Raw genomic sequence first — 138,495 nt, 5'->3', positions numbered from 1 at the left:
GGATGTTTCAGTCATCTTCAGTTTACCCTGGAATCCCAAAGGAGTAGGTTCAAGATAAAGGACTGCCTCAGTAGAGGGTAGATGACCTTGCCAGCAAGAAGGAGGGCAAGCAGGCAAAATGTTTCCTTCTTCCAAGTCCTTTTACGTAGGCTGCCATCAGAAGGCGTGGCCCAGATTTGGGGTGGGTCTCCCCACCACCAACGATCCAATCAAGAAGAATTAATTCCTCACAGGTGTGCCCAGTTGCTTGCCTTGTAGTTATTTCCAGATGTAGTCGAGTTGGTCACCGAGATGAGCCATCGCAGGGAGCAACAGCAGCAGACACTATGATGTTGGTCTCCAGTTTCCACATAAGCAAGCACCTGGACATGCACAAATGTATGCACACATACACACAACCCCTACATACAAATCATCTAATAAATATTATCTGGAGTTATAGGCAGAAGTTTCTGTCATGCCACTCTCGAGTAACCACACAAAGGCTTAGTATTAATTATAAAGGCTCGACCAATAGCTCAGGCTTATTACTAGCTAACTCTTACATTTAATATAATCCGTATTTCTTATCTATGCTTTGCCATGTAGCTCATGGCTTGTTACTCATTTTGTACACATCTTGCTTTCTCTATGTCTGACCTGAGACTCCCTTCTCTGTCCTTCTTCCTCCTAGGATTCTCAGTTTGGCTCTCCTGCCTAACCTTATCCTGTTCCGCTACTGGCCAGGCAGCTTCTTAATTAAAACAATTACAGCAACATATGTTCACATAGCGTAAAGGAATATTCCATACGGAGAGCATCTTTTTCTCATACAAAATTTGGAAACCTCTCTGCCAGATCAAAATCAAGTCCCTATCCCCTGACCTGGGCATAAATTGCTCTTTGGCAATTCCTCTGCAACCAACAGACATGGTTTATAGTTTTGTCTGGAGAACGTTGCTGTCTTAGACAATCACATCTGCAACAGGGCATTTAAGAATTGAATCCAGCACTGAGAAATGAGCATTGCCCTTGGTGAAGGTGGATGCTAGTTCATAAACTTTTTGGTTTGGTGAAAACCCAGTCAGGTGTTGAATGTGTAGTGGATTAATATTGAGGAGGAAGGACTGTCTTCTCTGAGATGAGTAGGGAGGAAGTGCCTCATCCTCACACAGCCTGGATTCCTGAACCCGGACTAGAGACAATGTGGGAGTGAAAAGAGGGCGTACAGAGAGGCGGGTGGGGGTGGGGTAAGGTGTACTGAGCTCTTGAATGGAGAAACCACAGACCACTCTGCTCCTCCGGTTCCATGTGTTTATTATATGCAGCTCAACAGGGAAGGGGAGCTATCACATATAGATAAATAAGGAGGCAGGCTTGGTATATAAAACTGACCCGGGAAACAGGCTTAGTTAATCTCGGTAGGAGCAGACTCTGCAGGGACGCAGGATCTTCAGGATGTAAACATGGTGGAGGGGGAAAGCTGTCGTGGGCGTTTTCTGCATACGCTGTCAACATTCCCACCTGGACCCAAAGAAGGCTTTGCCGTTCCGAGGGGGCTGAAGCACTGGGGTCCCTAACGTGGACGCCTCTGCACATCTTCAGGAATCCTTGCTGACTTCAGGGTCACACTAACAGGAGCACAGAACCACAGACTGAGAAGGTCCCAGAACAAGTGACAAAGGAAGGAAAGAAGCCCGAAAGAAGCCGTCTCCTAGCAACCTGACGGTACTCAGCCAATCAGCTGCTTCCTCCCAGCACTGCTTGCCCGTTGTTAGTCATCTCAGTATCTCAGTGTCTGTGGTCTCATCTGCAATGCTGACTGCTCAAACGGAAGCGCTTTGTTCACTAATAAGCACAATTAGCACGCAGGAACAACAGAGCAATGCTGTTTTGTCTATCCTGTTTCCCACATCACAGCCACCAATTTATCCCTCTTACCATGCAATCCTACCTAGGTACGGAGTCACTAAGTGACTGAGACCACCCAGGTACCACCCAGGAGCAGACCATCCAAAGGAAGTTCCTAATGCTTCAATTATTGTAGATAGGATCATCTGTTGTCCCTTAGCCCAGCACACACCCATCCCCTTTTCAGCAGAGGACCCCTAGACAAATGTCAGCCAATTGGGGTCTTGAACCTTACAAATCTCTCTGCCTTTATAAAAAAAAATACCACCCCAACTTTGCTCAGGGCTCCCTGATCACGCCAATATGTTGGACACATGGAGAGTCCAAGTTCAGACTTGAGTAAGAATAAAGGTGCTTTGCTTTTACATACCATACTTGGTTTTGGGGGGACTCCACGGATCGGGGTGTAACAGAGCACTGGAAGGCGGTTTGCGCTTCTTGCTTCAGTCAGCAGTCATAAAGGGATGGACTGAACTTTATTTTGGTGGCTGTGGTCCAGCGACGCCGCCAAAGGGGATACGCAATTTCTAGTTCCGTAAGTTGATGAGAGATCAATATACACGTTTTGTTTGTTTCTTTGTTTTTGGAGACAGGCTTTCTCTGGGTGACAGCTCTGACTGTCCTGGAACTTGCTTTGTAGTTCAGGCTGGCCTCGAATTCAGAGAGATTCACCTGCCTCTGCCTCATGGGACTAAAGTGCTGGGATTAAAGGCGTGCGGCCCCACCACCTGCCAATATTCACTTTTTAATATACCTTCCACCCAGACATTTCTCTTGTCCTTCTCTTTCCCAGCCATCAGCTTCCCCTTATCACACCTTTATCTCTCGGTCTAGCTGCCAATGGTTCCACGTCCATCAGTAGGAGCCTGGCGGTCCTTAGCATTCAAGGTGCCGTGTGTGTGTGTGTGTGTGTGTGTGTGTGTGTGTGCGCGCGCGCGCGCACATGTGTGGGTGGTGCATGCTTGTGCATACTGACATCATCATTGGACTTATTTCCCAATCACTTCTCTAGTTTTGCAAACACAGTTTCTCACTGAAACTAGAGTTCGCTCACTCAGATAGACTGACTGGCCGACAAGCCTCCAAGCTCTCTTTCTGTGTGCCAGTCTGTGACTCCGGCATTGGGGTCACAGACGCAGACAACCATGCCAGCCTTCTTACGTGGGCTATGGGAATCTGAACACACATACTTGTTCTTTTTTTTTTTTTTTTTTTTTTTTTTTTTTTTTTTGATTTTTGAGACAGGGTTTCTCTGTAGCTTTTTGGTTCCTGCCCTGGAACTAGTTCTTGTAGACCAGGCTGGCCTCGAACTCACAGAGATCCGCCTGCCTCTGCCTCCCAAGTGCTGGGATTAAAGGCGCCCGGCCACATACTTTTTCTTGTACAAGAACGTTACCACCAGGCTGGAGAGATGGCTCAGCGGTTAAGAGCATTGCCTGCTCTTCCAAAGGTCCTGAGTTCAATGCCCAGCAACCACATGGTGGCTCACAACCATCTATAATGAGGTCTGGTGCCCTCTTCTGGCCTGCAGGCATACACGCAGAAAGAATATTGTACAAATAATAAATAAATAAATCTTTTTAAAAAAAAAGAACGTTACCACCTTCGTCCCCTTGTCCGGATTTTTCATACACTTGCATATTGTCTTCCGCATGGACTTCAGACTCCATTGTTACTGCTTGTGCTTGCGCCCTGAGAGACCTGTAGGTGCCAATGGAAAGGACTTCCGAAAGGTACCTTCAGCGTTTGTCATGGCTTATACAGTCTCTGAAGTGCCATAAAGACGGAAGTATAAACAGCGCTGCACCTAAGACTGTGTGTGCAGTGGGCCTCCTGTCCAGAGGACGCCCAAGCTGAAGTCTAAGTCACGTTGGCGATCAGTAAGCATTAGCATTCACTGCAGGTGGCGGAAATGCCCAGACAGCTGTACAAAGTACAAAGACTGAAGCAGTTTCTTGCAGAAGTGGAGCGGTGTGGTCCAGAGAGGAAGAGGTGGCCCTGCCCCAATGTCTTCAGGGATTCACACTTCTTTCATCCCCCACCCCCACACTAATGCCCCTTTCTCAGACAGTGTCACTGGGTCCGCATTTTCCACAAGCGGATGAAAGGAAAGATAACGCAGGGTGATTTGTCATTGGCTATAACCAAGTCACCTGACCACAGTCAACTACAAAGATAGTTTCGTTTCTGGGCAACCAAAACCCAAGAATCTTGCCATACAGAAGACTGGAAACAGGTATAGGAGGGTGGCCACTACTCTATCTCTCGGGAACTTGAGATGCCCAGCTTTGGCCTCAGCCTGATACCCCATCACACATCCGTGTTACCGTGGAGATATCTTGATCCTCACAGTCAGAAGCCAATCCTCAGCCACACCCAGTCACTAATTTACAGGACATGTGTCCACTTTGTCCTCCAAAGAATTAAAAGTGCTACAAACGCAGCCATCCATCAAGACAGTAAGTAGACAGACAGACTTCCTCCAGCAAGAACAAAAGGAGACAGACAAATGCAAGCTCAGACACGCCTCTCCTATGATGCCAAGAAATCTCAGAGATTCTCAGCCCTGGCTATTCTCTTGGAGGCCTCTGGTCTCCTTGTGTCAAGCTATACTTCCGAGGTGTACATCCCCTGCTCAGAAGGCAGACAAATTGCCATCAGTCTCTGACTAAGAGAGTTGCTGAGTCATCCCATTTAAGACGTCTGGTTGCTTGACTCCACTCACTGCAGCTGATTTGCATCTGCATCCTGTACTCACAGGCCAGAGCAAGCTACCCTAAGCATCCTTAAATAGGGCACCTCCCACCCCACCACTTCTCCCAAGGCACTGCATGGAAGGAAGGGATAAACTCCAGACATGCGCATCTGCCCCCAACAAACATTTCCAACATGTGTTTCTTGTTCCCAGTTTTGTCTACATATGTGTTCTATGACTTCTAAATATAAGAAAGAAAGAGGGGGGAGGGAGGGAGGGAGAGGAAGAAGAAGAAGAAGAAGAAGAAGAAGAAGAAGAGGAGGAGGAGGAGGAGGAGGAGGAGGAGGAGGAGGAGGAGGAGGAGGAGGAGGAAAGGAGAGAGGGAGAGGGAGAGGGGGAGAGAGAGGGGAGAGAGAGAGAGAGAGAGAGAGAGAGAGAGAGAGAGAGAGAGAGAGAGAGGAGTGTAACCTTTCCTATTCGTTGTTAATAGTGCCACTGGAGTCTGGCTTGACAGGGTGAGAAACATGCCCATAAAGGAAACCTAGGCTACAGTAGGTATTTCTCTAGGTGGACTCAAAGCCTGGCATTAAGCAAACAGCTTTGAAGACAGTCTCATGAAATACCTTGCTCTCTCTCTCTCTTCCCCTCTCCTCTTTCTTTTCTTCTGTGTGTCCTCTCCTTCTTTCTTTTTTTCTTAAGGCATCATCGCTTTTGTTAGTAAAGTGTGGTACTGCCCCAGCTTTGCATAGTTAAGATAGAGTCAAATAACAATGACTATAGGCTTTTGTGCACCATCCAGGGTTCAGCCCCAGCCCCAGAGCTGGGTGTGGCGGCTGGCTCTTCTGTCTGGGTTTGACCAAGGCAGGTACACCCGGTAGATGACGATAAGATGGTGGCGGTGTGGTCCCTTCCCACAGAAAGCCTAGGTAAACAGTCCTTCAGAGCCTTTGGCTCCGGCATCCTAGATCTTATTGCTCCGTTGGGTTAGTTACTAAAGGCAACAAATTAAAAATCAACATCAAGTGATAGCTTGGTCCTAAGATGGCTGAAACAAGATGTTCATCGTTTTCACACACACACACACACACACACACACACACACACACCACACACACACACACACACGCACGCATGCTCATTGGGATCTTTTGATCTTTTTGTCTTTTTCTTTGGAGCACAGGATTTGCTAGCCTACTTTCAAATTTAGTTGGTTTACTTATTTATTTTGTTTGTTTGAGATAGGGTTTCTCTGTGTAACAGCCCTGATTGTCCTGGAACTAGTTCTGTAGACCAGGTTGGCCTCGAACTCAAAGATCCACTTGCCTCTGCTTCCCAAGTGCTGGGATTAAAGACGTGCACCACCACCACCCGGCTTTCAAATTTAGTTTTAAAATATTCCCTGTGAGATAGCATCCTGGTGGCCTGCCTCTGCGCCACCAGCACTCTAAAGATTTTGTTGGTTTGCTCCTTCTGCTAGAATTCTGATTCTACTAAAAGCCCCGTGATGCTAAATGACTTCTTTCTTTCTCTATACTGTGTTTGCAATGCCCATCCTAAATGCACTATGCGTTAGATGAGTTTTCATCACTAAGATGATGCAACCATGAGTTTACATCATTCCTTTTTAGTGTTTTGATTTTTACAGAGAAGTCAGCGCTCTGGCCTGTCTCAGACCCGTGCAGGCTTCACGAGTTTCCTCACTCAGTTCTCAAAGCTCTGTGGCTGCCATGCTGAATTTCTCAGAAAATTTGCCTTCACTTACCTTACGTTAGGCTGACAAGGCCATATTCACGATGGAGGGTTATGTACTTTTGAGATGATTTCAAACACCTTTCTTGATCCCTTCTGCTATGATGAAAAGCCGAGGCATAGCGCCCCCGCTGGTGAGAGTGTGAAATTGCACCGCATCAGACCCCAGAAGTGAATTAATGGCCTCGACCACTGGGCTCTGAAACACATTCAACCCCAAACACATCCAAATCCACTGACCGAGAGTTGTGTAAGGATGCCCTGAGGCGTGCCAGCCATTCTCTGAAGGAGCCAGCCTGATACCTCACCGTTTTGCTGCCCTATAACCAGAGATTGCCTGTGTTGTAACAGAACAAGCAGGCTTTGGTCACTGGGTGCTCAACAGAATCAGAAGTCCCCGTGCGGTCCATGTACCTCTCCTCTCAAGGAGGATTTTTTATTCAGTGTGTTCCTGCCCTTTGAACGCGGAACTAGAGCATTCTCTTGGATTTAATTTAGGAAATTATACTTGGATTATCTCTTTTCTGTACCCGTACAAGATAGGAGAGCTGTTGGGTATCTCGGTGTGTGCCATCTTTAGCTGTCAGCTGACAGTGTCACAGCGTCCCTGATTCCAGCATTCCAGGAGATGCAAAGCAAGCGCTTGACACAGGCATATTTAGGACTAAGTATTACCGCCAGCCCTCAGGAACCAGAGCTTGCTTGGGGTGCATGAAGAAGGCAATGGCGTTCCAGGAAAGACAGAGAAGGAGGTTACCCTACTACAGCTGGTATGATTTGTTTTATTTCCCTGTATCAGCGAATCACTTATAATTTTTTTTGCCAGGTGGTATGGAAAGAGAGGGCGAGAGAGGGTCACCCAGGTCCTTTTCTTATCAGTGATTGCTCACTGGTAAGCCCCGATGCACAGGAAAGTGGCAGAATGAGCAGATATTAAGAAGTGAAATCAAAACCATTGGGTTAGTATCCTGCACCGTTTACGGTGTTCTAGCAACCATGAGGTGCATAGCATGAGCCATGAAAAATGAATTAAGGCAAGCTGGCCACAGTGGTGCATACTATCTTTAATCCCAGCACTTGGGAGGCAAAAGTAGGCGGATCTCTGGTTTACATGGAAAGACCCTGTCTCAAAAGAAAAAAAAATTGAGGGATTTTGATGGTTTCACATATGAGTTAAACACTCACACCTGCACTGAAAACTGATGTTAACCCAATATAAAGATGAGTGGTTAATAATTGCTTATTCTTTCCCCAGAATGAGGTTAAATAGCAGCAGCAGCAGCAGCAACAAACCTTAATTAACAACAAACACGCTGTGGAAGAAAAGGAAACAGTTTTACATTTGTACTTCAATGACATCTGTCCCTGCTTTTGAAGCTACCCCACCCCCGGTTCACCTTGTGCTGCCCCCACGGAAGCATTAATTTAGCTCTGAGAGTCATTTTCCCCTTCTGAGCTTACTGGATGTTGTCATTACGTTATACGTGCTAGTCTGGCCTGAACCCAATCAGGGGAGCTTAGGTTTATTTCTACTGAAAGCTCTTCTCCGTTATTTGAAAGCAGAGACGATAATGGTTTCATCATTTGCTGTAAACCTCACACTTCCCACCAGGGGGCACCAGCCTCTTTGTAGGAGCAGATGCAGCTTCCAGACAAATTATGGCAACGTCCTTGTCTCTGCTAACCAGTTCCAGCTGGATACTTTGCAATCACTTCCCGGTGTTTTAAAGAAACACCTTTCTTAACCAACTCACACCTTTCAAGGTTTTAAACCATTCAGTAGATGCTCCTTTAAGAACCGGACGCTAAGGGAAGAGAAAATGGAAACCCCAACGTAGAGATTTGACTACTGCTTCACACTGAAGTTCATTGGTAAAGTTTTTTTCTTCCCTACATAAGGGAATACAAATTTAAGTCACAGAGGGGACATTTGCAGGATATATCTGACTAAGGACGGACGGGTATGTACAGGTAACAAAGACCTTCCACAATAAAATCGCTTGACCAAATAGAAGGCCGAGTGAAAAGGGCCTCAAGGTCCTCGTAAAAGAGAATATTTAAATGACCAAAAAGTACGTGAAAGGGCAAAGTCCACCAACCGCACAACGACATCTTTCACCAGAGGGGCTGAAATTCAGTAACAGTGAGTACCAGGAGAACTCAGAAAAGCTAAAATCCCCCTACAAGTTGGGCATGGTAACCTGCACCTCTATCCACAGCATAGAAGACGCAGAGGCAGAGGCATTGCTGTGAGTTCCAGGAGAACCTGGGCTATAAAGTGAGTGCTGAGCCAGCCTGGCCACATAGCGAGAGCTTGTCTTACAGAACAATACATAAATCAGATTAAATCTATTTATCCTGATGGTGGGAGTCTAGGTTTGTGCAACTGGGAGTTGGTAGTTAATAAAGCTGAGTTTATGAATATTCTATGATCCTCTTAATATATAGCAAAAAATATACACCAAAAGATGTGTGTGCCAGAATACCCACTGTGTCAATCTTCCTGTCCATAATGCGGGTATTTTTTAATTGTTAGATTAAACTGCACAGTAATCTTAGTGCCGTTAAGAGCCTAGATTGCAAAGCCAGAGCAGTGTTTGCAGTTCCTCCTTCCAGCTCGACGGCAAGGGTAAACCATTCCTTTTATTTTATTGTGGATTTTATTGTGGAAGATCTTTGTTACCTGTACATACCCGTCCGTCCTTAGTCAGATATATCCTGCAAATGTCCCCTCTGTGACTTAAATTTGTATTCCCTTATGTAGGGAAGAAAAAAACTTTACCAATGAACTTCAGTGTGAAGCAGTAGTCAAATCTCTACGTTGGGGTTTCCATTTTCTCTTCCCTTAGCGTCCGGTTCTTAAAGGAGCATCTACTGAATGGTTTAAAACCGTGAAAGGTGTGAGTTGGTTAATTGAAATGTCATAATAAAGCCAGGCCGGGTGGCCTAGACCTGTCATCGCGGCTTCCTGGGAGGCAGGGTGCAGGAGAATTGCAAGTTTAAAGCTAGCCTGGGCAAGTTAATGACACACTGTTTTAAAATAACATGCAAGAGGGGTGGAAGGAACTGAGGCTGTAACTCAGGGGCGTGGTGCTTACTGGTGTAGAATCTACCCTCAGCCCTGCAAATTAAAAAAAAAAGATATATGGTAACGGGTATGCCTGAGGAGTATGCATGACTATCTGAAGCCTTCTCTGTAACTTCGGGTGTTTAGAAGTGGAAGTCTGGGGCATTTATTGACAGCAGCAGAAAAGGAAGATGACGTCACTAAGAGAAGATGGGAACTGAGAGCCTCTTTCCCCACCTCTTTATGAATCATCACACATTTAAGTCCATGACAAAGAAAGGCCAGCTTGGTGTCCCATTCGATTGCTCTTCAGACTGAGTTGCATGCTTCTGGGATTCCTTGGTATTGGTAAGTAGGGAGACCCACGTGTTCCTTGGATCGCACTATCTTATTGGCTAGCATAGATAAAAGTTTACATGTTTTTACGGTAGACTCAATTGCACAAAGTGATTGAGAAGTAAGTTTGAAGTCCATTCCAAAAGCTGTCAAAGGATTTGAGCTGTTGGGTTATGGGAAGAATTGCACCTTCTAACCACATCAGTCCTGCAGCCATAGAGAAGGGGAGAGCCAGACGGCCCTTCCTGGGCTCTGGCCACCACCCTTAATGTTGTGGTGAATCAGATTTTCTCTGCTGAGTTTCCTTCTTCAGCTGGCAAAGTCTCAGTTGCCTGCAGGCCATTTCTACTTGGATGCCTAAACAGGCCCTAAAGGAAACATCTTCCTTCTCCTGTCCCTGCTCCACACCACCCCAATTATCCTCCTCTCCTGTCCCTGCCTGCCCCCAGAGCCTCCTCTCCTGTCCCTGCCCCCCATTACCCTCCTCTCCTGTCCCTGTCTCCCCCCATTAGCCTCCTCTCCTGTCCCTGCCCCCCATTACTCTCCTCTCCTGTCTCTGTCCCCCCCATTACCCTCCTCTCCTGTCCCTGCCCCCCATTACCCTCCTCTCCTGTCCCTGTCTCCCCCCATTAGCCTCCTCTCCTGTCCCTGTCTCCCCCCATTACCCTCCTCTCCTGTCCCTGTCCCCCCCATTACCCTCCTCTCCTGTCCCTGTCCCCCCCCATTACCCTCCTCTCCTGTCCCTGTCTCCCCCCATTACCCTCCTCTCCTGTCCCTGTCCCCCCCATTACCCTCCTCTCCTGTCCCTGTCCCTCCCATTACCCTCCTCTCCTGTCCCTGTCCTTCCCATTACCCTCCTCTCCTGTCACTGCTCCACACCATCCCCATTACCCTCCTCTCCTGTCCCTGCTCCACACCATCTCCATTACCCTCCTCTCCTGTCCCTGCCCCCACCCCCCATTACCCTTCTCTGGTACTTATAGTTTTCTGGTTGGAGGTTTTCTTTCCTAGGAGGGAAGGGCACTCTGGAGCTTGATCCTCATTCTTGAGTTCTCTCCACTTCCGGTCTTCCACTAGACTCATCCTTCTAACACCCCAGGGGCCAGTTCTGACCACTCACAAGCATCCAGGCCTCCAGGATCCTCCCATAGTGGCTCAGGGAAATTTAAGTTTTGGGGTCAGGCTCCGGTTCTGTGGCTGCGGAGATGTGACTGCTGGTGGGCATGGCCCAGAGCCTCTGGCTGACACAGCAGCCTCGGGAGCTGCTAATCATTGCCTTACCCATTTTGGCTGCTGGATTCGGTTCTAGGTCCCTGTGTACACAGAGAACTGAAGATCACTACTCTCTCTGTGAGTTTACCCCCTGATAAATGAACCTTTTGTTATACTCCATTCTGGGCTAGTGTGGAACTCCTTTGTATGGCAACAGACCATCACAAGAATAAGTAAATTGTAATCCACATATAATGGCATATTCTATAACCAGTACAAGGGAAGAATTGGATCTAAATGCATTGGCAGAAAAAGGTTCTCATGGTACACAGTATTGCTAAGTGAAAAAAGCAAGCAACAATCCAATTTAAATTATTTTAAAAGTAAATATCTTTTAAAGTATAATTATGTCTACCATGGTAAATATACCAACAGTTAAGATTACAAAGGTATCTTCATTGTTGTATCATTTTTGTTATCAATAATCTAAGTTGAAGAGATTACTGGCAGTTAAAGATGTAGGTATACTGCCCTTGTAATGGACCTGTGTTTGGTTCCTAGAATCTACATTGGGTGACCTTCTTCATGACTACCTGTAACTCCATCTTCAGGGGATCTGATACCCTCATCTTGCCTCCACAGACAACTGTGCAAACATCCGTGTGTGTGTGTGTGTGTGTGTGTGTACATACATAATCAAAAGTATTAAACATTTAAAAAAGGAATTACTTTTATGGCTAGGGAATATAGTAACATGAGAGTTGATAAACATTTCATTAAATGTAATAATATTTGGACTACAAGTTATACACATCCTCTGGACATAATTAGATGAGACTAGAGACTTTGCCATTTGATACACAGCTGTGTTTCCCGCACCTAGACCAGTGTAGTGGTTTGAATGTGACGCGTCCCCAACAGGTGCAGGCCTTTGAACACTTGATCTCCAGCTGGTGGTACTGCTTGAGGAGGTTAAGGGAGTGTAGCTTTGCTGGAGGAAGTACATCACTGGGGAGCAGGTTTTAGAGGAAGTGCATCACTGGGGGGCAGACTTTGGAGGAAGTACATCACTGGGGGGCAGACTTTGGAGGAAGTGCATCACTGGGGGGCAGGTTTTGGAGGAAATACATCACTGGGGAGCAGGTTTTAGAGGAAGTGCATCACTGGGGGGGCAGGTTTTGGAGGAAATACATTACTGGGGAGCAGGTTTTAGAGGAAGTGCATCACTGGGGGGCAGGTTTTGGAGGAAGTGCATCACTGGGGGGCAGGTTTTGGAGGAAGTACATGGGGAGCAGGCAAGGGATCAAAGTTTCACGGCCATTTTCAGTTCTCTCTTTCCTTTGTGTTTGCAGGTTAACATGTGAGTTCTCAGCTTCTTGTTCTACTACCATCTCTGCTGCTTGCTGCCACACTTCCAAGCCACCATGGACTCTTCTTCCCCAGGAACCATAAGCCACGATAAATGCTTTCTTGCCTTGGTCACAGCGTTCCATCATAGCAGCAGAGACGTGACTGATACATACTATGTGAGTTATAAAAGCAGGTGCTTGATAAATTCTGTATTGGTTGAATGAGTGAGTGACTGAATGAGTAAATCAATCAGTGACCGAATGACTCCTATCCCAAAGTATTTGATAGAAACATTAAGACCTAAATCTTGTTTCCATATCTAATTATCTCCAAAGACTTATTACATGTGAAATTATGGCAGAATATTTTAAAGAGGACTGTTTGAATGTGGCCAAGTACTTCTCTTCAAGTAGGTTCCTGAACTGCTCCTGAAAGAGTTGGGAGTATAAGTTCCTAACTACCACAGCCAGTCCATCATGGCTGGTATTACCATGCATGAGAATGGACCACAAGTTATACAACGAAGCCCTTTTTAAGGGTGGGGAAGGAAAAGGAGGGGGTGCACAGACCTGTCTGGAAGAAATGTGTCTGGAGAGAGGGATTGGGGCGGGTGTGTCCGCTTTTAAAAGTACATTCATATAGGGGTTTACACAGCCGCGCCACGCATGTGTATAGATTACATGCACACTGTGAGTGCACATAGTTTGCATAGGGCGTAAGGCACTAGGGTGACTAGGCATTTTGCCCGAATGCTGGTGGTGCATGCGTGGTTGTGGGACCCTGGAAACGCTAACACCTGGGATGACTAAGCATTCTGCCTGAATGCTGGTGGCGCATGCGTGGCTGTGGGACCCTGGAAATGCTAACACCTGGGATGACTAAGCATTCTGCCTGAATGCGGATGGCCAGGAGATCCCGGATGTGACACAGACGATAACAGCGGCCCGTTTCTTCAGTGTCTCGTGACACCACTCTTTCAAAAAGGGATGTACCAGAACTCTCAGCACCAACAAATATTACCTAAATAATTACTCAGTTATTGATATTTCATCATTTATTCATCATCAATAATGAAAAGATAGCTTGGTATTTAAGGGTGAAAACTTTGTTTCTGTTTTATTTATTTTCCTCTAAAGCCCGGCCTCCTAGTGATCCTAAAGTCAGTAGAGAGCTGTTTTTCAATCCTGCTGACTGAAGACAGAATAAAGATTTTTTTTTCATATTTTCTATGTGCTACTCCATAGAAAAATATTAGCATCCCAGGCAGGTTTCAACAATGCTAACACAATAATCTATATTTGCTGTTGAATTATAAATGCTCTTATCATATTTTAGGTACAAGTCATATGCTGGAACTGTGTTGAAAATCCTTTCTCCAATCTTGCCTCTTCATTTTTATAATATTTTGTTTTGAAAAGCAAAACTTTTTGCTTTTTTTAATGGCCTGGTTTATTATTTTCTTCTATGTTCGATATTTTTACAATCTATTTAAAAAATTTTACCACACTGGGCATGGTGGTCCATGTCTTTGATCCCAGCATGTGGAAGGCAGGAGGCAAGTAGATCTCTGTTGTAATATGAGCGGCGGGAATCACTCCCACATCAGATCTCCTTGAATGGTAGGCTAGCCTGGTCTATATAGTGAGTTCTCAGACAGCCAGAGCTATGGAGAGGGACCATCTCAACAAACAAACAAACAGAAAGAAAATGCATCAGATTAAAATGTTTTTCTACAAGTGGTTATATTGGGACTAACTTTGAGTGAAATGTAGATGATACAGGGTGGGATCAAATTTCACCTTTAAACGCGGCTGTCCAGTAGGTCAGCACCTATCTTGAGAAGTTTCTCCTTTCTCTTCAGAACAGATCTGTGGATTACACAATTGGTCCCTAGTGTGAAATGTGGGGGGTAGTGTGACTTTTAAGAGATGGGACCTAATACGAGGTAATAGTCACTGAGGGTGTTGCCTTCTGCAGGATGAACGCCACTCTTAGGGAACCCTAGTTAGCCCGCATGACTGCCGATTGCAATAGAAGACCAAGATCAGTCCCTACCCTGTTTTACTCCCTGTCTTCCCAGGTAATCTCTCCACACCCACTCTGTCATTGTGAGGTTTTTATCAGCACCACGCTGTTTATACTCCTAACCCTACAATGGTGAGTTCAATGGCCTTCTTTTACATAAAGAACCCAGCTTCAAGCATTTCATTTTAGCAACAGAAATTGGATGAAGCAATAAGCTTCATTTAGTGAATTATGTTGACTTTCTCTGTCTTTTTCTTTCTTCTCTTGCCATGTATCTTTGTCTGGCCTGGAATTCACTGTATTGTTTAGGTTGTTCTCAAGCTCTCAGAGACCCATCTGCCTCTGTCTCCTTACTGCTGGGATTAAAGGCATGGGTGCCATACCCTGTTCAGACCAAGCTCTTACATTTCTCTTGTTTTTGCACCCTGACTGCTCAGATTACACACACACACACACACACACACACACACACACACACACACATATATATATCTCCATACCCAACTGATTGTTCATGATAAACCAAACTTGCATTTGCGGCACAAACACAGTAGGTCATCGAGTGTTGTGCTTTTAAATGCATTGGCAAAGTATATTTTCTTTAAAAATGGTTTATAATTTATATCTATGCTGTGGATATTTGCTTAAGATTTTCTTTCCTTAGGATAGCTTCACTGGGGTTGGGAGTTGGGATCACGATGCTGGAAGCAAGATCTAAATTTGGAAGTGCCCCTCCTTCTCAAGTGTCAGGAAGTGGCATTATTTCATAGTTGAGTAGGGTAGAACTTGGCAGGGAGAGCGTGTGGGCTCAGTGTCCTGGGGAGCAAAGGTTTATGTGAACACAACCTCATTAAGAAACACACCTGCCTTTGTGATGTTCCATGTTGTTACAGTGGCTTCCCCTTATGGTATACATCTCTGAGAAAAATGTGCTCATTACACCTAGTTTGATAAAGTTAGTTCCGCCAAATTATCCATGTACTTCTTAATGTTCTTCCAGAGGATCTGCAGAGATATTCTCCTTTATTTCCATTGACAGTTTCTCTGTTTTCTGTCTAATCTAAGTAGAAGCTTGCCAGGTTTATTAATCTTTTCAAAATACAGCCTGTAAGTGGATGTTTCTGTCTGTCTGGTCCTGCAGCTGTTCAGTCCCAAAGAAACACACAGAGGCTTATATTAAGTATAAACTGTTTGGCCTATTAGCTCAGGCTTATTATTAACTAGCTTTTACAACTTAAATCAACCCATAATTCTTATCTATGTTTAGCCACATGGCTTGGTACATTTTCTCGGTGCAGCATTTTCATCTTGCTTCCCTGTATCTGGGTGGCGACTGCAGACTGAGCCTTTTCTCTTCCCAGAATTCTCCTAGACTGATTGCCCCACCTATACTTCTTGCCTGACTACTGGTCAATCAGTGTTTTATTAAACCAATATGAGTGACAAATCTTCACAGGGCACAAGAGCATTCTTCCACAGCAACAGCCTCTAACTTGATTGACTTGGCAAAGATTATGTGATATCAAAAGCATAATCCATGTATTTTTAAAGTTCGGATGAATTTTATATAAATTAAATAACTTGGACTGAAGAGATGGTTCCATAGTTAAGAGCACTGGTTGCTCTGCCAGAGGACCCACATCTCATTCTGAACCCCCTCATGGCAGCTTACAACTGTCTGTGACTCCAGTCCCAGAGAACCTGGCTCCCTCTTCCAGTCTCTGCAGGCACCAGACCTGCATGTGGTGCCTGTAGGCAAATACATAAACTAAAAACTTTAAAACTGAAACAACTTTTCTCTGCCAAAGGGCCTCTTTTAAGAGGATGAAAATGTGGGGTGCAACGTGGGAACAGTACTCCCAGACACCTCAATAACTGAGGCAGGAGAATTGTGACTCTAAGGCCAACCTGAACAGGCAACATGGAAGCAAGGAGGAAAGCCATGAACTTCACAGGACAGCTGCAAACCACAAGACTAGAAGATGAATCACATCCAGAATGTCCAAACACCTCTCGGCAACAATAAAAACACAAACAACCAAGCTTGGCGGTGGTGGTGCACGCCTTTAATCCCAGCACTCCGGAGGCAGAGGCAGGCGGATCTCTGGAAGTCCAAGGCCAGCCTGGTCTACAAGAGCTAGTTCCGGGACAGGCTCCAAAGCTACAGAGAAACCCAGCCTTGAAAAACCAGGATAGACAAACAAACAACCATGTAAGATGAATAGATATCTTAACAGACACATTACTAAAGAAATTTGTGTCAGATAACGTGTATGACAGATGCTCAGTGGTTTTAGTCCTTAGGGAAAAGTAATTAAAGCCCCAAGGACAAGCCATGCTGTCCATTCAAAGTGCCAAAGTTAGAGCACAGTGTGTCATAAGCGCTGCCAAAGGTGGGAACTGGAACTGCCAAAGGTGGGAACTGGAACTGCCGAAGGTGGGAACTGGAACTGCCAAAGGTGGGAACTGGAACTGCCAAAGGTTCCTGGAAGGATAAAAATACTACGGTCATTTTGCCAGGTGGTGGTGGTGCACCCCTTTAAAGCTAGCATTCAGGAGGTAGAGGCAGGTGGATCTCTGTGAGTTAAAGGCCAGTGGTCTACAAAGTGAGTTCCAGGACTGTTTAGAGAAAACCCATCTGAAAAAAAAAAAAACAAAACCAACACCAAAACCAAACCAAAGCAAAACAAAATCAACCAAGCAACCAAACAACAACAATAACAAAAATCATACAGCCATTTGAAAGCATTTCAGTGTTTCCCAGACGTTAAACATAGATCACTACCTGTCCTCTTCATCAGTGCTGTCATTAGGCATCTACCCATGTGAATGGAAAACTTGTTTTTCCCAATTGCAAATGTTTCCAGAAGTTTAAGCAATGGTGAAACACAGATGCCCTTTGCCAAATGAAGGCACGGAGAAATGGACTCTATTTACACCAAAGAAGATTATTGACCAATAAAGAGGAATGAGGCCTGAGTCCTACAATATTATGGCATGTAATATATATAGCCGTGCCCATAAATCATAAACAGGTAATGCTAAGTGAAGACAGTCACACCCGTTTTGCTTGAGTCCATTTATGTGTCTTTCTGGAAAAGGCGACCTACTGAAACCAAATGCCAACAGTTGATTGCCGGGGTGGGGGTTGGCAAGGGATGCCTCCCTCGGAGACAGTAGTTTGACTGCCCCTGTGAAGGGCAGCCTTTGCACAGCAGAGAACAGGAGGGGTGGGAGGAGCCCTCTTGTAAGATATAATCACGCGCAGGAGGGTGGAGCTCCAGTTTGCTTAGTCACCGACTAGAACGCCTTCTCTTAATGCTGTTGTGTTGAGGATTGTTTCAACATGACATTGGGGAAGAGACACAAGCATTCAAAACGTGGTTGTGACTACAGTGGACACACTTGGGTCACAGAAGCTTAACCTGGAGATCGAGATTAAGACTGAAAACAGTAGGGTACTCGAAGTGCCTATCCCTGATAATAACACATCCAATTTGTGACATGGCCTCCACTTACCAGTGAGAAGTAGCGTTGAACTTGAATTAAGGGTCACGCTACAAGCTGCCTGTCCAGGGTGTTTTATGAATACTAAGGCTACAAAAGTCGGGGACGACTGGAGCGCTGCTGCAGGTTGCTGACTAAGAACGCTGCAGTGCCATGTGGAAGCATGCTGGAGGACAGTCCTGTGTATCCAAACGGGTTCTGTCTGGGGGTTGCATTCATTCTCCAAGACACTTGGAGAGTGCTTGGTACTTACTCATAATGCTGTAAACATGCATGTCTGATAATTCAGTAAACTTGCTAAATATACTGATATAGTATATTTATAGTATATACTGTATATATAGTATATTTATATATAGTATATTTATAGTATATATACTGCTAATTTTGTAAATATACTATATATACTGACATAGTATATTTATAGTATATACTATATAGTATATTTATATATAGTATATTTATAGTATATGTATATAGTCTATAAATAAAGTAAATATACTGCTAATTTAGTAAATATACTTGCAGGTATATGTGATACAAATTTATATACAGGTACAAAAGATACAGACAAGGATTCACAGCAATATTATTTGTGATTGCCAAAAAATGAAAATAATCTAAGCGTTCATCAGCAGAAATTGATGGTGTGCAATTGTGTGTATTGGGAACTAAAAGAAAACGAGAGAGAGAGAGAGAGAGAGAGAGAGAGAGAGAGAGAGAGAGAGAGAGAGAGAGAGAGAACGTTGTATTTTTGAATCAAACACCTCAAGGACTCAAAAGTGTCCATATTTTGGTTCCGTTTATACAGTGCTCCTACACCAGCAGGACAGATCCATGAGGTTAGAAATCAGGATGATTATTGTCTTGGAACAGCCCCAAAGGGATGGTTTTGGATGCTGATAATGTCAGCTATTTTGCTATTGTGGCATGCACGTGATTTTATTATAGCTCCCTGAATTGTACCTTTTTTGTTTTGTTTTTTGAGACAGGGTTTTCCTGCATAACAGTCCTAGCTGTCCTGGATCTAGCTCTGTAGACCAGGCTGGCCTCGAACTCACAGGGATTCACCTGCCTCTGCCTTCAGAGTGCTGGGATTAAAGGCGTGCGCCACCACCGCCTGGCTGAATTGTACTCTTATCTGTGCTTTTTTGAAAGTTTTCTAGAATCTAATAAAATTTTAAAGAAATCAATATAAACTACATATTAAATGACATGAATATATAACAATATATTCATATATAATAGAGATATTAAATGTAAATAAATTAAAAAATGTAGCAGAAATATTTCCTGGTTGTTTTTAGTTTTGTTTTGTGTGTATACCTGTGAATATACATTAGAGCATACCTGTGTATGAGAGTACATATGTGTGCATACATGAGAGCATATCTTTCCACATACATGAGAGTACACATGTACATACAATACACATGTGAGTACACACGTGAACATGCACAAGAGCACACATGTGCATATATGAGAGTACACATATATACACTACACATGTGAACACACATGTGAACACACATGAGAGCACACATGCGTATAAATATGAGAGTACACATGTACATAAATACACATGTGAGCGCACATGTGAACATGCATGAGAGCACACGTGTGTATATATGAGAGTACACATGTACATACAATACACATGTGAGTGCACATGTGAACATGCATGAGAGCACACGTGTATATATATGAGAGTACACATGTACATACAATACACATGGGAGTACACACATGAACATACACGAGAGCACACATGTGTATATATGAGAGTACACATGTACATACAATACACATGTGGATACGCACATGAACATACATGAGAGCATACGTGTGTATATATATGAGAGTACACATGTACATACAATACACATGGGAGTACACATGCACTTAGAAGTCCAAGATCGCCTTCAAGCACCTTTAATCCATTATTGTACCCCAGTTTTTTGAGTGTTTCCCACTGAACCTGAAGCTCATTGATTTAGCTAGTCTGGCTCGCCACTATGCTTCGGGGTCCTTCTGTCTCCCTCAGTACTGGGTTACTGTTGTGTGACATCATGCCCAGCATTTAGCATTGGTTCTGGAGATTTGAATTCAGGCCCTCATTCTTGTGGCTATCAACCTACTGGGTGAATCATCTCTTCAGCCCCTCTTCTTTTCCCTTTCTCTTTCTGTCTTTTTTTTTTTTAAATCTACTTTTCTTGTCTTGGTCTGCATTGGATAAATGTAAGACTGGGAATAAGGTAGCCATCACGAAGAGGGTTGCATTGGGCCCGGAGCCAGATGGATGCATATTTGTGTATGTATGGATGAGCAAGAGCAAGCCCTGAACATGGTTAATGATTTTATACATCATATTTTAGCCGCAAGGGTCTAATAGCTTTTCTTAGGAAGGAGAAGAAAATGTTGGAAGTGTTGTTTTAAGACGTGGATGTGTGTAGTGTATGTTGAGATATGTACACACATATTAGTTAGAATTGACTTAGTGATAGTCATGTTCCTAGTTGTAAATGACAAACCTGTTTACAGAAGTAACATTATTTTATATTTCCTTCTGTCTTCATGGTTAACCCTCTACCCCATTACAGTAGATCAATTATTACTTATAAAGACCATGGAGAGGAGACAATAAGTGCCATGTGATATGGAAACAGATTAGAAGTAAATGAGAAAAAATGTTCTAGAAAATATATAAAGAGAATAATACCATCAACCTGCTATTCATTTTAAAATCTCTTATTAAACCCACACACAAGGTATTTTATTAGCCCAATGAAAACTCTCTATGTCAAAGCAATCGCCAGTCTTATAGTCAGTGGTAAAGGACACACCAGCAATGACAAGGTACAAGGAATAGTGCTGACTGTCATGAAAGTTTCCAATGGATTTTAATTTAATAAGACTTCCTAAAACAGATACAAGTATTGAGAAGCACCAAGTTATTTTCTGTTCCGTGATACAACCGTCTTTCTAGAGACTCAATACAACGAAGCGAAAATAAATCGAAATAAAAGACCGAGACAAATTAGCCTTTCCCCTTCTGTTCACACCTAACATTGTCTTTAGAATCCATCAAAGTCCCTGAAGCCAGTGGTGAGGGAGATGCAGCACACAGTCTGGAGTCACAGGGAACAGCCTCAAATTGCCAGTAACTGAATTTATGAATTTATTTACCCATCACTCGGCAGATGCTGGTATATCTGCCACCATGCTCCCCAGCCCCTCCCTCCAAAAGTAACCAATGTCCTGAGTTTGCTGTTTGTCTGTCCATACCCTTCTATGCAGCTATAGAAGCACATCCCAATACTCGGACTCTGAAGTCAAACACTGTGAAGCCAGAAAGCCCCAGCCACACTTGCTAACCAGTGCACATGGGGGTGCTCACCACACCTAGTGCCCGTTCCCCTCTCCTTCCATGGTACAGGAGTCTTGGCCCTGTTCACGGCTACTCACTTACTAAAAGCTTTATTTTGCTATCTTCCTTGCAGATAGATGTGTAACATGAGGTCCTGCTTGTTGGGGGTTTCTGCCCTGCCCAGTTCCCACAGCTGGTAAATCCCAAAGAAAATCACACAAACGCCTACATAAGTTATAAACTGATTGGCCCATTAGCTCAGGCTTTGTATTAATCCATTATTCTTATCTATGTTAGCCACATGGCTCAGTACCTTTTCCGGCGGGGCAGGTCACATCCTGCTTCTTCCGTGTCTGGACAGGACTGCCGAAAGAGCTTCCTTCTTCCCAGAATACTCCTGTTCTCATAGCCCCACCTCTACTTCCTGTCTGGTTGTTCCGCCTATACGTTCTGCCTGGCTACTGGCCAACCAGCGTTTATTTAAAACAAAATTGACAGAATACAGATTTGTCCCACACCGTAGATGTGACCATACAACAAAGCCTTGGAATTTAAACCAGCAATACACAACGTTTGCTCATGTTCTCCCCACACTCCCTGAATATGTCAGGAACAGGTAAACAGCGGTATCAGTTGGCTCCTGAGTTTCAGGGATATCACGGTGATTTTGAGATGGAAACTTTACACTAAAGATTCACCAAAGCAGCATAAATCCCTTGGTTCCCAACCCCACTGTACCATCCACTTACCTCTAATTTCACGTGAAGGAGAAGTATTCTTTTATCCCAGTTAAAGCACTGAATGCAAGCTTTACTGGGCTAACTGAAATGCTCACGGTTCAGCACGGAAGTGAAGTAATTACAACATGACATTTGACATGAAACTGAGAACACAAAGCAGATGATGTCACCGAGGGACAACATGGGAATGAGTGTCATACTTCATCTGGGCTCTGAAGCAGGCACGGACTGAGAAGCACCAGTTCTCAAAGTACCTCTTCTCCGGGCTTCCACGGCAACATCCCCCCAAGTGTCCTCCTGCTTCCTGACTGATTAGTTTTGGTTTCTTCTTCTGTGTCAACTGACAAATGCTGACCTTCCTCAAGCTCTCTTAGTGCAGGCTCTCTAAATGCTTCTCTTCACCATTGTGAAGGGCACCTCAGCACCAATGACAGCCAAGTCTAGCCCTCTCTTCTGAGCTCTGGACTCATGGTTCATTTCCTACTTCCCTGCTCCACCTGCATTTCAAACTGCTTATGTCAATTGTGAGTTCTCTCACAGTAAAGGTTATCATCATCTATGCAGTTGTTCCAGCCAGAAACTTGAGTCATACCTAACACCTCCCACACCCGGTTTGTCACCAAGCCTGTTCATGGACTCCCGAGACACTAGGTCTCAGATCCAACGTCTTCTCTCCATCCCTGTGCTGGCTCTGTAGAACCTCTCTCAAACCATCCACTGGCTCGGTAGACCACAAGAACCCCTCTCTATTCCTCCACTACACTGTAGACCATGAGTCTATGAACCTCTCTCAAACCCTCCACTTGCTCTGTAGACCATGAGTCTATGAACCCTCTCCATCCTTCCACTCACTCTGTAGACCACAAGTCTATGAACCCTTTCCATCCTTCCACTCACTCTGCAGACCACGAGTCTATGAACCCTCTCCATCCTTCCACTAGCTCTGTAGACCACGAGTCTATGAACCCTCTCCATCCTTCCACTCGCTCTGCAGACCATGCCTCTGTGAACCTCTCTCCTTATCACTGGATACTTTCTAACTGTATCGCAGTCAGCGAGCTCCTCAGAAACACACCCCGCCTCCTAAGCATCTTTTTACCAGATTGCTTTGAATTAAAAACTTTCCAATGTTTAGTGGGAGGCACTGATATCATCTGCCCATCTCACCCTCTGCCTTACCCCCCCCCCAACTCATCTCCGCAGTCTATTTGTCATGTGACCCTGGCTCTTTTCACTTCCAGTCTGTTCTTCCTAAGAAGAAAGGTCTTTGCAGAACTCTCCCTGATCACCTCTGGCTTTGCTTCAGATCTCAGCCTAATGTCACTTGTTCATGACGGCTTTCTTTTTTCACAAATCCAGATTACATCCCTCCGTTTTCTCCTGGGTAGCTCCAGCTTGTTTGTTTTTCCAACTGTTGGTGACTTCTGGTTGATTCTCAAGATTCATTTTTCCCCTCTTGGGTCTCAGTAGCTTTCTCTTAGGCACCCAGTCACTCCGATAAAGCTCGTTTGTCTTTAGCTCCAAGATGTAGCCATGTGTGTGAATCCCAGCCAATGGGAAATGAATGAGCACAATGGAACTCATCGGGAGTTTCCCATTAAGGGATGGGAATTACAGTCTTCATACCCCAAGGGTTGGAAATGTGATCCTAAAGGCCAGAGATGGAAATTTATGGGGATTGGAGGATGGGATTGGGAGCAGCTCCTCTGTAGGAGAAAACTATTCAAACCCATTTAACTAATAGATTTTATAGCTATTTGTTACAGTAGAGAAGGTCGCTGATGGGTTTTAAGAGGACCAGAGTCTCATAGTAGCATAGCCAATGTCAAAGGTGCCCTGTTGGTGGTATGCAACCTCTAGGGGCGACAGCCCTGAAGGACAAAGGTTTTTTAACTACTTTTTTTGCTTGCAAAATAGAATGGTCACTACCAAGAGAACACAACCAGCCTACAAAGTCCGAGGAAATAAAACACATGAGGTACGCAAAGGGGCGTGACCAGAGAGGAAGAGGAAAACCCAAGGCTTGTTAGTCCCCAGCCTTGGAGGAGGAGAGAGATGAAAGCGTGGGTGGGGGAGGAGCATCCACTGTTGCCAAGGTAGGGAAAGGGACACTGCTTTTGCAAGAATAAAATCCTCATCCTGTATGTATGATCATGCATGTTTATAAGTATTTAAATAAGCAAGACAGAATGAGGGATAAAGAGCCAAGGCTGTAAGCCAGTCTATGTAGGTTCTATGCAGATTCTGTCATTTACCAGTGTGTGACCTTGGTCAAGTTTCTTTGGTTTTGTATGCACAGATCTCATTTGTAAAGTGGACTAATCCTCATGCTGACTGAAGATGATTGCTACAGCAATTATATGAATAAATCAAATTGAAAGCACACTGAGCACGGCACATGTTAAGTCCTGAGTGTGAGGGTTTTTTTTTTTTTTTTTAATTATTGCGACTCGTTACAGTGTATTTAAGGAAAAAGCTTGAAGAACCAAGTGGGCACAAAATATTTTGGGTGACTAAATATTCAGAAGGCAGCAATAGTCAGGAAGTCTTGAAATGATCACCCACTGGTGACACGCACGAAAGCCACACTCTTGTGTCTGAGAAACGTAGACAAAAATCCACAGCCCCTTGGGCACCATCTTGGGAGCTACAATGTAGCCAGGGACTGGCTGCCCCTTCAGCCAGTAGACCAAGCAGTGCGGTATCTAGTTCCCATCTACTATCTACCATTCTTCCTGGTGCAGCTCACCTCTGGTAAGCAGTACTATGTCTGCCTAGCTGGGAAGAATGGCACAGCCGAGTAGGGGAGACTATGTGTGAACCCCTCCACCTGTTGTACTAGCGTGTTAGCCTCGTCCCTTGCTTTGGCTTTTTGCCAGGCGATTTAAACATCTTGTTTTCCCGAGTCTTTCTGGGGAATGGTCTCTGGGTCAGCCTAACTGCCTATGTGTTTGGAGGCTAATTTCTCACACCCCACAGACTGGTTACCCTACAGGAGGTAAGAAAGTCTGCGTGACAGGGTTTGCAGTGGCGGATCACTTTTGCTTCACGCATTTTGTGGTTTTTAATTGATTTTTATATTATTAAATTATTAAGAATATTATTATGCTTATATAAATATGTATTTATATATTAATATATATTATCTAAAAATTAAGAAATTTAAATATGACCCAGGAGACACCGTAAAAACTGGTAAAAACATTGTGGCTGCCAGGAAAAACAAAAACCAAACCTCTGCTCTTACAAGGCTGATTCAACAGTACTTTCTCCGGTGGAGGCCCTCAAGACTCATCCTGGTGAAACAGAAATGGCAGCTTTCATTTCAGGATGGCTTGGTTTCACTCTTCAGTCTGGAGCTGCTTTTGTGGATCGGGCACTTGCCCCTTCTTCTCCTTTCTACTGCCTGCTTCTCTGCTCACACAGCAGAGGACGGGCTGCAGTCAGATCTGTGGCCAGGTTGCTTGCCTGTTTACCCGCTTGCTTTCTCTCTCCTCCTCCCTCCCTACCCCCTTCCCTTCTTGTCTTCCTAGTTGCTTCTTTAATGGCTGAACAGATCAGGAGACTGATAAGTCTCACGTGACAGTCCACCTTGATCCTTCATGGTATCCACTTCCATATAGTGCCGAGGGGCCCCAGGTGTCTCCAGACCACATCAGAGCAGATCTGCCGTACCGAGTCCCGTAAACACGTTATTATCATCTTATAATTTCCTTCTGAAACCCTAGCAGGCGCCATCTTTGTTAAGCTTCCGTGTCTCAACATTTCAAGTGGATTTACCATGAGGCTGGTGCGCTGACCATGGGAGCTGTCCCTGGACAATGGGGTCGGAGCGGGCATCCAGCAACCATGTATTTATAGTTTTTTCTAAAGAGGACTCCACATTTGAAGCTCCAGGGCCTATGAAAATCTCTTCAGTCACATCTCAGGACTACAGAGCCTGGATTTTCTTCCTCTTGTTAGTAATTTTGAATCCAGTTATGTTAACTTTTTAGCCTTAGTTTGTTGTTTAACATCAGATTAACATCGCTTACATCTATAGGATTAGATTACCATATACATATACATTGCTTCACATATAAGAAATCAACGTTCCTAAATGTGAGCTGCCATCAGTACTGGCTTTGTGTGAACAGGCTCTGGAATGTTCTAAACCCCATCTCAGGCAGGCATATACACCCACCAAATGAAACCTGTATACAACCCGTTCTACTAGCTTCCCATGTTTAACCAATGATACAACTTAATTCTGAGCGTGACACCTGCGGCTAGGTCACCTCTTCAGCAAGGTGCCACGTGTTCAGCTGCTGGCAAAGGGTGCCTTAGCTGTGCCCGGGGTTCCAGGAGCTCTTGGAGCCTCGCCTGCCTTCCTTCCCAACCCTTCTCTGCACGGTCATCAGAGGACAGTCCACCTAGGCTGTGCCTAGACCCAGAGATCATGCATCTCATCGGTGGCGATAGTTTTGAGTGGGGCACCTATTAAATGCTTGCGAACTGCCAGGTGGTCATGTACTTTGGGCCTCAAGTCCCCTCCAACACCCCGCGCCCAGCCAATGACTAGGGAGCAGAATGCTGCTCAGCAGGAGCTGTTGGGTGTGGTGGGATGGGGATGGAGAGGCATGGGACATCGCCCACTTTCCTCTTTCCCCCTTCGGGGACATGCCACCTTAGCGGAGCTGGATCCTGGGTCCCTGGGGCGGCCCCAGAGGGCTGGAGGCCGGGGAGGAGGCGCCCGACGCATCCGCCGCCGCCGCCGCAGGAGGCGGAGCGCTGCACCTGGCGCCCGGTCCTCCAGCTCAGCCCTGAAACGGGTCCAGCCGGTCGCGAGCGAAGGCAGCGGCGGCGGCGAGGCCGGGCCCAGGACTCGAGCGGGAGGAGGAGCGGACAGAAGGTCGCGCGGCGGCTGCGCCAGGCCACCACTGCCGTCGCTCGCCCCACCCGGCTCGCATCCAGCCGCCGCGCCCGCCCGCCCGCCGCTGCAGCCCCGGGACAGGAGCGAGCTGCCCGACCGACATGCTGCGCTCTGGCCCGCCCGCCGCCGCCCCGGCGCCCCGAGCCGCCGCCCCGCACCCCGGGGACAGAGCTCCCCGCGCCCCGCGCAGCTGAGCGCCGCCAGGTGAGTGGGCCGGCGCCACCCGGGCTCCCGAGCCTCCGCCGTGCACCTGCTGCGGGGTGGGCGCCGCCCGGCTCCCGAGCCTCCGCCAGCTGCCCGGGCGCCGCCTGTCATCCTCGGGGTGCAGGGCAGCGGCGCGGCGTCCCCCGCGCTGGCAGCACTTCCGCAAACGTAATTGGAGTCGGGAAAACAAAGGCGCTGTCCGGGAGCCCTTGCCCGCCGCCCCAGCTGCAGCAGAAGGTGGGGGCACGGGTGGGCCTCTAGGTCCCCAGGCTCGTCTCAGCCCGGCCCCACTGTCGCCCTGGAGGTAAACATCCCCGGGAGAGGGGGGAGACCACAATGTCCCTACGGCCGGTGACAGGGACTGACATTGTCTGCCTCCCACGGAAACAAACACGGGGGGCTCACACCTCTTCCCCGGGCTGCTACTTTCCTAGGAGAAATGCCCGCGTCGTACGTGCTGACTAGCTTCAGCTCGGGCATAAGTCCCTTCCTAAACGGAGGTTACCAGGTACATTTCCATCTTAGGAGGGTGAAGAATTCAGATGTGGCCCCCTCCCCCTCTCTATACCCCATCTACGTGGTCTTGCCCGTGGGTTATTACCCTTGTTGCCTTTTGCTTTTCCCACATGCCTGCGAAACCAGAAACATTTCTTTTCATTCTAAAACATTAATATGTACTTCTACATCCACTGGAACATACCTGCCGATCTGTCGTAGAAATAACCTTGCCTGGAGTTGAAGTTCAACTCCCAACTGGTGTCTACATAGTTTTGTGTTCTTGGGTTGTTACATCATTCCGGGCCGCAGGTTTCTCCCATGTAGAAAGAAGACGGATGGATAGTATAGCAGCCACATTTCCTTTTACTTTCCTGAAAGTTCACGATTTTATAGCGTGATATTAGATGTAGTTGAAAGCAGGTAGCCTCCAGTTTAATGTGTGAAAGGAGGCGAACGTTTGGCAGGTCCGTGTACTGCGCAGAACATTGTTTCCCTCAGAGCCGGCGCTAGCCAGCTAAAGGTGTATGCATTATTGATGGTCTTGTGAAGAAAGTGGGGAAGATAGAGTCCTCTGCATTGGGAGGCTTGGCTCTGACACTCAAAACTGCTTGTCATTAGTATCTGTGGAAGATTTCTCAGTTAGTGATGAGGAAGGGCGAATGGCCCTTTTCACAGGTTCCTTGGGAAAAAGTTGAAACATTTGTTAATGAGCTCAGTGCAAGACACACTTGACGAGTAAAGAGAGTCTTATTTCTATAATGAATTAAAACTATTAATTTACAGTTTATAAATTTATAGTATTTTACAGTTACTTATTTCCCAGGCCATCTCTCTATAAAGGTAAATATAAAACAAGAAGGCTGCTTAAAACAGAGACTACACAGGACCAAATAGCACATGTTTGGTGGTGTGGATATTGGATCACCAATTCTGTCCACCGTACACACACACACACACACGTGCACGCGCACACATTATATATATAAATCTTCTGCAGTATCAATAGTTATTCTTTAAAAAGCTACCACCCTGAAGAGTTAATTTCCAAATCTCTGTACTGGTGTCTGATCCCTAATTTTTATGCACCATGAAAGGGAAGCTCAGAGAAGTTATGCAACTTAGACCAACCACATACTCAATAAGAGGTGGAGTTAGATTTGGCCCGTGCTTCTGGCCCCAAAGCATAGGAAATTTCCACATGGTGTCCCTCCCTGCTCAGGATCTATTAAGTGTCACCATCTACCTAGATGCTTTCCTTTGCTTCTTGCCTTTAAAAGTAAATTTTCTTTCAACACACGTGTATTAAACCTGGTACCATTTACCCATCCAGAACAATCTATGTCTTGATAATGCATATAAATTTGTGAATCTGTAGCGTTTCCCCCATGTATTCTTACCGCTTTTGAATTTACAGGGAGTGGTAAACCTTATTGCCAAAGATGAATTGAGTGTTAGATCAATAGGTTCTTAAAGTTTAGTTTTGATCTTCAGTAAATCTTTAGAGTTCGTCCAGCAGGGAAATCGGGAAATGTGAAGCCTGCGTCTGCTAGCTGCACTGGTGTGTTGGCATAAGAAAACCTGAAGCATATCAAGTGAAAAGGCAGATTGCAGACCAGATTTATATTCATTTACTGAAACATCAGTATTGGCACATATGGGATTCCTTGTCCTCAAACTGTTGAGTGTAGCTACCTTACAGCGGCGGGGGGAAGAGATAAAGTGGTACTTTTTCTTTTGACCTTAGAAAGTGAAATATGGGTTAACAATTGGAAAAAGCACACGTTCTTTTGTTATATGAACAAAAAGGGGGAGAGAAGAAGGGAAATCATTCACTTAAGAGAAGACTGGATGCATCTAACCACAGACTGGATGCATCTAACCGTCGCATACAGTGGTTTTAGGAAAGAAAGGTGACGTCAGGAGTAGAGATGTTCTGAGGGTGGCCAACTGCCCCTGCCCAACATTGGCTGTGGCATAGTCTACAACCTGCTGGCTTTCATGTAAGGAGAATGCTTTGGTGTATCACACTGGCATGTCAGAAATCCTTTCTGCCAGGTCTTGCTTGTGACTACAGAGAGACAATTTTGTTTTCTCTCTTGGTGGAGTGAATAGTTGATGGGAAGAGTCAGCTTGCCTGTTGTGTCACCTCAGGAAAATATGGCATCAGAGAGGCCTTCAGGTCCCCATAGTGCCATTTCAGGAATAGCAAGTCATCACCCAGTTTAGCCTGACGCACACTGTGTATTTGGTAACACTAATGCAGCCCCACAACTCTCCCTACTCTTGTATTAATTAATGTGTAGAATTCTTAAAAGCCGAAGCATTTTCCTGCTCAGAATTAGAAATCCAAAGCAAGACACATTCACTCTTCAGATACAAGAAGACATACCCACCCTCTCGCATTTTCTGTGTGAAGAAGACCTCAATGATCTTGGTTCATTAGGATGCAATGTTACTATAATGCCGCCTGGCAGAGGAGTTCCTTGTAAAGTTGCTTTGTACAGGAGCTGTTCTGGCTGTTATAGGCATCGTGTAGCATTTCATTTAAGGTTTTCATTGTGTTTCAGGCAGAAAGAAGTCTGTCTGATGTCGGGGTGACCAAGCGCAAAGGACCACCCTGGTTAAGGCCAGTTGGGTAAAACTTTCGTCCTTAGGTGGACCGTTCATGGCATTTCCTCAGGCACAGTACTTTTAGGTTGTGATGTGACTTTGGGGCAGTAAACACGCCCCAGAGGCTCCACCTGGGACATTCCCTTTGGGTTTGTAACTCCTCGTTTCATTATCCAGAGCTGGCTGTCTGGATATTCAGTGTTCTGGCCTTTAGTGTATGAACACAGCTTTTGTGCGTCTTGCCTGTTTCCTTGACTCCTGATTAGCAGGTTATCCGATATTTAGACTCATTGATACACTGCCCTTTCTTTGGGGCTGATTGGGCCTCTGTATCTGAAAGATGTGCATTATTTTGGAAAACGGCATAGTCTCAATTCATTCGACTTTTGGGCACTAGCAGAGTCCTTTGCTGTGGCAAATGATGTTTGATTTGTTGGTGCAAAGGCCAAAAACAGAAAACAAAAATAAATATTTAAAATGTAGAACCCAAGCCTTGAGTTTGTGTCTGCTATAGATATTACACTCGTAATTACTACTTTGTATCTCTAAAGTCTCTCTCTCTCTCTCTTTCTCTCTCTCTTCTAGTTACTACTTTGTATCTCTAAAGTGTCTCTCTCTCTCTTCTAGTTACTACTTTGTATCTCTAAAGTCTCTCTCTCTCTTCTAGTTACGACTTTGTATTTCTAAACTCTCTCTATCTCTTCTAGTTACTACTTTGTATCTCTAAAGTCTGTGTGTGTTTGTGTGCATGCACACACACACACATCCCTGTCTTCGCCCAGTAAGAGCTAAACCTGCATAGCCTGCTGTGTGTCCTCCACATAGCCTTCTGCTTTGGTTCAGTAAAATGTAGGCGTGGCTGAGCTGGTGCTGTAGGTGGTGCTGATGGAGCTAAGAGCATGTCCAGCTTTGGCAGTAAGAAAAAGCGCACACTGTTGCTTACAGCTGGTGGCTCTGCCGCATTTTAGGATGGGGTGGGGTAGGATGAAATAATGGAGCAAAGATGGACGATGCAATCTACCTGAAGAGCCATGTTCAGGAGATGTGAAAGGGAGTGAATTAGGAGGCAGGGATTTTTTTTTTTTTGCCATTTCCTCTGAGTGTGTTCCAGAAGGGAGCATAATTCAGGGAATATCTGTAATTAGAAAACAGGGGAATCCAACTCTGAATGGTGGAAGAAATGCATAAAAGTATTTTGAGCTGTCTGAGCTGCAGGAGAATGGGAGGGAAGCTGGGAACCCCATGAGTCAGCTGTGGCCAGAGGGAGGCTGCTGTGGCTTTGATGGGGAGACAAATGAGAACTAGAAAGAGGAACTGTTGCTGCCTGGACTAGCCTGATTTGTGGGTGAGCCATGCCAAGGGAAAGTGACTGACGAGTCTGGACTGGTTCCCTCCTGTGTGGGAAGCCTCCACTCTTCGGTTGGGTCCCTTTAGCTCTCCATGTGTTCAACTCAGCACCCGAGGTTGGGCCCAGGACAGAGCTTGCCCACACACAGCAAAACACAAATTCCCTACACGAAACACAGAAATCCGGAGCGAATAACGTGGCAACCCTACTGTCTATGCTGCTAAAGAGTTCCCTGCTCTTGGCAAACATGGTTTGATCCCGAGGCTCAAGTTCCTAGGGCTGTTGGACAGTGAGTGACTCTTTAGCTTTTCCACGATGACGTCTGCACTGTGTTAGTGGACAGATGTGCCTGAAAGTCGCCTTTGTTATGGGAGTTTAATGACTAGACTTCATTTTCATACTTGAAAAAAGAATATATATATATTACTATTTTTCAAGTTATGATGCTTCATATTAATGGTGTTAGATCTTCTCCAAGTGCAAAGCCCTTGGGATGGGCCCTTTGAATGTTTTGTTTTGTTTTTTTTTTCAGGTGGCATAAGGCATCTCTAAGCAATAAACATCAGTTTGGCAAGTCCCTATGATTGTCCATCTCTAGGATCAGGGGTACCCCGGGTGTCACTTAGATGCCTTGTGTTTAAAGCAAAGCAAATGTATTTGAAAAGTGGTAAATGTTCATTAAAGAATAATCTAGCCATTCTAAGGGGAAGCAGCCCTTGGAGGCCTGATTTCATCACTCACTGATAACCTTTATAACAGTTCCATGTTTCTTCTTCAAGTCTCATCCTAAAATACATCTTATGTGAACATCACAGATTTATAGATAAAAACTGACATGGTACATAGGGCTTTGTTCTGGTTTTTGTTTGGTTGTTTGTATATGTTATGCTTTATGTTATGTTTTCCCATGATATGGGTATATGATTCTAATTTTCCCTTATACCCTAATTTATTCCTGCTTTCCATTGTTTACTGTGCAAACCATTGCATTATCTACACTGAAACTGTTGCTTTCCAGAAAAAATCTACACTTCTGTTTATGGTGAATGAGCATGCTTGCCAATTCTCATCTTCACCAGCATTTCACAAGGTACTTCTAGGATTATATATTCAAACTCTTCTCTTTAGCACGCTAAGTAATAAACTCTTGCTGAAGGTTATTTATTAGATCATTAGAATTGATAGCATGTGATCCTTCTCAGTGATCGGAACTTGAACTGCACAAGAAGCGGCTAGACAATTTTAAATGACATGTGGAATGTGCTCAGGGCAGACACACTTCTTTTTTTAAAACATTTTTTATTGTTTATTTACTTTATTTTATGTGCACTGGTGTGAAGGTGTCAGATCCCCTGGAACTGGATCTTCAGACAGTTGTGAGCTGCCATGTGGGTGCTGGGAACTGAATCCGGGTCCTCTGGAAGAGCAGTCAGTGCTCTTAACCACTGAGCCATCTCTCTAGCTTCCCCCACACTTCTTTTAGACTATATAAATATACTATACTTATATAGTATAATTATACTTAATATATAAATAAATTAACTATACTAATAATGTATTTAGTAGACTCAGCTAAAAAGGATTGGTAATAAGTTCATGGGCATAGAAAAATTTAAATCTTAATACCTATAATCTGGTTATTATAATTTCCCCAAAGGTATATCCAAAACAAGTGCTTCAGGTATCACGTCTCTTCCTGTGGAGAGACATGCTTTCTTTAACCCTTCACATTCTGATACCAGTAGCCACATGATGACATCAGCCTTTTAATGAATAATCACTTATTAAGAATCCAGTGTAAATATACTATTGTCTATGCCTAGCATAGTTCTCTGAGTGGTTATGCGACTGTACCTGAACTTGTTTTTACTTTCCAGTGTTGAGAGGTTTTATTTTTTTTTGTGCTCTTGGATCCATATTTCTACCATGTTTATATTGACTTTTTCCTTTTCTGAGAATATTGGAACTCCTTGTGCAACTCTGGCTGAAAGAATTCATTTAGCTAGCTTTCCAAAGCAACCTGTCAGTCACTCAAACTGGACAGTACTTTGTCTTTTTCAAAACCTATTTTCACTTTATGTAAACTATCTCAGTGCTATAATCAGCGATTATTTATTAAAAGGAAATCTTCTATAAAACATTAAACAAATAATTGCCTCAGTTCCAACTCCTAAAAATTCTTTGCTATATCCATGAGAGATTTTTAAAGTCATTTTTATTTCCGGTTTACTGACAACCAAACTTATAGTCAGTCACTGGGACTGTAGTGTGAGTGAAGACAACAGCCAAATGAGCAGCTAGCCCTTGACTGGGGTGGGGGTCAAGCTCAGCCTCCCTGTCCTCCCCTCCCCGCCTACCAGTTCTGTTGCTATGAGGAAATGGGAGGGGGGACTGAAGCCACCAAATTCCCAGAACTCCCCTCCACCCCACCCCCCACCATCACCACCACTGTGTGACACATTTGTTTAAGGCTTTCAGAGACCTCTGATCATAACAGTGGTACTTGGAGGAGGCGATCGGTGGAGTTCCCTGGGGCCGTGCTGAGGGGCTAAGTAGAATACCGAGTCTGGGAGCTTGCCTTGGTGAGATGCATTGTTGGCACCTTGGCATATAAAGGGGAAAGGATTTCCCTTTAAACACTGCCTGCTCGATCATCCTGGTCCTTTGCACTGTGAGCTGAGTAACCTGGGCACTCCTATTTGTAATGTTATTTCCTTGAGGAAGTGGTTTCTAAGCGTCAGCACAGTGGCTATTGCCACCCCTGCCTATTCACTTGGGTGGTGCAACACACACAATGCCATTGCCACCTGGCTGGTGATTGTGGTTGAGAAAGAGATCAATACAATTTGCTTCCCCTTTATGAAAGCCCCGGAATTCCTCTAAGTCGCTACATTGTATATCTTCTTAACAAATAAACACACAGGCCCAGCAACCCGTGATTTCTCTGGAGCCCCTATTGCATTTTTCCATCGGAGAAACGGGAAAAATAGAAATAAGTTTCCTTTGAAAGGTTCTATATCTCTCTTGTGATCGTCTCTTGTCCTTACTGCCAGGCTTGTTTTACAAGGGGACAGTTATTTGAAAGAAGGTGATGAGATTCCAGCTTCAAATTTATATTCCAAGATAGTCTAAGATACCTACATGTAGACTCAGCCAGATGCCTAAAATGCATAGTCGGGGATCCGTTTGACAATCTGAAGGATCTGAACTGTAATTTCTTTTTAATTGATATTTGTTTCTCCCCATAAAACAAAAATTACGCGGCTGTTTGTCTGGTTCCTGTGTCCTCTTAGCAGACCAGAGAGACCTGTTAAAGATTTCGAGCCCTTGCTTTCAGATTTGTGATGTCACAGATATGCCAAATGCTTCTTTTTAAATGAGCAGCTATTTTGGGGCCTGAAGACGTGTCTTCTTCCAGTCTGTAATTCAAGGGTGTTCTCTGAGAGCCAGAACCCCATTGCCGCCTTCTAGGCCTTGGATGAGGAAGCTGACAGAGCAGTCTGTGAGCATCATGGGTAAAATACCAGCCTACTTCATGGGAGATGCCAGGTAGATCTAGAATGTCCACTTGAGAAGACTATGTTTAGAATAACTGGGAAGTAGATAGATTATCATGGGCTACAACTGCAGCGGCCACTTCACTACTGAATGAAAAAAATTGCTGTTTTTACGCGTAGTTTCAGTTAAGTCCTAAAACCTTCTGGTTGGCTTGGGTTGGTGTTTTCATCCTCATCTTATCAAGAGGCAAAGGAGGGTTAAAGAGACATCATCTTATCAAAGCCAGAATAGCTGGGATTGTCCTGCTCTGTTTTCTAAACTTAATCTCCAATCACAAACCTTAAGGAACACGAAGAGCCTATATCGCCTCTGGGAATAGCCAAGTGACAGACATAAAGGACAGTATGTGACGTGGGAGGTCCCTTTCTACTGGGTCTGTAGTTTTGTGGGTAGGGAGAAGAGCCGTGGAAAGACAGCAAGTGGGACTGCCGGTAAATCACGTACTAGCTCAGGCGTGAGAACTGCGTGTGTGGAAATTAAACGGAGGAAGGTGAGGAACGACGTCCCAGAATGAATCCGTTTCCTGGCGCTAACAACGGCTGCATCGGACACAGTTTACAAGCTACCCTTGGTCCTAAAACATCCTAGCACATCCTTTAGATCCTACTCAGTCATAAGACCCTGCTGAAATAAAAGTTCAGGCGGTAGAATGTTTACAAAGTCCTAGTGTGGCCTTTTTACTCCCTGCCTCATTCCAGCAGAGGTTCGCCCTTGCTCTGCATAGGGAAGCCCCGCATGTTCCTGCCTATCCCCAGCTAAGGTCTAGTGCGCACCATCTCACTCCCACGGGGAAACCCCTTGTTCCCTTGTAGCGGGAGAGAATGAAACTTTGGAAAGTTAAAACTTTCCTGGGGCTTTGACGGCTGTGATTTTAGTCCCAGCCCGGCTCAGGCCCCCCGGGGTCAGAATCCCTGCCCTTCTCCTGAATGACTTTCACCTGTTTCAGCTTCATGGAGAAGCTCCTTCACGGTGCTTCACTCCGGGCCGGCACCTGCCTTCGCATTTGAAGCAGTGTGTTGGGACAGGGAGTGCCCCGTGTCTCTCTCTACTGGACTGGAAAGCAGGGACTATACGGTTTCCACTGTGTAAACCGTGGGCCCCAAAGTGCCTCTCCACTTGTCCATCTCTTGGTTGGTGCTCAGTGTATACCTGTTAGATTGAGAGAAAAGAAACAATGACTATGTTTTCAGTCTTTAGTACTGTGCTTTGTGCTGTGCTGACCTTCAGACTGGTATTCAAGCGTCCTGTAATCTGTCCTGGTTGGCAACCACACCATACTCCGTAGCCCTGCTGTAAATTCTATAAGGAACCTGGGTTTCCTTTCATTTCCTATCTGGGAACTTTTCTCTCTCACCTTTGCCTGAGATAAGCCTTAACTATCTATCTATCGTTCAAGGTTCAATTTTAGTCTCACCTCTGCCTGAGATAATCCCTGTCTTTCAAGGTTCCATTTAAGTCTCTTGTTTTCTTTCTTTTTCTCCGTCTGATATGCTCCTTTGTTGTGTGTGTGTGTGTGCATGTGTGTATATGCACATGTATGTATGTGTATGACGGTGTATGTATATTTTTGTGTGTGCATGTGTATGCACATGTGTGTTGTATGTGCATATGTGTGTGCATGTGGATGTATGTGTGGATGTGCATGTGTTTATGTGTGTGTGTCATTGAGCATGGTCCTGTATCACATGGGATATTTTATGTAAATATTATACACAATGTATTTTGACCATGCCCCCTCCTAATCCCCTGTGCCTTCCCTTCTTGCTTCTTTCCCCTCCCACATGCTACTCTCTTCCCCCTGACACTTCATATGTACGCATACAATTTTACGTATCTATATAAAATGTAGGAGCCCCAAAGAGAAGACATGGTAGTTGTCTCTCAGAGACAGACTTAATACATAATATGATTATCTCTGCAGAGCCCATTTTTCTGCAAATGATGTAACTCCGTCCTCCTTTATGACTGAATACCTTTTCCTTGGGTATTTATCCCTTACATTTTCCATCCTTTCCTCTGTGATGGACATCTCAGTTGGTTCCACTGCTTAGCTATTGCAAACGATGCTGCAATGCACATTGCTGTGCGGGTGTCTCTGTGTCGGCTGACTGGGAGTCCTTTGGGAGTGGTATATATCCTTAGGGCATGAGGTAGACCTAGCTGCAGTTTTATGGCGAACCTCCATACTGATTTCCGCTGTAGCTGACTGGTTTATATCCCACCAACAGGACGTATGGCTTCCCTTTGGCCCATAGCCTTCCTAGCATTTGCTGTTTGGTTTTGGAGGCAGGCTGTCCTGAAACTTTCTGTGCAGAGCAGACTGGCCTCGAACTCACAGAAGTCCGCCTGCATCACCTTCTGTGTGCTGGGGTTAAAGGTGTGTGCCACCACTCCTCACCTCTCTTATTTTGTTTTCTTAATGACTGCCATGCTGAATAGAGTAAAATGGACTCATAACTGGTTTTAATTTACTTATTATCTGATCATTAAATATTTTCGTTATTTATTGGTCATACTATTCACTTTTTTCATTTGCCCGTTTATTGATTGAATTGCTGGAGTTCTTGTTGAGCTGTTGCTAGATCCAGGTTTTGGTGTCAGATCTATAATAGGGAAGACCGTCCCACGGGCTGCCTTTTACACCTCCTGCTTGTTCTGTGGTGCAGAAGCTTTGCAGTTCCACAGACTCCATTCGTTAATCAGTGGTAGTAACTACGATCCTATCTAGAAGGCCCTCTTTGGCACCTCTATCTTGTGCTGTTTTCCCTCTAGCAGTTAAGTTTCAGGTCCTTTGCTCCTCCTGTAGCTGATTTTCGTTCACAGTGAGGGAAGGATCCAGTTCGATTCTTCTGGGTGTAGGTATTCCGTGTCCTCAGCACTATACTGTGTCTTTATCAATACTCAGGTGACTAGTTGTGTGGATGCCCCTGAGTCCTGCATTCCACTCCATTCTATTGCTCTGTGTGTCTGGTTGTGTGTGTGTGTGTGCCCACGGGTGCCAGTACCATGCTGTTTTATACTATAGTTCTGCAGTATAATATAATTAGGTAAGTTGATGACTCCAGGATGGTTCTTTTAGTCCAGGGTTGCTTTGGTTTCTGGGCGTTTGTGCTTCCATCTTAGTTTTAAAAAAAATCTTCCTATTCCTGTGAAGAATGGCCTTGGGGATTTTGTAGAGATTGCATTGATTGTTTACACTGCCTTACATAGCCTTAGAGCCTTGACAATGTTAATTCATCCAGTCTGTAATCATGAGAGGTCCTTATAGTATCTTTAGTTTCTTTCTCCAGGGTCTCAAAGTTGACATTATTTAATGTTTCCTGAGTTTAAGGCTTATCTTACCTACTCCAAAACATGAGTTTGAGGCAAGAACATGCCTTTGGCACCTTATTGAATAGCCACACAGTGCATCTAGAAGTAGCGCCTGGTAAGAGCACAGACAATCTGAAATTAGATCCATCTCTTCAGTTGGTTCTGGGTATGTGTGAGCTGGGGCGGGCTGGCTGCTGTGCCTCTGTTTCCTTATCCACAGTAGGAAAGTGGTCACGTGTACTCTGGGAAAATGTGGTGGAGATTGAGTTAAACCTCATGAAGCCGTGACCGGCGTTGTGCTGTGGTTAGCGATAGTGATGGGGACCAGGATTTCTACTGCAAATTAATGGGTGAATACATCACTCTGGAGGAACAACCCCACGTTATGGATCTGTTTGTCTTCTCACAGACAGATTTTTGGTCAGAGGTCTGGGAAGGACTTTCCAGGAATGCTGGGGTGGGAGGTTCTGGGAGGAGACTTGATCCCTGTGCAGTGCTGTGCTTGCAGCTATGGGAGCTGGAGCATAGATGCTGAGAGCCTGGAGGGCCCAGCTGGAAACGTGAGGATGGGCATTGTCCCTTAGCTTGGCTCAGCCCTCAATGTCACAATGCCTCGGGAAGAAGAGGAAGATTCCCAAACAGTCGTTCTCTGTGCTGTGCTTCAGTGCTTTGGTACTGTGAGCTCCTTTTCTTTTGTATTGGTTTTTCATGACATTGGCTGATTGGGCAGTGGCTACTAAAGCAGTCCAGATCCCCAAAGATCTGTGGGATAGATATTGTGTGTGTGCTTCTGAACACAGTTCTTCTGGAAAAGGCAAGGGTTGAAGTGACTGACCTGGAGCATAACCTCATGTGTATAAACATCAGGACTCTGAGGCTGGTTTGCTGTGCGCTCCCCTAGCCTTCTCTGGTAGCAAGAAATTGAAGCAGCCAGTGGCCGAGTTCTGCTTTCCGACTGAGGTTGCTCGAGGACACCTTGAACGGTCAGTGACAGTTTACTAGGTGGGGCTGACTCTCGGGGTTCAGGGCATAGGTGTTTCACAGCTTCTTCTCGGTTTCTGGGTGATACTGAGTCATGGTGGCAATGGCAGAAGAAACAGTTCTCTCCTGTGTTAACCAGGGGTATTTACTCTCCTCCTTGACAGCCATGCCACCACTACCCCAAATACACTCTGCCATCGTGTTCATGAGCCTGACCTTGTGAAAGTCATGCCAAATCATGCCTCAGTTATAAAGCTGATTCGACCCCCTCCCAGAGGCTTCATGCTTATAGCGTATGTTCATGAACAATATAGACTTGAGCCACTCTAATGTAAATAACAAATGAAGGAAGCTATCTATTTTATCAAGAATGATTTCACTGCCTCGCATCAATAATTCAGAAATCCCTGCTGTAGGAATGACGCGGTGTAGGAACTGGTAGGAGGCCTCTGAGGGCTGTGTTAGATTTTCACAGTGTGGTGCTGATGACTGGCGTTGGAGTCTCCTGGGTGAGAAAACGTTCAGCCTTTTAAGAAATAAACAAAAGCCAACCTTGCACAGATTGCCCTCCTGTCCTCGGGAAGGTCTGTGTGTGCTTTCCGTGTATAATGTCCATGGAAGCAGTAATGGCAAGAGCTGTCTGTCTCAGAGAGGAGTTGGATGGATCTGTGTTGGCTGACCCAGAATTCACAAGATCTGACACAAAGCTCCATACACGGACTGGCAGCAAGGTTCCAGAGGCCGGGGACTCGCAGGTCAAAGTTCCCAGTGAAGACCGCTTACTGACTTCAGTCAGCCATGTTCTTACTGTGTTCTTACCTACCCTTTGCTCAGCAGGGGCCTTTGGGAAAGAGAAGCCTATTCTGCTGTTGGATAGAGCTATGATCTCTCAGGAGGACCCCTGTGCTGAGGCATCGCAGTGGTGGCTAGGGCTTCAGCCTGGGAACTTGGTAGGGAGGTGCCAAGAGCTGCTATCTTGGGCTCCGAAGAGCGCAGTGGCCCCTCATTGTGAACACACTAAACCTCAGGCGCTGCTAACAATCTGCACAGCTATCTTGTCTGTACCGCAACAGTCAGATGTAATCCAATTCAACGTCCATTGCCTCGAGCAAATCTTTATTTTACTAAAAACGCGGACATTGTTCCTGGCTTGGTTCTTTGCCCTTGGTCCCGAGGTCGTCACAGGTTTATCCATGATTGCGTTCTGTTTCCTCAAAACCCAAGAAGGACATGAAAATATTGTTTGAAAACAAATATCCTGGGCTGGGCCTGGCGCTGCATGGCCTCAACCCCAGCATTTCGAGGGCAGAGTCACGCGGATCCCTGTGAGTTTGAGGCTAGTCTGCTCTGCATAGTGAGTTCTAGGACTCCCACAACTACACTATAAGCCCTGTCTCAATAAAATAAAATAAAATAAAAAATAAGAACTAATGTCCTGAATTTAAACTAAAATAGTTTATTTATATTTATTTATATTTTAGATCAAAATTCATGTAAATATTTCTGGGTGTGCTTTTCATGTAGAAAAGAGTGAAGGTCTCTAACGGGACATTTCCTTAGTTTTTTGTTTTGTTTGTTGATTCCTTCTTTATTTTTTAATGCTGGGGAACTAATTAACCATGGGCTTTTCTAGTGGGAGAAGCCTTACAGAACTTATAATAAAAACCACTAGAATCAAGGGGAAAGAGAGACTGGGAAGTGGGTCACCAGGGCTGAAGTCTGCATCCTGCCATAGGAATTGTGTCTGAGCATTGCCCCTAGTGACCTCTCTCCAGAGGACCGGGTGCCCTCCTCTGACCTACTCGCCGAGGTCATAGCAGTCTTTGTTGGGGGAAAGGCCGCTCGTTCGTTCCCAGCTGCCCAGACCACGAAATAATTACTCATAAATGATATTATTTGCAATACTGTTTGGCCAATAGCTTAAGCGTATTTCTAGCTAGCTCTTATATCCTAAACTAACCCATCTCCATTAATCTGTGAATCACCACAAGGTCGTGGCCTACTGGCAAAGTTTTGGTGGGCTCCAGTGGAGACATCTGTCCCCAGCGATGGCTACATGACTTCTCTCTGACTCTGCCTACTCTCTCTCTTTTCCATCCTGGCTATATTCTGTTAAGCCTTTGGCTGAAAGCAGCTTCTTTATTCATTAACCAATAAAAGCAACACATATACAGAAGGACTTCCCACACTAAGTCTTTGTGGAGGGCAATTAACTAAAGACCACTGAAATCTGATTAGAAGCCGAGCAATTTTATATTTTATTCAAGTTTGAAGAAATATATTTGGTCGGTGACAGAGGCAGTTTACTTAACATCTCTTGAAAGCCTGCAATCGCATGATCCTGCATTTTTTTCTTTTTAAAATCAATGTTACTTCTAATTTATCCATGATAGTATAAACACTGTACCCATGGATGGGGTTATCTATTTTGACACGTGCATATATTTTTAAATTTTTTGATCAAAGAAAGCATTTAACTGGGTTTATGGCTCCAGAGGGTCAGAGTCCATGAGAGTGGAACGAAGGCATGGATGCAGGTGTGAACAGCTGAGAGCACGCATCTCCAGCCACAAGCAGGAGGCAGAGAACCCAATGAGAGGGACACGAAAGCCTCAAGCCCAGTGACACACCTCCTCCAGCAAAGCAATTCCTACCTCTTGACGTTTCTTAGACAGTTCCAACTCGGGACCAAGTATTCAAATCGATGAGCCTGTGGGACCATTTTCTTTCAGCCCCCACATTCATTCTGTAGGTGACAGAGTAAAGAGAGGCCACTTGCTCTGCCAGGCAGGACCTCTGATGTAATTCCAGGCGTCACTTCTTGTTCTCTCCACTTCTAAAGTTGTAACTCGTCAGTCTATCTGAGTGGATACTCTAAGCGGTGTCCTATGTTTTAGATGTTTTGTAACGATTTTTATCTTTTCAAATAGTTACCATTTCTTTACGGGGAAAACGTATTTTTTTTTATCCTTTAAAAGATTTTTATCCTCTAAAAGAAAGCTGAATTTCCTTTTAAAGTTTTAGAAGTGAACATATACAAGATTGCTTGTCTTGTGTTTTTAAAGTAGATAGCCATAAAACCCCCCAAAAATTGCTTGGACTTTTGTTTCCTTTCTGGTTTCTCCTCTGAGACACAACATTTTATTTTTTCCTGTGTTTTAGGTGATGTTTTGGGTGCTCTGACTTCTGGGCCTTTGACTATAGGTGAGTCTCCCACCGAGGAAGGTGTGGAGCCTTGCTGTCTGTGACTTCCCGCTCTCCCACGGATCTATGTTAGTGTGACTGGTCACCCGAGACATGTAGCGAACTGTGGTTATTCCCCAGTGCCGTGCAGCCTTTGTTTGTTTGTTTATTTGTTTTCTGTACTTCTTACCAGTTTATCCATAGACTCTCCCCTACATATCTCTTAGGATCTGCTGAGTTGTATTGGCATCCTTTCGACGAGCAGATTTGCCCACATAACCTCCCACCTATCTTTTTTTTTGTTTTGTTTTGTTTTTGTTTTTTTCGAGACAGGGTCTCTCTGTAGCTTTTGGTTCCTGTCCCGGAACCAGCTCTTGTAGACCAAGCTGGCCTCAAACTCCCAGAGATCCGCCTGCCTCTGCCTCCCTAGTGCTGGGATTAAAGGCGTGCGCCACCACCGCCCGGCCCTCCCACCTATCTTGATTGATTATTGGTCCTAGGGCATCTTGTCACCTTCATCCCTGTGTTCTGTTGCCTGCCTCTCATACGAGATCAATTATTTCCTGTATCCCATGCCCTTCTCTCTCCTGATTACTCTCCTTGGAATGGCAGATCACAGCCCAAGAAGGGGATGATACGAGATAAATTTTGGGGGGATATTACATATGTCAGTTTGCTTTATTTCCTCACCATCGTGTGCCCCTTAACTCTCCAGAGCTTAGGTTGTGACTGTTGAGTGTACCTGTGCACATTTCTGTGCAAGTGTTTGTTTACTGTCAGTTGAAGGGGAGTTAGGGAAGGGAACGAATTACCTCGCCTGTTCAACCACCCGTGTGACATAACGCTCCATTTTAGGGACAGCAAACATGTCTTTCCAATTTGAGCTGAGACAACAAAACAGTTCAGGAAGGGGGGAGTTAGTCACTTTTCAAGTATGACTGAAGCTGCTGAGCTGAAGAGGAGAATATTTTAAGAGCCAAAGAAAAATAACACTGCCTTGAAGACAGTCTGTCATAGCTAGGCAGTAAGAGGTCTTTATCTGAGAAAAAAGCAAAACTTTTTCTTTTGCTACTAAGATGAATAAGGTCAGGACTGGGAATGTAGCCCAGTGAAAGAGTCCTTGCCAAACATGTCCAAGGCCCCAGATTCTGTCCCCCAGTACCACAGAAAGGTGTGGAGGGCAGGCAAGACCCAGAAATTAGCTCTTAAGATCAGGCATATAAAGCCCGCAGGATTGGCAAGTGTATGGTTCTTCATGCTGCCAGGAAGAGCCATAGTCACTGATGGGACAAGGCGTGTCTTGATCAACAATACCAGAAAGCCCATTTGGGTACAGCCCCGAAGGCCAACGGTTTTGGAGGTGTTTCTCCTGCAAAGGGATCTGTGATGGGAAAAGCAGGGTTTGGGGTTAAACTCTGCTGTCAGGGAGTCACGGCACTGTTTGCGATGTTCCAGCCCGGTCTACAGAGCAAGTTCTACCTCGCGAGATGCTGTCTTAAAAAAAAAAAGTTTCTGTTGTTTATCTAGGAGCTTTGTAGAGATCTAAAGCTGTTTACATGCACCCAATTCTGGAATTTTTTTTTTATGAATGTCAATTCATATTGGGAAAAAAGGTAGGAGCATCGCTTGGGGCGGCGAGTGGAGGTGATGTTTTCTCACTGCTGGAGAAAGTTAAGGGACGTGAAATGAATGCAGTGAGCACCCCTTTTCGCAGCAGACCGTGCAACTAGAGGGCGCCAAGTTTGGTGTAAAACCAATCTTTTGACTTCTTAATCATTTCTATAATAAAAGCAAGAGAAAACTATGGAATGCGGCATGGTTCTTATAAACTTCTACCATTGACGTATTGCTAATCTTTCATATAAAAAAGCACCCTTCTCTTTTGATTTATTATGTAACATGTGGTATTTGACATTCTGGTGGTGGAAGTGTCCAAGCTTTGGACACCGTAGCATGACCTTGTTATTAACACATGTGTTGGGCTACATTCGTAGCTATCCAGGAACACATGTAGCCCATAGGCTGCAGGTTGTATACTCCCAGGATTGTATGAGATTCTGTGTACTGACTCTATAAGGTAGGGTTCAAATCCAGGCTCTGCTACTTATTAGTTAACCTTTCAGGCCTCATTTTTCTCATGTGTAAAGTGAACAAAGCAGTTAGCATGTTGTAATGAGTGTGAATTAACACACATAAAAGTCTTTAACTGTTACCTGGTGTAGTAAGAGCTCAATAATTTCTTTTTCTTTTGCAAATTACTAAAAGGTTGAAACCACATCTATTCCTATATGTATGTCTTGCAGGGGACCAAACCCAAGGTCTCACATACAGTAGTCAAATGCTCTACCATGGAGCTATATGGAAGCCCTCAATGCCTGTTTTTGGGTTCTAATCTCTCTCTCTCTCTCTCTCTCTCTCTTTCTCTCTTTTTGATTTTTCGAGACAGGGTTTCTCTGTAGCTTTTTGGTTCCTGTCCTGGAACTAGCTCTTGTAGACCAGGCTGGCCTCGAACTCACAGAGATCCACCTGCCTCTGCCTCCCGAGTGCTGAAAGGCGTGTGCCACCACCGCCCGGCTGGTTCTAATCTCTTAAACTCACTCCCGACATGATGCTCGAGAGCATTGTGTATGATGTAGGTGACGACAAGGCTGCTTCCATACTGGATGCCTTGCTGGCAACTAGCTCCAAACAGTCCCCACAAGAGTACTTCATTTTCAAAAGAGACTTATTTTTATTTATGTGTATGTATGTGTCTCTCCAGCGTGCGCACATCTGGTTATATATGTAGATGTATGTATGTGCTTGTGTGTGTGGAGGCCAGTAGAGGGCGTCAGAGTCCCAGAGCTGGAGTTAAAGATAGTTGGAAGGGTTGTGAGTCACATGATCCGGGTGCTGAAAACTGAACCTGGGTCCTCTCTAAGAACAGAAAATGCGGTTAACTACTGAGCCATTTCTCGGTTCTCATATTTAATATTTTAAAGCGGTTTTCTTGGCCAGCATGGTAGGTGATAAGAACTTTCTCCACAGTTGTGATTTCCTCATTTCTAGGCAAGGGGATGCTCTAATGATTTCCGCACACTAAACGTCTTACATTTCTATTTATAGGTCACCGTGGGTCAGGATTCCGAAGGTCTCAGACCCTGATGGGAGTGGTAAGCCATGGCTGCGGATGATAAAGTTGCTATCCTAACTGATGACGAAGAGGAACAGAAGAGGAAGTATGTCCTTGCTGATCCCTTCAATGGCATCTGTAGGGAAACGGAGCCACCTTCCAACGAGACACCCTCCTCCACAGAGACTTCTGCCATTCCGGAGGAGGAAATAGACTGGATCGAGAAACACTGTGTGAAGATAAACAATGACCTTCTCATTTCCAAGGTGTTCTATTTTTTCTTTTACTCCGCCTATGGCTCTCTGTACCCACTCCTGCCCGTGTATTATAAACAGCTGGGAATGTCGCCCAGCCAGAGCGGACTCTTGGTGGGTATTCGATACTTCATTGAATTCTGCAGCGCCCCCTTTTGGGGCGTAGTTGCGGATCGTTTCCGAAAGGGCAAGATTGTCCTCCTCTTCTCGCTTTTGTGTTGGGTTTTATTCAACCTGGGCATTGGATTTGTCAAACCTGCTACCTTGAGATGTATACCAAAGATTCCCCCCACAGCTCATCCCACCAACGGAAGTCACCTCGTAACCATCCTGCCAATGAATTCCTCCACTGCTGCTTTCTTTACGACAGCACCAAAATCGCGCGAGAAAAGGGACCTGCTATTGGCGTCTGAAAAAGAGCCCAATGTCTCAGACACAGCTCTCTTCTCAACGGCTTTGACCTTGACCAGCGAACCCACGCTGCAGCCCCGGACAGAGGAAGCTACCCACCATGTTATGGACTTGATTTTGAATGCAAGCACAGTGACTCCTACCCCGACGGGAAACACCACGGAGACAACCACTGCTGTTGTCTTTACCACCACCAAATCTTTACCATTGGACCAAGTCACCCTCGTTTATGACCAGCAAGAAGTTGAGGCGATATTCTTGGTTATCTTGGTGGTTGTCATAATCGGAGAATTTTTTAGTGCCTCTTCGGTCACGATTGTAGACACGGTAACCCTCCAGTACCTGGGGAAACACCGAGATCGCTATGGGCTGCAGCGCATGTGGGGTTCCCTGGGCTGGGGCCTTGCCATGCTGTCTGTGGGCATCGGCATTGACTACACCCACATAGATGTGTTCATTGACGGGAAGGGGTGCAAGCCCCCCGAGTACCGGAACTACCAGATCGTCTTCATCGTCTTTGGAGTCCTCATGACCATGGCCCTGATCGTGGCCACGCAGTTCCGGTTCCGCTACAACCACTTCAAAAACGGCGACAGTAAGGGGAAAGAGGTGGAGATCCCACAGGTAGAGAGGGACAACTCCACAGAGTCCTCAGAGGAGACCCCGACTGCGGCGTCCCACTCACAGGCCTTCAACTTCTGGGACTTGATCAAGCTGTTGTGCAGTGTGCAGTACGGCTCAGTGCTGTTTGTCGCCTGGTTCATGGGTTTTGGATACGGCTTTGTGTTCACCTTTCTCTACTGGCATCTGGAAGATCTGAATGGAACCACAACCCTCTTTGGGGTCTGTTCGGTTCTGAGTCACGTGTCCGAGTTGACGGCTTACTTCTTCAGTCACAAGCTCATTGAGCTGATTGGCCATATCAGGTAAGAGAATGCTTCCTATTGGCTGCTCCTCAGAGACTGGCTTTCCCATTGTTTTTCTCCTTAATACTTCCAGGGTTTATGCTCTGACTGGGTCTAGGTGAGGGGTGGAGCTTGCCGCTGCTCCTCTTCTTTCAAATAAGAATAAAGGAAGTGAGACATAGATTTAGCTGGATTATCCAAGAAACAAAAAGGAGACCTCAACCACCAAAAGGCATAAAGGCTATACAGCTCCATACTAAGGGGCTCCGTGGGAGCCTCAACTTGGTGAACCCTAATCTGTGGACCTTGAGTGCCTGCTTTCTGTGCTACTTCCAAAGGATGACTTTAGTGGGCAAAGTGATTGATTTCCTCCAGCCTTTTTATATTCTCAAATATTTACTTGTTTCTGGGTTCTGATGGCTCCCTTGGAGTAGGAGATGAGAAGGTGTGGTATCAATGACATAGACAATAGGAGTCAGAAAAAAAGGCAAGCAGAAATTTTGTTTATTCAGCAATGGGAAGAGCTTTATATACCCTCTTCCCAGCACCCAGGCTGCATTCCGATCCATTGACATTGTGTGGTTGCAATAGCTAGACATTAATCAGGACTTCTGGCGGTGCCTGTTGCTAGACCCTCAGGCAGACTCTAGGTTGGTTTATCTCTTGGTCATGTAGGTATTATCCACCCATTTTTATTTATTACATGGGTGCTTAGTGGGAGCCAGGGTTCTTTGCTCAGACCCCGCCTTAGTAGGGCTCAGCAACTGAACTGTGCCTGTCTTAGGTTGACCTGCTGAACAAGTTCTTATCCATCTTGACTACCATCCTCAAAGAGCATTCATTCCTGGAGAGTTGCCAGGGTAGGGGGATTATGCAGTAGCCTTTTGAATTTCAGACAACCAGACACGCATAACCTCCTGCAGAGGACTGTGAGAGGGATATCTGAGAGTCCTTAACACCTGAAGAGTTGCCTCAATTGCTGCTACTGTTGAATATGCTGCAGAAAACTTGTAAAGATACTAAAGATTAACAATACCACCCTGCCAATTACGGCATATGTGAGCATCCAGGAGGGATCAAGTAATCTTCTTATAGTCTACCAAACTTTTCAGTAAAATGTTCCCCTGGCTGTTGAAGAAGATTGCAGAAGTAAGATGAAGGGTCCCACAGGGTACATGCCTCAGGAGCCTTGAAGGCCAGGCCAGGGACCTGTTGGTAGTAGACTTGATGGCCAGTCTGTGCCTGTTGGACGGGATGGACAAAATCATCCAGTGCGCATGTTAGGGGTCACTGGAACATCAATTAGAGGTTTGTGCGAGTCTGATCTTCTGCTTGATCATCACTGGGCCTGGGGAGGGCTGCAGTGGCTGGGGGTCATACTGCGGCATGAAGGAATTACTGCCTTTAGAGACAGGTGAATCTTGAGGCACTTCACTCCATGGGTACCGCGGCAGAGGTACAGCCTCCCATAACAGGAGTGGAGCTGACTGGGACTTGGTACGTGCAGTCTTAACTGTGGCTGCACTCTCCTCAGCAGGTTTCAAGGGGCCTCAACTATCTTCCTCCTCCCCATTGGATGCTGTAGAGAGAGATCAGACATGGAAGGAGAAGTTACCCATTTTGTAGAGGGAGATAGCAAGTGAGCAACAGACAGAGAGAAGATGGCAGTCAACAGGGGTGGAAAATTGTGTTGGACCTTCAGATTTTATGCTTAGTGGGTGGACTTCTGTGGTTTCTTAGGCCATGGCTGTGTGCCCACACTGTGTCTCTGGACAAGGACAGGGTTTGGGAGTCGAGCCTTAGTTCCACCTCCTGGGGCAGCGCGGGTCAGCCCTTATGTGGCAACGCTAGACAAACCACAACAGAAAAAAAAATGTGCCTTCCTAACTGGACAGGCAGACAAACATAAACACGACAGACAACACAAAAGAAGGAAAGAAAGGGGGTCCCACCATGTTTCTGCTGAAGGGATGGAAAGTACACAGCCTTGAGTGGCCTTCTCCCAGAAATACAGTCTTGGGGCGCTGTCCAGCACTGTGCATGCTCAGGCTCCAGATGTTGCCTGGACCTAATGGCTCCCTCTGGAGAGGGGCCGAGAAGGCACAGCATCGATGGCACAGACATCAGGAGTGAGATGGAAGGCAAACACAGACTTGTTTATTCAGCAGTGGGGGGAGCCTTACATTCCCTCCTCCCAGCACCCAGCTGTGTTCCAACCTGTTGACATCATGTGGTTCCCCTTATTGGCGGCACACAATCAGGACTTCTGACAGCACCTGTTTCTAGGCCCCCAGGCAGACTCTAGGTTGGCTCTTCTCTCAGCCTTGTAGGCCTTGTCTTCCTACACTTACTGATATAGAGCAAGGGAATATGGCATATAAAGAAGACAGGGGCTAGATAGATAGATAACTCAGTGATAGAGCCCTCTTGATCCTTAGAACTGCCAGGAAAATAAACAAAAAAGAAAGAAAAGGAGAAAAAAAAACAACTGTTATACCACAGTCTTCTCATCTCTGATATGACATGGGAGAGATTTTTATATAATATTTTCCCCAATTACCTTAAATTTTGAAGTTCTGTGTGCCTCAATGACATGGATTATTTAAACATCTTCCTTTTGCCCCAAATTTCTTACTTTATCCTTTTAATTAAGATAAAATAAACCGCCTACTTTCCCTGTAGTGTAATGTTTGCTACCATTAACATTTCTGTAAAGGCAGATTGAATAACACCTCATATCATAGTCTTCCCTGCTTGAAAATAATGGTGCGGGCGATAGTAACACTCAGCCTGTAGAGAAGCGTGACTGATCTTGTCCATAAACTACTAAGCTGACCTCACTAACAACACCTGTGTGTTGCGTATCTGTGATAACCTTCAGATCTGCCGTTGTGATACGAAATTACAAAACCCGACAATATTGCAAAATGCAATATCAAATATGCTGTTCAAATATGAAATCACGAAGGAGTAGACCATGGGAAAGCTTGGATAACAATGGCATTTGTTCTTTTCAAACTGGAGAAAGTGTTTTCTAGTTTAATGTTTCAGTGAGAATCACGCTTCCCCCTCCCTTGTGAATATTTTTCCCTGTTGGATTTTCTTCGGGAGGTTGTGTCCCTGCGCGTTTCCTTTCTCACGTCTTTGACCTCCCCTTGTCACTGAAAGCCAGGCATTGCGTTGATGGCTTCCAGACCTAGTGTTCCTGTGGCTGAAGTACCACAAGCATTCTGAAAGTCACTTAAATAGTGGGGATGAGGCCACCTCTGTACCTTGTGCAAGCCATGCCTAGCACATTGCCCTTGACGAATCTGGTCTCTGAAGCCTTCTTGTGGGAGTGAGCCCCGCTGCCAAAGCATCTCTTGAATCAGCATTTTATTCCGAAGGCATGTCTAGTTAGGTGTCAACAATGAGTGGAATTCCCAGACAGAATAATTTAATCAGCCAATGACATAGTTGAAAACAGTATAAAGTATACACACATTTAAAAATAGCTATATGAGGCCCTTCTTACATCTAGAAAAAGATGTCTGTCTATATGAAATATTTATTTTCTTTTTAGATTTTTCGTTTGCTTATTTTCTAGTACTGGGGATTGAGCCCAGTCTCCGATGCATGCTGGGTAAGTCCTCTACCACTGAGCGATACTCTCAGGCCTTAGATATATACCTTCTGTAACAAAATTCTGCTCAGTTCACTATGACTTTTGGTAATTAAATGAACTTACACTTATATTATTCCATTCTTAGTAGAATTAGTAGCTACTTAGAAATCCACAGTTCATATAATGTTAATTTTATGGTTTTAATTACTAAGAACATCTTCCTTTTCTTGCTGAACAATGTAGCAAAGGAGGTGGCTCCTGTGGTCTCATAGTTGCTCTCCAGAGCTTTGAGGAGGATTCCATCAATATCAGGTCATTACCCCCATTTTGCTTTTAAATTCTGCCCATTAAAATATTAAAGAAACTTGAGGATAGCTCAGTGGGCAAATGATGCATTTATTTAATTATGATTTAACAATAAAAGCTCAGGACTCAGATATTGGGGTAATAACCTGAATGATTAGAGAAGCAGCGGAGAAGCAACCAGTGACCTCCGATCTCTACTGTTCCTCCATCCAAAAGGCTGGGACCCTCTGTAAGCCCCGCTCTACTACTTTCTGTCTCTCTGTCTGCCCTCAGTCCTCCAAAACCTCTATGGTTAATTTTTGTCAGCTAGCAGCTAGCTCCGCTCTCTGATTCAAAGAAAACTTTATCATCAGAATGCCATCAAAATACCACACGACAGGTAAGAGTTGCTTTCCATGTGAGCACCAGGACCTGAGTTTGAATTCCTAGAATCCAGATGTCATCAGGATGTTGTTGTGTGTGTGTCTGTAATCCTAGCACTCTTACAAGGAGATGGGAGGAGGGGCTGAGAGATGAATTCTTGGGGGCTCCCAGGCCAGCTAGCCAGAGTGCAGAGCATGGAAAAGACAGAGATGCTGTCCCAAATAAGGTGGATGGTGACGATGGGCACCTAAGGATGTCCTCGGACCTTTCCACACATACATAGCATGTGTATATCTGCATCTGCACGTGTGAGCGTTCACCCGCTCACACACATCAAACCCAGATACACAGAGCACATTACTGATGAAAACGTTCACACCTGGTCCTGAGAGACAGGGCTGGTTCTGTTGGTGACAATGTGGAGTGATGATGGTCGAGATGCGGGAGTTGAAATGCTTGAGGATGATGACTTCAACTTCTCATTGAGAGGGTCAGACATGAAAAAGCCTAGGAAATGACCTTTCAAGGAATTCTAGGTTTTATATAGAATCATAAATCTATGTTCCTGGTATGTTTCTGGGCATTTTGATCTTGTATGTGTGGCCTATATATAAGTGTGTTTGCTTAGATGTGGAGACTATGTTAGCTGCCATCCACATTGGTTTTCTTCTCTCTCTCTCTCTCTTTCTCTCTCTCTCTCTCTCTCTCTCTTTCTCTCTCTCCCTCTCTCTCTCTTTTGGGTAGGGAGCAAGATCTTACTATGTAGCTCTGACTATGGACATAAATGCATCTGCCTCTCCCTCCTGAGTGCTAAGATGAGAGGTGTATGCCACCATGCCAGCTCACCCTGTTTTGTTTTTCTTTCTTTATTATTATTATTATTATTAAAAATTTCCACCTCCTCCCCTCCTCCCATTTCCCTACCCCATCCCCCCACTTCCCCTCCCTCACCCTGTTTTTTAAACAGGGTCTGTGTCTGACCTGGAATTCACCAGGAATTGGGATGGCAGGCCAGAGAGGTCCTGGGATTTACCTGCGTCTGTCTCCCCGTTGCTGGAATTGCAAGCAGGCGGTGCCATGCCTGGTTTTTTCCGTGGGTTCTGGAGACGGGATATACTTGCAGTATTGCACCGATGACCCAGCTGTCTCTCCAGTCCTCTGTTGTCATAAATTATTTATAGAGATTCATAATGAAGGGGAATTCACACAAAAACATTTTTTTAAAAAGAAACTATCTATTTTTGAACTACTTAGTAATTAAAAAAGTTCCACAGCTGTGCACAGTGTTTCAAAGGAAAACTCAAGTTTAACACAGACATAGAGGCCCAGATTATGACCTTGGGTTCCCCCCTCAACAGTCTAACACACACAGTGAGGCCCAGACTGTGATCTTGGGTTCCGTCCTCCTTCAGAAGGTAGCTTTGTTGGGCAAAGAAGATGATTCTTAATATCTGCACTAAAAAGTTATTTCCTCTTTTATTTGAAATTGGAAGACTTTGGAATTTGCTGTGAATATGTTTCTAATCCCACGTATGTAAGGATGGCTTACTGGAGTTGAAGCTATAAATACATCTTAAGAGAATGTTCACCTTGATGAATATTTAAACACTGATGATCAAAGAAATCACAGTAAAATCATTGCAAATTTATAAGCCATTGTTACCCAATGTTTGGCCATCGCTTATATTAGTCTATTTAAATTTATTTATTTAAGGAATATATGAAAATCTACTCAATCATATTGTCCCAAAATTCTCATATTTAAGGTCAGTTCTGCTAAGCAATATTATCTAGAGGGAAGAAAATATTACCTATCGTTTTCAATGTACTACTACTACCTAATACTAGGTACATATCCCACAGACTAGCCAGTCAGTTTGAGAGAGATGACATAGATAGAAAGAGAAGCTCCAAGCTCCTGCACAAAGAGCCAGGACAGGTAAGAAGGTGCGAGCCTGGGAAGGACACACAGTGCACTGTGCTCACTGTAGGAACAGTCTAGAAGAGGCGTCATGACGTCTCCATGAGCAGGTCTAGGTTTGGCTGTTTGCTTCCCATCCTTTTCCTTGTTTCTACCCATCTCTGTGTTCTCCTTGACCTGATGCCTCTGAAGAGCACGGGTTCCCTAGGCAACGCTTCCTGTGATGTGGGGCTTCTGTGGAGGTCAGCGAATGTGTTGGTTCTCCACCAGCAGACTCACCAAGAGGGCATTTATAGCCCCCCATCCCCACCCCCAGGCTGCACCCAGGTTAGTGACGTCAGACTCCAGTGTGTGTGCGTGCGCATTCTCCAAAGTCCCGAGAGGATTTCCCTGTGTAACCAAGGTTAAGAAATGCTGGGCGCGTGGGACACGTGGGTGACAGGGAGAGAGGAAAAGATCCAGGACATTTTCCTGCCTTCCCAGATGTGTAGCATGGTGATACGACCTTTGGAGACTGCTTCTTAATCCTCCTCTCCTAGCCTGCAGTATCTTCCACACATGCTGTGCTAATTGGTAGTCAGAGAAATTGCCTCTCTATTGAGTTATTCCTCTGAACCCTAGGGGCCTTTACAACTCCAGAGAGTTCTGCCCTCCTGTGTTCGATCTGGTCATCTACTGTATGGGCCATTTCTCCCCTTCCTTCCACCTGGTCACGTAGGGCTGCTCACAGCAACCACGTCTTTGGGCTTCTCCATTTTCTTCCTCTACCTCTCTACCTAAACACTCGGATTCAGGCAGATTAGTGCCTGTTTCTGGGATTAGACACTGGCACGTCCAGCAGCTTCACAGCCCGGGGAGAATGAAAGTCCAATTTCCTTCTTTTTTTCCCACCCAGAAAAGGCCTCACTGTGTGGCTCTGGCTGGCCTAGAACCCTGTCTGTACACTAGGCTGTCCTCAGACTCACAGAGGCCTGCTGCCTCTGCCTCCCGAATGCTGGGATTCAAGACGTGTGCACCCAAGCTTAACTAACTCACTCCTTACTCAAAAAACAAGACAACGGTGGACCTTAAAGAACTTCTACTTCCCTTCTAAGTTAAAGAAGAAGTTCTTTAAAACAAAAACAAACAAACAAAGAAACCACTTGTGGGCTCGCATGATGGCTCAGCGGGTAAGTGTCCGCCACCAAACCTGACAACTGAGGTCAAGCACCAGAATTTACATTTAGGGAGAGAACCGGTTCTTGTAAATTGGCCTTCACCCTTAAATACACAGTTAGTGCATGTGTGTGCCAACCCCCTAAATTAAGAAATATGATACATTTATTAAAATGTCTGGTCACAGCAAAATATTTGAAAAGACCTAAGTGTGTTTGAAATTATGTCGTTTTACGCTAGAGAATCCAGTGAAATTGTACAATTTAGCTGAATAATTACCGGGGCCTTGAGAGTCACAGGTCAATTGGATGCAGATGAATTTGGTGCTTAATGGGCCGGGGAGGCTATTGAAGGTCAAACGGATGCTGGTACGAGCAATGGGAATCCTAGCGAGGTTCGAGGCAAGCAAGGTCTCCGCTTTCACGTGGGATGGCTACTGACTCGTGGGGCCTGAAGCAAACTCTGAAGCTGGGAGCCTGCTGGGAAGTTTCTGGAAGAATCCCTGTGAGAGGCAGTAACTGTTTGGACTACAGAAGCAGCCAACACAGAAATCGAGAGGCTCGCTTTGTGAAGGTGACTTTGATGGGTTGGGTCAGTAGGTAGGAGGTTACAGACCCGGCGTGTGCAGGTGGGCTGTGGTGCTCTGTAAAGGGAACTCCAGAAAGGGGTAGAGCTGAGGAAAAGGTGACACCTCATGATATGACTTTAGCGTTGGCTTTAATTTGAAGTTGGAATATTCTCCAGGGCGATGTCTAGCACAGAGTTGACTGCTGTAATCTTGAGCTTGCAGATCTGGAACAGTTTAAACCAGAAGCAGAGATAAGATCACTAAGGAAGTCTTCTGGGCTCACAGAAGCGGTGGGCTGTGGAAAACCAATGACCGTTCTTTCCAAGACAGCATTGCAAACTTGTGACGGCACTGAAGAGTTGGTCTGTAGCTTCTGGTGTCAGTATGTAGTGTTTGGGGACTGCGCTGTGGACTTTAGGTAGCTTGCTTTCACATCTGGCTTCAGAAGGAGTTGCCCTTCAACCACCCTCCAATACCACGCTGAGTGCCAGTGGCCTGGTTTATGAAACATTGTTTCGTAGCAGATGCTAACACCGGCTGAGTCAGGCGGCCCAGCTCATCCCGGAGCTGCCACGTGACCTTGACAGTATTTGGCAAGTTAGGAAAATTTTCTGCCTGCTGTGTCCCTGCTGATGGGCATGGAGCTCGTGCCCGACTATTAAGATGGTTTCTCACGGCAGTGACTGGTATAGTCAAGGGGTTCAGCTAACTTTTAATAATTTGTTTGCCCCTCTTCTGTTAACTTTCTCATTACTGCATGGCCCGTTGGCGCTAATCAAAATGCAGATACTACTATAAGATCAGCAGTGTGGAGTTGAAGGAATTGGCAAAGTCAAGGTGGATGGGGCTTCCCGAGCAGCTTACATCCTCCTCAAACATCTTGGTCAAATCAAAATTCTCTTTTCCTACCGATGTATGGTGGCTGTAGATTGTCAGACGGAGTGCAATTATATTGAACTGGCAGAGAGAGCAGTGACTGGCATAGCCTTGTGTGTGTGTCTTTGTATGTGTGATGTGTGTATGTCTGTGTGTTTGCATGTGTGGTGTGTGTGTATGTGTGTGTTTGTGTGCGTGTGTGTGCGTGTGAGTGTGCACGTGTGCGTGTGTGTTTGCCTATGTTTGTGTTTGCAGGTGTGTACACACGGGCATGTAGAAGACAGCTTCAGATTTCCTTCTTCAGATGCCTTCACCTTGTGGGGAAGACAGGGTCTCTCAGTGACCTAGACCTAGGCTAGACTAGCTGGCCATGGGTCCCAGAGAGCCGCCATCTCTCCCTTGCCAGCACTGGGGTACCAAGTATGTGCCATCACACCTTACGGGATTTGGGGGACCAAACTCAGCAAGCACATTACCAACTGAACCATCTTCCCAGCCCAGAATTTGTGATTTTTACACGTCAGAGAAGGCCTTAGAGATGGGTCTAGTCTAGATAAAGTTAATTACTCTCAAATGATAAAGTGCTTTTGCCTTTGGCGATTGGATGTGTTCTAGTTAGTGAAGGTATACTGCCTTAGCGAAGGTAGAGCAATTCCCTGCTTCCTCTGCCAGGGTTTTCTGTGTCGCTGACGGGTGTCACACAGAAGGCAAGGATATAATTCAGCCGGAGCCCCAGTCTCTCTGGGCTGTCGGTACCAGTGCCAAGGCTGTGACGTGCGAGAGTGCTCTGTTGCAGGGGGTGAGAGCTTTACTCCCAAGATCTCAGGAAGGTGGATTGTAGGCAAAATGGCTGTACCCTTTGCCCTCTGTGTAAAGGAGACTACGGCCCTAGAAGCCTCCGTTTCCCACAATCCGCTTCCACAGTTTCCGGTTCCACCGTGGAAAAAGCGTGGTGACGTTTCAGAGGAATAAAGTGTGAAGTCATAATCTAAGTCTTCAAACTGGCTCCTCAGTCAAAGTTTCTGTTAAATGTTCGCGTTGGTGTGCATTTTTAGTGGTTTCAGCTTTGGAGTATTTGGGTGTGACAAGCAGCCAGAAGCAGCAGTTTCTTAAGGACCATGGTAGTGTGCTATTTTAAATTCTTTTTCCAATGATTAAAATCTAAGCTTTTCTTGTAAAATCACACAGTGGGTTAAAACGACATTATTGTTTCCCCATTTTACACTGGATTTAGATAAAGTAACTCACATGCTATAGATGAAATAGATTTAGAAATCAAATCGTTCAGCCTCCTCGTTTAAAGACTTCTGCCTTGGAGCCTGCCTTGGTTTCTGTCCTTACCTAACTGTGTATCAGACTTCTTCTTTTGGGGCCACCAAACAGCTCACAAATCAAGACACAAAGACTTATTATCAGCTCTGAATGCTTGGCTGGCTTAGGCTTGTTTCTGACTAGCTCTTTAAACTTAACCTGTTTCTCTTTATCCACCCTTTGCCTTGGGCCTTTTGCTTTTCTTCCCTTCTGTGTATCTTACTTTCACCACTTCTCATGTCTGTCTGTCTGTCTGTCTGTCTGGCAGCTGCCTGACTTCTTGCCCCAGGTGTACCCCCCTTTTTTCTTCTCATTCTCTTCTTTCTCCTTCTCCTAGATGTCTCCTAGATGTCTCTCTGCCCTCCAGCCCCGCCTCTCCTTTCTCCTGCCGAGCTATTGGCTGTGCAGCTCTTTAGTAGGCCAATCAAGTGCCTTAGGCAGGCAGGTGAAACGCAGGGTCTTACGTCCATAAATAAATGCACACAAACAAATGTAACCCACCTTTGCATGGTTAAAGCGATGCTCCGCAACATAGCTGGGCAGCGCTGGGTGTGCTGAGCTGGAGTTTTATAAGGCCGAGTGGTAGTCATCACAGAGGAAGCAGAGGGAGTCTCAGGAGCATTTAGTGTGGAGTCAGGTGGAGAGCAGAGATGGGGAGGCAGAAGGGGCGGCTGTGTGCGTATTCACGGGATGCTTGTGTATGGATTGCATCTACTTACTACTGCAGGCGTGTGTGGAGCAGAGAAGAGTTTTCGGAGTCGGTTGTCTCTTTCCCCATTTTCTGGGGTCCCAGGAATTGAGCTCAGGTCCCTTAGCTTGTACAGCAAGTGTCCGCTGGCCCGTCTGCTACCCCTAGTCAGTTATCTGCAATTCATCACAGTACTAATGAAAATACTTGAGTTGCACAGTTTGCATACTGAAGAACAGTAGACTCAAATGCTGTTAGTCCTAGGCTCCCTAGGGGTTGTGCACGGCTACCAGGGCATGTGTGTAGCCGGTGGGGCCTAACTGCTTAAGGGAGTCAGTTCTTTTCTTCTATCATGTGAACTTTGAGAATCAAGCTAGGGAATGAATGGTGGTGGCGCACGCCTTTAATCCCAGCACTCAAGAGGGAGAGACAGGCGGATCTCTGTGAGTTCGAGGCCAGCCTGGTTTATAGAGCTAGTTCCAGGACAGGCTTTGAAGCTACAGAGAAACCCAGTCTTGAAAAAACACAACAACAACAACAACAACAACAACAAAAGCTTCAAACTCAGGTCCCTCAGTCTCAGTGGCATGAGCCCTTGCCCGCAGAGCCATCTGGTTGACCCAAGCACCTTTTCTAAGACATTTGTTTTTCGGAAACAGTAATACATTGTGCTGAACTTGAAGGGAACCAGAGTAGGAGGCTCTGCTGGCCTTTGTTAGCTAGTGCACCTCAGAACTGTGGGGACAGAACTTAGAGAGGGGTTCAAGGGCTTGCTGGGCAAGTATGAGGACTTGAATTCAGACCCCCAGAACCCGTACCAAGCTAGAGACGACAGCACACATCTGTAATCTTCTACCGATGAGAGGCAGAGAAAGAGCCCCTGGAAACCACCCAGCCTGGTGTAAGGATTGGGGGGTACCCAGCCTGGTGTATGCAGTGCGGGGGAGGTGCCCGGGAACCCAGCCTGGTGTAAGGATTGGGGGTGCCCAGCCTGGTGTAGGGACTGGGGGGTGCCCAGCATGGAGTATGCATCGGGGTTGGGGGCACCCAACCTGGCATATGCATACACCCCAATATTTATTCATACAAAAATGCATGTACAATTACACACAAGCACAAACACACACACACACACGATCCACTATCACCATGGAGCACAAGAGTGAGTCATGGTTCTTTAGTTCTCCCACGATTGGTACCATGACTAGCATGATCCTTGTTGCGTAACAGAGAAAGCAGCTCATCTCATTCCCTGTGGTGACTTATTTATGATCATACTCCTATCCCAGGGTCTCCACTTTAAAAAAAATCCATTTTCAGAGTGAGTCGGGGGAAAATGCTGTTTTCACTAGAATAATTTTTTTAGAGCCCCACGTAGAGAAGGAGTTTATGACTTTTGCCATTGACTCACCGGGTGGGGCACAGGGAGGTGGTTTTACGAGTTTTCCTTTAAGCTCCAGATTACAGAACTGCTATTTGAAAGTAGTCTTCTCCTTTAGAAGGGAGGTGATTGTTCATGGAGCTAGAGAGCTTGTATTGAACACAATATTGTCAGGGAAAATGCTACGCTGGTCCCCACGTGCTCAAAGGACAGACACGTGAGTATCTTTCAAAATGTCTTTGTAAATTCAGCTAACCCCCAACACACAAGAACACTCTCCAGAAGAGATACCATCCCCACACGGTCTTCAGAATTCTCCCAGCCTGTGATAAGGTTGGCTTCCCTGAGACCACGCTAAGATTTAGCCTTGTCTGACTTTCTCTGAGTTGTGATCACAGAAATGTGTGTGATCTGATCAGAGGGCCAGACTGAGGCAGAGCCCTGCTCCCTGCAGCTGAGGACCCTGTACATCTCTGGCCTCTCTGGCAGAGCATTCCGTCCAACAGAAGACAGGCCAGAAGCACCTTCCTGTTCTGAATCCTGCCGCTCCACTGGTGACTGTTCCCTCTAGTTCCGGAAACACTAGTCCATTGAAAGGTAGCTCTAATGGACAGAAACTATATCACTTACAAAATCTACCTAGGCAGCTCAGCAGGATCTGACTGTGAAAGAAGACTTGGTAATGACGATGCTGTTTCTAAAATCGAGACGGGGACGGGGATGCATTCCACTTGTAAAGAAGCCAGTGAGCCACAGAGCAGGAATTCCACAGTGACTAAAGATGGAAATTCTGCAGCAGCAGGGGCACTAACAGTGCTGGGGCTGCGTGGCCTGGACTAGGGATTGGAGGAGCGCAGGGCCCTTGATTCCTGAGGCGAGTGTGTTCCTGGCTCCTCAGCATCCATGGCTTGTCCCTAAGGTGGAGCATCAGTGGTAAACAATAGAGCATCACGGAAGACCGTGCTGATTCTAGTCTTAAAGGAACCAGGACTTAGAAGGTCAAGGGTATAGGAAGCCAGGAATTTGGGGGGATGGAGATATGGTGACTCCCAGGACCTTGCTGGCTTATGGGGGCCACTAAGGAAGATCATGGATACAGCTTTACTCCATTGGCAAGAGACCCTGTTTCTGAAGAAACCAAACAGAATCCCCCCCCACCCCAACTCTCTGTCTGTGTGTGTGTGTGTGAGAGAGAAAGAGAGAGAGAGAGAGAGAGAGAGAGAGAGAGAGAGAGAGAGAGAGACTTACAGGCACACAAAATTAACAGGATATTTTTACTTATAAAGTTTCAAAATATCAGTGCAAATGGGTAGGTCTGAGATGGAATTATTAGTAGGTTAGTAAAAGGAGATTAGAATGGAGCGAATCAGAGCTTTTCTAATTAGAACCCACGAAGTTAGTGACTTCGGAGCTTTAGTTTTGTTTTTACCCGAGTAGTTGGGTGAGGCTGGCTCAGAACAAGGCCGTCCCCAGCGGACCTTCTTTGTTAGTTGTGCAAACCGGAGAGCCTTGAACTGAAAGTGAGAACAGCTCCTGACTGTTCTGTGTCTCGCCAAGCTCAGCGCAAAGAAAGACACAAGAGCCGCATTCTGTAAGACTGTCTGCATCATAGGCCTCAAAAAGGAAAGGAAAGAAAAGACCAAGCAAATTGTTTACATTCTCTTTAGTGCTGTCTGTCTGTCTCTGTCTCTCTCTCTGTGTGTGTGTGTGTGTGTGCGTGCGCGCGCGCGCGCGCCCATGCGTGTAGAGGTCAGAGGACACCCTCTGCTGCTGGTCCCTGGTTGCTGTCCAGTTTTCTTGAGACACACTCCCCAAGTTGGCTAGGCTTACTGACACACAGACTCTGCCTGCCTCTGCCTCCTTGGCACTGGGATTACACGTGGGAAGGTGTGCTACCGCTCCTGGTGTTTTGTTTTGGACTCAGGAACTGGACTCGGGCCGTGCTTCCGAGGCGCGCATTTAACCAATCGAGCTATCGACCCAACTCCCTGCGTGTCATTTCCCAAGGCCTTGTGAATATCAGCGTTCCTTTCTGCAGTGACTTTCGCCCAGCACAGCTGTACCTATAGCTGTTATTATTTCTGTGGGGGTTGATTTCTATTTCTCAATTCCTATCCAGTTCTGCTTTCAAACAAATCAATACGCACACACATAGGAAAGGCTTCTTAAGAGTTCTTTGGAGTTGAGAATGCTATTGGCAAGCTGTAAGGAGTCTCAAAAGTGGAAGAATTTGTGCTTGGGAACTGAGAGGGAATAATCAGGTTCTGCGTCTTTTGAAAGAGCATCTTTGCAAAGAAATATATCTGTGTATCCATCCCAGCCAACGGGCTAACTTATTAGCAAGAGGGCACTCAGAACCGAGCTGTTCGTAGCTCAGAACAAAAGGCCTCTGTTTTGGGAATGAAAATGAGCCCCGGGGAGTTTCGGTTAGCTCCGCTTTCTCTTCCACCTTGGGCAGCTGGGTTGACTGAGGCACTGGGAGGAACCGACCTGTCTCGCTTCCGTGGTGCTGGGGCTGGAGCTTCACACCCTGTGCGCTGCACACCTTGTATGCTGCACAGCAGGGCGGCAGCAGGGTGTGCACTGACAAGAGGGAAGACTGTCCTCCCATGCTTGCTGTGTAGATGATCGTGGTGGAGACACATCTAGCGGTCTGTGGGAAGACTGTCCCCCATGCTTGCTGTCTAGACAGTCATGGCGGAGACCCATCCAGCAGTCTGTGGTAATCTTAAGTGACATTCCCAGTGACCGAAAAATTGCATTTTAAGGTAAAGGAACAATTACACATATGCAGAAGAAATGTGTGGTCATGCATATAGGTTTACTATCCTTGTCTTCCAGTGAAAACAGCGGCGACATTCGGCGCAGGATAGCCAGAAGGAATTGCGTGCTAGAGTTAAGTAGACTAAATATGTCAGCATAGAAGGCTCTCAAGACACAAAATTGCGTAAATGTCTGAATGATATATGCTTTAATACATTTATGAAGGTTTTAACATAAATATTAAAAGTGAAACATCTTCGTGGGTATACCAATATAGTTAGAAAAATAATGAGTTAAGAGAGACAGAATGCCTTCTAAATTCTTAGGAGATTTGGATTTGTTTTGACAAGACAAAGAAAAAGGAGCAGAGAAAACCCATGCTGCATGACAGTGTCCTCTTGAAGGAAAGAGGGAAACAGGTCCTAGGTTTCCATTTCTTGGTGCTCAGTGGTCTCTGTATCTTCTTTTTTGTTTGTATTTCCTATTTATTTTGAATTGCTTGTCTCCTCATAGTGGATTGATATAACCATCCAACTACTGAAGACCCAAATACATGTATGTGTCTAAGTCATTACAGCTGTGTTTTAACGAGACAAAGTCATTCATATGACATTCATATCAGGTAACCACTAAGAAGTTTTTATGTTTACTATGCTCATTGCTGTGTGTTTCCCCGAGATCGCATAAGCATACAGGATTAAAAATGTGCTTTATAGGATTATCAAAGCCCCTGGCTCTATTTTCTTTTTTATTTAACGACGAGATCTAGTCATTTGTTATATCTAATAATTTATTTATTTATTTTTGTTTTTTCTTTTTTGGGTTTTTTTTGGATTTTTCGAGACAGGGTTTCTCCGTAGCTTTTTGGTTCCTGTCCTGGAACTAGCTCTTGTAGACCAGGCTGGCCTCGAACTCACAGCGATCTGCCTGCCTCTGCCTCCCGAGTGCTGGGATTAAAGGCGTGCGCCACCACCGCCCGGCTATATCTAATAATTTATGTTCTACTGTGTCCCACAACTCTGATTTGAGCAGTCATTATAGGAGTTATTTATAAAAGGGGGCTGGGCCCGTAGTGCGGCTGTTTAGAATGTGTGAGGACCTGGATCGGTCGGTCTCTAGCCCAGGGGCAAGATAGAGGACGTGGGGTTAGTTTCATCATGAGGATATAAAAAATCCGAGTGACGTCCGTGTGCCATATATTATGGCTTCGCTGATCACTGGACAGTGTCCGAACAGCTGCTGGATTATCTTCATTGACTCGGTGTCGATCTGCTGCCTTCTTAGTAGACAAACTAAACACCTACGCCATTTAGCTAATGAAATTCCCATCTGTCTATGAAAATATTTAGTGGGTTGCAATTATTTAATTTAGAAGAGAAGAAATTTCCTAGAAGCTTATTTTTCAATATCTCTCTCCAAAGCCTTCCCAACTTAAAGAGGGGGAAAAAATCCACTTTTATTTCTGGGATCTTAAGAGCTATGCTTTGGTTTTGTTCTGCTGAAAGCATGCTCAGAAGCATCTACAGAATGTAACAGTGAGTAGATCTTTTCTTTCCTCTGGCGTTCTCAGTGGAAGGTGAGCATTTGATTAGACTCCCCTGGGTTTCATGGCTATGGACCGTGCTATCGTGTGTGTGTGTGTGTGTGTGTGTGTGTGTGTGTGTGGTTGCGTGTGGAGGTTGGGATGCTCCGTGAAAGCGTGTTGGTTCACAGCCCTGGGTTGCCACCATGACCAGGCATTCCCTTTCCTTTAGGAGACTGGAAAAGAGTAAAATAGATCAGCTTCAGCTTGGCTCCAGCTGGTCCTAGATGGTCGGGGAGTATGGCAGCCCTCCCGTTTGCTTTTCCTTTCCTTGGTTTTGTGAAGTTTCCAGTTTGCTGTGGGTGGAACAGGGGCAACAGCTGCCCCTAACTTTGTCGCATTTCTCAGAGCCGGTGAGATAACGCATAACATTTGCTAAGGCTCAGCTGGGAACACGAAATGGTATCATGACTGTTCTAAGTTCACCTCTTGAGCAAATATTGTTAATCAATACCCAGTCCCGGCAGGCACTTTCTTAGGTGTGGGTATATGAATGCTGTAATAAGACAGACAGACAGGCTTCGCGGGACTAATGTTCTGTTGCAGTGGGCCATAAAGAGCAAACATATTATTTTAATCTGTTGATGTGTGATATAAAGCAAAATAAACCAGGGTGAAGTGAAGGCAGGCGGGTGGTTTTAGTGTGGGTAGACGGTGCCGGGGGGGGGGGGGGGAGGCTTTCTCTGAAGAAAGGACAGTGGAACTTGGTTTTGCATGTGAAGATTTGGGGGCCAGAAGGAAATCCAGAAGTGTGGGTGGCTTGAGAGTGGTGAGGAACAGGAAGCCAGCAAAGTGGGCGGGAGGCCAGTAAGGTTTGAGTATCTTGGAGGGGAGCTGAGTTCGAGCAGGGAATGACATAAGCTGACTTTTCTTCCTTTTAAAAACTGTTTAGGCAGGGAAGTGTTTATGTGCACCTGTTGGTACCTATGTGCTTGGGCATGTACGTGTGTGTGCATTGGGAGGCCAGGGGTTGACGTTTGCTGTCAGCCCTGTGTGCTAGGGTGACAGATGCACAAGACCACCCTTGGCTTTTACAGGGGTGCTGGGGATTCAAACTCATGCTTATGCGGCGGGTACTTCACTTACCGAGCTATCTCTTTCCAGCCCCTTTTCTTGACTTTTAGAGAACAGTTGCTTGGTTGATAGTTTTAAGTATTTACATTGCCATAGTTCTAAGAAGGCCAATTTTACTACATTCTTTGGATTTCAGAGAAATTATGAATTGCCAGGTTTTTTTTGTTTGTTTGTTTGTTTTTTTTAGTGAACTACAAGTTGATACTTCGTGTGCTCTTAATTCAGTTGAAAGTTTTTGTTTTGCTTGCAGCAGCAGCAAGATTTCTGAATCATCCTATAATCCAGAGCATACGAGAAATATAAAAATATAGTGATGATCTCTCATTTTTTTGTTGTTGTTGTTTTGTTTTGTTTTTCGAGACAGGGTTTCTCTGTAGCTTTGGAGCCTGTCCTGGAACTAGCTCTGTAGACCAGGCTGGTCTCGAACTCACAGAGATCCGCCTGCCTCTGCCTCCCGAGTGCTGGGATTAAAGGCGTGCGCCACCACCGCCCGGCTTGATGATCTCTCATTGTGACAAAGTGTAACTATAGGGTAAGGCTATGAGACTAGGGGTGCCTACACCACGATCTGTGTGCTTTTTACATACAAAGTGCTTTGCGGAAACGTGCTAAGTGCTTAACCAGCCTGCTCTTACGTAATCCCAATAATCTCTTCAGTTGGGTGTTGCTGTGTCTATTATAAGATGAGAATTGTAATGGTTAATGCCCATGGTGACATAGCCCGTAACCAACAGATATACAATATGTGTGTGTCCAGCCTTTGATATTGTGATCTCACCTTCTCATCTATGACGAGGAGCTTCACATTAAAATAATAATAAAAAAAAAACTTGGGAAGAAACCCCTTAACCCTCTCAGTTAGCCTATGGTTTTATCACTTTGTGTTGGGGCATCCTAGGGACCCCGGGTGTGTGTGGCTGTTGGTTGTACGTGCCTGAAAACCTTCAGACTTCAAAGCCCCATTCTCAGCGCTCAGTTTCAAGTTCCTCTATGGAATCCATTCTTACCGCTGTTTTCTTTTCTTCTTGGACTGAGCGATGTCTGGAACAGCTTCAGGTCTCAGGCACCTTCCTGATGGAGAGTTGTGCTGCCCTGGGCTAGAATTGTGTCCTCTCCTGAACTTACCTTTTGACACCTGAGCTGCCAATGGGGATGAAGCCGCTGCCAGGTTCCTAGGTTTAGATGAAATCACGAGAACATAGGATTAGGGCTTATCAGATGCAGTTGTGAGGGAGCGTGTGCTCATTTTCACACTTGTCAGTGCTCCCCTCCCTCCTCCCTCCCTCCTCTCTCCCTCCCTCTCTCCCTCTCCACCTTCCTCCCCTTTCATCATCTTACATTCTGCCCACCCCCCCCTTCCCTTCCACTCCCTGACTCTTCCTCCTGGTCCCTTCTTTCTCTGTAATGGAAGGAGACTCTAAAGAAGTGGGCAGCCACTTGCCAGCTAGTAAGAATTGTCACCAGACACAGCCATGGGTCCCCAGGCCCGAGAAATAAATGTCATCTCTCTAAACCACCCAGCTACCTTCTTTTGGCAGCCTGAGAAACTTATCTAGGCCCCTAAATAGAGTCAGGAAGGAAAGCCTGGCCTGGGTGGGGCAAGCTGGGTTTTCAAACACACTCCCAGCTAGGGGACACAGTAAAGGAACTCATGGCTCAGTGTAGTGAGGTAGCCATGGCAAACTTTTATTCTTATGCCTGTAACATGCACATGGGTTCGACACACCTTCTGTGCAAGTCAAAAAATAAATCAAGCCAGATTTGTCCCAAATCTCCCTTTTTGGGGGGGGGGTGAGACCTCAGACTGGATCATCTGGTCATTTATCCATGTCAGCCATTATTATCAGTGTAATCATAATAGATGGAATTATTATTTCATCGTGATTACTGAAATTGTTGATAACTACTGTGATTATCTTCTAAGTTATTGCTATTGATTGTATTATTTTTGAGTTGTGTGAGATTTTGTTAGAAATCCATTCCAAATGTAGGTAGAAGGTTATAACATATTATCAAGATGAGATTTTTAAGGTGGAGGTGTGTGCACGCACGTGTGTGAGTGTGGCGTATGTGTGTCTGCTTGTGTGTGAGAGAGAGAGAAGAAGAAGAGAGAGGGGCTTCCCTTAGGTAATGTGAGAGTTACAAATTGTCTTTATTATGGGGATTCAAAAGGAAGTGGAGGTTCAAAGGGAAAACACAAACCCACAGAGCACAAGGTGGAAGCTGCCATGTGTGAACAATCAACAAGCTCGCTTTTGCTCTGACCTCCCAAGACAGCGAGAGAGACCGACCGCTCCTCTCTCTTACAAGAGATCAAGTCACAGCAGACAGAAGTCACGCCCCAAGGCAGGTACCCCCCAAACTACTGGCGGAATGGATTCCCACAACCTTCCCTAAAGGGCTGATGAGGTGGGGATTAGACCTAGGAGCAGGCTGAGTACTCTGCCTGGCTCTCTGTGACCTGTCCCTACCTCCCGTCTTCTCCCACCATGTTAGCTGCGGTGCACGGAGCCGCTCCCTGTTTTCTGTTCCTAACAACAGCTGCACAGTGAACTTTTGAGCATTGTCTCTCAAAGCCAGCTATCTGGAGGCAGCCTTCACTTGGCCCTGAGGTAGCAGAGAACCCTCCCTCACCTACCACACCCATTTTGACTCAGTTGGGTGCCTGTGGTGGTCTCTGCATCTTCCTCAATGGAGATGGCCTCTGGACGCGATTCCTCACGTAGCACCATTTGCTGTGGTGTAAGCTTGCATTTGTGATCCAGAATCTTGGACCACTGCCGGGTGGCATTTGCTTTTCTGCTTTCCTCCTACCTGGTCTTCTCAATGATCTGTGAAAGTTGAAAATGTCAACGGTTCTCCAAAGCCAACACAAACATCCACCCGGCTTCCTTAAGCTAAATACACAGCTGTGTCCTGTGCAAACACATTAACATGCCAGTCTAAGGTCCAGGGACCCACTTTGCAGTACAGAAATAGCACCTGGCTGTTAAATCCAGTTGTGACTTTGTGGCAGGACCCCTCTCAACCCTCTCTTGGCTCATCTGTCAAATGGGCTGCTGGAGTAAAGACTGATCTTCTCTTAGTTCACACTGGGTCTAACTTTACGCTTTGGTTTGGGGAGATCACAACAGACCTCCCCTCCATGGCTGCCTTTGTCTTTTATTTTCCACGGTGCTCAGATGTAAGCTTTCGCTGGTAAATGAGAGCCATGGTCAGTCTAGCCAACGATGGGGCTGTGGGTGTGTGGCTTAGGGTAGCCGGAACCTATTGAGTTTCTCCAGAGCTAGCTAACTTCAGTGGAACTTGGTACCCAAAGTCATATGCATGTCTCCATGTACGGGCTCAGGCTGAATGGTCAATGGATGTTCTTGCTGAAGGTTTGGCAGTTGACTTCTGCTGGCTTACATTCTTTCTTTTCTCCGTTCCACATGTATGTGTGGTGAGGGGAACACATGTGAAGCACACATATGGAGGTCAGGGGACAGTTTAATAGTCTCAGTTCTCTTCCCTCCACCATGAAGGTTCTGGGATCTAGCATCACTAGTCGGGCTTGGTGGCAGGCACCTGTACCAACTGGCTCATCCCTCAGGCCCTACACTTGCTCTTTTTTTTTTTTAATTAAAAATTTCCACCACCCCCCATTTCCCTCTCCCTCCCCCCACTCCTTTCCCCCTCCCTCTCCAGTCCAAAGAACAGTCAGGGTTCCCTGCCCTGTGGGAAGTCCAAGGTCCTCCCCACTCCATCCAGGTCTAGTAAGGTGAGCATCCAAACAGGCTAGGCTCCCACAAAGCCAGTTCATGCAGTAGGATCAAAACCCAGTGCCATTGTCCTTGGTTTCTCAGTCAGCCCTCACTGTCAGCCACTTTCAGAGAGTCTGGTTTGATCACATGCTCCATCAGTCCCAGTCCAGCTGGCCTTGGTAAGCTCCCATTAGATCAGCCCCACCCTCTCAGTGGGTGGGCGCACCCCTCGTGGTCCCGACTTCCTTGCTCATGTTCTCCCTCCTTCTGCTCCTCATTTGGACCTTGGGACCTCAGTCCAGTGCTCCAATGTGGGTCTCTGTCTCTATCTCCATCCATCGCCAGATGAAGATTCTATGGTGATATGCAAGATATTCATCAGTGTGGCTATAGGATAGGGCCAGTTCAGGTTCCCTATCCTCTGCTGCTCAAGGAACTAGCTGGGGACATCTCCTGGGACACCTGGGAACCCCTCTAGAGCCAAGTCTCTTGCCAACCCTAAAATGGCTCCCTTAATTAAGATATATACTTCCCTGCTCCCATATCCACCCTTCCTCCATCCCAACCGTCCCATTCCCCCAAGCTCTCCCCATCCTCCCCCGCTCACTTCTCTCTCCCCAACTCCTACATGCTCTTTACAGGCCTGTATGACCCATTGAAGGGCCTCTTCAGGTATGCCCGCGCCATGAATGCATCCACATGCCCGGCCATACCCCACACTAGCCAAGAGCGTTAATTAGAACTACTGATAGAAGCCTTTCATTTCGTATCAATTGGTGGAAAAATAAACACCAGTCCCCCAGATAAAGTAAATGAGCAAACACATCTGGATTGAGCCATACAAAGTGCTAACAGTCCTCCTCACAGACCCGGCCTCCGCCTCCCTGCAGAGTCCGGGACACCAGCACTGGGCCATTGTCTGCATTTAGTCTGCAGTGATGGACTCTTGAGTAAGTCAGGCATCCCCCCCCCCCCATGGAATTTTCCTGCATGGTCTGAGAGGAAATGTATATCCTCAGGACCCTCAAGGCCGGCTTCTCATCACAAAGGATATTTATTGGCTCCAGAGGGACAGAGGCAGGGAATAAGAGACAAAGACAGGATAGAGGGCAAGAGAGACAGAGAGAAAGGAATGAGAAAGGGGGGACAGAGGTATTTGTCCTGGAGGGACGAAAGGCTGCCTCTGGATAGAGAGGGGACAGATGTGGCACATAGGAAAACGGCAGTTTATAAAGTTTCAAACAGAAATCCTGTGTCAGGATGAGCTGTTTAATTTTAATTGAGCAGGTCAATTAGGGCGGCCTTTGACTACTGAATTCCCTTACTTTGATAGCTGGCCCTTGGTAGTCAGCCTCAGGAGAAGGAAGTGGATGAAAGAGGATTGAACCTCGGTGGCTAGCTTTCGGAATGTAAGCTAATGGTTTTTAGCAAGGCAGAGGGAACGGGGGAAGAGCAAGGCCTGCCAAAGCCATGTTGGCCACACTCAAGCTGGCCAGAGGCCCTTGATGTTTCAGTTGCCAATGTCCGGCATAGGAGGAGGCATTTCTTTTCTAGGCTATGAAAATTCCTACACGGAGGCGCTAACCTGTGGGACCTCAGGAACTGTATATGGAGTGAGCGATTTTATAGAGGGGGGGTGAGCTACCATGAGGCCATTCCAGTGGGCTCTAATCCATCGTGACTGATGTCCTTACAAGACGTGATCAGGGCACAGACAAGCACAGACAGAAGACATGCTTCACAGTGACACAGGACAAGACAGCCACCAACAAGTCAAGGTGGAAGGTGTTTGAAGAAACCAACACTACTGACCCTCTCTTCTTAAACGCCAAGCCCTAAGAATTCTAAGATAATAACTGTCTATTGCGTAATCTATTCAAGTGCTCTGAGATGTGAGCCGGGATTAGTCCTGGGGCAGACCCGCAGGTCTGGCTCCGTTTCACCAGGGTTGCCAGTCACTAATAGATCACTACCTCGTCTCGGCTTGGCTGTCTGTCGTGAGGGAGAGCTTGCTGGCTCACCAGGCAGCTAAGACTTTGTGTCACATGGCACTCTCAGGTGGAGGGGCAGAAAGCCTTACTCAGAGAGACTTACATGAGGTGGGGGAGGTATCGTATAACTGAAAAGCCCAGCCAGGGGCCTCAGGTGTGGCTTTAAGCAGCTCTCAAATGATGGTATCAGAACCCATCTTCCCGTTCTTTGGGCATGGGCTGACCTAAACAGACGCTGGAGGTCCCAGGCAGCTCCAGGGTGAGGACCAGCTGGAAACCAAGGAAGACCTCTTGACAATACTATACTGATTGCACGCTCATCTGCCTTACACCTCTCTTCCAAAGAAGGAGATCCACCTGCCTGAGTGTCCTCTTTGCTCTGCTTCTCCAACTTGCTCAGATAATTCTTCCAGGCCATTTTTTCTGGGGCTCTCCTTCCCCTTCATTTTCTGGCTCTTTTTTTTTTTTTTTCTGTTGTTGACTGTTCGTTTTGCAAGTGGTCTCTTCAAATGTGCCTTTAATAGCTCCCATTATGGTCGCGTCTGGCCAAAGCCCTCAAGCAGGAGGAGCGGCATTGAGATCACTTTGAATTTGTTCACGATTGTCCTTCAGCTTGAATTATAAGGAACTTGTTTTAATTTCTTTAAATGTCACCTGGCGTCAACTAAACATTTGGTGCCTTTTCCAAATTAAGCAATTGATGACACGCCATGTGTCATCTGTGGCCGCTACCACACCACCGCAATGAAGATGAATGGCAGTGGACCGTGGCTCAGACAGCTCAGAAAGCCTAAACTACCTACTTCATGGTCCCTAACGCTGCTCCTTCACTTAGATCAAGTGGAGGCCATGCTTGGAGCCGCTTTCAAACTTCCACATGAAATCAAAAGGCCTTGTGTAATGTGTTTTGTGCTTCTGCAGTGCGGTTTGCAGCTAATTTTTTGTAACAGAGAGAAGCTGGTAGATTGGTAGTAAGTTCAGTAAAAATAATTTTTTAGCAAGCACGTTTGAAATATATGCTTTTATTCACCAAGTCCCATAAGTATGAAGACCATACTGTCCATAGAACTCGATGACTCAAGCCTCTATATCAAGAGACCTTCCTTCCTTGAGAACCCTCTAAGTTCCTCCCGGTAGTGTGTCCCTTCCCCTCCTATCTTTTTACCTTTGCACTTTTTCTTTGTCTTTTCTCCATCCTTTTGGTTCAGATTTAGGATCACTTCCAGCCAGGGACTCAAGAGCAAAGTTAAAGAGAACCGTGTTTAGAAAGACATAAACACACAGCTGAGCAGGAGGAGAGCAGGAGGAGGGCAGCCGTTCCGGTTGTCGCATGGGCTTTCTTTCGCCTTTTGGCGTTCATCCACTTTGATCGAGAAAACGTGAAAAGTGGGGCTGGAGAGATGCTCAGGGGTTAAGATCACTTCCTCCGCTTCTAGGGGACTCGAGTTTGGTTCTGGCAATGATATTGGACAGCTTACAGCAGCCTGTAGCTCCAGGTCCAGGACCATCTTCTGGCTTCTGAGGGTCCTTGGATACGCCCCCTCACTCCTTACCTCTTCCCTCTCTCCACCCCCCACACAAAAATAAACAAAGGAAAGAAATTAAAAGCCTTGACATTAGGGAAATGATCGGAAATGAGAGGAGGAAGGAGAGGAAGTGCTCCTGGCCACCTGCATGTGCTGAGAAGCAGCCACCCTCAGGACCCAAGCTTGTCTCACCGCTCTGGTCTATGTTCATTTTGGTTTATACTTACATCTTTGGTGGCAGTGATATTAAGGTTGCTGTATACTTCTCTGTTTTGTGAGAGTATGACATCACATGTAGTCTCTAACATGATGAGCCCGAATCAGTTGAACTACTGGGAAGACATCGGATTTGTTGTTCATCATTCGCAGCTAGCCCCCGGTGATGTGAATCTCATGAACCTCTCCGGGGACCTGCGTCTGTAACCGAGGCTGAGGTCCCCATTCTTACACTTCCTCAACCTCCCCCACCCAACATTGTGAAGCGGCTGCGGTGCCAGGCTTATTTATGCGACAGTCACCCGGAGAGAAGCCAGCATTGCAACCGGCTGTGTGCCAGACTCTGAAACAGCATCCGTGCTCCCACCAATGAAGCGTCAGGAAGGCCAGCGCTGGCTTTTCCCTTAAGCATATGGGGACGGCAGCGGGCAGATGTGGTCGGGGTAGTCTCCTTCCTACACTGGTGGTTAAGTTTGCCCACGAGCCTTCCCGTGCCTAAGTTTGGACCATGCCCGTTTAATCATGAATGGATTGGGGAGTGGAAACATAAGTAATATTCAGGATCATGTTTCCCACCGGGGCCTCAACTTACGTTCCCACGTGTCGTGTTTTCTTCTCTTCCAGGGTTTTGTACATTGGCCTGGCCTGCAACACAGCCCGTTATATTTACATTTCCTACCTGGAAAACGCCTGGACCGTTCTCCCTATGGAAGTTCTGCAAGGTGAGCTGATGGCTGACATGAGAACTATCTTTGCGGCTCCAGCGGCACCGCCCCATCCTGACCTTCAGGCTCTATCCCGGAAGGGAGGCGCCACAGCTCCTGGGGCTGGTGCGGGTTCTTCAGCTGCTCTGGCTGCCCTCTTGTGTTGAGCCAAACAAAGCTGAGTTTTTTTTTTCCACACCCATGTGTTTAAACAAAGAAAAAGGAACTCTGGAATAAACTGTTTGCTGTGCTGTTAGGCAGAGTCCTCCAGAGGTGGTTTTAAAATAGAAAAGGATGTATCTTTCAAAGGCTAAGGTTCTTCTGAGTTCTTTTCTTTTTAGATTAACTATACATATGAGACAATATGACTCTAGTATTTTATCCCTTTATTATTATTATTATTAGTTATTTTTATTGCATCTGGTGACTTGTAGCAGAAGCTGGAGAGCCACATTGCTGTTTTCCATGAACCCTCTGAATCTTTACCCAGACACACCAGCCTGAGTTCTCCCTGTGGCCCCAAGACGCTGTTTCCTGCCGAGGCTTAAATCTGAAAGATTTCCGGGGAGGGTCTCAGCATGTGGACTAAGAATACTTAAAGATGGACCTGCGTTCAAAGCTCCTTGCTGTGTTAGTGTACACGATCCCTTTTAGATTCTAAAACCTCAGCGAGCTTATTTAGTGATTGGCCTCGTGAGTACGGTTGTCGGGACAAGGTTACTGGAGTAGAGTGGCTGGTGACGGCCTCCGCCCCTAAGCGCTGGACACAACGCTGTACCATCAGCTTGGTTAGATGGTACCGGTTCCTCACCCAGAGGATGTGAGTGCACTTAAGCCAGGATAATGTCCCATCCTGATTCGGAGTCATAGTTACTCATCTAAGTAGACTATATAAAACCCATGCCCATTTGCCATAGCCCCTCATCACAATGAAAAAGTACATCCTCAACCAAAGGGCACGTATCATTTATCGTCGCGTAATTACAGAATTCAAAAGTAGACACACTTTGAAGGTGCTTTTCTCAGATCTGATATGATGTGTGACTAATAGGAGAAAATGTGTTTTCAAATGTATATATACAAAATTGGGTGTGTAATAACAAGTTTTTGTTTGTCACCAAGTAAGCTATTGTCTGTAGTAGTTAGAACCCTGGAAGGGTTTGGCAGTGAAGGGTGTGTCTCAGCATGCGTCCCCTGAGAACCAGAAAGCACTAAACATGAGTAGCCGGGGAGTCTCAGTGACAAGGATATCCCACTCCGAGGGCCAGTTCACTCCTTGTCTTGTTTAATAATAGCATCATTGTCTGTTGCTATATAAGGGGATGAAGACTCCATAACAAGATCAGTGTTCCTACTAAACATATATGTTGCTATAAAAATATAAAGGGATGTATATCGCATATACACAAATGTACTATTTTTCTCTTTAATTGGAGATAGAAAAGGACAGTTTGCGTAAGAAACTCAAGAAAAAAAAGAGCATTGGTTTGTTCTGGCTCATACCTGTAATCCTAATACTTGAGAGGTTAAAGCAAGAGAATTGCTGTGAATTCGAAGCCAGCTCAGAATACAGTATGAGATCCTGTCTCTAAAAACCAAAACAGACAAACAACAAAGACATTGGTTCATGAGGTGGTTGAAGGGACAGCAGAAGAGTCCCATGGGGAGGAAAAAAACGTTCTTTGCTGCGCATTTAGAAATCCTTCTATTGTTCTAAATTCTAAATGATTTTCAGAGATGCAGGAGGTGAACTGAGAGCCGGAGACAGAGATTAAAAGTGAGGTCAGGTGTACGGTCTCACCGCAGTTCTGAAAGCCAGATGTGTGAGATGGACGGAGAAGTGTGCACTCAGCAGGGAGAAGCTCAATGGAAGGAGCAATTGGTTGCAGAAGCAGGGGATAGAGGCCTGAACATTTTCTTGAAAGCTTCTTTAAGCTCCGGTCTGAGCTGGAGTCTGAAGGGCCACCATGTAGCCCTATAGAAAGCAGCCACCTGCTACAGAGCAGCACTGTGAACCAGAGAGTAGATGACAAAAGCCACACAGCACCTTCAGGATCACAAACGCCGTGCTGTGCCCAGGGCTGGATGGAGTCGCCATCATAAACTGCCTGCATCTGGTATTCACTGCCAGGTGTGCCATATGGGAGCTAGGCATGCTCTGAATCCAACGGGAATTCTTCCTGGGGCCAGCTAGGGCTTACATTTCCGTGATTCACTTTCATGTCCTCGGTGCCCATGGAAGCTCAGCACGGATTGAACTGCCTCCTGGCCCAGCAGGGGATTCTGCAGCTTAGCTGCCCCACACCCTCTCTTTATAGGCTGGAGGGCATGGCTCCAGTCCAGGCAGAGTGAGTCCCGGCTGCACAGCATTTTTGCCTTTGAGATGTGCTGTCCCCAGAAGGCAGTGGCTTATCCCTATGAAATAATCCACATAATATCACTGAATGGGTTTGTTTGGGCATCTTTGATTCTGCTGCCTGTACTGGCTTATCCAAGTGATTTATAATCTCTGACCTTAAAGGAGACTGTGCTTAGGATGTAGTCAAGACAGGAAATAATTGTAAGGAAATACTGATTACAGGACAAAGCCCCAGGTTTGAGTCCCAGCACTGCAGGGAGAAGAAAGATACCCTTTACTGGGGCTGTGACTTGATAGGTATCAAAGTCTCAGGGAGTGGGGAGGCTGAGGCTGGGTGATAATTCTCATCACTGGCTATCTGGACATTTAACTGTCATCATTTGCTTTTTTCTTCTTAACCAGGGTCACATGAGAGCCGGGAGTGTCTTCTTTAAAAAAAAAATCATTTGTGTATGTATGTGAGTGTGTGAGAGAGTGTGTGTGTATGAGAGAGATGGAGTGTGTGTGTGTGTGTGTGAGAGAGAGAGAGAGAGAGAGAGAGAGAGAGAGAGGAGAGAGAGAGAGAGAGAGAATGAGATACACCCACACGGGGGGGGGGGGGTGAACTTATCTGGGTACTCTAGCAGCGCGTGTTGAGAAATTAGAGTATAACTCCCAGGAGTTGACTTTTCTCCTTTTGCTGTGGGCTGCAGGACTCAAACCCTGGTCCCCAGGCTTTTGTGGCAAGCACTTTTACCTACTGAGCCGAGAGCAGCTTCTTAAAAAAATATAAGTGAAGTCTGTCTCTTCAGTCCTTTGCCAGCTCTCCTCATCTCCTAAATACCATGAACTCTAGTGCAGCAGAAAGAGGGGGCAAAGGCGCTGTGCTGAGTCCCGTATTCCAGCTCTCCCCTGCTTCCCCTTATGGTCGTGGATAATGACCATGGACATCTATCTCCATTTCCCCTTATCAGAGCTGCCGATCACCCTCTCTGCTTCCTTCCCAGGCTAGTATGCTAACAGCCCTTGCTAGCACCGAGCAAGGGCTATTCAGGCTTCTCTTGGGGGTTAAGATATGGCCAGTGGAGCTGGCCAGAACTGTAAGAACTCGGTTCTGTCCCCATGTGGTAGTCGGTGTTCTCTTGCAGCCCATCCTTCTGGAAGGTCGGTTACCGTTTTCAGTAGGCAACTTGCAACACCATCTAAAGATTCTCCACTCATGGCGAGTCTGCAGTTCGTCTTAAAGGGTGGGTCTGAGTGTCAGCAGCTGTGAGGGATGGTAGGCAGGCTGCTGAGGTTTCATCTTTATCTGTCCCCTTTGCTCCTACACGAGAAGCATTTAGACACTCGGGGTTGTGATCCCGAACATCTGACAAACATCAAGATCACCTTTGTGAAGTTCCGCTCCTGTGTGGGCGTCAGTTATAGTGAATCACAGGAAAACTCAGCCGTGAATGTGGTCAACGTTATTCTTGGTATTCCATCCCAGGACCCACAGGGGTGGAGACAACTAACCCTTGCCGCTGCCCACTGACCGCCACGCTGTCACGAGCATGCGCCCTGTCCTCCACATAAAGTAAACAAATAACTGTATCTGTCTGTCTGTCTGTTTTCGTGGAAGCTCAGCAGTTAGGAGCACTGCTCTTCCACAGCATCCAGGTTTAATTTCCATAACCCAGGAGGGCACCCAGTCATCTGTAACCCCAATCCTAGGGGACGCAATTGCCTTCGTCTGGCTTCCGCAGGCAGCAGGCATGTACATGGTGCCCGATACACATCTAGGAAAAACACCCACACGCATGAACAAAGAAACATGTATTTAAGGAGGGTGAACCAGACAGGCTGCTATGTCTGAAGAGCTTCCTTCGAAGATTTATTTTTATTTATGTATGTGTCTACATGAGTCTGTGTGCACCGTGTGTATGTGGGTACCCACAAAGGCTAGCAGAGGGCACCCCCTGGAACAGGATTGACAGGTGGTTGTCAGCCACCCAAGGGGTGTTGGGAGCCAATCACAGGTCCTGTGGAAGATCAGCCAAAGTCCTTCACTGCTGAACCACCTCCCCAGCCCCGAGGATGGCCTTTTGACTGAGTTTCTGGTTCCGGTACAGAGAACCAGATTTGGCCAGCCATGCAGTAGAGCAGAGAGGAGGCGGGTGAGAAGTGGCTGTCTGTCACCAGTCACGGGGCTCGGGCTGACCTTTATGGCCTCGCTCTGTCTCATGCAGTGTGGCAGCCAAGTTGAGTCAGAGCTCTGTCTCCTCTCATTATGTTCCGGAAGAACACAGAGGAGCCCTGTAAAATGATTAACATCCAGGCCTTATCTAGACGTGGCTTCATCTGTTATCTATATTGGGAAATTTCTGCCTGGCTCAATCTCCGAAGCACACGTAGTTAAAGGCCTGCATGTAAAAATGCGTGGATAAAGGGGTTCACTGCGTGACTCGCTGCGTCGCGGTGCAGCTTCCATGACGAGACCTCCCCCCCTCTTCCTTTTTTCCTCTTAAGTTTTATTTTGTTTTATTGGAGGGCGGGGATGGGTGGAATCGGGAGACATGGTGTGAAAGACATGAAGAATAAATACAAAGAAGACAAGCAAAGCACAATCTTGGTAGACAAACCGAGTCGGTGCACTGGCATGTGAGGGTCAAGGCCACATTTCACAGTTCCTACAAGTTCTTTTAAGACGTCTCCCTCAACGCAGGAGCTGTCTTGTCCGTCTGTCTTCACCCGAGATGCTTCTGGTCTGAGGCCTCTCCTCCGGCAGTTGCACCCCACGTGTCCCTCTTTCTAAAATATTTCCAATATTTGCAACCACGTGGACTGTGACATACTTTAGGACTCAATTGCTTTCTCACTAGTTTCCAAATACTAGTTTTGCTTCCTTCGTGCAACCTCTTGAATAAAAAAAAAAAAAAAAAAAATCCATGCCTCTACCAAATTCTCTAGACGTGTATACCTAGAAAGATACCGATTTTACTGCCCTCTGTATCCTGTACTGGGGTTGGTATTTTCTAAATACCTGGATACATAGCTAACATAGTTCTCTCTTAAAAATGTGTAAGTGACAGAGAAATTCTGAGACCCAAGATGCTGTTGCTTCCCTTTCTTGACCAATGCCTTGCTGTCCCTGGCACATCTGATGAGAGACACCGGTGCGTTTCACTCATGAGCTTTCTGTAAGTTGAGGACACCATGAAGTGCTGTTTGCTTTGCAATCCAATTCCCTGCTAGTAAGCTCTGTGCCCTTTTACCTCCTCCTCCTCCTCCTTCCTCCTCCTCTTCCTCCTTCTTCCTCCTTCTCCTCCTCCTCTTCTTCATCCTTCCTCCTTCTCCTTCTTCCCCCTCCTCCTTCTTCCCCCTCCTCCTTCTTCCTCCTCCTTCTTCCTCCTCCTTCTTCCTCCTCCTCTTCCTCCCTCTTCCTCCTCCTCTTCCTCCTTTCTTCCTCCTCTTTCTTCTTCCTCCTTCCTCCTCCTTCTTCCTCCTCCTCCTCTTCCTCCTCCTTTGCCATCATCATCCTGTTGTTATTGTCGTTGTCTTCTTATTCTTTTTTGGAACATCTGTTGATGGTGGTAGCTCTAACTCTGGCAGGCTTGCTAGTCAGTCACCTTCTGTTTTCTTCTCCTCAAAGGCCTACGGCTTTTCCAGTATGCCTCACAGTTAGTTATGTCTGGCCAGTACAAAATGAAATACTACCTCTCCACCCAGTCCACAAGACTTCCCACATCCACTCACCCCTCTTTTCTTGAATGCTGAAAGCTGGGGCGATGGGGCACTGAAGGGGGTGGCCTGCATCTAAGTTCGTGAATGCTGGTGTGGGGTAGAGCTGCTGACCCTCCGGTCTCCTGCCCATCAGATTCTGAATGAGCAAGCATGGAGTCTGAGGCTTGTTTGTTATGCCAGCTGGTAACATAACCATTGCAGGTACCGTCTGTTGCCTGCCCAGCGGAGTCCTTAGGGAGAGAGAGCATTCTTCTACTGAGGTTCACCAGATTGAGCTCTCAGAAGCTCTTCTGTGCCCACAGTTGAAAGCCATGCTGGACTAAGTAGAACCCATGCTTTGGTTCCTCCTGGGAAAGATCGGCCATGCCGATCTTCTGAGGCGGGGCTAAGGAAGTGGTTGTGTCTTGTTCAGCGAGTGTGCACAAATGGCAGAGGCAGAGAAAACAGAACAGTGACGCTTCCCAGGTTTCTGTCACTTCTTACTCCTCCCGGCCATCACGACTTGATTTCCCCCAGTCAAGCAGCATTGTAGAAATGTCTGCTTAGGAAGGGGTCCTTGCCCCTTCTTGTACATTCTGTTTATTGCAGTAGGTCACTATTGTGGGCCAAGAGAGAACTACTTTGAATGAGATGTTTTACAATATTATGAGAATTCCCTGGATGTAAGGAAACTTTGGAACATGCGTGTTATGTCAGCTCCTTAGGGAGGGCCCAAGGCAATAATGCTCGTTTCTCAACAAGGTGCATTTGTGATCGTGTTTGATATCATCAGCAAAACCTCCCAAAGGAGATTAACTTCTGCCAGTCCTCGAGTAGTTATTGAGAGGCCATGTCATGGAGCCTTTACACACTTAGGTGCCTTGGAGTGAAGCCGTGCCGTGCAGCATTTACACACTCAGATGCCTTGCAGTGAAGCCGTGCCGTGCAACATTTACACACTTAGGTGCCTTGGAGTGAAGCCGTGCCATGCAGCATTTACACACTCAGATGCCTTGGAGTGAAGCCATGCCATGCAACATTTACACACTCTGATGCCTTGGAGTGAAGCCATGCCATGCCACATTTACACACTCAGATGCCTTGGAGTGAAGTCATGTCACGGAGCCTTTACACACTCAGATGCCTTGGAGTGAAGCCGTGCCGTGCAACATTTACACACTCAGATGCCTTGGAGTGAAGTCATGTCACGGAGCCTTTACACACTCAGATGCCTTAGATTCCGATCCCTTTCATTGCCCTGTTGTCCCTCTGACCTTGAACAAGGCTAATCTCTCTGTGTCTAGCTTTCTTTTGGGAAAATTTGGGAAAAAAAAAATAATCCCTGTGGTTTGGAGGAATAACTGGAAGTCTCCATAAAACAGCGTAATTCCCCGTAGAGAAAGCTGCCGTGATAGCGCTGCTAAGGAGATTCTCATGTCTAGGTCGGTGCAGTGGAAATAGCATGAGAATGTCCATCCCATGAGGCCTCAGAGCTAATCCCGACTGGACCAACCCAGTCAAACTAGGAGGATTGGGACACCAGACTCGGATGTGTGCCTGCCTGGTCTTTGGGGGTCATTCACTGTCATTCAGCATTTTTATCGAACATCTATCTTCTGTGGGTCTGGTGATAATTACCGTCAAAGGACATCAGAACATTTCCATGACAGATAGCCAAGGAAGGGTGAGCATCGTGTTCCAGCAGAGGCCATCTGGCTCCCTGGTCACTGCCACTACGTGGGAAGAAACATCTCTTTATGTTTGTTTCATCTAACGACACAGTTTTATAACCTCTAGGGATTTAAAACTCCGTGACCCTCGTGGAGAAAAGGCTCAGCGATTAGGAGCGCTTGTTAGTTAATACCTGCCAACAAATTCTACAAGTAATTTAAGCATCTGTCTGAAATTATATGCTGGAAAACGCCTTCATTTTCTTGTAAACCAGAATTTTAGAAAGCACACGTTTGAAGGAGGCAGGGATGGGACGTGGGGCGAGCGGAGAAGGAGGGAAGAGAAGAGGGAAAGGTGTGAGCTGGAGACTGAAAGAGAAGTGGGCTGGTTATTAGTCAAATATTTTCCTGTGTAACCAAGCCCTCTTACGTAGGATCATTCAAGACTCATATATGATCTAAAATCACAACCAAAAATGTAATCTAATGTTGCGGTCACATATATTGCCAGGCTTAGACATAGTCATCAATAAAGTTAACCTATGACCATTTGATATGGTTTTGGATCATTGGGAAACACTTCTTTTTTTTTTTTTTTTTTTGGTTTTTCGAGACAGGGTTTCTCTGTGGTTTTGGAGCCTGTCCTGGAACTAGCTCTTGTAGACCAGGCTGGCCTCGAACTCACAGAGATCCGCTTGCCTCTGCCTCCCGAGTGCTGGGATTAAAGGCGTGCGCCACCACTGCCCGGCCTGGGAAACACTTCTTAAAGATGTCAACTTTCATTCTACTATTGAATCTAATTAGTTTTCTTCATCAATATACTTCTGAATTTTATTCTAGGGATACTCATACAAATAATATCGGCATCTGAAAAAGAAGCCAACACCATCTTTAACAGCATAAAGGAAAATATTCCCACTGTATACCACTGTGTCAACATTCATACCTAAGACTCTGACTAGGTATTATTTAATTCTGCCGAGACTGACAGTATCTACAGTGTTGCAGTTGTTTAACCGGAGCAAGCAAATAGTTTTTTTAAACATCTGTGGGAATTAAGTGTGTATACTATCAATAACTATTCAGTCAATATTTCTAGTTAAAAATTAACCTAGATGAGTTCAAGGATGTAGCTCAGTGATAATGCTTGCCTTGTGCGTACGAAGACTGAATTTACCCTATTCACCAAAAACAAAGCAAAACAACAACCAACCAAACAAACAAACAAACAAACCCCAAATCTACTTCCTTGAAATGATGAACAAAGCATATATGAGAAACAGGAAAATGATTTTAATGTTTCTAAGTTAATGATGACTTGCAATCTAACATGCACAGTGAAAACAGAGTTATCCCTTTCTGGGCCTCCTTAAGCATGGCCAGCCCACGTGACCATTTATTGCACGCCACACACTGTGAATTAAGATTTGCCATTTTGGCGCTGGGCGTATTTGTATTCCTGTAAATACAGATTTGTTTCTGAGATATGGCTAACTTATTGGAAACAGTGCAGCCCTGCCGAGTATGACTACAGAAAACCCTCCTGTTCTCTTTCTTCTGAGCCTAGGAATAGTGTGTGTTCCAACAGAGCTGAGCAGAGGACTCAATATTTCTCCAAAGATCCGTAAATGGCCAATCAACACCAGAAGGTATTCCATAGTGTTGGCCAGAGAGGCAAGTAAGCACAGTGAGGTGCTGGTTAGGACTTGAAGAAAAATGTTTTAAAAAGTTCTGGTTAGAAGGCAGAGAGGCTGGTGAACTTGAGATTTCTGGAGGGCAGGGGAGAGGAGGATATGGAAACCACTGATCTTCTAAATGTTAAAATCAACAAGCACCCCCTGAACTGGAGAATCCACTTCCTGCTGTGTAAATACCAGTGTGCACGAATCTACTTGAAGACACTTAAACATCAATATTTAAACAATATTATTCATAATAACCAAGAGGTGGAAACAATTCAGAGGGAGACCATCGACAGAGGAACAATGTGTGGTCTATTGCAATGGACTAGTATTCGGCCTTTAAAAGGACAGATTCTTTTTATATTAGTTTTTGTTTTGGACAGTTTCCTGCATGTGTGGTGTATTCTGATTATGCTCTCTCTACCCTGTGCCCTCTCATTTCTATCCTGTCACCCCCCGCCCCAAACCTCATCTCTGCCAGTCCCTTTTCCCAGGCTCATGACTTTGGGTTTGGGTTGGTCACACACTGAATTTAGTCAGGGCCCATCTGTGTGCCATTGGGGTTGGGGGGGGGTCATCGGTGTGTGCCTAACTGCAGCAAGGGTTCCCCTCTGCCTGGCTCGTATCAGTAGCAAGCTCTCAGGTGTGGGCAGGGAGGCCCCTGAGCCTTCCTTGTGTATTCCCGACTGTGAGGGGCTCTTTCTTAGGCAGCACCGCTGTGCTCAGAGCAGCTGTGAGCTCACGCTCGCCACAACTGCACCAGCTCCAGAAGGCAGCATCCTGCTCTCCTGCGCCTTGCCGTTTGGCTCTGCATCCTCCCTCCCTCTCTCCCGCAGTGCCCCCTGAGGCTTAGCAGCGGTGGCATGCACGTTGTATTTAGGGCTTACTGTCTATCACTTATTCTTGGCGCGTTGACCTGCCATAGTCTGCCTTCACCGCCATTCACTGGAAAGAGGTTTCTCTGATTAAGGACAATAATAGCATTTCTCTTTGGGTATAAGCATAATATTGATTGAGGCAGCTTGACGCTGTGATAGTTTAGGTAAACAATCGTGTGCAGTTGCCCCTAGGATCTAGAATCTTCCCAACCATGGTTTTTTTTTTTTTTTTTTTTTTGACCATGTGTATAGCACTAGGTTCCCTGTGGATCAGGCCCCAGATCCAAACCAAGAGCAGTTGGTTACCCTCATAGTAGTCCCACGGCTGAGCAAGTGGGCCCATCTTCCCTGGAAGACTGAACCTGTAGATTATTAGGGTTCACAGCTGCGTACTGAAGTTTTCTCCCCAGCAGCCTGTGGAGTGCCTCCTGGGACCCGAAAAGGGAGAGGAGGTTTTCAGCTCCTCCTGGCATGATTTCTCTGGCCATGCAGCCGAGGTTGTGTGTGGTGCGTGGTGAGCCACCGAACACAAGCTACAACGTGGGCAGATCTCAGTGACATTATGCTAAGTGAGACGCACCAGTCACACAAATACTGTTCTGACTCTACTCAAGAGACCCAGAATCTTCACATCCGCGGGGATGGAAAGAATGGTGCTTGCTAGGGAATGGCCTGAGGGGTAGTGGGTGCGATGTTTAAAATAATTAGTGATGGTAACAGTGTACATACAACACCGTGTATGCTACTGAACACCTAATGCTACTGAACTGTGTGTTTGAAAACGGGTAAAATGATCATCAAACATGCATTGCATGCTTGTATGAAGAAGGACGCTTAAAAGAAATCCCACATTCGCTCAGAATTGAATACAATAGAGGGTTATTTATTTAGGGGTAGACTCACAAATCACAATCCTCTGCTGGAACAGAGAACAGCAACTGAATCCTGGGAAAAGAGAGTGGAGTGGACACGCGCTTTACATGGGCATAAATAGAATAAAAGGCCACGCCCAAGTGGGCAGGTGACTTAAAAAGGCTATTGGCGGTAGGAATTCCTACAGCACTTGTATGAAATTCTCAAAGCATAAAAATACTATATTGAGATGGCTTAAATGATACATTGGTTATGTATGTTTTGTTATAGACTATGTATGTGTGTTTAGATATGCATAGTGTATCCATATATTATAATAGGTCCCTTGTTTATGAAGTCATTCCCATTGCAAAAAAAAAGTGTGATGGCAGCGATGCTGAGCAGACGCTCATGCCCACTCCTCCTCTTCTGCAGGGGTCACACATGCGGCCATCTGGGCGGCGTGCATCTCGTACCTCAGCGCTGCCGTGCCCCCCGAGCTGAGGACGTCTGCGCAGGGCATCCTGCAAGGGCTTCACCTGGGGCTGGGGAGAGGATGCGGTGCCATGATTGGAGGCGTGTTAGTCAACTACTTTGGTAAGAATCATTTTTCTTTTGTTCCTTTCAGGAAAGTAGGTTTTTCTTTTTCTTTTTCTCAGCCAGGCCAGAGTTCAGCTTCAATCTCCCTATCCTCTCTTTTCATACCGCACGGTCGTCGTAATTGTAAAGCCCATGCTTAGGTTGGGAAGGTGGTTAAAGTCAGCTCATAACACACTCTTCTGGCAGACGGCTTTAGTGGAACGCTACAGCAACCTCAGAAGAGCCAAACAAACGAAGAAGCGCATGTGAGTTTTTAGTTGTCAGGTACCGGGCATCTGTTGCTCGTGACACATAAGAAATAGAACCCATCATCGTGACCCAAAAACCTTTAAGTGTTCAGTGGTCACTTAAGTCGTCCCTGGTGTACACAGACGACATCACCGCCAGTCTGCCGCATCCCTATCCGTCAGCAGACAAGAGCCGGAGTACTCTGGTCCTGGGGATGGAGTGCTTAGTCTTCAGTGTAAGGCTCCCAGGGCTGTGCGAATTTACAGCTCTATTTACATGAACGGCAGCATCAGTGATGTTTGTTAGCAGGTTGCTAAGTAGTCCTCACAAAGAATGCACCACAGAGTACCCTGCAGGGATGGGAGTTACTCAGAGAGAGGCCTTCCCTGAGCAGAACGAGCACCAGGGACTCCTGAGGCTACCCTGTGCTCTCCCATTGCAGGGAGCTAACGGGCCACTGACTCCTCCACTCAGTGAAGCTGGGCTTCTTCTGCCCTCAAATGTTAGGCTGGTTGTCGCGTTTCCTGGGATGACCAGGCCTGCTCTGCTTGTTTTCAAGGGGCTGCTGCAACCTTCCGGGGGATTGGCATGGCCTGCCTGGTGATCCTGCTGCTCTTTGCCCTGATCCAGTGGCTGGCAGTGCCGGATGAGGAAGAAGGTGAGCATGGCCTCTTTCCTTTTGTTCTTGGGCGCAAGGGTGGAGGGGTAAGGGTTTGAAACTGGGCTTCTCTAGGTAATACAGACCGGCCTCGAGTCTGCAATCCTGCCTCAGTCTCTTGGTGCTGGGACTACAGGTGTGTGTGAGCTAGCCTTGGCTCCATTTTTTCTTGGTGGTTCTGAGAACCCCAGCTGTACCGTGACCAACCAGGACCAGGAGATCTGTTCTCAGCGCCTTCCTCATGGGCTTCTGTGATGAGGAGACGGGCTGCTGAGCTGAGTTTTCTGTTTTTATTATTATTATTTATTTTATTGGTGTTTCAGTTTGTATGTATATCTGTGTGAGGGTGCTATATCCTGGAATTACAGACAGTTGTAAGCTGCCATATGGGTACTGGGAATCGAACCCAGGTACTCTAGAAGAGCATAGAAGAGCAGTCACTGCTCTTAACTGCTGAGTCATCTCTCCAGCCCCCCAAAATAAATTCTGTGCTTCTTTTTAAAGACTTCTTCTTTCTTCTTCTTCTTCTCCTCCTCCTCCTCCTTCTTTTTTGTTTTTCGAGACAGGGTTTCTCTGTAGCTTTGGAGCCTGTCGTGGAACTAGCTCTTGTAGACCAGGTTGGCCTCGAACTCACAGAGATCCGCCAGCCTCTGCCTCCTGAGTGCTGGGATTAAAGGCGTGCGCCACCACCGCCCGGCTTCTGGGTTTTGTTTTATGTAACAGCACAAGGTGCCGTGGAAGTGGGAGTTTTAACCCTTCCCCGAATTCTTATGAGCGTTAAAATTTAAGGCAAATACATACAAGGCTGTATGGTAATTTACTGCTAGGGTTAGGGCTGCTCTTACTAATCTCGATGTCTTTACCTTCATTAAAAATATGTCTGTTGCTACTTCTCCTGAAAGGCATGTCCTTTCTTAAAATCGTCACACAGAAAGGAAGGAGGGGCTGGTAAAGGAACCTGCTGCCAAGCCTGGAAACCCGAGCTCAAGCCCGGGGACCCACAGAGTGGAAGCAGAGAACCTGGCTCCTTCAAGTGGGCCTCTCTGGCCTTCACATGTGTTCCACGGCACTCCTGTGCCTACAAATACCACACACATAAAAAATAAATACATTTTTTAAAAATATCAATTCTTTTGACATCTTAGTTGTGAGCCTAGCCTTTAACATCTGAACCATCTCTCCAGGCCTGATTTTTAAAAATTAAATTAAATTGAAGGGAGGAAGGTGACATCAGAGCCTTTGACAATAAGGTCACAACAGAATATACATGTTCTTGATCGCGCCGTAGCCCAGCACAGAGCTGGGCGTCTTGGGGCCTCCATTCTTCCCATAGCCCTGGCCTCGGGGCTGTTCTCCTTCTGGAAAGAGAAAACAAGGCTCGTTACAGAACCTCAGAGAAGCGTTTGAGTCTCACTGAGCTTCTCAGGAGCAAGGCTGGTGGGGGTTGTTCTCAGCCTCGGGCCACGAGCAGAGCACCACACAGCAAACACCAGGATCATTTTCTTTGTTATAAATGCTAGAAAAGGCTGAAAATAATTTTAACATTTACTGTTCTCTCTAGACAAGACAATGTTGGCAGAAAGGATTCCTGTTCCCTCTAGTCCCGTTCCCATAGCAACCATCGACCTGGTACAGCAACAGACAGAAGATGTCATGCCACGCATCGAGCCCAGACTTCCACCCAAGAAAACCAAGCACCAGGAAGAACAGGAGGACGTAAACAAACCAGCCTGGGGGGTCAGCTCCTCTCCCTGGGTGACCTTTGTGTATGCACTCTACCAGGTTAAGGAGATGATCCAACTGACAAGAGACAGCCGGGCGTCGGAGATCCAGCCTTTACAGGTAGCCTCTGCTGGCCTCCTCAGAATGCACAGAAAGCCTGGTGGCAAACAGATATGCAGGGAGAGTGTTGTAGTCCTCTGGGTGACTGTCACAGAAGCTCACCAGGTCCCCCAGAAAGAGAACTTGCTTTATGGAACTCAGAGAGGCTTCCCAAAGGAGGTGGCGATTCTTAAAAAAAAAAAAAATGAAAATCTATTCCAGCTTTGCATACTTAGGTCCAACAGTAGGAAACACAAGTTGTAACCAGAATATACAGCTCTTATGTTTGGAAGAGCTTATATATCTATAATTTCAGACTTCCAGGGGTATTATTACACATACCAGCTGCTAAATTAACCCCCTAAATCTGTCTGCTATGGCTCTGTCTGCTACCTAAGTGAAGTGTGGTTTTGAGAGGCCTCACTAGAGGTAAAAGCAGAGTCTTTTTGTTCCTAAAGAGCAGTCTCTCCCGAGAAAAGTCAGATGGTTCTGATAAAATCAACAATTATATGAACAAAGCTACTTCCTGACTCTGGAGAGAGAACATGGTTCTGTGGACAGTTTGGTCAGGGCGGTAGCTCTACCTACCCCTCCCCCATGACATATTAATCTTTCTCTTTTCTTGATAAGCAACGTCAGCTCTATGTTTACAGTAGCTTAAAGGACCCAGAGGAGGAGGGCAAACGGGATGGCTCCGTGGGTGAATGCACTTGTCCCCATGCCTGATGGTCCCTGGAACCCACGTAGAGGGAGGAGCAAACCAGCCCCCATAAGTCGTCCCCGGATGTCCGTATCCACTCCACGGCACACCTGCACACACTTTAAAACAAACAAACAGGTCAATGTGATCTTTAAAAAGTAACCCATAAAGAAAAAAAAATAAGAGGGAAGATAGTAATTTCTTTTTTAAAAAAAATCTTACAGAGGCAGAGGCAGGCGGATCTCTGTGAGTTCGAGACCAGCCTGGTCTACAAGAGCTAGTTCCAGGACAGGCTCCAAAACCACAGAGAAACCCTGTCTCGAAAAAACCAAAAAAAAAAAAAAAAAAAAAAAACTTACAAACTACAGTTGACTAGAGAGATGGCTTGGCCACTGCCCTTGCAAATGACCCACCAGCCCTTGGTTCCCAGCCTCCGTGACAGCCTCCTTCACAGCTCCAAGGAATCTAATGACCTCCATGGACGCCTGGAGTCATGTGCAGGAACCCATGTACCAACTTAAAAAACATACACACACACACATCGTCGTCATACGAAAAAAGGCAAATTCATCAACCACCCTAATTAATCTTGGCTTTATAAAATGACTGTAAAGTCATTGCCCAGTTTTACCGAAACTGACACTTTGCTGAGAGCCAGAAACATGCCATTGTGTGCAAAATCCTCCTAACTTATTTGTGGAGCCCAGTCTGGGCGTGAGAGATGGAGGGACGCCCGGAGGTTCCATACCTCAGAGCAGGAAGGTGAGACAGGGAACGGGGGCCCTGCTTCTGGGGGGCGATGCTTCAGTACTGGTGAATTCACCTTCGTTTTCCCAGACGCCCGGCGCCTTTGCAGCACAAAAGCTTGCGTTTCCCTCCCATGAAATTCAATTAATGTTCATTAAAATAAGAGGTAAAATGGATAAGAATTATCAGCTATGGCATAGCGTTGTCATGAAGAAATTATATTTCCTTCATAAATGAAATGAAAGAAAACATTTTAATTCAACCGTAGGAAATGGAGGTGGCACGTGCCGATGTCTAAAAGCCATGTCCCCCCGACTTGGACCCTCGCTGGTGGCACCGTACTTGCGTGTGTGGCTCAGTTCCCTCCCCGTTGGCCTCACGGAGCATCTTCACACGCCTGCTCTGTCTTCCTTAGCGTTCAGTGTTTATTTGCACATTCCTCCTGTACCTCAGGGTTCCACATCACGGTATTCTTTGCCCGCTGTCTTGAGGCTGAGGGCCCTCCGATGCTCACCTCTAGACGGTGTCGTCCCCCCCCCCCGCCCCCCCCCCGCGCATGCGCGCCGGCCCTGGAGGACTGCAGTCTTCCCAATGACTGGCATTTGGGCATCCTGTGGCCCTGGCCCCATGACTTGCCCCAGAGCTGGGTACTCAGTAAATGTTTATGAGTGTAAGTTGTTTGCCTGGCGGTGATGAGAGCACCGAGAATGACGTCCCTTTAGCCACAGGCATGTCTGCTTACAGTGTTTGTGTTTTTCATGCGGCTCTGGCAGTTGTACCTAGGAAAGGAAACGAAAGGTAAGATGTCTATCCTGACCCTTCATTCCTGCCTTGGTTCCGGAAGTGGGGCTTTACGAGAGATGGCTGTACATTTATTGTTTCTTACTTGAAAATGTGTATAATGGGTTGGATGTGTTCGTTCTCATCCACTATGGCACCTCTGCTTTTTCCTTCCAGGGGACCAGTGACAATCGGGAAATTTCCGCAACTGGTGGAGCCCAGCACGTCCCCCGTGAGACTCGCTCTGACCCACCCAGAAACCAGCCATTCCCTGACACAGCAGCATCTCAACCGCAGCCCAGCCCCGTTCACCCCAGCGCTGCCCCCCACGTAGAAAAGAGTGGGGAGCAGCAGGCTCAGCCCACTGCAGGAGAACACTGAAGGTCCCCTGATCATCTTCCACCCTGCATGGCACCAAACACCTCAGTCAGGACCCAGAGGGCGAGACCCTCACCCTGGACATGCCTCCCCGAGGGGAGCACCACGCCGCACATGCTTCTAAGTAGCTAAACTCATTACCGTGGAACCACGCACACACAAGCTACGGTCCTGTAGAGACTCAGAGCAGTGGTGGGTTAGGTCTGAGCTAACGCCTCTACCAGGGTCTGAAGGTGGGAAGCAGAACTCACACCAAGTCAGGAGAACGAACAAGTCTCCAGGTGACCCGTGACATCAACTCTCTCTTCTGATTATTTATTCTAAATATTGGGGTCTCGGTGCAAAGAGAGATGAAGAGTGTATCTATAAACTTATTTGTCTTGAAGAAAAGCGTTTTAAAAATTAGAAGACCTATTTAAAAGGGAACCAGATGGAAGTCAGTAGAACATACACTTTTTTGTTGTTGTTGTTTAGAAAAGTTCATAGTTTCGCTGAACTTTGCACATCTCTAGTAAATATATTTTTATATGCATATGGTATGTAGGAAAGGGAGGTCTTGGAGCAGCAGAGCTGTTATGACTGCATAGAGTCGAGCCTTAAAAGGCCTTTGTCTCAATGGGCTGGGTGAATGAGCAAAACTGAGCGAATATGGCAAAGAATCCGTCCAAGTCATTGTCCCAAGACTTGATGGACGAGGGTTTTCCAGTGCAGACCATACTGCGACAGCCTGTCGCTGTCTCACAGTGACTTGGCTTCCTCACTGGGTTCCTAAGGATCCCTTAAGTTAAAACTTACTATCTACAAAGAGAAGGATAAGATTTAAGTGCCTGGGGGAAGGACATTGTGTTCAAAAATCATGGATTAGGTCTGTTTTGTGAAGTACTAAACAGGAAGCCAGGAAGAGGAATTGTGGGAACCAGAAAGACTTATCTCATGACTTCAGAAACAAATCTAAAGTTTGTTCTTCTCCCCTAAACCATAGTCATACACTGGAGCCTTTAGGTGTGGGTTACAGCAATACCCTTCACCACCAGACATCGGGCTTGCAAGGAAAGGAGAGGCTGTCTGGGAGGCCAGTGGAAGGGGGTTGTGACTGTGGCTGAGCGAAGGGCATTGAGGATGAACATGAAAGGTCAGCAACGGAAGGTCGCCTTAATCTCTGACCCTGAGCAGTGACAGCTTCTCCATGACGGCTCTGCCTGTCCCCACATCTAGGAGGAGCCGTTCTGCACCTAGATGTCACAGCTTACACTGATGGGAAGCGCTAAGCGGGTGGTTATTTTTGCACTTGAACGGTACTGTACCTGTCAATCACCATGACTCGTTTTAAGTGACCTTTAAAATCGGACGGATTTATTGTGCTCGAGTAAATTGCAGAAGCCAAGTGGGGGCCAGGCTGAGCCCCACCGATGAATGTAGAGCATGTGGATTTGTAACCCACGGTAGGGAGCCAGAACCTTGTATCTTGTGTTTACAGTTCTGATCCATTTCTCTGAAAAGCCCTGCCGTTTTTGGAGATGCCCAGTGGACGTGTTGAAATAAAAAGTAAATACCATTTTTAAATATTTCCTAAATGAAAACCATGTGACCAAACGAGTGAACATCCTCTGCTCTGTGATGAATGACCCCAAACTCAACATGCCTTTGATACACAATGTTTACTGCGAGCGTTGATCCAGCAATGCAGGAATTTCCAGCCTTCACGAGTTTGTGGACTTTGTCACTTTTTTCTTCCTGTCCTAAAAGTGCCATACACCACTTAAAGACATTAAAGTGAATTCAAAGTAAACCTGATTTGAGAGTTCTATAACCCTTCTGGGGAGCCCTGGAAACAGGAGTGTCAAAAGCTCAGGCTGGCAATCACGGCTCTAAAGACTTGTCCTGTTCCCCTAGCCTGCAGGAACAGTTAGCCGGGTTCTGTGTGGACCCTGACTGGCTTGCTGTTATTTATCAAGCCATAAGCAGAGTAATAGTATGCTCCAAAAGACCGCACACCTGCAAAGTCAGAGCCATGGACAGTGTGACCTTACTATCCTAGTAACCCTGCTGTGGTGGCCAGGACCGGTCATTTGCAGCTGTTCCTGGGACCACGTCTGAAGCAATCACCACCCAGAGTATCTGGTAAGCAGAGCACCTACAGAAACAGAAGTTCACCCCGGTTAGTGTTCACTGTGCTGAGCTAATCATTCATGGTACACAGTGCTACCCTCATTCAAAATAGGCGATTCTGAGGCTAGCAGAGCCTGTTGTGGGACCACAGCCAGAGCCAGGACTTGGGCTCCATTCTTGCTGACAGCAGCCTGCCTACCGCTTTCCCATCCTCCTGGGGTGGGGGCCACCTTCCCATCCTCGTGGGAGGGGACAACCTTTCCATCCTCCTGGGGGGGCACCTTTCCATCCTTGTGGGAGGGGAGGCCACGTGTTTCTTGCATCAATACAAGCCATACACAGCCCAGCCCCGAGTCGTGTGTGCCTGAAACCCATGTGTGCTTGTTTCTATTCTGGACTTCTAGACATTCCCTAACACAAACTCAGCATCCCAAGCGACGGCCTTGCCTAACAGAACTCCCAGAAGACTGTAGGATCTCTACTTTTGTGGTACCAGGACGAGTATTAGGCGCTAACTGCGACTCTTACCCTTGGCATGTGGCTAGTGTCTCTGAAGAACTGGATTCTAATTTTAAACCTCTTCCTGTTGTACAAACTGCCGTACTAGACGGCATACAGCCAACGGGAAGACATCACCTGGGAAGTTTCATGGCCTCCACTTCTCCCACTTCTGCAAGGCCACTTGGACCCGAGTTACTCTGTGAGAGACAATTACAGGGAAGGAAAACCATGACTACCCATCCAGAAATCCTTCGGCCTTTGGTGCACCGAGTGAGAAAAGACACAGGCTCCACCTGAAACTCTTAAACCACTCACGCTCTGTTTCTCCAAAGCTTTAAAAAAAAAAAACCCCACGTAAGACTTCTGAGCGATTAGGCAGCTGGGGACGCGACGCTTCTAGGAAGACAGGATAAGGGACTGAAAGAAACCCTTCTCAAATCAAAAATGACATAGTTTGTGCAGGAGTAGCTGTGGTTTATACAGGAAGTCACTCGATGCTGTCTGGGGAAGTGTGAGCCAGCCCCGGTGAGCTGAGCGGGATTCCCATCCGCTCTGGGCGGCGAACCCACTTGTCCCACTGTGGCTTGACAGAAGTCCCAGTTCTAAGGTGGCTCAGAGACCTCAGTGCTAGGGTCCTGGGCCCAGAAGTCTGTCTGGGTTGACCGTAGAACCAGGGCTTGCGTGAAAGACTTGGCAGTACAGACACGAGGTAAATGTGCCTTTTGAGACAGAATCTGCTACCGTGTCAGGCTCAGAGTCTGTCTCTTGTGCCGGCTGTGAAATGCTGGACTTCAGACTGGTTAATGAGATGGGGCCGGAATGGTGACATAATAAACACTGAATCAGAGGCCAATGGCACAAGCCACCAAGCATGTTACCAGAAATGTTTTAATTGTTTAGCCTCTCACAGAACAATTTGTCAGACCCATGATTCCTTCCAAAACTACGCGCGGAAACAGCATCCCCAAAGACTGCCACTGTGTTCACTGTGGCTGCAGGGGCTCGCCTCCTTTGGAGCTGCTTCCTCACAGTGCGGTCTCCTGTGGCTCAGGAGGGCGGTGTGGGCAGGTGCAGAAGTGGGTGCAGGGGCTCGGCGCCCTTGGAGCTGCTTCCTCACAGTGCAGTCTCCGGTGGCTCAGGAGGGCGGTGCGGGCGGGCGCAGCAGTGGGTGCTGCCGTGTCACTCACACACAAACACAGTCGATATTAGACAGACCGCTTAGTGAGGGGTGAACACAGCCATGCACAGCACTGACACACCCGACACGTTACAATATAGCACCAATAAATGAACGTACAGAAAAGGAAAACCAGAGTAAGCTGTGGCCAAATCATGCTAGACCGCTTGTCTATACCGGCAAGACAGTCAGGTGCCAAGAGGAACGGAGGCACGTCGTTTGACAGTTTTGTATAAATAAAGCTTTATGCCTGAGTGTTTTGCCTGCGTGCACGTATGTGCGATACATGCATGCCTGGTGCCTGCGGAGTCAGAGGGTATCAGATCACCCGGAACTGCCACGCCATGTGGGTGACGGAGACGGAACCCAGGTCCTCTGCAAGGCAGGATGTCCGCTGAGCCACCTCTCCCCACACCGCATTCTTTGGTTTTTTAAAGTCTGTAAAGGTGCAGGCTACCCTGAGTAATGTTTCTAAGGAAAGAAACAAGACTCCTAATGTTAAATGTCCCTGTAGAAAGCAGATCCAGGAACACTGACGACTGCTTCAAGATCAGTTGAGAGTCAATCTAGAAAGTTCCATTAAGTTTGCAGCTCTCAAGAAATGACAGTGACCACTTCTTATGTCCCCCTCACCGCGCCTTTTATACAGGATGACGTCTCATGTTTTTATCATTGCAGTATAAAACAAAGACAATAAAAACGAGCCTGCATTTGATCCTCAGAGAATCAGGCCAGCGCCTCCACAGAATGCTTGCCATTGTCAACCCTTAGACCCTTTGCTGGGGCAGAAGCAGTTAGTGGCTTATTGCATGTTGGAGTTTATCATGGATCAAGAAACAAACATTTTCTCTCTTTAAAAAAAGAGTATCAAAATCTGTTTTGTGAGAAACCATTGCAAACATATAAAAGCAGCTTAAAAAATAAATCTCAATGTCACACATGGCTACCTGCTTTCACATTTAATATATAAAAGTACAAAAAGTAATTATAATCTGTCTGCATATAAAATCTTGTGAAAACATTAAATATAATCCTGAGAAATGTTTTTTCTCCGTTAGTTATTAAATAGCTAATTGGTCATTATTTTAAAAGGAAAGCAACACAGACAAAAATGGAGGCACCAACACGGTGGGACCAAGGCTGTTCAGGACACAGCCCCGACCCTCCGGCTAAAGATGGTCGTCCACCCGAGTCTCAGGGTGCACCAGGGCTGGCGCGCGGCCAAGGCTGCTGAGGGCATACCTCTCAAACCCGAACCTCCAAGCATGTTCTGACAATTATTCATCTCATGGAAAATGGTTTCTGGTCAGTCAGTCTGCGGCCCTGGTGCACGATGTCTGCAGTTCAGACCCACGATGCCTTCACTGCACTGAAGATGGAGAAACCTGCTAGGTGGGACAGGGTCCACCATGCTGGCGCAGGAAGACATTATCAGCCCTAACTAGTACCACACGGAGTGCATTTTTTTTTTTTTTTTTTGATTTTTGAGACAGGGTTTCTCCGTAGCTTTTTGGTTCCTGTCCTGGAACTAGCTCTTGTAGACCAGGCTGGCCTCGAACTCACAGAGATCCGCCTGCCTCTGCCTCCTGAGTGCTGGGATTAAAGGCGTGCACCGCCACTGCCCGGCCAGAGTGCACTTTAGAAAACATTGCTATCAAGAAATGGAAAGAGAAAGAGGTAGCCTTTTGAGCCAGCTTCACGGCATCAAGAGAGAAGCTAGAGCCCAGCGCTGGGATGGTATCTGACCTTGCTTACTGTCCTAAAGGAAAAGTCCCGCTGTTCTAATGAAAGTCGTCTTCATTTGGGGCAAGTGGCCATGATTCTTAGAGTCCTGATGCCACCCACGGCGCAGTAAGCGGGCTGCCGGAGGCGAGTTCTCACTCGCATGGCTTGTTTTCCTCAGCGGTGCACGCTTTTCCCACTGCCCACTATACGAGGATCTTTGCTTTTCACCCGATCCCTCGTCCACACTGAAGTCAGCTTGCAGGTTGACTGTCAGCCCGAAGGCTGAAGAGCTGCTCTTCCAAGAAGGCGCCCCCAAGGCCGTACTGCCTCTCGTGTGTGCTGACTTCCTCGGGGGACAAGTGGCTCGCTCCGAGAATGAAGTCTGCAAACCTGTGAAATTTTAAACAGGGAAGGTGGTCGGTCACAGAGGTTTACCTGAAAGACAACGTGCGCCTCGCTGCTTGTCCCCTTCAGTGGAACCTGACTGTGTCGGCTGAGGAAGGCATTTCTACTCGGGACAGAGACAGCCGTGCAGGGGAAGGGGGGATGTGTGTAGGTTTCTGAGGCCCCACCACAGCCGGATGGATCCAGTCACTCACGCATCTCTTCCCTGCCCTTTGTGAGTGTGGTGTGATGTTCGGACCTCAGTGTCAATGCCTCACCCCATCCACCTGAGGGCCGTATTTCCTCGGGCCTTAGAAGCTCTCCCACAACTCTGACGTAAAGCATGACCAAGAGAGATGGTTGCTACTAAGCAGAAATGTGTGATTTTCACACCGCTCAGGGCATGAGCCGCGGCCGAGCAGGACTCACTTTTTAGGAGCCTGGAGCCTGGAGACAGCCAGCCAGGAAGGGAAGTCAGGCCGGCAGCAGGCACGGCGCAGTTCCTCCAGGGCGCTGGCTGTTTCGGCCTCAGTTTGCTCCCTGTACTCGTCCTCGGTGAGATACTTCACGACTGGCGGTTCTCTTATGAACCATGGCCTCATTTTCCTAAAACACATGACATCTGGTTGTCATAGTCCTGTCCAATCCAATCCTTATAATGTAAAAATACACATCTTAGGCATCAACAATTTTACCTCTGAACTCTTTGTATGGCACCCTATGTGTTCCACCGCCCTATGACTGAGGAGCGGGAACAGGCAGGGGGCCTACTGTCTTCTCTGACCATCATAGCAATTTTCTAAGGCTTCTGAGAATCAATTTCTGATTGAGATGTTGAGTATAACTTTTTTTTTAGTGACTCCTAATCATACAACTAGACAAGAAGTCTGGCTTCCGTGCTCTTTGCCTGCTCATTTTCTCTGGCACAAACAGAAACAAGCTTTTAGTATGTCCTTTTATGGAGATCAATGGGGACGTACATCCACAGGAAGCTGGGCCTGTGGGCTATCGCTCCATCTAGTGGTGGAGTCGCCAACGCACAGAGCGGAAAAGAATTTATTATCAGTTCGTCTTACATGTGCACTAAGAAGCCAGAGACTAGATTTTCTTCCCAGTCATAAAAGTAACAAATATCACAATAATACAGCCATCTGTACTTAGGAATTCAAGATGCCAGTAAGGACATATTCGTGATACAGTTTCAAATAACATTTAAGGCCCATTGTTGGTGGGCCTTAAAAATGTCTGTGGTGGCTTCAGATCTACCTCTCACACAGACTTCCAAGGGTTAAAAACATACATTTTTTTCCTTGAGGGCTGAGACCATCAAGGTCTCTTCCGTTTGAAGGGTCGGCTAATGGCTGATAAGCTGGACTGAGGAACCAGGGACACTGCTTCTTTCTCCTCTTCTGAGTACCTGGCCGGGCTTCCTACAGGAAAACCCAGACTCTGGCCCAGAAAACCAGCTTGAGGGTGCACTCATGGCCTGAACTGGCCAATCCCTTCCCAGTCCTATCACGGTCTCCTGAGCTACTGTGTAGATGAAATGGGACATTTGTACAAATTGCTCGGCAGCTAATCAAAAGAATAGCTAGTACATATTATTAAAATATATGTAATATGTAAGCAGCTTTTTACAAACCAGCGAGTCTGATGCAGACGTCAAGACATTCTTTCTCTGGTCTATTTAATTTTTAAGTTCCTGCTTTAGTCCCTGGGTTTTCATAGAACTATTCTTCTTGTTTGTTTGTTTTTTTTAGATTTATTTATTTATTATGTATACAGCATTCTGTCTGTGTGTATTCTTGCTGGCCAGAAGAGGGCACCAGATCTTATTACAGATGGCTGTGAACCACCATGTGGTTGCTGGGAATTGAACTCAGGACCTCTGGATGAGCAGTCAGTGCTCTTAACCTCTGAGCCATCTCTCCAGCCCCCATAGAACTATTCTTTTTTTTTTTTTTTTTTTGGTTTTTCGAGACAGGGTTTCTCTGTGGTTTTGGAGCCTGTCCTGGAACTAGCTCTTGTAGACCAGGCTGGTCTCGAACTCACAGAGATCCGCCTGCCTCTGCCTCCCGAGTACTGAGATTAAAGGCGTGCACCACCATCGCCCGGCCATAGAACTATTCTTTAGCAAAATTTAAAGTAGCCACTGTAACAGTATGCATGGATTGTTACAGAAAGATCCAGGGATGAATAATGGAGCCACCCAGCTAATGACGATAGCACACTTGCTACTGGTAAGACAGCTGGGTGCCTAAGGGAAGGAGAAAGGAGCTCTACCCAGGATGCCTTGGGCCACAGCTTGGCAAAGATGGTGGCCGGGAGGCTCCACAGTGGCCAGCCTCCTCCTGGTAGAGGGACCTCTGATGATCCCAGAGCAGAGCAAGGATAGAAGCCCCTGGTCTCTCGACCTCCCACTGGTACTGCGACCTCTCAGCCTGCCATCCCCCTATCTGGGCACCCTGGACTGTCACTGATGCTTGCGCTCCAGTGGACACTGCCACACACGCGGCCACCAGGTCCATCCACTACCTGTTACCACGGAGTCTCCTTCCTCACAACCGTGTACTAGACATCCGTCAACCCGATTACCAGCCTTCGCCTCACTCTCCTACGTGTCTGCGTGGACCACAGCCGTGTCTAAGACTGTCTTCTCCTGCAGGACCTGCCCTGATCTCCAACCCTCCATGCCAGACAGCAGATGGTCTGTCCCACCAGCCAACAACTGCTCGCTGTTGCACGTATAATTCTCATCTCTCAGGTGTTTTCTATTTTTCATCAGATTAACTGCCAACATCTGTGCTGTATGGGTTACAGTTGAATTCCCGTCTGCACCTGCAGACTGACAGCAGCATCACATCTGCACACGGCAACCATCAGCTCCTCCTGCCTTTAACTACTGCCTTTGAGGCGGGGCTGCAGAGTTTCCCACAGTGCTCTTGGCTACCCACTGCCTCGCCCCTGCCTGGACCTGAGCACTTGGATTTACACATTCTGTGCAGGCAGGCATTGGGGAGAACTAACAGAAATGCATAAAGGTTGTCCCCTTACCAGCCCTCATATGAAGAACCAGACTAGAGCCCTCAGTGCAGCCTATGGCTGCATCTGGCCAGAGCAGACCTCACTCACTGCGCCGACAGCACGGTCCCTTGATGATGGCGCTAGGTAGGGCTTTCTCATCAGGAAAACCCTTCACGTCTGTCCAGGCTTCACTCTGGGTCATTAAGAGTCAAACAAATGAAGTCGTTCACAGATTAACACCATGTCAGTCCCTGAGCAAACTTTGTTTTCATACCTATGAGGTACTTGAGTGCGGGGACTGGAGAGGATGCAGGGGTAAGAATGCCAACTGCTCTTCCAGAGGACTGTGGTATGGTTGCCAGCTCTCACATCAGGTGGCTCACCACTGCCTGCTACTCCAGCGCCACAGGATCTGGCGCCCTCTTCTGGCCATTTGAGGTACTCACAAACATGGCAGGTGTGAGTGCACGTGCGCGCGCGCGCGCACACACACACACACACACACATCTTTTAAGGCAGAAGATATATAAATGCATGCCCATATCTGCACACGCACACCTCACTTTCACAAGCAGGGCGGTCTCGACCTGTGTGCCGGGCACAGATGTACAGACTAAGGAAATATATAATAGCATTGTGTCAGCGGAAGTTACCGTATCTTTCTTTCTGTATTTTCACAAAGCCTAAGCCTTAAACTTAAAACCTAAAACAAAGCCAGCCTTTAACAAAATGAACTGAGTAACTCCTTCCGATCATTTATGATACATTTTCTCCTAACTCTGATCGCACAGCACAATTAATATCACTACAGCAATCTTGGTTCTAATGAAAAGAAATGTGTGATAAAGGTAGAAATTTTAGGCAGGGCCCATGCCATTTTGCTGATTTTAGTGAGGCTCTAACTACTGAGTACTTGGTGTCAGAACCCAATGGAGATAGCAGCAAGTGCTTAGAGCTCTTTTTCCTCCTGTGGTTTCAGAGCGAAACCTCCAGACTAAACATAATTGCCCGTACGATGTAACCCAAAGTATCTCTCAAAACAATAAATAAAACACAGAACTCGAAATGTCAGAGTTGGGTAGCAATAGAGAAGATACCCACCACCTCAGATAGCTGAGCGCTCTCAGCGGATAGCGCAGACTCCGGGAGAACAGGAGGAGGACCATGATGGCGTAGGCAAACTGAGGCACGGCTGCCCCCACGTAGAGCAGGACCAGGGAGAGGAGCCGCAGTGTCCACATCAGAAGGCCTCTGCTCCACTCACTGGTGAGAGGCCCGTGCCAGTAGCAGGCGCCAAAGCTACAAAGCCCAACCACCAGGAAGTAGCCTGGAGACACAGAAGAAGGGCGAGCATTGAAACGTGAACTTGAGAACTGATGTGGAGATCTGGCAGAGCCTTGACTGAAAAACAACATCTATCAGAGAACCTTAATTTGAAAAAATAAGAAGAAATAAATCTCCTTTCCCTAATGAAGGCCGAACAAAGCACCTGCAGCCATCAGTCCTTGTACGTGAGCTCACAGGCTGACTCTAATGATGTATTATGATTATCGGTCTGGCTGCATCTGTGTGCATGTGGTACCCACAAGGCCAGAAGATGCCGGTGCCCAGGAAGTGGACTAAGGCAGTTGTAAGCTAACCAATCCTGTGCTGGGAACAAACCCAAGGCCTCTGGGAGAGCAGCAAGCCCTTGAGACCACTGAGTGGGCATTCCAGCCCGACAGGCCGACTTGCAATAACTTAAGATACATACTGATAAATAAGATAACATATAGTCATATCTTTTTAAGCCCAGTGTCCTAAGTGGACAAATGGTTTGTGGTTGCTATGGCCGAAAGTGGATTTCACACACTGCTATAACCCTTATTTCTCATTTTTCTCCAGACTAAAGGAGAACATCATTTTACAGAGGGGCGATCTGGCAGCCACCCTTGGCTAGCCACACTCAGTCCATCGTTGCCAGCGGGGTGACACCTTAGGAGTGCCATCAGAAGGGATGGGCACCCCACGTCCAAAGAACCCTACCACAAGCGCTATGAGAGAGAGAGAGAGAGAGAGAGAGAGAGAGAGAGAGAGAGAACTGGGAGGTGACGAGAAGGCCCCTCGTGCAGTGTTTACACCAGAGCCTGGATGTGGCTGAGCTCGGCCATGGTCCTGGAGCATTTTCACTCATCCCATGAATTGTATAAAAAGCTAAGGTCATAGAGGAAAAGAGTTCAAAATGGGATGTAAATGAACTAAAACACCAACTATGGCAATACAATAAAGTGAAACTGAAACGGATGGAGGCGTGTGGAACGTCCTCCGCTGGCACTTCCCGAGCCAGCCGACGACAGCTAGCCTTCTGTGCCGTCACCTACCTAATGCGTACAGTCTGTTCAGCCTCTTCAGGTCTTCCGTCAGCTGGCACCCGACATAAACTGAAGCAAACCAACAAGCAATCATTAGCGCCCCAAACGTGCTATACTGTGTGTGGAAGAAAACAGCGACACGGTATATACATATATAGATATACTGGTTCATTCACCCTCACAAAAATAGAAGCAAACAAATTCTCTGTTCTAGAAACGTCTAGGTCAAGTCAAAGCGAGGGCTTCTCTAATCTTTCTGAGTCTCGCTGTTCAGGGCACGGTTCCTCTCACGTAAGAGCTTACGGGCATGCAGACTTGGGCCCCACTGCTGGAGCAGAATCTACATTTTAACAAGCCCCCTAGCTGGCTAGCATGTGCGTTAAAGTCGGAAAGCACGACTGAAAAGTACAAAATGCTGGCTTTCAGAGCTTTAATCAAAGTCGCCACAGAATTGCGATCATGAACTAATATTAATTTATTCTTTGGGACGCTGTTTTATAAAAGGTAGAGGAGAAACAACAAGAAAAACAGATGGAACACCACTATTACGTAATGCCCCAGAGATCCAGGGTCATTCTCCCAAGATACAGTTCATAAAAGGGTACAAAAATATCACCAAACGATATAAGCCTATATATCACTAATAAACACAAACTGTCTTTTCAGAAACAGACAGACTTTACGGTCCGCTTACACAGCAGAGGAGCACACCTGCATTAGGATGTGTCATAATAGGAGCTAACTTTTATTCACTTTTCAATATCTGTAAAAGCTCGGATCCCACTTTCTACTCATTCGCGTATAAGATACCTACCTACCTTTGGAATGTGTCTCTTAGCCATCAGAAGGACAAACACTAGGGTCATGAGCACACCTAACACAGTACCCGAAGAGTAATAGAAAACAGGGCTTCTGTCAAGACAGAGGAAAAAGTCACATCAACACCAAGCGCATTTTCAGTTAAAAAAAATTAAAAACCTGAAAAAAAAGTCATAACACTCAATGTGGCAATAGTAGTCGGGAAGGCATATTTAGAAAGAAAAACTCTGATCATGGTCCACACATTTTAAATTGAAATCAGTTCTTGAAAGTTTCAGTCAATAGACTGCCGTTAAATGTCTGAGTTACCGTCTGTATTCAGAATGTGATCCAAAAATGTATGCACCTGTCACACAGCAAGACGTGCCTGAGAGCTTCATACAAATCCCCAGATACCCATGGATAAATCTTACAGAGGAGGAACCCGAGATACCAAGAAGCTAAAGGGCTTTCCCAGGTGTGGGGGCCGCTGGAGGGCTCAGGACAGCAGCCCCTCTCATCGGCATCTAGGCTTTTCATCCTCCCGCTGCAGATCCGTCACCTGGTCAGAAAAGCTGGCCGACAACACCGCACACACCTGACCACACCCTCAGGCCGAGCTCAGAAGTGAACAAGGCTGAGAACGACGGAGATTACGGGTACGAATCAGGCCGGGCAGGTTGAGGAGTAAACACTGGCGAGAGAGTGGCTTTTATAGGAAAGTTACAAGAAACAAATAGCAGGGCAGCATGCATCCAGGAAGCAAGAATCTGTCCTGTCCAATATCCAGGTAAAGGCAGCAGGCCCCTAGCAGCAAGAACCTGAGCACGAACCTTGGCATTCACGAGAACGAATAAAGTGATGCTGCACGTGTGTTCTGTAATCAACAACACAGGAAGAGTCGCACCAAATTCACAGACGTAAACTAATGTACGCAAGGGCGCTCTGCACCATGCACATACCTCCAAAGATTCTACGCTGCCTTCGGCCCTGTCAATTGTAAATTCCTGAGGAGCCACAGACATGCAGTGCTGTACAAACGCTCAGCACAGAGTCAGAAACAACGTATACGCCTTTGAATTAGAGCACTATGGGTATAAAAATGGACACTTACCGGCTCAAGGTCTTTGCAGAAAAGAAGAGGAAAATGCCTGCCACAAATAGAAGGAGGAGTCTGAGATCCACAGCTGGAAAATAAAAAGGTGCAAACACCACAGATATTTTGCGTCAGTCTACAGAGTCGCGGAAAGAACAGGAAAGTCATCTTACTGAGTGTCCAGTCAACTCTAATGACAACAAACTTACTGTTTCGGTCCACGCTCACTATGTAGGTGGACACCCTCTCGATGGGCTTCACGGAGAAGCATACGGTTTCTCCGTATGGACTGAAGACCATGATCAGTCCCTTAAGCTCCTCTGGTGCCCAAAAGTTATAAATCACACATTTAATAAATGATAGAATGGTTTTCGGATGCTGGCAGTTGCGACTTCCTGTGATGTACACAAATCTGAGCAGGTCACGACTGGCGACAGTCACCTACAAAACAGGAACTTGTCAGTCCAGGCGGAATCAAAGCCTTCCCCTTCGCTCAACCCAGGACTGGCTGAGGGAAGAAAGCTCCAGTGCGCAGGACAGAGATCTGGTCCTGGGCGGCCACACACCTGTGTTAGTTTACAGATGCCTTGGGGAGCACACGGCAAGGAGCGCACGGGGCGGTCATCCCAGCACCTGGGACTCGGAGGCAACGGGTCACAAGTTTGAGTTCACGCTGAAGTTAGCAACATGGAGGTGCTAGGAACCTTGGGGTGCAAGTCTGAGTGACTGAAGTGGTTGGAGATGGGAGAACGGCAGACATCAGCTTTTGAGAGGGTTTTTATTATAGTGAGAAGCAGAGAAATGAGAAGAGCCAGGGCAAAAGACGGGGGGCTTTGTAGGAGCCATGCAGCGGGGAGGGGAGTGCCACTGGGTGGAGGGGGGTGGGAACCACACAGCTCCTCCATGGCAGGCATTCCGTCCCTGCTCGCAGGAGCAGAGCGTCTGCGCAAGAGCCGACAGGTGGGTGTTGAGAAAAGAGCAAGCACACAGCCGTTCCTGATTCTTTCCATTTCTTTTCTTTTCCTACACAACCTCCGTCTTTATTTTTACATTTTTTTAATTGAAAATATTTTTTCCTCATCCTATATATTCCGATCATGGTTTCTCCTCAACCAGCTTCTCCCAGATCTTCCCAACCCATCCAAATCCACACCCATTTTTTTTTCTGATTAGAAAATAAACAGCCATCTAAAATAAATAAATAAATAATGAAAAAAACTCAAACAGAAAAAGTACCCTAAGAAAGAGACCATGGAACACATACGGAGACACATCATCATACAAATTCTATAAAAACACAGAATCGGAAAACAGGATATATAAGCAAAAGACCTGTAATAATAATAATAATAATAATAATAATAATACACCCTATAAAATTATCGTTGAGGGGCTGGAGAGATGGCTCAGAGGTTAAGAGCGCTGGCTGCTCTTCCAGAGGCCCTGAGTTCAATTCCCAGCAACCACATGGTGGCTCACAGCCATCTGTAATGAGATCTGGTGCCCTCTTCTGGCCTGTAAGCATACACATAGACAGAACATTGTATTCATAATAAATAAATAAATCTTTAAAAAAAAATTATCAGCCGGGCGGTGGTGGCGCACGCCTTTAATTCCAGCACTTGGGAGGCAGAGGCAGGCGGATCTCTGGGAGTTCGAGGCCAGCCTGTACTACAAAGGGAGTTCCAGGACAGGCTCCAAAGCTACAGAGAAACCCTGTCTCGAAAAACCAAAAAAAAAAAAAAAAAAAAAAATCCCAAAGTGGTGCATTTTAATCTTACATTCTTAAACATGATGTAAAAGTAGCCTAACCTGTACCGTCGACCACATGTATGTCCACTGTATTTGCTCTTGATTGTAGCAGTAACAGTCTGACGTAGATGTTTCAATGAAGTCTGCTTCCTTCAGAGATTTACATCTTGGAGCTGAAAGATAAAAAATAAACTTCGGGTTTCCTAAGTAATTGTTTTTTTTTTCTTTCTTTTTTTTTTTTTTTTTTTAAGCGTTCAAAGGGAGGTTGTCATAGTTTGTAGTATTCTATGAGCAAAAATTCTTCTACATGGTCATTAGAGACCTTCATTCTTCTCAGTCTAGCAAGTGTCTGTCTGAAGGAAACACACCCTGAGTCAGCACTGTCAGATGTAACCATCTGACATGTGCGGAGAACAGCAATACCACAGCCAGAGTCAGCACTCTTAGGTCACACGTGACCACCATACATGCGCAGAGAATAGTGTGTCTTTGGTCCAAGAGTGGCTGCCAAGAGTTAAGGGAAGCCTCTTAGGAGAGAAATACGATCAGAAGACTGGAGAAAAAGTTGTAAGCGATAAGACAGTATCAGGACCCAGAGACAACCAACATGAGCGTCATCAGATGAGTGAGGTCATGGGGGCTCAGCTCAGGGGTGAGGAAGCAAGGAGAGAGTGAGCAGATGCAGGAGTCATCGGGACACCTCAGCTGGAGGTGAGCAATGGCCACGTCTGCATAAGGAATCCGTACTTCACCCTGAACTCAGAGGACAGAGGACTTCAGGGAAGTATCAAATGTGGCAGGAAACGGATGACGACTCCAAAAAGGACTCCCCTCAACCGTCTAGTCAGTTCTGGGCAGGACAGTCACCAATTACCAAGCAGAGACACCCACAACGAGAGGAGGCATCTATCATCTCGAGGCCCAGCTGCGAGGAGAGGACCCAATTTCTTAGGGCGTGAACCGAGGAGGAGGAAGGACAGCAAGAGCTCTTGGGGAGAGAAATCGATACACTTTGGAGAATCGATGGATAAAGAAGAGGAAGACATGAAGGTATCAATACACTTTGGAGAGTCTGTGGATAAGGGAGAGGAAGACGTGAAGGTTTCTGGATGGTGAGCTTCTAACCCGTGCTTATGGAGAGGTAGGGCTCTGAGAAGAAGGGGAGATCAGTTCTGGACAGACTGACATACAGTCAATTTTCACTGGGTCTAAAGAAGATGGAGAGAGAGTTCTAGAGCCAAGAAGATCTTTGGCTGGAGCCGAATAGAGACGTGTAAGGCTTAGTGTGTTCACAAATAACACTGATACAGCATTCAGCAATGTAATCTGTTTTTTTGTTTTGTTTTGTTTTTTGAGACAGGGTTTCTCTGCAGTTTTGGAGCCTGTCCTGGAACTAGCTCTTGTAGACCAGGCTGGTCTCGAACTCACAGAGATCCGCCTGCCTCTGCCTCCCGAGTGCTGGGATTAAAGGCGTGCGCCACTACCGCCCGGCTCAGCAATGTAATCTGAGGGGGACAGGTCCTCTATTACCTGTGATAAACACTACAAAAGAATTAAAAACAGGGTTCGCTTTCTGAGACCACTGCTGTGTGTAAATCTGAACCAAGTTCTTTGGAGTCCAAGACAGTGTGTCGAACAGGAAGCGCCTCTCGGGAATAGGAGACCGGAGCAGGGAATACTTGTGGCGACCCAGAGAAATAAGCCCTTTGCCCCATTCAAAGTACAGTTAAGGGAATCGGAAATGAAGCTGGAATAAACCCTTATACCAAAGTTCAGTAAGGATGAGGTGACCATCGTTACTAGTGATCATTATACCCATTTAGAAAATAATGTTGAATCAACTCAATAGGCCTGCCTTGGCCTGGAACATCCTTTGTGGCAGGTTGAAGCGAGGACGGGCATTGTCTCACCTCCTAAAATAGCCACACCAAAGCGACAGCTTGCTTATATAACGGCCCAGGACGTTCTACGGTGATAACTCTTCAGAGCACGGCGATGAAATCATCTGCAGAGCCCAGGCTGAAAACCTAAGAATCTAGGTCAAGAGCCAGGTTCCAAAGCAGTAACAGGACCCTTGGGAGACTCTGCTAAACACAGGACACCAGCAGTTAACGATGTAGGGTATACGTAGAACTGAGACCCCAAAGAAGACAGCAGACCTGTGCTGTGAACACGTGGGGCAGCCAAGGCGGAGGAATCCGTGGGTACAGCCAAGATGCACACAGCTCAAGGCCAGGGGCAGCGTGCCCAAAGCCAGTCTCAGGACATTGAATGCCGGCTGTTGAAAAGGAGGTCAAAGAATGCGATGCAAAACTAGGAAATGCTGGAGCGGCTGTGAGAAGACAGTGGCACACCTCGGGAGCTCTGCCAGTTGAGCCGGAGGACCGAACGGAAGGTCTCAGGCCCGGCCTTCCCACATCACACGCTCTCTACCTCCTGTGAGGTCTCTGGACAGGACCCGGAGCTAAACGGGGCAGCTGGGACAGAAAACTGTGTGCGATGAATCCTTGAGAAGGAATTCATTTACCCCTGGAAAAGTGCAAGTCCCAGAAGGGAAGCTGAAGTCCCAGCAGGGAGGCTGAAGGGCACGGGGATGCAGGTTCACAGCCCTAGCATCCCAGAACTTTAGACAAATGCCCATTCACGGTCTGGTGTTTTGTCTCTAGGTATGCTCTATGCTATGGGGATGGGGGGTGTGAGGGGGTTGTTAGAGATGCCTCCATTGGTTCTCCCTGTAGTAACTCCTCTCCTAGGGAGCCCCATTATTTATGGGATGAATTAACTTCACAGAAAACTTTGCATCTGTGGTCTGTAGAAGCTTCTCCTGCGAGGTCTGAACCTGTAAACCAAGGCTACCATCAGGAAGGCTTTCCAATGGGTCCCAAGACTGTCTTCTGCTGTGGGACAATGGTCTTTTATCCTGTCACTTGCATTATTTTTAATAAAACGCTGATTGGCCAGTAGCCAGGAAGGAAGTATAGGCAGGGTGACCAGGCAGGAAGTAGAGGCGGGGCAATGAGAATTCTGGGAAGAGGAAGTTTCAGTCTGCAGTCTTGACTCAGATGCAGAGGACACAAGATGTAACATGCCTCGCCGAAAAAGGTACCAAGCCACGTGGCTAACACAGATAAGAATTATGGACTAATAGAAGTTATACGAGTTAATAAGAAGCCTGAGATACTAGGCCAATCCGTTTATAATTAATGTAGACCTCTGTGTGATCTCTTTGGGACTTAATGACGGTGGGAACCGGGTAGGACAGAAAACTCAGTCAACAGGCTTCTAAATGGCTGGACATCTGCAGCTCTTCAGAGCAAGACGGTGTGTGCAAACATAGCGCCATAGCACGGATGCAGGCGCAAAGCTTCCGTTATGCAAGCATCATTCATTTTGTACTGAAGATTACTCCAGTTGGTCTCCCTACTTCCAGAACTAACCCCACAATTAATTCCTCCACCTTTCTTCCAATAAAACATACAAGCCTTTTATAAATAAAGCATCCCTCAGGGTCCATTACACCCTATAATCACTTCTGCTAACACCATGGAAACATCTACCCTCCTTTTGAAAGGCCCAGGTACCTTTACAGCCTCCTCTTCCTCAACCTCTCTCTCGTTTGCGACGCTCCTCAAAGCACCTGCTTAGTCCTGCCTCTGGTCTCCTTGCACCGCAACTTTCTTCCCCCAGATCCTGGCGGGACTAACGCCTGCCGATAGCTGGCATGTTTGCCCTGATGCCACCTTTTCCAGAAGGCCTTCTCTGAGCCACGGCAGAACTGCGCTCAGCTACTTTCTGCCGTGTCGACAGACTTCACCTCACACATGCACGTCTTATCTCACTTTCTATGGACTTACTGAATCCCACAGTGTTCAGGCTCGTCGTGTGCACGAGTGTTGCAATCTGAGAGGATTAGAGGATTACCCGAGCAAGCGTAACCCGGCCAGCGAAAACAACCAACTTCCGTGAGGAACTGCCAGTACGAGAGGAGAGGCCCCAGCCTTTCCTGAAAGCCTCGGGCATGCGATGTCACTCCGTGGTCAGCTGGTGCCACGCCACCCACTCCAGAGCCCACGCAGCCAGGGAGCCAAGTGTGAAGTCTCCAGTGTAGCCTACACTACAGGGCAAGGCTGGCCACACTAAGAGCCTCCGGCTAAGGACCAGCTTTCCTGCTCCTCCTCAGATACTGGAGGCCAAGAAGTGGCAGGAATCTTGGTTGTGACATCAGCATATGCTGTATAAGGAACTTCCTGGTTAAAACTTGTTCTGGATTTCCCCTCAGCCTTCAGCAGATTAAGGAACATGCAGACGGAATTAATCGCATTCCCAAAGGCCTCAAGCCGGGCTTATGTGAACCAATGAGACAGAGGTCTCATTGCTTTAAATACCATGAAGCTCGTGCTGTTTGGCTAATGGGGTGTGGGACTCACGGTCCTGCCGCTTCTGTAGCCTCACTTTCTACCGTCTCCATTACCTTGGGTCAACATGATCCAAAAAGAATTAGATCAAAATTTCCAGAAATAAGCAATTGATAAGCTTCAGGCAACTGCTGAGTAAATTGATAGTATTGTTGTATTGTTATTGTCCTAATTTATGTGTTACGGCAGTGAGGGAGGAAAGACACTCAGAGCTCTGCAGTTTCATTCATATATTGGGGTGTCAGAACGAGCCCTGGGGGGGCAAGGGCGCACTGCGGTGCACACATAAGGTGTGTGCAGCCTCAGGTCACCTGCTTTGTTACTAAGTCAAAAGCAAATGACTCCTCTCCTGCTTTTCCTGCTTATTAGTCTCCTTAATTTCCAAGTGTGTTTAACTTGAAGAGTTTAGTCAGACATATGGCAAAAATCTTCAGTTAAAATGTTAAGAGCAGGTAGTACTTAAGCCTACTTATAGATGCTTCCAAAAATGAAAAACACAAACACTTTTCAAGCCCTAGCAGATGCTAAGCCACTTTCCATATTAAAAATAATAATAATAATAATAATTCACCAGTATTCCTCCGGGGACCTAGGCTTCCACAGTTGGCGCATGGACACCACGACCCCCTGATGAGATCATGAGAGAAACACAGCAGGCACTTACGCGCGCTGCATTCTCTGCATTAAACCTAGACTCAGGTCTTCCGGGATGGGGGATAAGCAGGAAAAATGAAAACGCAAAAAGCCAACAAACTGTCGTAGGAGTTCAAATGCAACCAAATGGTCCCAGATGGAGTGTGGATCTTCTTGGTATTTTTGGTACACTCACATTTTTCAAAGGTGTGAGCTCCAGAAGTAACGTCTCTCTGGACTAACTCCCGCTTGTTTTTTTTTTGTTTTTTTGTTTTTTTTTGTTTTTTTGTTTGGTTTGTTTTTTGAGACAGGGTTTCTCTGTAGCTTTGGAGCCTGTCCTGGAACTAGCTCTTGTAGACCAGGCTGGCCTCGAACTCACAGAGATCCACCTGCCTCTGCCTCCCAAATGCTGGGATTAAAGGCGTGAGCCAACACCATTTGTTGCTCTTAACCTGAATATAAATCTTGGTTTCTAGTCCTTCAGTGACAAGAGAAGAGGACAGAAATCAGCACATCCCAGCGCACGCACGGTCTGATCCTCACTTCAGGAGACATCTTCCCTGCCACACAAGAACTTCAAGCTGTGAATCTGAAATGGCCCCTTGCTGGAGGGAAGCCTGGGAGAACCATTTCCGGCCCCTCAGCTGAAGGACGGAAGTTTCTGTAGACCTGACCTATTGGTTTCAAACTAAGAGTCACGCTTGACTTGACGTTTCTCTTCCTCAGACAACTACCTGTCTCCCGTGACAAGTGTCTGCCTTTTCTTCAAATAAGGTGACAGAAGGCTGGACTCAGAGTGGCTGTCCCTCACGCCATGGCCGTGGGTATGTGCTCAAGGCAGGGTCTCAGAGCTGGGGAGGGCCTCGGGAACAATCAGAGGCAAGCCTCCCACGCTCTGGATGGCTCCTACTTTTTGGTAGGCAGGACCACCAGTGTACCACGACACCAGCTTCACTGGCTGAAGCTGCAGTTTTCTGTGTTCAACCGGGGTCTGAAAACACCGAATGGAAATCGCCTCCAAACAATGTCAGTTCAAATAACTGTTTCCATAGCATTTCATTATAACTGCATTCGTAGCAATTAATTTTCTCTTACTCTACTTGATTTGTAATTAAACTTGAAGGCAAGTATATATCTATAGGAGAAAAAGTATATGTAAGCTTCAGTACTAGCTGAGGTTTCGGGCAGCCATTTGCGGTGCTTTTTTTCAAAAATACATTTCCTGTGGGTGGGGGCACGTACTGCCTCGCTGTCTCATCCCGGGGTTCCTTGTAAAACCACAGCCTCGACAGTGGCGGTAGCCAACCAAGGGGCTCTCACAGTGTCACTGAACACTCTTGGACAGTGGTCCCCTCCTACACGCATTTAAAGACTCTCTGGAGTCGCGCCCGAAATCGCCATTTTTCTCAGCTGCAGACTGAGGTTTTATCACCTCGTGGGCATCTTACACTTCCCACGCAGGAAAGTCCTGGTGTGTCTTTAACACAACTGGAAACCGGTTGGCTAGGAAATACCCAATCTGTAAGCCAGGTGTGCCAGGCCTGAAAACCCTTGGCTTGCGAGGAGGAGGCAGGGCTGTTGCACACTCGAGGCCACCCTGGTCTACGTAAAAATCTCAAGAACCTCTGAGGACACAAGGTGCAGCAGGAGCTGGAAACCGCTTGCTGAACACCCGTTAGCCACTGTCTCTGTCTTACACACCCTACTGACTTTATCGGTGTGGGGAGTTTATCCAGTTAAAAGTCCCACACTTGACAGCCCCCCCCCTTGAGTCCACGGGTGGCGGATGCAACGAAGAATGCAAACAAGCAATCTTTTAAAGGATGCCGTGAGCGGTTAAAACAAATGTGAAGTTCGGGGGGGAATTGCTGAGTTTGGCAGCTGCAACTTTGTAAGCCAGGATCTTCAGTAGCTCAAACAGTCCCAGCAGCTCCCAGCTGCTTCCTATGCACCGGGTTCAAGACTGGGGCATCAGCAGTATTTTTGCATGTGACCAACCACCCAGGTCACAGCAGCCAATCAGGGACAGAATCCTGGTGTCACTCTGAAGCTTTTACCCTCCTCTAGTTTGGGGTTGCATGAGATTTGTGGAGACGGATAAAATAAGATTTTATACAAGAGCTGGTGGCAAGGGGCCAGTTGCGCCGGTGCTCGGCAGTGTGTCCTAAACGAATTAAAACGTGAAGCATCCGGATGCTCGTACACAGGGGCGGGGACTGGCCGCGCCCACGCGTGACCGTGACGCCCAGAAGGGACCCCCCCGCCCGGAGCCAGGGTTACCTGTCATCACCGCCTCCTCCTCCTCCTGCACCGCGCCCGCGGGCAGAGTGGCCAGGAGAGGCATCCAGAGCACCAGCCACCAGGGCCCGGGAGACATCGCGGCCCGAGCAGCGGAAGTGGCGCAGCCGCCGCGCGGGAAAGCCGAGGCCGGAATGGCGGAGGCGGGGCCGGCCGTGGTTCCCGCCCTCCCGCGGTCCGCGGTGCGGCGCCGCGGTGACCACCAGGGGGCGCTCGCCCGCCTCCCAGCTTCCTGGCTCCGCGAGCATGGGGCGGACCACTTAGAAAGGGCAGGATCTTCGCAAGTCGCCTCTGGGAAATAAAACCCAACAAATCCCACTTAAATAAAAGCCAGCTTTTTTTCGTTCCTCCCCTCCTCTCTCTTCCTTTTCTGAAAGAAAAGCAACAACAAATTTTGAAATTTCGATGCTTAACTGCTGTATCTAAGCCCAACAACAACAACAACAACAAAAACCCTCAAAAACAAAATCAAAGGGTTATAAAAATTGCACTATTAATACAGTGTCTCTTTAAGATGTTTGGAGGCTGCAGAGATGGTGAAAAGCACTTACTGCTTTTCCAGAGGACCCCCGTTCAGTTCCCAGCACCCACGTGGTAGCAGCCCACAGCTGCTCTGTCTGCAACTCATTTCAGGGGAGCCAGTGCCCTCTTCTGGCTTCTGTAGGCTTATAGTCCACGGGTACACACAAGTAAAACACCCATGCACTTAAAATAAGTAAACCTTCTTGAAAGCATGAGATTGTCTTTAAAAATAAAAAAATCAAAGATATGGTGAGTGTTTTCAACCTAACCGGCCTGGTCGAGAGTCAGCCTACTCCAACAGCGGACCCCAAGGAACCGGAATCTCCCCAGAAATACCACATGGGAGAAGAGAAAGCCTAAAGCCAGTGCCAGCCGCCAGCAGCAGGGGAATGCTCCCTCCCTCCTAGAGAGAGATTCTCAGAATATTGACAACTACAATAGTTCTGCGTTAAGAAGAAGCCTTCGTCAGCCTCTAGAAACCTTTCGGTGTACTTGCTACCTGAAACAAGCCAGAAGGCTGCGGCGGCGGCGGCGGCGGCGGCGGCGGCGGCGGCGGCGGCGGCGGATTGTAATCCCATCATGTGATACACAGTTAATTAGAAGGTCACCACAAGCCTCAGAGACTGAGGCCAAGGCTAGCCCTGCTACAAGAGATTTTATTTCAACCTCCCTCCCCACCAATCCCTTCCCTGCCTCACATACATGCAAAGCTAGAATAAAAAGTTGTCTTCTTTTTCCTAATTCCAGACTTCCACCGACAGACCTAAAGTCAATGAATATAAATCTTTTTTTTTAAATCTTCATTTTTCTTAAAGGTCTAAATAAATTATCATCGATTTAGATAAAGGAGGTTGTAGCCAAATGTGTATACTATGTGTGACTTTCAAAGAATTTTCAGAATTTTCTTTTAAGGAATTTACTAGGGGGTGGTTTTTAAATTAACCCATCATTTCTTGATCAAATGTTTCTATGAATACCTTTGGTATGCCTCCTGTAAGACAGTTGGGTTTGTTTGTTTGTTTTGTTTTGTTTTTTGCCCTAACTCCCTTCTGTTCAGTGACTTTCTTGAAAGGAAATACCAGGCAAGACAATACCAATGTCCCTTAGGGCCCACTAACTGTTGCCTCTAGCCCTTTATAACCAGACTCAAGGCTAAGCAGGTTGCTGGAGGGAAGATAAAAGTGTAGCTCATAAGGAAGTGCACTACACCAATATGGGCCCTCCGTGTGGGGAGTCCAGGTTTAACATGGAAGTTTGCACAGTTAAAAAAAAAAGTGTCGAAAGTTTGCGTGACTGGTTGGCTGCAGCATTTATCAGAAGATGGCCTGCTGAAGAGGAGTTAGAGGTGCCTGAGAGCCCTTGGCTGTGAGGATGAAGGGATTTTAAGGCCCCCCAAAATTGCAATGCTAGAGTATGTACGCTGGGTAAAACCCAATCCTCCGCAATGGAAAGGCCCAGAAGACACACCCTTCACTAATCCTATAAGGTACAAAATGATCAGGGGGCACCAGCTCATTTCAAGAGCTTTGTTGTCACCGCTTCCCTTGTGCCAGACATGGGGTCGGAGACACTGTTGCTCACTTGGATGAATTAGATGCCGTGAGCCCCAGAGTAAGCAGGGGCCAGATGACAGCACTGAATCACCAAAGGCAAAGTGACGTAGTTATTGTGATGGGCAGCATAGACAAAGAGACGTCTGCAATGGTCAGCACGGGCAACACGAATTTTATGATAGTGTAACTTGTACGCCCCTTTGGTAATGGGTAATCAATTATGGGGTTTCCGGGCATGAAATAGATAAGCCTCCTGCATTTTTGTTTAATCTGTATACGTGGAAAGATTCTCAAACAAATGGAAAAAAGCCTACATTGGATTGTGACCGTAGCGACTTTTGGTCTGTGACCCAATTTCCAGACTTTGAGCCGGTTTGCAGACCCAGAACCCCAGAATGAAGGTCCAACCAAGTACCCCTGAGGAAGGACCTTGGTAAAATACCTGAGTTTTACAGTTCACCTTGCCCCAGTCCTTCCCTAAAGAGGAAGGGTTACTGTACACTGGGGGAAAGGAAACCATCAGACCTTCAGGGTGCTATTGGATACTGGTTCTGAACTGACGCTGATTCCGGGAAATCCCAAAAAACATTGCGGCCATCCAGTTATAGGGGAGGCTTATAGAGGTCTGATGTTAATGGAGTTTTGGCTCAAGTCCTACTCACAGGAGGTCCTGTGGTTATTTCTCAGTCCCAGAATGCTTAATTGGGCTATCTCCACTTAGAAGTCAGTAGAGTTCTCTCATTGGTTCCCTGGCCTGTGGAGTGTGGGCTCTTATGGTTGGGGATCTAAATGGAAGCTTTTAGAATTGCCTCTGCCAGGGAACATAGTGAATGAGAAAAACAGCATCAAATCTCTGGAGGAAATGGGTAGTTGAGGAAGGTAGTTACCAAAATCCACTAAGGACACGTGACCAGTTAGTTACAGTAGTAAGGATATAATCGATATGAGTGTTTCTGCCATATTTTGTTAAGAATGGATTTGTGCAGATATTTGTGTTCTCTTTCCTCTATTTCTTTACCATGTGATACAGTGTCAGTTAAGAGAACATCGGTTTATCATATTTAAGTTTGAGGTATTAAAAGAAGGTCCCTTGTGGTGGCGCACGCCTTTAATCCCAGCACTCGGGAGGCAGAGGCAGGCGGATCTCTGGGAGTTCGAGGCTGGCCTGGTCTACAAGAGCTAGTTCCGGGACAGGCACCAAAGCTACAGAGAAACCCTGTCTCGAAAAAAAAAAAAAAAAAGAAAAAAAAAAAAAAGAAGGTCCCTCAAGGGACATTGCCACCTATTCTAAATGTATAACGTCTTTGTGGTTGTAAAAGGCATAGTCAATTCATGTTAGATGTAGCTATGGCCTGGTTAAATGTGTAATGTGTTTACAGTTGTATGTAGGATGTTAGGTGCAATGAGGACCTGGTCATTGTTTTCAATTGGAAATCCGTCATGGCATAGGAGATATGACTGTGTGTCAAATTCACAAGGGGGGATTGTGATGGCTGTTCTTGGTTGTCAGCTTGACTACATCTGGGATTAACTGAAATCCAAGGGGCTAGGTCCACCTGGGAAGGATCTTTTCTTAATTGATTATTTGAAGTGGGAAAACCCACTTCTAATCCAGATCTGTTGAGATGAGGATATAAAGTATTAATTCAGATCTTTTGAGGTGGGAAGATCCATCTTCAATCCGGGCCACACCTTCTCCTGGCAGCCTATACAAAGGACAAGGAAGAAGGGGCCTTGCTCTCTTTGGCTGCTTGCTCTTACCTTGCTGGTAAGTTCAGTCCTTCACTGGAATTAGAACCTAACTTCTTCTAGACTGCAGTGTATACTGAAGACCAGCTGAGAAATCCAATCTCAGGGACCGAGCAACTACTGGATTCTTCTGTTGGTGGACAGCCAGTGTGGACTAGCTGGACCACAGCCTGTAAGTCATTTTAATAAACACCCCCTTTGTTTGTTTTATCTTGTTTATTTTCTGTCAGTCTTGTTCCTTTAGAGAATGCCAGCCAATACACTAACCATTGGAGAATTACAAATAGAACTGCTTTGGGATTCCATCTCATCCCATCAAGGATGGCTGTCTTCAAGAAAAGAAACACCAACAGATGCGGTGAAGATGCTGCTGAAGATGCTGGTGAAGATGCTGGTGAAGATGAGCCTTTATTCACTGCTGATTGCAGTGTAAACTGATGCATCTGCCATGGGTATCAGTATGGAAGATGCTCAAAAGAAAGTCTAAAACAGGGCTACCTTATGGTCCAACTATACTGAGTCAAAGCCAGAGAACCGCATCCGTGTTTATCTTTGCATTACTCACAATAACCAAGATATGAAACCTGTCTCAATGGCTGTCAGCAGATGAACGACTGAAGGAATGTTCGTCAGAGATGAAGAATGAAATTATGACATTCAAGAAAGATGGGGAAACTGAAGATTTGGATGCTCATGGAGCAAGTCAGATGCAGAAAGACAACATGCTTTTTTTTTTTCTCTCATGAGCAGAATCTAGATTAAAATTTTTACAAACATATACATGGCGTGAAGTAGACAGTTGGACAATGAGACGGGAGAAGGAGGTGTGGAGCGTGAGGAGTGGAAGGAGCAAGAGATGGAATAGATGTGAGATGAGAGCAGAAGGGGGAGTATTTGGGGGAGATGGGTACGGAAAGAGGGGGGCAGGGAAAGAAGAAACATATAATTATATATATGAAAATATCCCACTGAAACTCATTTTTCTATGTTAATGAAAAAGTTTTAATTTAAAATTATAGCTAAAAGGAAAGTTAAGGATGTGTAGTGTTAGTGTAAACCTCAGAGAAACACTGAAGACTTTTTAAGGAAATGTAAATAGGGCTGGGAAGACTTGGTGTGTCCAGTACTTATGGGGAATGGCTCAGTGGGTGCCGTAGTTATGGGAAATGGCTCAGAGGGTTCAGTACTTATGGGAGATGGCGGGATGGGAGCAGTACTTACACCATTCTGCCCAGATGTTCTCAATAGTGAATTTCATACTGAATACAGGCATTTATTTCATGACTGTATAGCATAGCGATGCTTCTGTAACAGAGTCCACAGCTGAGTCGGTCCTCAGTCCTTAGCACAACTGACTCCATAATGGAAGTACTATTCAGGCTGCAAAACTCAACATGAGGACAGTACTCCCTGCCAAAAGGAATATGAAGACCTAATCCAAGACCAAGCTACACAACTGTAACATATATATGTCGAGTACCTATATCAGTCCCATGCAGGCTCCCTCATTGGTGGTTCAGTCTCTGTGAGCTGCTGTGAGCCCAGGTTACTTGATCCCATGTTTTCTTGTGTCTTTGACCCCTCTGGCTCCTACAATCTGTTCCCCCCTCTTCTACAGGATTCTCTGAGCTCCACCTAAAGTTCTGGTCACGGGTTTGCGTCTGCTTCTGTCATTTGCTGGATGAAGCCCCTCTGACAACAATAGGCACCAATCTATGAGTATAGCAGACAATTGTTAGGCATCATTGCGTTGACATTTCCCCACTTCGGGTCATGTTTGATTCTATCCTGGATCTCTGGATCATTCAGCCTGTGGGTCCTGGTGCTTCAGCTAATGCCAGGGGTGGGCTTACTATCCTGGCATGGGTTTTAGGCTAGACCAGGCTTACTCCCTTACTCTCTAGGTCACCCAGCACATCCCATGGGCAGGGCAGACTTTAGGTTGGTTTTCCACTCCCTCTACATACCTGCTCACTGGAAACGGCCAGTTAGGCTATGTAGAGGTTATTGCTAGAAGTCTTAGCTGGGGTCATCCTTATAGATTCCTGGGAGATTCCCCTGCTGTCCCTGAAATGCCCCCTTCTTTCCAATAGTCTCTTTCAGTACTCTCTCCTTCCACACACACCCATCTTTCCACACACACCCAACCTAATTTCTCATTGCCGCGCACCGCGCCCCCGTGTCTGCGCTCTGTGCGCTGGCACCCAGTTCGCGAGCTTCGGGCAAGGGGGCTGGAGGTTAAAATACACAGACACACACAGACAGAGAGACATCATCCTTGAATTCCCCAAGAATGCCCCCTTTATTGTGTTCTGGGGCAGATTATATAGAGATAGCCACGCCCCAGCCAAACCCACCAGAAACCACTCTCCTGCCATCAGGAACTCCTGAAGGTCTCGTGCTCAGAGCAGCTGTAGGCACTCAAATCAGGGGAAAACAAGTTGTTTACAAGAAATTCAGGATCTGGGGGCTCACTGCTCCCAACACTCATGCTCCCAGCCTTGCCTGCCCTCAGCTCACTCACAAAATCTCTTTTGTTCCCCCTTCCCAGGGAGTTCTGTGCACCCCAGACCTTGAACTCCCTTTTGCTACCCAATCTCTCTGTGTCTGTGGATTGTGATATAGCTATCCTTTACTTTACAGCTGATATCCGTGTATAAAGGAGTACACATCATGTTTGCCTTTCTGGGTCTGAGTTACCTCACTCGGGATGATTTTTTTTTCTAGTTCCCTCCATTTGCCTTCAAATTTCATGACATCATTGTTTTTAACAGCTGAGTGATATTCCATTGGGCAGATGTAGCAAATTTTCTTTATCCATTCCTCAATCGAGGGGCACGTAGGTTGCTTCCAGGTTATGACTATTACAAGTAAAGTTGCTGTGAACGTAGCTGAGCAAATGTCCTTGTGGTATTTATTATGTACACAGTGTTCTGTCTGCATGCAAAAAGAGGGTATCAGATCTCATTATAGATGGTTGTGAGCTGTCACGTGACTGCTGGAAATTACACTCGGGACCTCTGGAAGGTCAGCCAGTGCTCTTAAGCTGTGAGTCATCTCTCCCATTCCCTGATGCACTTCTAATGTTATTAATCACATTGCCCTATAAAGCGCATCTACTTGAAATTAAGCGGACTCTTGCTGAATTCAGCAAAGTCCGTGAAATTAGGTAAGGAATAATAGTAATATTATTATTTCATACCTTTCAATGTTTTCAATCCTCTGGTCAGGCTCTGACTTACTGGTCATGTCTACCTGAATCTTGAAGGTATGTATTATTGAGGTATTTCTAGCTACCAAAACCAGAATTTGCAGCAAAGTATCTTAAACAAGGAAAATTACTCTGCCCCATGCTCTCAGTTCAAGGCAAACTGAGTTTTTTGTTGTTGTTGTTTTGTTTTGTTTTTCGAGACAGGCTTTCTCTGTAGTTTTGCATCCTATCCTGGAACTAGCTCTTGTAGACCAGGATGGCCTCGAACTTACAAAGAGATCCACCTGTCTCTGCCTCCCAAGTGGTGGGATTAAAGGCGTGCACCTCCACTGCCCGGCTGCAAACTGACCTTTTCACTTTAAGTACAGTGTTTAGAACAGGCTGTTTCCAGCTTTGTCCCCCACCACTATGAGTGTGTTGGACACTTTATTTAAGATTTTTCTCCTCATAATTGCAAAAGGTTTTCATAGAGGACGAAATTGGATTATCATACAGCTGTAGCCAGATGTGGGAGGACTGGACTATCCCCCAGCCTAGCCTCTTGAATAAGAAACTTTCATCTTGATCTAAGCAGGCTCCCTTTGCTATTTCCATTTTCAAATTACCAGCCCTCATTCTTTCAAGCAGTTATGGAGGTGGTCACTAGGCACACCATGGCAAGTAATTTCACAAGAGACAAAAGCTGGAGAGCAGGAGACAGGGGAGGTCACTATGCTGATTTTTTTCTTTTTTTGAGAGCTCCCCAAACCGCGCACAAATGTGAGAGAAACAGTCATCTAAAATCTCCTGGTGTTTGCAGATCAGTTGTATTCGTCTCTTACAAATGCATTTTTTATTTTCAAATTTACAAATTGAATCAAGGTTGGAGCTACATCAGTCATTTCCCTTCAACCGATCTGTTTCCGTCCGCCGGCAGAACAACTTTATTGTTAATCATTCTACACTATAGGGAGCCGATGTTTGGGATGCTGACCATGAAGAGAAGAAAAACAAACCAAGGAGGGTAGGTTATAAAGAGGAAAGTAAGCAAAAAAGAAGTAGAATTTGTTGAAGAAAGAAAAGAAGGAAGGAAGGAAGGAAAGAAGGAAGGAAGGAAGGGGGAGACAGAGAGAGAGGGCAGGAAAACTAAAGAGAGAGACAGGATGTATGGAACAGTCACTAATTTGGATTGTCTAATATGAGTGTATTCCGCTAACTAGGTCACTTGCCACTTGAAATGATATTGGCAATACGCCATTGAGAGACAGAGGAAGGAGCAAGGAAGCAGGTATTCTGCGTGTTAGAATCTGTCCCTCCTAGCCACAGGGCAGGAGTGTCCTGGTGGGAACACATGCTCACACAGTTCATGGCAGGATTCCGATGGCACTCCTTTTTTTGTTTGTTTTTTTTTCTTTAGCTCACACTCAAAGATAATTTTCCTAAGAAGCTATCTAAATATTTAAGACTATTTTTCCCCCAGGAACAATTAGCATCAAGCTTATAAAAGGTCAAGGAATTGTCTGTTTTGCTTTGAGACAGGGTCACTTGGCTATCACCTAGGGGAACTGAAAACTCAAAACCCTCCTGCATAAACCTTCCAAGTCCCAGTGTTTGTCTGTCTGTCTGACTGCTGGCTAGTTGGATCTTGTGTGTTTGTGAGTGGCTCGGGAGACGGAACCAAGGCCTTTGTGGAGGGCAGGCAAGTGTCTACAACTGAGCTCCAAGCCTAAAAAGGAGACTTTTATGTCCTGAGTTTCAAAAGTACTAGAACTTGCAAGTCACGGGATCTTTATAAAGATTTGTTCCTCTGTATAAAAGCTAAGGTCACATGAGAGCAAAGAGGTTGCATATGTCAGAATCGCTTTAGGTTTTTGAGGTATGCTTTCTGCCTTCAATTGTTCCCTGTGGTCCTTTATTTTCTTAGGTTTTTCTCCCTTTCTATCCTTTGCAGAACTGGGATTGCAAGGACCTTGGACAGGATGCCAGGCAAGCACTCTGCCCCTGAGCTACAGCCCAGCCCCGCTCACTTCTTTCTGTCTTGGGCCATACGGGTGAGAGAGTCCTGTTGAACATTCCCCGTTGTTGGGACAATCATCATTTTTGCTAAACAGATTTTGATTCCTTTTCATTTTTATATCTAAGGTGAAATCAGTAGGCTTCAAAGCCATGCAAAACAAATGTATACTCCAATGAGCAGAATATGATAGACACACTTGCCGTGAACAATGGCACCGAGAAACAGGGGTTTCCAGCTCCTCTAGACGCCCCACAAATTCCCTGAGCTGAGTGGCAAGCCTTTCCTCACTCCACAAGCGTGGTAGGCTCCTGATGAATAAGACATCTCCTCTGGCCATTTCTTTAGAATTGATTGACCCCCAGCCGATCCATAAACACTGCATTTTGTGCGCTAAACATTCGTATGGCTTACGAGCACCCCGTGCTCTATACTCGCCTTTCCACCATTCCCTTTGCTTTACATTTTGAAGACCTGCAGCCACCAGATGTGCAGCTTCCTGGCAATTGAATCTCGTCTTCCTGGGGCAGGCTCCAGTTGCCCTCCCGCTAACTGGAGGTTGGGGTCCCCATCAGACTGGGGTTTCCCTCACTGAAAACTACAGGGGAAGAAGCATTATGTGAGTCCCTTGTCTGGTCGTTCTATGGAATGCTTAACAAAGCGATTTTAAAACGGAAAAGTTGATTTGGGCTCACAGCTCTCTGGATACCGTCCAACATGGCAGGGAGGCGTGGCGGCAAGGGGCTGCGGATCACAGGGCAGCGTCCACGATCAGGAAGCAGAGAGAGGTGAATGCTGGGGCTCACCTCACTTTCTTGACTTTAGTCTGAGACCTTAGATCAATGGCACTACCAAGATTTGGGGTGGCTATGTCTTCCCACAGCTAATCTGATCTTATTTCCTTGGCGATTTTAAGTCCCATCAAGGGGACAATCAAGATGAACCCTCAAAGGGTCCTTTGATCAGGAGACAACTGCACCAATCCGACCTTCCTTCTGCAATCCATTAATTTACTGGGGGACTGCAAAACGGTGCAATTAAAAGACCAGTCACTTTGGCTGAAAACATTCTGTAAAGAGACACGTCTCTTTGTCTACCACTTGACTACCTGGTGCTGCAGTTCAGACCACAATGCTGCTTTTCCTACCCATGTTAATTTTCAGGTAGTGAAATTTCTCCACAGAAGCAGAACAATTCTTTCTTTCTTAAAATCATAACTACGGCTTATTTCTGAAGTTGTCAGTCAATAACAGCGTCTTCTTAAAGCTCAAATGCCCCATCTTTGGACCATAGGGCTATTTTTGAGTTGGTTTCTAGTCCCTTTTGGCATGGCTTAGTAACTTTTGCTAGATTCTTTGATATCAGGTCTTTCAAGTTTGTTGTTTATTTCATGCCTCAGACATGTATCGAGTCTGGTTTTTTTTTTTCCCCAAAAGTCCTGCTTTCTGTGGTAAGAACTATTAATATAATTCCAAGCCCACAGTCCAGATGTTAATTTTTAGCATTGCTAGGCTGGTTAGTTGTTGTAGATAAAATTTTACAAGTGAAAATGATCAGATTCATATTTCTAGTTAAAATTCAGGACTGTGTATGTTTTCATTTTTGTTTTACTGTTCTTTTCACATCTGAATCTCTTTGCCTTCCAATGAAGCTTCCCGCTTAAACGGGACGTCATAGATTAGTATTTTAACCAGTTTGGATTATGATAACAACATACTCTAAAATGATTAGGTTATAATCAATTAAAATTTACTTTTCACACTTCTGGAGGAAGACAAGTTCAAGAAGGCTGTGCCAATCATTTGGGTATGTGGCAAGGGTCCATCTGTTTGCCACAGAAGACCTTCTGTGTCCTCCTGTGGTAGAAGGGTGAACCAGGCTCCCTGGGGTCCTCTAACGAGGGCACTACTCCTACTGAGCACTCTCCTCTCAGGCCATAACCACTGCACAATGGTGCTGCTTGAGGACCTTTTGTATAGGTTCCTACGTCAGCATACAAATTTGGTGGAAACAAACACTCAGATCATATTAGATGAAATATCTCACGATTCGTTTACTTTATGGTTCATTATTCATACAAGAAGATCAGAATAACAATACAAAATGCCTTTCACTGACCCGCGGGCATTGCTTGACCTGTGGGCATTGCTTGACCCGCGGGCATTGCTGTCTTGTCTGGGATGCCCATAACAATGTCCCCTATCATGATCACTTTTGATTTTGACTAGTATTGATTCTTCAGGTAAACTTGATCTTTTTACCATATCAACCAGCCACTGCAGTGAGGTCTTTCTGATCATCTCAAATACCTGAAATGCCTCCTCTAATCAATTCTTCATGAAGAAATAATAAGAACAATATCCTCCACTCTTTTAAATATTACTATAAGTATTGTTCTGTCTTGTTGGCTCACATTTTAGTCCTTGGGTCTCTTGGCTATGTTCTTCCATTTTCTTCTAAACTATTGTCAAATCTGATGATAATTTACTTTTCTAACCCTTCTAAATTACTTGTATCCCAACAGAATCCTTTCTTTTTTTCTGTAAAGCTTACTCATTTTCCTGTCAGTCTCTTCCGCTTTAGCTTTGTAATCCTCTTGCCTCAGAATCCCGAGCTCTAGGTTTTAAAGTATGTCATCATGTCTGGCTCTGGAATGAAATTTTGGTGTTTGCTGTTCTGGGTCAATAGTCTCAAGCTATTCGCTGTACTTTTTCAACACGTGGATTCATATTTATTTTTCCTTAAGGAAAGTTTTTAAATATAGATTATATATACTTTTGGTGTCTGTGTTGTCCTTTTTGCCCATCTTCACTGATGACATCAGTTATCTATGGGTGACTTTTACTTATTTCATTTCTTCTCAATTTTTGAAAATATGAAACTGGCCCTATATTTCCCTTAAGCCAGAATCTGTATTATTTTGTGTGTTGCCATCTTTCTTCTGGTTCGGGTTCATTCCTGAAATGATTTTTCTTTTATTTCTAATTATCTCCTAGTTCTGTCATTTATCACCAAGTTTCTGAATTTCACCACAGTGTGAATTCTTTTCTTAATGCATTTGAGCTTATATTGAATTAGAAAATTAAGCTTTGATTTGTTCTGTGAACATGGCATCCAGGTATATGATGGGTTATTTGGCACTTCTTTTCCCCCCAGCAAGAAACGAATAGGTAACCGGACAGGAGGAATGGAGCTCAAGAAGGCAGAAGAAAGAAGATGCATGACTGTTGAGTGTCTGAGCACTAAACTGAAGCTAAGAGCATTGGGGCAGAGTGCAAAGAGGGAGGTCAGAGGCCCGGGAAAGAATACTTAAGCAGGTCTGCCTCGGAGAGGAGGCAGATAAAGAGAAGCCCACAACAGAAACTGAGAAGCACAGCAGGTACCCACAGTGAGCTCACCCACAGTGAGCACCACAGAAGCCACAAGGGGAACTTCCCAGCGAGGGAACGCTCAAGAAAGGCCTGGTAAGAGGATTCAGCCGGCAGGAAGTTATGACGAACTGGGAGTTAATTACAAAGGGAAGAAGGGTGGCTTAGAGAGCAGTCGCAGGGCAAGGGGACACCTTTAGGTGAAGAGAAGGGTGAGAGGTCCAAGAAGACAAGGCCTGCCGTTTCCATGGAGGGAGCTGGCACACAGGAAACCAGCAGTTTTATAGAACTGTGTTCTGCAATTCAGCACTAGTCTGTGACAGTGCGGTGAAGGGTGTTGACAGGACACCAAGCAGAAAGCCACCTGTTCTACCAGACACACATATACGGGGTAAGATGAGGAGGCAGCTCAGTCGATCACTGTCTCCCAGAGTCCTCACCTAACAGTAGTTCCTGCGGTTATACCCAGCAAAAACTACCTTGGGGGGCTGAGGGCAGCAGGCAGAGGCCACTCGCCAGCTCAGGTGCCTGCAGCCACTACCAGCTCGCTCCTCTCAGTTCCTTATTAAGCTGCCTGTGCTCTCGGCTTCTCTAAGGCTCTCTGAACTTCTTACCACCATCCTGTTTTCATTGGTTTGAGCCCAGTCTCAAGCCGTTCTTCTATTGGTTGCACCGTGACCAGGGCAACACTTGAAAGAACGAGTTTCAGAGGGTGACAGTCTGTGATGGGGGAGCAAGGCAGACGCTTGGAGCAGCAGCTAAGAGCTCACTTCTCACAGGCGGGAAGCAGAGAGCTCAGGAAGCACAACTCAGGGCAGGAAGCTGGTGCAGAGGCCATGGAGGGATGCTGCTCACTGGCTTGCTCTCCCAGGCTTGCTCAGCCTGCTTTCTTATGGCAGCCACGATACATTTTCTTCCGTGCCAGGTCTGTGCACTAACCCCTTCTCACAAAGAGCTGCAGGAAATTGCCAAGTCACCACACAGCCATGTGGCAGGCTAACCAAACAGTATGCAACTTTGTGCCAGAGGGGCAGTTCAGCTGTGTGGGGTGGGAGTCAGCTGCAGACCTTCTGGACAGGGTCCAGTAATGGCATGGACTCGGGCCACATGGACACCAAACTGTTGCGGTAAAATAGAGTACCACATTAGCCCAGAATGGAGTATAACGAAGGCTTATTTATTAGGGGTAAACTCACAGAAAGAGTAGTGACCTGCAGTCCTCTGCGTGTGCTGGGAACTGGAACTGAACCCAGCGGCGAAGAGACCCTTGCACGCTTTTACGTCTGCATTTACAGTACATGAGGCCATGCCCAAAGTGGGCCAATATCTTAAAGGCTATTGGCTGAAGAAGTTCCCACAGCAACACATCTGCGTTAAAAGATAGATTTTAAAGGAGATGAGAGAGGCAAAAAGTCTGGGATAGGATTGGCTGAAAGAAAAGAGACAATCCCAACTTTCTTTTCTCTGTCTGGACACTCGGCTGGGAGCAAGCTCATCTGAAACAGCTCAAAGGGACAGAGGCCAGGCCAGCAGAGATGGGAGGAGTGTTCCTCAGCCAGGGTCTGCCCCATGAGGCTTCCGTGCCTGCCAACCAGGAAACTCAGGAACTCAGTGATTTCCCCGTACCTTCCTACCCGTCCACAGACCAGAGCGATAGTGCCGGAGCGGAGCTTCCTGTTCTGCACCCGGCTGCTTCAGCAGCTCAGGTCTCCATCCACTCAGTTACTTAACTCCTGCCCCCAGGGTTCCCACGCCCCTCCTGCATCAGCAGGGTGCTGTGGATTAAGACCAACACCCTTGTGTGCACCCGTCCGTGTTTGGGCTTGCGTTGTTGGCGTGGTGAGTCGGCACCTTCTGTAGCTCAAACCAGTGTCGAACTCCCTAGGAGCTGAGGCCAGCGGCGTTAACCTGACCCACCTGCCTCTGCTTCCCCGGGGCTGGAATTACAGCTGTGTACTTCCATGTCACGCCCAGGCGTGCTTCTGATTTATTGCTTGGTTCATCAAACTGTGTAGACTCCATGGCCAAGTCCTTCTGAGTTCGCCGTGTCTAACTACATAGCACGGAAGAGTTCATCCACACGGACTATGGCTCCCTGTCTGCTTCGTGTTCCCGTGCTCTTTCAGACTTGAATGGGGTAGGATTTGAAGCCCCCTGTCCAGCTAGAAGGGTGGCACTCTATTCCTGGGGTGTTAAAGCTCAGTTTGGATGGAAACTCTAAGCTCACCTTCCGTGTCCTACACGTGCGCAGAGGCGACTCTGAGGTCACTCTAACAAGAGGGGACAGGCAGAAAAAGGGCATCGGAGTGTGCACCATCAATTATCAGCCTGAAAAACAAAACAAAACAACACCCTCCACACACAGGTCAGAAATAAATCATCATGTTAAATCTTTAGACCAACCATCTTGGTAAGCGCGCCTGAACAGCCGGGCTCTGCTTCAGCTTTGACACCCAGCGTTCTAAGGCTTTTGAAAAATGCGTGGACTGTTTCCTTAAGATATTCGCATGCAAAGTTGCCAGAGCTGCTTTCTCCACCCGCCCACGCATACCTGCCCTCCGTAGGGCGGGCGGGCGCTGACTCAGCGCCCAGCCTCCTCCCACGCCTGCTGACTTAGTGACCCGCACCCACTTCCCACAAACCCACAGGCTCCTCTCCCTCACACAGGTACAAATATTCACACTCCCACTGCTCAGCAGACGTGGGTTTTTTTTCCCCTAATGACCATTATGTTTCTTTTTATTCACAAACAAGCTTGACGCAGCACAATGGAGTTATTTATTCTCAAACTGGTTTTTCAAAACTCCCTCATATTCAAAATAGGATTTTTCTATTTTTGAAAACACCAAAACGTATATACACTGAGTGTTGAACTTTTTTTTTTTTTCAGGAAGAACAGATGCCCTAAGGTTCGTCCAAATTAAAATATTGTACTCACATTTTGCAGCAAAGGCTGCACCTACGAGACACGGGCTCAGTGAGTGGGTGGGGTGGGTATTTGCCATGGGGGTGTTTGAGCTACAGCTGGCATCTGCAGGCTGCCTGACAAGATTAATTGGCAAAGAATTAAACCGGTACGGTCCAGAGCCAACACCCGAGAGGAGGACCAGCCCACTTGTCAAGCCCTGCCAAAGCCTCCGGATCGGTGGAGCGTGGGCTGGGGGAAGGTAGGGAGGCGAGTCTCTGCTGCCTTTGTGGTTTTAAGGCTAGTGGAAGGACCTCCCCCATTCGCGGCAATGACTGTCTTCTTTCTTGTGTGTATGTATGATATCTGTGTGTCGTGCCGTGGGCACATCCATGCCAAACTGCATGTGCCAAGGTGAGGGGACAACCTCCAGCCTGTGTCACCTTCCACCCCTTTTTAAGTAGGGTCTCCTGTTTACAGCTGCTTAGGACAAGGTAGCCGACTGCAGTTTCTTGGGGTAACCCCGTGACTGCCCCCTTCTTCCGAAAAGCACTTTCAGACTAAAGTGGTGAGCTTCTGCGTCAGCTTTGGTGGGTCAGGAGGTCTGAACTTTGGTCCTCTCGGTTGTGTGGTAAGAGCTTTATCCTCTGAGCCATCTCCCCAGTCCCCATGACAACTCTTTCTCTTTCGGGGTTGATATTACGTGCCACAGGGTGTGAGCTGTGAGCATAAGCCATACTAAACTATAACTCACCTCTTCTTTAAGAAGAGATATGAGCAAAATAGTGGATTCTAGGAATGCAGAACTGATTTGTGTGTATATATTTTGCTCCATCATTTGTAAGTGATGTGAATTCTTTGGGGTACAACAGAGGCCATTTTTCTTTCTCTTTTATCTCTAAGACGGGGGCATGTTTGACATACAGCATCCTGGTTGGGGAAGAGGGAAGCGGTTTTTTAACCTGGTTGTTTTTCTCAGCCCTCAGCTCTAAGGCCAGTTTTAATCTCCCTTCTGTTGGCCTGTCTTGTACTTTTTGCTTTAAATTCCCATGAATTTGATCTGCTCTCATTTTATTTTAGCGCTTCTCTCTCTTGTATCAGCTTTAAACTTAAAAGTCTTCTTGGCTCCTTGGGACTTTTCAGACGCAGGTCTGCCTGTTTAACTTTGTATTTTTATAAAACAAACAAACAAACAAAGCTCCTCACATAAAAATCCCCATAGGAAAAGATGCAAAAGCAAAACTCAAGTGTCTCCTGTCATACCTCATAGCCACTGTGGTGATCTGACTGCCACCAAGTTCCAGAATGACCATGAGCACTCCCGTCCTCTCAATGGACCTGCAGAGAATCATGAGAAGATGCCACCCCTCAGTTAACCTGTTGTGGTCCGTGTCTCCTGAGAGTTCCAATGTTGCCAGCTTGGTCATCAGTGTCGTGATTACGGAAAGCCGCAGAGACACTTGGTGGAGATCTGTGGACGGTGATCCCGTCCTTGTTTGAGCTGAGGTCTTGGAAGGAATCTCCAGTTCTCTTGGCATCACGGTTCTCAATGGAGAGGTTGAAGGGAGACCTGGTCAAAGCCTTGCGTTGTGGGACCGACCTTACTATCGGCTCTTGGGAGGCAAAGGCAGGCAGAGCACTGTGAGTTCAAGGCTAGCCTGGTGTACTTAGTGAGACTCTGTCATGAGAAACAGAAAGAGAGAGAGAGAGAGAGAGAGAGAGAGAGAGAGAGAGAAATAGCTTAACCCTTTTCAGCTGTCTAACCTATCCTAACCATGTGCTTTTTCCTCTCACAATTGCTTCTGCTGGAAGGCAACTGCAACCTAGCAAGTGGGCCATACCAGAGTTAGCACCATGCCCCAGAACTGAACTTCTCAACTGGTGACTTACCACCCTTAAGGGATCAAACAACCCTTTCACAGATACCCTAACATATCAAGAATTTGCATTATGACGCATACCAGTAACAGAATTATAGTTATGAAGTAGCAATAGAAATAACTTTATGGTGGGGGGGGGGTCACCACAACATGAGGAACTGTATTAAAGGATCGCAGCATGAGGAAGGTTGAGAACCAACGCCTTCTGCATGTGTTATACTCAGGTGTTTTATGACACAGCAACAGAAAAATGGGCCAGCATATTTGGTAGGAAAGAATAGAGGAAGGTTAACAGTTCTACTGGGAATGAGAAGCCTAGGTGTGACTAAGACAGCTGAAGCCTAGGTGTGAATAAGGCGGCTGAAGCCTAGGTGTGAATAAAACAGCTGAAGTCTAGCTCGCTGAACATAGCGGACAATGAGGACTACTGAGAACTCAAGAACAATGGCAATGGGTTTTTGATCCTACTGCACTTACTGGCTTTGTGGGAGCCTAGGCAGTTTGGATGCTCACCTTACTAGACCGGGATGGAGGTGGGTGGTCCTTGGACTTCCCACAGGGCAGGGAACCCTGATTGCTCTTAGGGCTGACGATGGAGGGGGACTTGATGGGGGAGGGGGAGGGAAATGGGAGGTGGTGGTGGGGAGGAGGCAGAAATCTTAAATAAATAAATAAATAAGACAGCTGAAGCCTGGGTGTGAATAAGACATTTCCCTGAAAAGGAACTGAGATCAGTTAGCGTTAATCCTTTTGACATAGAGGGTTCAAGGCACAGATTTAAAGTTTGAGATAAATTGAAAGCCTGTGTTGGATCAAGCAACCATTTTTATGGCCCAAACACAGACGATCAATAGCCACACAGCCACCTGGGATATGGAGGTTTATTCATAGGAAACTATAGGCAGCACTGAGTGTCTGCTGGCAGAAGGATAAGGGGTGTGGGGTGGGGGGAGGCAGGGAGAGGATAACTGAGCCGCCATCTCTGCTTTCTCCCTGACACACAATTGGAGCTCTGTTCCTCAGACAGAAGGACCCTTAGGCCGGTGTTTTTCAACTGTAGATTATGAAATCAGCTAGGATTAATGGACTAGGGAATCAGTTTTGAGGCTCACGGTCAGCATTTTTATGGGTTGACTTCCCCAGGAAGCAGACTTGGGGATGGTGTGGAGCATTGAATGCTCCACAGGTATTAACTGCAGAGAAAAATCGAAATGCCCACCATAAAGGCAATACAGTAATAGTATAACATGTGTCTTAGCTTGATCAGTATTTACATGATCTTAATTATATGTTCAGTTAATCAAATGTTAAAGCCGGGTGATTGTTTGGGAAGAGCATCGTGGCGCAAACACATTGGGAGAGCAGGAGAAAATGAAGTCTGAGTCTGTGTCTTCGATTGCAGGAAGTTGTGGTCATATCTAGAACAAAGCAGTAGTTAGAAATGCGGAGATAAACGCAAAGAAACATCTAGAAACGTTGAGTTTGCATGGGAAATGCAGAGGAAACCAGAACTATAGAACAGGTTGTTCAGAGAACAGACTGTTCTTTTTGTTTCGTTCCAATGAGCAAGTGGGGTCTAAAACCAGAACAATCAGAACATGAGAATATGAACAATGCTGTAAAGATGACAGGACGTGCATCTTATTTTGGAGATATGGAGACAACCATCCCAAAGACCAAGCGGGGGAAAGTGGCTTCCGTTTTGTGCAGAAGGAGTTGGTCTTTACCATAGTCATTACTAAGCCATCTCTGACGGGAGAAGCGTGCAGGGTCTTCCATGCATGCTGACACCTGCCAAGGGTTTGCATTTTAGTTTTACTCCTTGCAGGGTTCCGGTCTTTAAAATGAGTAACATTTTCCTCAGGGGAGAAGGGAATAAAGAAGCAAACGGCTTTGGAAACCCCTGGTAGAAAGAAAATTATCCAGGAGGGTTTACTTTGTTTTTCTCGTGGGCAAAGCCTGGTTTTCAACAGCCTGCACTTAAGTTCTATGAAACCCCTCCCCTAGCCTCCATGAAGCCCCTCCTCTAGCCTCTATGAAGCCCCGCCCTAGCCTCTATGAAGCCCCTCCTCTAGCCGCTATGAAGCCCCTCCCCTAGCCTCTATAAAGCCCCTCCCTAGCCTCTATAAAGCCCCTCCCTAGCCTCTATAAAGCCCCTCCCCCTAGTCTCTATGAAGTCCCTCTCCTAGCATCTATGAAGCCCCTCCCCTAGCATCTATGAAGCCCCTCCCCTAGCTTCTATGAAGCCCCTCCCCTTGCCTCTATAAAGCCCTTCTCCCAGCATCTATGAAACCCCTCTCCTAGCCTCTATGAAGCCCCTCCCTAGCCTCTATGAAGCCCCTCCCCCAGCCTCAATGAAGCCCCTCCCCTAGGCTCAGAAGACTACCAGTCCTTGAGGCTGGGAGTCTCAACAGTCACACCGTCCCAGGCTACCTACCTCACACAGGGGGCGACAACGGGCAGTGACACGGTCCCACAGGACAGGGTGCCTGCGTAGTCCCATTCTGGTGCTAGAAGCCCAGAGTTTCTGAAGAACCATTGGTCCCTGCCCCAAGATAGAAGCGTAAAAGTACTGATTCTGCTCTCATCGAAGAAACACAGAGCAGCACCAGGAGAGCGAAACAACCCAGGCGGGCAGAGGCTGTCGCCTGAAAGGGCCGCTCCCTACCTCGGTGGGCCTTGCCACACCAATAAAAGCAAGCAGAACGGTTCTTTAGATGAGTTACCCTACTCCGATGCTCCTAATCTGTGACGAGCTAACATTAAAACCAACGTGACAGTCTTTGTCAGCTGCTTCCTTACTAAAGAGTGCATGCACATGTTCCTATGTAAATATGCATGTGGCTACACATATGTGTACGTGGACTTGTGTGCACAGGACACGCAGGCAAAGAGCCACATCAGCTGTATTCCTTAGTCATTCTCTACCTTACTTTTTCAAGACAATTATATCTGTTCTGGTTTGCTTTCTGTGGCTGTGAGAAAACCCTGGCCACAACCAGTCTGGGGAGGAAGAAAGGGTCCATTTCAGATTGTACTTTTTATCCATCATCAAAGAACTCCAGGGCAGGAGCTCACGGCAGAATGTGGGTGCTAAGACCGCACAGGAACACTTTTTACTCTTTCTGTCCAAGGCCTGCTCAGCCTGCTTTCTTATACAACCCAGGACCACCTGAGTAGAAGTGCCACTGCCCACAGTAGGCTGGGCCTTCCTGCATCAATCATGAATCAAAAAACGTACCCTGTAGACATGTCCATGGGCCAGTCTGAGGCTCCATCTTCCCAGCTGACTCCCGTCTGTGTCAAGTTTACAAAAGTAACCAGCGTGGCTGATCCTTTTGCTAGCCTATCACACAAACACATCCACATTGAACCACAACCTTTCCTTGTTTATCCCCAACACTGCATGCTACTGCCACCATACAAAACATTGTATAACTTTGAAGGCCCCACAGTATTTTTAAAGACTCAAACACTTTTAAAGTTCAAAGTCTTTTAAAAATATCCAAAGTCTTGTAACTGTGAGTTCCTGTGAAATTAAAAAACAAAAAACAAACCACCAACAACAACTTAAATACCTTCTTAGTTTAAAGGGAAGAACAGCGGTCTAAAAACAATCACATTTGAATAAAACTGAAGCCCAGCAGTGTCTGGCATCTGGGACTCACGCACGAGCCTCTGAGTACCAAAGGGTGTAGATGACATTCCTCGTCTCTGGACCTGCACCCTACACAACACACGGCTTGTAGATTCAGCTCTACTCTGGGCTGCTGCTGTCCTTGGCGGTCACCTCACAGGCTTGGAATCTCGAAAATGTTGGGATCCCCACTGCGACTTAGGCTGTACCTTCACCAGTGGCCTTTCTCGGCCTCTTCGGGGACTCCGACTCTCCCCTTTACACCTTCAAATTAAATATTGTATGGAACACTCTTCCACGCCACCAACTTCAGCTGCCAGCTTGAACTCCAGCCTCTGCCCCATGGGACCACAGCACTGACCCTGAGAAAATACTTCCCAGAAGATTTTGTCTCAGTGATGCTGGTCTCTTATTAGCTACGGCTGATTTTTTTTTTCCAGTTCCAGCTAGCCCACATCCATTGTCCCAGAAAAGCACAGATTCCCCCCTTTACAGATTCTTATCCAGTCTCTCACATGAACAGCCCTGATCGTCTTTGCTTCCTTCTGGAGCGTCACAAGCCAGGCTTCCATCATCCGCACTGTTCTCAGCATTAACTTCCAAGTTCTCACAAAACAATCCTTTAAACTCCAAGTGTTCAATGGCTTTCTCAGACCAAAGTCCCCAATGCTTCTGTTAATCTTCCCTAGAACAATACAGAGCCGTCACAATCCCACGCCTCTTTCCAAGAGTTCTGCTTTACTTAGCATTTCTGTTGCTATGACAAGACACTGACCAAAACCAACTAGGAAGAAAGGGTTAACTTCATCTTGTGCTTTATAGTCTACCGTTAAAGGAAGTCACTGCAAGGACCAAGGCAAGGAACCGGAGGGGGATCCAGAACAGAGACCATGAATGAACAACGCTTAATGGCCTACTTGGATTTCTTTCTTTTTTATAGACTATTTCATTATTTTATGTGCATGAGTTTCTTGCTTACATGTATGTTTGTGTACCATGAGTACGTCTGGTGTGCACAAAGGCCAGAAGAGAAAGTTCTATTTCCTGGAACTGGAGTTACAGGTATTCATGAACTGTCACGTTGGTGCTAGGACTTGAACCCAGGACTTCTGAAAGAGTCATCTCTACAGTCTCCTCAACTTGCTTTCATGTATAACCTGGAATCACACCACTCACAGAGGACCGAGTCTTCCCACATCAATCATGCAATGAGAAAATGCCTTCCAGACACGTTCACAGAGTCATCTGATAGAGGCAGTTCCTCAGCTGAGAGTCCTTCTTCCTAATGTCTATAGCTTGTACCAACTTGACAAGAACTAATCAGCATGCTGTCTGAACCCAGAGCTCACTGATTGGCTAGACTGGATAGCTGAAGCCAGGGATCTGCCTGTCTCTGCCCCGAGCAGTGCTGGAATTACAGGCACATGCCATGCCTGGCTTTCTACCTGGGGGTCAGGGATCCTAATTCAGTTCCTTGGGCTTCTGCAGCAAGCACTTTACCGACTGAGCCATCTCTCCAGGTTCTGCTTATGACATTTTAGAAATAAGTGTAGTCATCCCTCCACATCCACTGATCAACAGGGGAAAGAAAATATTTGGCAGTTTTTCTGAATATTGCTCACTTATCATTGGTCCCTAAACAACACAATATAGTGGCTAGTTTTGATTTTCTTAGGTATTACAGTAATCTAGATATGCTTTAAAGTATCTGGAAAGTAGTACATTGTTGACTGAGGTTTTCTGTTCTATCCGGTTCCAGCAATCATTAAGTCCCAAAGAAATACACAAAGGTCTACATTATTCATAAACTGATTGGCCCATTAGCTCAGGCTTCTTATTAACTCTTATAACTTATATTAACCCATTATTCTTATCTATGTTAGCCACATGGCTCAGTACCTTTTTCAGTGAGGCCATCACATTGTGCTTCTTCTGTGGCTGGGCCACTGCGTCCTCTTCCCAGAATTCTCCTGTTCTCATTGACCCGCCTCTACTTCCTGTCTGGTTGTCCTGCCTATACTTCCTGCCTGGCTACTGGACAATCAGCGTTTATTTAAAATATAATTGACAGACTACAGACCATTGTCCCACACCAGTACATAAGTTATATTTATATACTGCATCACTTTTTATGAGGAAACTGGGAGTCTGGATGTTGTTGCGCATATGGTAGAGAGGGGTTTGGAATGGAGGATGTCTTGGAACAAATTCCATACATACAGAAAGACGACTGTACCAGGGCCCCCATCTTCCAAGTCTAAATGGAAATCACATAGCCCAGGTTTATGAATGGTCTCTAAGTTTATGAATACGTTTGGAGGAACCTCAGCAACAAGTAAGACTCCAAGATTGCCTAAATAATTGATCATTTCTCACCTGCAACTACGTTGTTTAAGAAAATCCAAGACTATTATGGTACCTTCATGATTGTCAGAGGTTCTGGACACTTCCATCTGTTTCTCTTCTGAGTATACTTGGGGAGCACAGGCTGGTATGCTCTTGCCCCAAGGGACAGGACAGAAGAGAAGACAGAGAGACTTCCCATGAGCATCATTGTGTTTTTACTTAAGATGCATGGAGTGGACCTACTAAGGTCCACATGACTGCACATAGCTATAAGCATGGCTGTGAGCTGTGGCCTCTAGCTGGATGGCAGCGTAGTCAGATGAAAACAGTTCCCTTAGCTTAAGGGAGAATGGAAAAATGAATATTTGTTAGGCAGACAGCAGTCTTCACATGTTTTAGTAACCGCTGTGTAATTTGCTGCAAACAAAGCTAATCTGCCAATCCATTATTCTGTATGCAGTTCTAGGCTAATGTAAACGTTGTGGAAGACCAATTAGTAAAATCACTGTTTGGAGTCTTGATTACATATTTCTCGTGAGATCTAATAATTTATGCTTTATTCAGTGCACGTAGGGAGTAAAAGCTAAAATTTTAAAGTTGACTGTATGGTTGGCTGTGGGAACTTAGGAAAATTACCTAAACATTCAGACTTAGTTTTCTTTTCTGTATGATGATAACTGTGCCTAGATGAGAGGATTTGGAAGAGTAAAGGAGGTGAGAAATATATTATGTAGATAAGATTGGATACATTCTGAGTGCTATGGCAATAGGAAATATGGATCAAATACTGTCTGGCCTATTGAAAACTTTCAACAAATTTAGCTACGGCTTTTTCTTTATATATTTATTTAAAAAAAGAAAAAATTATGTATTTTGTAACTCAGGACTTCTGACGTATATGGTTCTGTTTGCGTGGTTTTGAGGAAAGGGTAAATAAGGCATAGGGAACACATGGCATGCCTTGTTGGGTTTTCTTGGTAAATCTAGGAAACAACGGACATTCCTTCTGTGTCCATTATCTTTTTTTGTTTGTTTATTTGGTTGGTTGGTTGGTTTGGTTGGTTGGTTTGGTGTGGTTTTTTAAGAAGAGCTTCTCTGTAGCTTTGGTGCCTGTCCTGGAACTAGCTCTTGCAGACCAGGCTGGTCTTGAACTCACAGAGATCCGCCTGCCTCTGCCTCCCGAGTGCTGGGATTAAAGGCGTGCGCCACCACTGCCCAGCTCTGTGTCCGTTCTCTTGGCAAGGCTGGGATCATGTGGCCATTCATGGATTCAAGAGGAGGCTGCCCATCTCTGTGGCCGGTTGAAGCTGGAGGTGTGAGCCCTGTCCTGTAAAGAAGCAAGGGGGGTGTTCATCAGCCTGCTGCATGGACATGAAAAACACGGACAGCCAGGAAAACTTTCCTTGCTTTTGCATAAGAGACTTTAAAACACCAGGACATGGTCTTCATGACTATGAAGTACCCCTTTACTGTAAACTGCAATAGTTAAATCTTTCTGTTGAAAGTGTGGAATCTTCCCAGTTCTTTGCCACGACAGAACTTTTCAGGAGTGTATTGCATTTTTTCATTCTTAGGCAATGGTCCTCTGGGAATGAATTCCCAGACCCAGGATTACTGGGTCAAAGGCTGTGTGAACATTTTACGCTCTTAGTTTTGGTTGTAAACTGGTTTCTGAGAAGCCTGCTACACACTGGTCCCCAAAGGAAATGTGCATATTTTTCTCTAGAAATGTGGGAGGGAGACAATTTCACATATTTTTGTAGGTAGATATTTACAGCTTTTAGATCTGACTGAAAATAACGCAGGACAAAGAAGACTTGGGTCTTGTTTGGGTTGAAAGCCCTCTTCTGTCACGCCTGCCTGTATCGCTGTGTTGTGGGTAAATCCTTATTTTATTTCTCTGTGCTTCAGCTTCCTGTTTGTTTTTTATTTTAACGTTGAGACTACAAATATTTCCCTCATAAGATTGTGTGATGATCATTGAAGCCCTTGATAAATATCCTGTTGCTTCACCTTGTCACACCTTGGAAACATCTCTCTTTGAAAATGGACAAGGTCTTGCGGCAGACTTTAGCCCAGAAGGTGAAGACTGGGGGAATACATTCCTCTCAGGCATTATCCGATGGCTGAAAATGCTCCAGCTAGTACTAGGCTGGCCCAGAGCAGAGACCCAACTAACCAATAAAAGATCGAAGCTGAGTGCAAAGTGAGTCTTTGGGAGCAAGCCTCTGTCATTCCAATATCCCCTACTGCGGATAGCTTCTTTAGAATCAGGACACACCTATGATGTTGAACCAATGGTCCAGTCTCAAACTACATCCTAGGCAATGATAACTACATTTCCCTGTGCATCTTCGTGCTAGGCATTTGTGCACATTATTGTTACAATAACCATAATGTTGTATATAGTAGTCCCCTCTCATCTGGGATTTCGTGGGCTGTATTCCAAAATGGTCGGTGGAAATAAGCAACTCCTAAGTTTTAAATAAACTTTCTCGCAGATACATGTGCATGGAAAAGCACAGTCCATGTAAGAATGGGTACCATTCCTAGTTTCCGGGATCCACTACAGACATCTTAGGATGATAGCTGGGGACAGCTGTATTGTGAAACACTTCATTTCATAAGAGCAGATTTGCAGAGCAGGCATCGAAACCCCATGTTTCTCTCCATCATCAGTTCTCCTTGTCTTCCTGGAAGTGTATGGCCTGTCTTTACTTGTGATTACTCATTGTGTGGGCTTCTTCGTTTTCATTGATTCTTACAGCAAAACCTTGTGGCGTGAACAGAAACAAATCGAGTCAAAGGTACCGCAGTTGACAGCTCAAGCCCTTGCTTGTTCTTCAGCGCACTCGTGACCTGAAGGGCTTTTGCGTTTCCCTTGGCTCCGAGATGCCAGAGCACGGTTGAAACCCACGTGCCGTGAAAGAAAAATAAAAGGTGTGATGTGAAGTAGAGCGAGTCACATCAGCGTAAGTTAGATACAGGAGACTGGACATTCTCAAAGCCTAACGCTGTCGCTCATTTCCCCTCCTC

The 138,495-nt window shown here is 46.3% G+C and overlaps 2 protein-coding genes across 5 annotated transcripts; one reads left to right on the top strand and one right to left on the bottom strand.

Annotated features, from left to right (window-relative positions):
* The first annotated feature begins 26,914 nt into the window (after positions 1 to 26,914).
* Mfsd6 (major facilitator superfamily domain containing 6) lies at positions 26,915 to 92,331 on the top strand. Of its 3 annotated transcripts, XM_057758663.1 has the most exons (8): positions 26,915 to 27,054; positions 45,650 to 47,247; positions 72,919 to 73,016; positions 84,556 to 84,717; positions 85,508 to 85,606; positions 87,168 to 87,448; positions 89,648 to 89,672; positions 89,832 to 89,975. In XM_057758663.1, exons 2-8 carry the CDS (start codon positions 45,704 to 45,706, stop codon positions 89,840 to 89,842), a joined length of 2,220 nt encoding a protein of 739 aa, XP_057614646.1. In that variant the 5' UTR covers positions 26,915 to 27,054; positions 45,650 to 45,703; the 3' UTR covers positions 89,843 to 89,975. The 3 variants fall into 3 exon arrangements, with proteins under 3 accessions (XP_057614646.1, XP_057614644.1, XP_057614645.1); XM_057758661.1 differs by lacking the exon at positions 89,648 to 89,672 and having other exon boundaries at positions 89,832 to 92,331; XM_057758662.1 differs by lacking the exons at positions 26,915 to 27,054; positions 89,648 to 89,672 and adding an exon at positions 27,235 to 27,358 and having other exon boundaries at positions 89,832 to 92,331.
* A 161-nt stretch (positions 92,332 to 92,492) lies between these two features.
* On the bottom strand, positions 92,493 to 112,374 carry Nemp2 (nuclear envelope integral membrane protein 2). 2 transcript variants are annotated; one of them, XM_057758857.1, is made up of 9 exons: positions 112,278 to 112,374; positions 105,010 to 105,122; positions 103,407 to 103,638; positions 103,216 to 103,288; positions 102,118 to 102,215; positions 101,313 to 101,372; positions 100,054 to 100,279; positions 96,358 to 96,534; positions 92,493 to 95,934 (listed from the first exon to the last, which is right to left on the bottom strand). In XM_057758857.1, the coding sequence occupies exons 1-9, from the start codon at positions 112,372 to 112,374 to the stop codon at positions 95,796 to 95,798; spliced, it is 1,215 nt and encodes a 404-aa protein (XP_057614840.1). In that variant the 3' UTR covers positions 92,493 to 95,795. The 2 variants fall into 2 exon arrangements, with proteins under 2 accessions (XP_057614840.1, XP_057614839.1); XM_057758856.1 differs by having other exon boundaries at positions 101,313 to 101,418; positions 102,122 to 102,215.
* Positions 112,375 to 138,495: the final 26,121 nt, after the last annotated feature.

The sequence above is a fragment of the Chionomys nivalis genome, chromosome 26, assembly GCF_950005125.1.
Source record: "Chionomys nivalis chromosome 26, mChiNiv1.1, whole genome shotgun sequence".
Classification (NCBI taxonomy): domain Eukaryota; kingdom Metazoa; phylum Chordata; class Mammalia; order Rodentia; family Cricetidae; genus Chionomys; species Chionomys nivalis.
Note: the sequence above shows the minus strand (reverse complement) of the source record. Positions and strands in the feature narration are given on the sequence as shown.

Excerpts from the sequence above, each read along its gene's own strand:
- Nemp2 (XM_057758856.1), bottom strand. The coding sequence starts at position 112,374 with ATGTCTCCCGGGCCCTGGTGGCTGGTGCTCTGGATGCCTCTCCTGGCC. Across the intron at positions 103,639-105,009 it reads ACATGTGGTCGACGGTACAG|GTGACTGTCGCCAGTCGTGA; the intron begins GTTAGGCTACTT and ends CCTGTTTTGTAG. Across the intron at positions 103,289-103,406 it reads AGTGAGCGTGGACCGAAACA|CTGTGGATCTCAGACTCCTC; the intron begins GTAAGTTTGTTG and ends TTTATTTTCCAG.
- Mfsd6 (XM_057758661.1), top strand. The coding sequence starts at position 45,704 with ATGGCTGCGGATGATAAAGTTGCTATCCTAACTGATGACGAAGAGGAA. Across the intron at positions 47,248-72,918 it reads GAGCTGATTGGCCATATCAG|GGTTTTGTACATTGGCCTGG; the intron begins GTAAGAGAATGC and ends CTTCTCTTCCAG. Across the intron at positions 84,718-85,507 it reads CGTGTTAGTCAACTACTTTG|GGGCTGCTGCAACCTTCCGG; the intron begins GTAAGAATCATT and ends CTTGTTTTCAAG.